The 144,179-nt window shown below is 31.7% G+C and overlaps 4 protein-coding genes across 24 annotated transcripts in view; 1 reads left to right on the top strand and 3 right to left on the bottom strand.

Annotated features, from left to right (window-relative positions):
- The window catches only part of LOC132734603 (uncharacterized), a 43,918-nt gene extending 28,975 nt beyond the window's left edge, over positions 1-14,943 (bottom strand). The window contains exons 1-2 of one of the 3 annotated variants that reach the window (XM_060721396.1): positions 14,802-14,943; positions 5,662-5,895 (exon numbers count right to left, since the gene is read on the bottom strand). The gene's annotated coding sequence lies outside the window, so the exon portion shown is untranslated. Of the gene's footprint in view, positions 1-134; positions 289-5,661; positions 5,896-11,879; positions 12,108-14,801 lie in introns of those variants that run through there. The other 2 variants (XM_060721397.1, XM_060721398.1) reach the window with 2 other exon arrangements.
- Positions 14,944-29,705: 14,762 nt separating this feature from the next.
- On the bottom strand, positions 29,706-40,053 carry LOC132734600 (uncharacterized). Its single transcript, XM_060721376.1, has 8 exons — positions 39,853-40,053; positions 38,876-39,034; positions 38,190-38,318; positions 35,338-35,429; positions 31,745-31,856; positions 31,180-31,267; positions 30,542-30,654; positions 29,706-29,814 (listed from the first exon to the last, which is right to left on the bottom strand). Exons 1-8 carry the CDS (start codon positions 40,030-40,032, stop codon positions 29,734-29,736), a joined length of 954 nt encoding a protein of 317 aa, XP_060577359.1. The 5' UTR covers positions 40,033-40,053; the 3' UTR covers positions 29,706-29,733.
- Positions 40,054-41,473: 1,420 nt separating this feature from the next.
- LOC132734599 (zinc finger MYND domain-containing protein 12-like) lies at positions 41,474-48,501 on the top strand. Its single transcript, XM_060721375.1, has 8 exons — positions 41,474-41,668; positions 43,298-43,439; positions 43,757-43,928; positions 44,434-44,603; positions 45,482-45,604; positions 46,113-46,236; positions 46,863-47,008; positions 47,690-48,501. The coding sequence occupies exons 1-8, from the start codon at positions 41,562-41,564 to the stop codon at positions 47,807-47,809; spliced, it is 1,104 nt and encodes a 367-aa protein (XP_060577358.1). The 5' UTR covers positions 41,474-41,561; the 3' UTR covers positions 47,810-48,501.
- Positions 48,502-54,459: 5,958 nt separating this feature from the next.
- Positions 54,460-140,865, bottom strand: LOC132734601 (trichohyalin-like). Of its 19 annotated transcripts, none has more exons than XM_060721391.1 (33): positions 140,668-140,865; positions 129,731-129,850; positions 128,965-129,157; positions 119,646-120,004; positions 111,483-111,579; positions 109,594-109,653; positions 105,703-105,869; positions 104,922-105,041; positions 100,789-101,292; positions 99,916-99,996; positions 99,196-99,224; positions 98,250-98,712; positions 97,517-97,609; positions 96,940-96,987; positions 93,936-94,070; positions 92,672-92,989; positions 91,876-92,091; positions 90,419-90,571; positions 89,136-89,273; positions 88,146-88,229; positions 87,718-87,825; positions 84,840-84,911; positions 81,656-81,712; positions 80,858-80,958; positions 80,485-80,650; positions 79,856-79,873; positions 77,886-77,933; positions 75,152-75,327; positions 69,326-69,382; positions 67,419-67,583; positions 63,311-63,491; positions 60,303-60,324; positions 55,605-55,743 (listed from the first exon to the last, which is right to left on the bottom strand). In XM_060721391.1, coding segments are annotated over exons 1-33 (4,584 nt in total). In that variant the 5' UTR covers positions 140,701-140,865; the 3' UTR covers positions 55,605-55,741. The 19 variants fall into 19 exon arrangements, 17 of the variants coding, with proteins under 17 accessions (XP_060577361.1, XP_060577367.1, XP_060577365.1 ...); XM_060721392.1 differs by lacking the exon at positions 60,303-60,324 and adding an exon at positions 62,482-62,499 and having other exon boundaries at positions 55,610-55,743; XR_009626341.1 differs by lacking the exon at positions 60,303-60,324 and adding an exon at positions 62,482-62,499 and having other exon boundaries at positions 55,624-55,743; positions 63,311-63,510.
- Between the last annotated feature and the right edge of the window lie 3,314 nt (positions 140,866-144,179).

Below are 144,179 nucleotides of genomic sequence, written 5' to 3'. Positions count from 1 at the left end.
CAACTATGAAATTACTTTAAGTCTAAATTTAACATACAACTTTCTTTAAACCATGACAGTCAGAATTAAAAATAAAAAAATCATACATATATTGCTATTTAAAATAAAAACGACAAAAAAGCATTGATCCTTACCTCAATCAAGTACACAATCTCTCTCTCTATAAAACTGACTTTATAAAAACAAAATAGAACAATTTGGTTGATTAAAAACCTTTAGTTTTCCGCCTGCGTACATACAACACAGATATGAAGCGTGAAATGAGACTCTAGATAAGTCAGCTTAGTGTAAAATTGCCTGGCTGATTATTGACCAAAATGTCACGCTTAACGGCTCTAAATAAATACTCCGCTAAGTGCCGTAATGCCTTAACTAAAAGGACAGGATTACACCGCTTAGGTCGTTTTGTCTGAATGCTAAAACCCTTATCAGCAGTACATTTGTTAACGCATTACAAGTTTATGTGAATAGTGTACATACAGGAGAGTTAGATGAATAGTGCATGGCATGGTTCCTAGTTACTTGGTGGTAACTGGGCCATAAAATCAACAAATTACTCCATATACATGTGCACAAGGAGACAAAAAAATGGCTTATTTGCATAACTTTGTGAAAGTATTATCTCAGATTTATCAGGGCCTTTAACGAATTCCCTCCTATTTTCTTAGATAATGAATATTCATGAAATGTACATAAAACAGTTTGCTTAATGATGCTTTAAAACATTATAAATATACGATAATTTTCTTCCTAAGCACGATACTGCACTGATGGTAATAAACTATTGTTTCCAATACTAACTGTCTAGCTTACCAGTAAAAAGAACTTTGCATATTAGGTTTATGAAATTTATACCCATCAAATCTTATTAATCTCAATGATCTCACAATACAAAATGCTTGAATATCTACATAATTGGTAAAAAAACATTCACTAATTCACTGCATCCATAGGACCCTTTCCTATATACATTATGTTTATATTTTGGAATTCATTAATTAATATAATATACAAGTGTATTACATAGACTCAAAATCATATTGGTAATAACTTAAAATGAATTAAATTTGACAGATTTTAAATTAAAGCTTCATACAATAAAATAACGGATATTTAGTTTGTATTATACAATATATAATTATAATATAAAACAACAAAATTCAGCTATGAAAGATTTGAAACGAAAACTGCTAAACCCTATGTCATACATGTGTAACATGGATACATTCAGAAACAAAATTTTTGTTCGGAAAGTTTGGATAATGTTATTGGACCTTATCTACTAATGAGGCGGCAATTAACATGTCATCAAACCCACTGATTGTTTATAATCATTGGCATAGATATTGCTAGACAAAGAGAGCAGCCTTCCATGGGGTCAGACATCATTAGTTTCCCTTACTGGCAATTGGTGCCATAATATGTCATTATTTACGGCATTATTTATGGTCAATGAGCCATAAAATTGATTTCTATTAATGATTAAATACAGCGTATATTTAGTTTATTGTAGTGGTTCTTCAGGTTATAAGTTATAGCTTGTGTAATTTTCTGAAAAAATTAGTTCCTTGTTATAAAAAAGTTTAAACTCCATTTTCTGTTCCCTCTGATTATCCATGCTGTTATAAAAAAGTTTAAACTCCATTTTCTGTTCCCTCTGATTATCCATGCTGGATAACCTAAAGGGGAGTTCTAGGCCTTTAGCCACCAGTATAGAGCCAGGCCAGCCTGTAAATCCATGCAGTCTGACCAGTCTCAGACTATACAGTTGGCTGACCATTATATTTATAACTTAAAATTACATCTTGATATCCCGGGAATTGATAATGAACTGTTCCTTATTGAAATTTGGTCAAGCCCATTCAGAAAATTCAGTAAAGTAAGAGTATTGATTTTCATCCATAATTTAAATGTCTGCAAACAATTTTTCGTTTTTCTAATTTTTCCTTAATTTTCTATTGCAAATTCAAAGTAGTTTTAACAGGATAGGAAATCATGAGGAATGTGAATCAACATAAAATAACTTTAAAGCATTTCCGTCATTTTAACTGTGTGACATCACAGCTTCCCTGAGATATACCTCTATGACATAACTATCATCTTTTATATGATGTCACATCAACAAAGCTAAACTGTAAATGCTAGTAAATGACTTTCAAATCAGAGATAGAAAGTGGTGTCAACATGCTACACCCTGTCGGGGAGGGGGGAGGGGGGTCTATCAAATCCTTCAAGTGTAACAGGAAGTATTAAACCATGCAAGTGAAATTCTTTATCAGTATTGTAAATTAAACACTTGACACACAAACATTCACTATATTTTCTATTTCAAACTAATTGTACTAATATTCAAGTGACATTTTATATTGATATGCCTAGTATGAAAGCATACAGTATAATTACCAAATAACTTATTGTAAGTCTGCAGCATGTAAAACCAAAATAACTTATGGTAAGTGCATGATTGAATAGTAATTCAAACCCATTTTGTCCCATGGGATAAACGATGGCTGCAAATCTGCCACTCAAAGGCAAACCCTCAGCAGTCATTTTATATTTTCTAAACACAAATATATCATCAATGATTGGTCAATTACAATAGTCAATCTTTAATAACATATATAGAAGCTAATTCGGAGTTCAACTTGACAGCAAAGTATAAGCATAATGTCACTTAATTGCAATATCTGATAGAAAAACAAAACCTATGGTAAACTTCTTTCTTAAACCAGAGATAAGTTTCAGAGCCGTACCGGGTAGTCTTTTGTTTGTAAAATCATTTTCATTGGATAATCATGACGTTTATATAAACATATATCATTAATCTCTTTTAGAATGCATGGACACAACAAATCTCTTAGGCAAGAACATGATTTTGGCATATTTAAATATGACCTTGAGTCCCAAATGACCTTGACCTTCAAGATCAAACTTTCAATTTATCCAAACAATTTTTAGTGTCAACAAATGTATATTAACTGACTTATTTAAGGACATAACTAAACTTTGCCTGGCTATCAAGATAGGATTACCAATATAAGTATATCCTTGACCAAGAATGATTCTAGATCTTTAACCTAGTTCAAGGTCAAATTCTTGAAATTTGCCAGCGTGTATACATGTACATTTGTCTTGAATTATTTTCTTTTCCCCAATAATGAACATCTAATTATATTGTTCCTATAAATATGGACATAGCAAAATGTGTGTTTGACAAGTACATTATTTTCTTTCATGCTTCTTATTATCTTTTATGCAAAACTTTTTAAAAAGAAAAAAAAATCAGAACTTTGATAAACTGTATGTATACATTGTAAATTACTTAAAAACGAATATTTTTCCATGCAAGGTTTGATACATGCTATAAAAATTCACTAAATATATCATTATCATGGTTAATGACTGCACTGTATGATGTAAAATTTGATAAAAGGGTATATAATAACTGTAAAACGGTCGCTAAACAAGCGCTGTAATATATCGAGCGATACAAAATTGAACGCTTAGAAAACTAAATCCTGGTTTATCGCAACCTGATGTATTTGAACACTTTAAAATGATTTTAATAAAGGCTTACAATATTCTCGCATGATAACGTTTTTCTTTCGACTAGATAATCAATATCCATAAAGCATGGCGACATAGGCATGCATGAATAAATCAAAAGATTTTCTACTTCAATTGAGAAGATATCCTCAAGTAGATTACCCTAGTGCATGACTGTCTCTCACGAGAATTATAAATGATATTCTTTTTCTTCATATACGGAGATACAAAGAAAGTTGTCGTAACAATATGGGTTTACGTTATACATTTACATTCTATTCAATGCATGCATGGTTTGAAGACAACTAAATAAAATAGAAACCCTGATAAGAAAATTAAGGTGTTAACAATGACTTTGAACTTCTCTATTGATTTTACAATAACTTACAGGTATAATACAAGACTAGTGGTTTCTTTCACTACATTTTTTTTTTTCATTTTCATGCATGTCTAAAATTCACTCTTTCTACTGGTACAGTCAAACCATACCTAAATGGCCACTTCTGATATAAAGGGGAAGTATCCAAATCTAACACTTACTTAAGACTGGCATTTTACTTTTCCATTTGAATATTTTATCAGCTAGCTAGTGGAACAGTTGAGATAGAGTCAAAGGCTTTTCAGCGTTGGTTACACGTTACCTTATGATCGACCTGGGGTCATTTTTAGCCTCTCACAAGTCCAAAATTTTCTTGGATATGAGGGGGACTACCGCCCCCCTTCAAAGCCCCAAACAGAAGGGGGCACATCCCCCTTCTGGCAATCCCCTGATATATCTTTTGGATGGGGGGCAGCGCTGAAAAAGTGCTCACTTTTTTTAGTAACATTTCTCAAACGAAAACATGTGTTTGGGGCCCAAATAGGACATTTTTTCACTATTTGAGGCCTAAAAGAGGGTGGGTCGAAAGTGCGTTGTTTCGCGTATATATGAGGTAAAGGATTAATACCTGCATTTCATATCCCATTAATATATTTAAACATGTAATTCTCTTGACATAAACCCGGGTTTTATGAGTATTGCCCAGCCCAACGGGTAATACTGGGAAAACCCGGGGTTTTCTGGGTAATACTGGGCATTTCTGGGTAATAGAAATTTCAATATAGCAAATACTTTTTATATTATGTTTTGAATGTATAGTGCATTTAGAGATGCATTTTCTTTACAAAGAAAGGTGTTAATTACAAGTAACTTGAAGTGATAATTATTTGAATAGGGAACAATATACCTTACAGTTACTTAGAGAACCTATAATGATTTTTTATAATAATACCAGCTAAAAACCTAACATATTCATATGACAACCTTTATAACAGGACGTTATAATACCTCCCTTTAACTGTTTAACAGGATACATGTATATCTGCTCCTGTGTAACAGGATGAACAGAAATTTCAAGTTAAATTTTAACTGGTGCTAAGGGGCAAATAAAATAGTTTGCAACATATCTTATTCAATTTTGCAGTTTTGGGTGTTCTTTAAGGATTCCTTTTTTTCTCTTTTTTATCTTTTAACATTTCTATTGTTGTAATTCCCCCTCCAACCAAATTAAAGACCACCTCTCTTAAAGGGTAACTCCTACTTAAAACCTAACACTTCAGACATCATTTATTCCCCTGTTTAAGTGTTGAAGTTCTACCTCTCCAATATTCTTTCATTTAGATATATAACTTATGCCTATCTAATTAACTTCTATCTTAATGTAATGTCATCACTTGTTAAACTTGTTAAATGACATTACATATTGCACCATTATTTCATTTTGTGACATTTAATGCCAGAAATGTAATGCTTCAGCTTATCTATAGTACAACACATTTATTAGTCAGTTATATTAAAACAATAAAAGGGGATTCCCCAGTCTGTAAAAAAAAATTAGATCTATTTTTAGTACACTAAAACCTTCATGTACTCATGTATGAAGTCAAATGAAAATGGTGTGTATTTGTCAATATATTTTCAATACAAAATAATAGACATTTTAAAACTCTATCCAGTTAATTATCAATACCTGTCTAACAATTAATTATAAAATTGTTTACAACTTTCTTCTAAAAGTAAAACGGAAATTAGAGAGAAAACTAAAGTTTTCTAATTAATAAAAAAATAAGTCTTACCATAAATTTCCCTTCCTTTAAGAAATGCAGCGATGCGTGTATTTTTTGCCAGCAGAATCAATAGCATGTACAGAGTCTGGCCGATCTATAATTCAAGCATAACAACCGTACTATGGCTCAATAGTTTTCCCTTATCACTTGAATGACTCCAGCTGTGTTACCGTTAGCTATCAATATCTAGAGGCCATTCACGGGGAAATCCATACTGCAGGAGGGTAACAAAGGGAAATAATCCTGAAAAATATAATTTATGAGGCTAAATGATAATTTTAAGGGAATAATAATATTTAGTAATATTTTTGTACTAGTTTCAGTATATTTTCTTATTTCTAAAGAGTACATAAACGGAGAAAGAGCGTGTAATATTATGGTACAATATTTTAGTGGCTATTTTACATGTATTGAACTAGGGGAGAGAACAATAATTAAATTAAGCATATAAGAGTTGTCTTTCTTGTTTACAAATTGATTAATGATGAAACTATTTATTGAAATTTATGAAAATTTACAAAATATTTGCAAATTTTCAAAAATTCTGAGCTTATGATTAAATAAAAAAACTTCTTAACAAAGTTTATCAAAACTATGAAATTTATATTTTGTATAATATTAAGTTTTTTCTTCAAAACCAGAGGCTATTATGAACAGTTTAATTTTTTTTACCATTTAAACCAATGTAATTTAATTCAATTAGATATATTTCAATTCTATTTTGAATCATCCTGTTTTAACAGAAACAAGGTGATGAAATTACCGGAAACAAAATATATAAAAAATATATACAGTACAAAACAGAGGGAAATTGCCTTGAGCTTCAATAGGTGTGTTTTATTCATTAAGCTATTTAATCAAGCCATTATTTCAGGCTCGTCTACCAGTTACGGTCAGTGCACGATTTCTTAATAAATCTTGCATCTGTACAAAAATCTGATTAGACAGGGGGGTTTCATCCAAGCTTATACATCACTTAGCCTATTACAGACTGCGAAAATCCGTTCGCTCATCCAGGCTTGAAGGAACGCTCACTGTAGCGAGAATTCAAAATGAGGGATATACTGTTATCGTACATATGGTGAATAAATTTATGCATGGTAGCGAAACATAATTCACCGATCTAACGGAAAAACATCTTACCTAACGGCACATAGCTAGCTGATGCATGACCGCTTAACTGTTTGAACGTGTGTGAAATGAATCAAGATTTGGGACTTATGTTTTTGACTGGATCTGATAAGGTAGAATAATGCTTCAGACTGGTAGTCAAGTGTTTCAGCCAGTAATGCGTGCAGTTTTATACTGATAATGATAAATCACCTACTTTACATTGTTTTAAAGGAGCTCCACTGAGGTCCAAAAGGCTTAAAGGCACATTATGCCTCAGAAACAAATAATTTTTTACTTCTTTAGAAAGAGCAAACATGAATTACATAATATTTAAAGAATGGTCCTAGAGAAATGTTAGATGCTTGTTACCTTAACATAGCTGCAATTAATGTGAAATAATTTGTCATAAAAGTGGCAAAATGTAAGCAAAGTAGTAATTTGACTTCCACACAAAATACAACTTCACTATAACTGTACTTATTGCCAAAAGCAACAGATGAAAAAGATGGTTCCGATAAATGGCCAAAGAGTAACTTTTTGCACTGTAAAAGTGCACCAAAATTAAAAAAGCTTTTGAGAAATAAAAGTAAAAGCATTTCTTAGACAAAAATGGGCCTTTAAAGCAATGAAATTTGAAATTTATATAAAGATCAACTAGGGCTCTTACAAAGGAAAAAAGGTAATAAAGAAAATATTCAGATTTGATTTAAACATCAATTTTGTGTGATTCTCAGCCCATTATACTTGTGTTTAAACATTTTTCATTTTTGGGTCATTTTGTGCAATAGAAATTATCGCATTCTGGAAAAAACAAAACTTTAAAAAAAGCAGTACACTTAAATCTATTTTTTTTTAATATTTTTTTTTAAAATCCAGTCCTGTTGTATCAAAAATTCTCAGCAGTGCCTTTTTTAGGATCCAATGAAATAACCATCTTATAATTATAATCATTACATCTTCTTTTTTCCCCCCAATCATATTCTTAATGTATAGGTCATTTAGCTTGACAATATTCGTAAAGTGGCAAAATTTATTGTTTAGACATTTCAGACCTATATATGCTTAATTTAGTCTGCTATTTAAGGTGACTTGGGGCCGGGTGATGATTTATTTTATTTTGTAAAAATATGTTTATATTGTATGCTGTAACACATGTCATTATAATAAACAATTTATCTGTCTACATTTTCATCTCTTGAAAGTATTTTATGATTTTCACTTTTTGTGAAATACTATGAGTCAATCTATATCCACTAAAAAAAACAAACAAATATCCTCTGTAAAGCAACTTTGTGACAGTTTGACCTTTAACCTGCTGGCAGCAGTTTCTGTCAATATACACATGCTACCAGTGCACACCAAGATCAGCCAGCACATACATGACATCTCGTCATGGTCTGTATCTATTCAAATGTTTTCTACTCAGTCAAAACTTTTTTAAAAATTTCCTTAAAAATAATGATTGGTTTAGTCTAAACTGAAAGATGAGATACATCCGTTTAAGATATTTAGCATGCAAATGGTTAACATAGATATGCTGTGGAGCAGTGGCCTAGTGGTTAAGGTGTCTGCCTCTCAACCAAGGGATCATGGGTTTGAGCCCTCCTCGGGTCACAGTCATGATTTCTCATATGACACCAGTACTGGTAAGTTCCTGGACACATACTCAAAAGAGATTGATTTAAGTTGCAACTAAAATGTTTCGAAATCCAGATAAAATAAATTCATGTATATGTTTAAACTAAACTAACACTGATATGCTGGATTTTACAGGATTGAATTGAATATGCATGGCTGATTTCAATTTGCAGATAAACTGTAAATAAAATGACTGTTAATGCTAAGAATATATCAGCCAAAAGCCCACCTGATTCAGTGATTCTGCTTTAAGTATCTTCTAATGTAAAAAAAGAATGAATCCAAAGGGAGTACACTTCAAAGACCCTCCCTCATTCTTCTGATAAAAACACTAGTTTATGCATTCTTAAAGTAAGCTCAGCTATGATGCTTTTTTATTTCCTTCAACAGTGTCCAAAAGTTAAAAGTTCCATACAAATGAAACATATTTAAAAATTATTGTTACTAATGAAATTATCCTATCCTGTAAGTTATCAGTATCAAAATGCTTTTGAGAAGAAATGACAACTCTTCACTAAAATTATTCACCATTTTCAACCAATTAAAAGTCAAATATAGCAAGACATAAATTCTGTTATAATAGCAAGATATAAATTTGATCATTATTTAGCATATCAACATATCAAAATATCAAACGCATCATCAAAGCACCAGTGCAAGCAATAAAGCCTAGCATTCCTTAATTATTTACCAGTGCAAGCAGTTTACACAACAATTACTTTCCTATCCTCTACTGATGCAAGCAATTATGACGCTTGTCTTTTCTGCACTGGTGCAAGCAATTAATGCAACAATACTAGCTTTTCTGTACTGGTGCAAGCGATTAAGGCAACAATATTTGTCTTTTCTGTACTGGTGCAAGCAATTAAGGCAACAATACTTGTCTTTTCTGTACTGGTGCAAGCAATTAAGGCAACAATACTCTTTTCTGTACTGGTGCAAGCGATTAAGGCAACAATATTTGTCTTTTCTGTACTGGTGCAAGCAATTAAGGCAACAATACTTGTCTTTTCTGTACTGGTGCAAGCAATTAAGGCAACAGTACTTGTCTTATCTATACTGGTACTAACAATTAAGGCAACAATACTTTTTTTTCTGTACTGGTGCAAGCAATAATACTTGTCTTTTCTGTACTGGTGCAAACAATTAAGCAACAATACTTGCCTTATCTGTACTTGTGCAAACAATTAAAGCAATCACTTCTTAATTATTCATCATTTCAAGCCATTAAGCCTATTATTTCTGTATAATTACCAGTTGCAAGCAATTTACAGAACAAATACTTGATTATTCTGTACTGGTGCAAGAAATATAACTATTCCTTTACCCTTAACAGGTAAACAGTGCAGAATTATCCTTAGACAGCACAGATGTGTAAGCAAATCTGGGTTTGAACTGGTTGATTGGGTGTATATTTAAAAGCCACCAGCAAGCTGAGGAATAATCATGTATCAGTGCAAGCAAATTACCAAACCAATACTTGTTTCTCTATCTTTTACCAGTGCAAGCAATTTACCAAATCAATACTCATGTATCTAGTACCAGTGTAAGCAATTTACATAACCAATACTCATGTATCCTGTACCAGTGTAAGTAATTTACACCAATACTCATGTATCTGTACCAGTGTAAGCAATTTACATAACCAATACTCATGTATCCTGTATCAGTGTGAGCAATTTACATAACCATTAATGATGTGTATCCTGTACCAGTGTAAGCAATTTACATAACCAATACTCATGTATCTAGTACAAGTGTAAGCAATTTACATAACCAATACTCATGTATCCTGTACCAGTGGTAAGCAATTTACATAACCCAATACTCATGTATCTTGTACCAGTGTAAGCAATTTACATAACCAATACTCATGTATCCTGTAACAGTGTAAGTAATTTACACCAATACTCATGTATCTGTACCAGTGTAAGCAATTTACATAACCAATACTCATGTATCCTGTATCAGTGTGAGCAATTTACATAACCATTAATGATGTGTATCCTGTACCAGTGTAAGCAATTTACATAACCAATACTCATGTATCTAGTACAAGTGTAAGCAATTTACATAACCAATACTCATGTATCCTGTACCAGTGTAAGCAATTTACATAACCAATACTCATGTATCCTGTACCAGTTGTAAGCAATTTACATAACCAATACTCATGTATCCTGTACCAGTGTAAGCAATTTTCATAACCAATACTCATGTTTCATGTACCAGTGTGAGCAATTTACATAACCAATACTCATGTATCATGTAGCAGTGTAAGCAATTTACATAACCAATAGTCATGTATCCTGTACCAGTGTAAGCAATTTACATAATTAATACTCATGTATCCTGTACCAGTGTAAGCAATTTACATAACCAATACTCACGAATCCTTTACAGGTGTAAGCAAATCATATAAGCAACACTCATGTTTCTAGGACCAGTGTAAGCAATTTACATAACCAATAGTCATGAATCCTTTAAAAGTGTAAGCAATTTACATAACCAATACTCATGTATCCTGTACCAGTGCAAGCAATTTACATAACCAATAGTCATGTATCCTGTACCAGTGTAAGCAATTTACATAACCAATACTCATGTATCCTGTACCAGTGTAAGCAATTTACATAACCAATACTCATGTATCCTGTACCAGTGTAAGCAATTTACATAACCAATACTCATGTATCCTGTACCAGTGTAAGCAATTTACATAACCAATACTCATGTATCATGTACCAGTGTAAGCAATTTACATAACCAATACTCATGTATCCTGTACCAGTGTAAGCAATTTACATAACCAATACTCATGTATGCTGTACCAGTGTTAGCAATTTACATAACCAATACTCATGTATCCTGTACTAGTGTTAGCAATTTACATAACCAATACTCATGTAACTATGCTGTACCAGTGTTAGCAATTTACATAACCAATACTCATGTATCCTGTACCAGTGTAAGCAATTTACATAACCAATACTCATGTATCCTGTACCAGTGTAAGCAATTTACATAACCAATACTCATGTATCCTGTACCAGTGTAAGCAATTTACATAACCAATACTCATGTATGCTGTACCAGTGTTAGCAATTTACATAACCAATACTCATGTATCCTGTACTTGCTCAGTGCAAGCAATTTACATAACCAATACTCTCATATGTATTTTGTTACTAATGCAAGCAATTCAAGCATATCCAATATTAATCAATATTTCTTGACCATGCTCATGCGCAAGCATTTTATTTAAAAAAAATTATACCATACATTTAAATGAGCCAAATAATTCTTTATCAATGAAGCCAAATAAACATAAGTAATTTATCATTATATTGAAGTAAACCATTAATTTTCTTTTTCCATTTGTTCTTATAGAGCTAATACCTAGTGAAACTATATTATAAATGTACATGCATTTCAAAAGAAAAAAATTATAAGAATAATAAAAACATTGAACTTACATTAAGCATAATCCATAAAAAAAATCATTAGAATTGTGAACAGTTAAAACTGTCAACCAATAACTGGTACAATGAATTATCAGAAAACTATAATATTTTCGATAATACCAATTTGAAAAGTTGTCCTGGAATACATTACAGCTTGCATACTAAAACATTAATATTGAACTATCTATAGAAATTCACTGCAGCATGATAAAATGCTATTGAACTATCTACTGGAAACCATGTCAGGTACACCTGAGACATAGTCTAAGTAATTACCTGTCGACAAACCTTTCTGTTGCCACGGTAACCACTCAAACTTCTGCAATCATCAATTTTCTCAGATAAATTGTTCCACACAGTAGGTTTCCCCACTGAATGCATGGCTGATATTTTGTGACAAAATCAATGAGGCAGAATAGCTTGGCAGCAACGCTATCCTAGTTTCTGTTTATTACGAGCAGGTGAATATACGGCTGGTATTATTATAAGAAACAAACCTCAGGTGAATGTTATGCTATGCTAAAAGCAAACTAGATGTACTTATGCTAAATAAGTAACAAAGCAAGACTACTTATACTTAAACAGAATTAAAGCTGAGATATTCATACTAAAATGCTAAAATAAAAAACGAAACTCTAGAAACTTATGCTAGATTAGAAAAAAACTGTCTACTTATGCTAAATTAAAACCAAACAGTGGCTACTAATGTGCTAAAAAAAACACACTGAATACTTATCATCTTCTTATGCTAATGTAAGAACACTACTTATGCCAATATAACCAAAAACGCAGGCTACTTATTCTAAAATAAAAACAAACACTGGCTTAAATTATGCTAAAATTAAACAAAAAAACACTGTCTACTTATGTTTATATAAAAACTAACACTGCTTATGCTAAAATAAATGTAAACAGTGGCTACTTATGCTAAAATATACAAACCCACTGGTTACTTATTCTAAAATATATACAAACACTGGTTACATATGATAAAACAAAAAGAAACGCTGTCTACTAATGCTTATATAAAAAATAACACAATTTATGCTTAAATAAACACAAACACTGGCTACATATGCTAAAATAAAACCAATCACTTAATAATGGCTACATAATTATTGAAAAGTAAAACCCACACTGACTAAATAATTACAGTTAAGTAAAACCAAAAAACTAGCTACTAATTTACTAATACTGGCCACTTATTCTAAAATAATCATTCTAGAATATTAACAAACACTGTCTACTTATGTTTGTATAAAAACAAACACTGCTTATGCTAAAATAAATGTAAACACTGGCTACTTATCCTAAATATACAAAAACACTGGTTACTTATTCTAAAATATACAAAACACTGTCTACTAATGCTAATATAAAAAACAAACACAACTTTTGCTTAAATAAACACAAACATAATGGCTACATATGGAAAAGTAAAACCAACACTGGCAACATAATTATAGTTAAGTAAAACCAAAAACTAGCTACTAATTTACAAACAGTGTCTGGCTACTTATTCTAAAATATACACAAACACAATGGCTACTTATTCTAAAATATACAAACACAATGGCTACTTATTCTAAAATATACAAACACAATGGCTACTTATTCTAAAATATACAAACACACTGGCTACTTATTCTAAAATATACAAACACAATGGCTACTTATTCTAAAATATACACAAACACTGGCTACTTATGCTAAAGTATACACAAACACTGGCTAACTTATTCTAAAATATACACAAACACTGGCTACTTCTGCTAAAATATACACAAACACTGGCTACTTATGCTAAAGTATACACAAACATTGGCTATTTATTCTAAAATATAAACAAACACTGGCTACTTATTCTAAGATATCCTGGCTACTTATTCTAAAAATTTTATACAAACAAACAGTCTTCTTATGCTAAAATATATTAAACAAACACTCACTACTTATGCTTAAATATACATGTATTAACAAAAAATGGCCTCTTATTCTAAAATATAAACAAACACTGGCTACTTAAAGTAAAAATTAAAAAAAAGTCAAATCAATTTGCAGACACTAGCTTTTCCCAATAATCAAATGATAAGATAAATTTCCGCTTAAATCTCATAAGAATGTGAGAACACATTATATTGAAGACAGGCTGATTATCTGCCTATTATAAGCTAACAAAAACTGTTGTTGGTATTGTACTCAAATTAAAAAAAAAAACATGTTAATATTGTACTCAAATGTACAAAAACTTTTTATATTGTACTCAAATGTACAAAAACTTTTATATGGTACTGAAATTTACAAAAACTTTTTATATTGAACTGAAATTTACAAAACCTTTTTAAATTGTACTGAAATTAACAAAACCTTTTTATATTGTACTGAAATTTACAAAACCTTTTTATATTGTACTCAAATTTACAAACACTTTCATAATTTGTACTCAAATTTTACAATAACTGACATGTAATTTGTTGATATAATTTGAACTCATATTTACAAAAGTGGTTAAATGGCTGTACTTGGCCTGTACACTTAAAGGTCACCTAAGGTCTCCCTTCACAAATTTAGAATTATGACATTACCAATAAACTAAGATTTAGTACTAATTTGCTAATCACATAAAAATATATTTTCAACATGTACTTAATATAGGATTTCTGAAACAGTCACCAATAAAATTTCTTTCGTTAACAGGTATTTAAACAAATAAAAATGTCGTCAATTAACCTACAGTAAAATATACATGATGTTTGTAAAATTAATACATTTCTTGTTAAAAAAAATTATGTTCGTTAAAACAGCAAAGTAACTGTTGTTTTATAGGGCATTTAATATCTTTTAAAACAATGTATCAACTCATGCATGACACAGTTATACAAAATGCGGTGAAACGAAAACTCCCACACATAAAATCCACAACAAAGTACATACCAAGATATTTCTATTTATATATACCAGAGTAAAATTCCACATAATCTTGTTTTAATACAGCTTTTCCTTTGCACTGATTCTATTTACCAGATATTCATGTAATCAACATAAAACCAGTCTATGTCAGTGAAGTGTAGAGAGAAATTCTGTGAACCAGTCAAATCCAATCACCGTGGTAACCCAAGCAGAAGCTGCTCTGCTATGGTTTCTGCCAAATCTTTATGCCTGAAGAGATTTTGTAATTTTCAAGTTACTGGCAGTATGCAATTTTCTTGACAGTAGAAAAGTCGGCCTCGTTCTAAAATGATCAAAAAAGTTTGGTGCCTGAGTTTGCGACATTATATTTCAGTTGTATACTACACGACAGTTTCATGACAAGTGTTACTGGATTCTATACCTGAGTACTGGCCGTATTTTCTCCACAATTAGCTGACAACTTCTCCACTTGACCCACTTCATTCAATCATTGAGTGATTTACAGTTTTAGCAGTCATTACATTCAAAATTTTGATGTGCTGTACACACTCATTCACTGAAGAAGCTCATGAATCCAACATTTTTTAATAAATTATACAGGGCTTGTTCCTTTTGCAAAACAACTCACTTTCATGTTCTCATTTTCATTGCCTTTTTTACAGGATAGAACATTAACCATTGATAATTCTTTTATACATTGCCATTTTTAGACCATTATACAGTAATTGAACTCATTAACATTGCCATTATTTAACTATAATACATTAATTAATTAATGATACTCATTCTACATTGCCATCATTAAACCATTATGCATTAACTAATGATTCTCATAAACACTGCCATTATAACACTATTGTGCATTCCCATTATAACATCATTATCCATAACCTAATAATACTCATAATAAACATTGCCATTATAACACCATTGTACATTATTAATTGGTACTTATAAACATTGCCATTATATTATCATTGTACATAAACTAATGATATTCATATACAATGCCATTCTTTAACCATTGCACATTGTCATTATACAGTATAACTATCTTTATTCATTTGATTTACCAAATGATACTCGTAATAAACATTTCCATTATTACAGCATTAAACATTACTTTACTGATACTCAAAAAAACATTGCCATTGCCATTTTACACCAGAAAACATTACTAAAGGATACTCATTTCCATAATTACACCACTTAACATTACTTAACAGATACTCATGAACATTGCCATTATTACACTATTAAACATTACTTAACTGATACTCATGAACATTGCCATTATTACACTATTAAACATTACTTAACTGATACTCATGTACATTGCCATTATTACACTATTAAACATGACTTAACTGATACTCATGAACATTGCCATTATTACACCATGAAACATGACTAACTGATACTCTAAACATTGCCATTATTACACTATTAAACTTGACTTAACTGATACTCATAAACATTGCCATTAATACACCATTGAACATCACTTAACTAATACTCATAAACATTACTATTATTACACCATTGAACATCACTTAACTGATACTCATAAACATTGCCATTATTACACCATTAAACATGACTTAACTGATACTCATAAACATTGCCATTATTACACCATTAAACATGACTTAACTGATACTCATAAACATTGCCATTATTACACCATTAAACATGACTTAACTGATACTCATAAACATTGCCATTATTACACTATTAAACTTGACTTAACTGATACTCATAAACATTACCATTAAACATGACTTAACTGATACTCATAAACATTGCCGTTATTACACCATTGAACATCACTTTACTGATACTCATAAACATTACCATTATTACACTATTATACATGACTTAACTGATACTCATAAACATTACCATTATTACACCATTGAACATCACTTAACTGATACTCATAAACATTACCATTATTACACCATTGAACAATACTTAACTGATACTCATAAACATTACCATTATTACACCATTAAACATGACTTAACTGATACTCATAAACATGGCCATTATAATACCATCAAACATGACTTAACTGATACTCATAAACATTGCCATTATGATTATTACACCATTGAACATCACTTAACTAATACTCATAAACATTACTATTATTACACCATTGAACATCGCTTTACTGATACTCATAAACATTGCCATTATTACACCATTAAACATGACTAACTGGTTCTCATAAACATTGCCATCATTACACCATTAAACATGACTAACTGGTTCTCATAAACATTGCCATTATTACACCATTAAACATGACTAACTGGTTCTCATAAACATTGCCATTATTTCACCATTAAACATGACTTAACTGATACTCATAAACATTGCCATTATAACACTATTAAACATGACTTAACTGATTCTAATAAACATTGCCATTATAACACTATTAAACATGACTTAACTGATACTCATAAACATTGCCATTATTTCACCATTAAACATGACTTAACTGATACTCATAAACATTGCCATTATTGCACCATTGAACATTACTCAACTGATTCTAATAAACATTGCCATTATAACACTATTAAACATGACTTAACTGATTCTAATAAACATTGCCATTATAACACCATTAAACATGACTTAACTGGTACTTGTAAACATTGCCATTATAACACCATTAAACATGACTTAACTGGTACTTATAAACATTGCCATTATAACACCATGACTTAACTGGTACTCATAAACATTGCCATTATTACACCATTAAACATGACTTAACTGGTACTCATGAACATTGCCATTATCATACCACTAAACATGACTAACTGGTTCTCATAAACATTGCCATTATTTCACCATTAAACATGACTTAAATGGTACTCATAAACATTGCCATTATTTCACCATTAAACATGACTTAACTGATATTCATAAACATTGCCATTATTATACCATTAAACATGACTTAAGTGGTATTCATAAACATTGCCATTATTACACCATTAAACATAACTTAACTGATATTCATCAACATTGCCATTATTATACCATTAAACATGACTTAAGTGGTATACATAAACATTGCCATTATTACACAATTAAACATGACTTAACTGGTACTCATAACTTTTGCCATTATTACACCATTAAACATAACACAACTGATATTCATAAACATTGCCATTATTACACCATTATACAATACTAAACTGATCCTCATAACAACATTGCTATTATTATACCATCATACTTTACTTTAATTGATACTCATACCCAATGTTTTCATTACAGGAATATAGTTACATTAACTAATATTTCCCAGATATTTTGCAATTATCCCTTTATCAAAATCTCTGTAAACTTTAAAAAATAATTTTAAATTTCCATATCAAAGATAAAAGCTAGGGGTTAACTTTTATTAATTTTAGGGGTGTCTAAATCTTCATAAAGAAAAACTATTTTTATTTTTTTATTTTCTATAACATTATATAACAACCCTCATATATTCACTTCTAAATTTTCAGAACATGTTCTGCTGGTATAACAATTCCTTTTCTTTTTTGCTGAAACAAAAATCAAGTTCAGCAGGAAGTTAAAGTGCCGTCTGCTTATTTGTCGAATCACTGATTCGAAGTAACAATGACACACTACTGAATCAAGGAAGACCTGACTTAAAACGTTCTCTCATAATTGAACTTAGCGATGCGAAAAAACACAAAGCCTACTAATCAGCATGCTACGTCAAGCAAAAAGTCCTTGTTAACTCCGAGTTTCAGAGTTTTCTGTACTGGAAATATAAATGATAATGCTAGTATTCCATGCGTTTTAATGATGTTCATCAAATATTTCAATTATATTTCCTTTCAAATTTTTCTTGAACTTATAAAATTTGGGTATATAATCTATACTCTTATTTTGAGACAAAAAAGATATCTAAAGAACACCCAAAATGGCAAAATTGAAAATACTGCAAGTGCTGAATTTCTTAAATAGACTTTTACAGCTTTCATTTTTTTCCAATTTGGAGATATCAAGATGTAAATTGGAAGTTGGTCAGCCCACAGGCTAGAGGTGGGTCAGACTGCGCGGACAGCTGTTTACTTGTGGCAATGGCTTATCGTGACATTCAGTTCAAGAACTTTAAGGGCCGAGTGATATTGCCCCTCTGTTTCGTTCAATAACCAGAACTGGTATCTTTATATAAAATACTAATAAGAAAGCCTTGTGTTATATACTTAAATTATTCAACTTAACCTATATGACATTGTGTTTGATTCTAGACATTTTGCAGTTAAACCAGTACATTATCCAAAAATATTTTATGTGGAGGAGTTGAATATTACTTGTGGGGGATACTAATATTACCTGTGAAGAAATGTTAATTCATTTCCAGAATTCAAAATAACAGTAAAAACAAACTGAATTAAAACAAACTGAACTTGTTAGGAATCAAAGTTGCTTGCTGAGAAATGTACTATTATAAATTCATCTCCCCTGCTTTACTAAGTCTACAAACATCAAAACTGGCTTTCCTGAATTCTTAAACAGAGTAATCTGACTACAACTGTCTCTCAGCCAAGTATCATGCCATTTAAATTAACAAGTGAATATCAACTAATCTACATGTGAATATTACTTTCTCCACAAGTAAACAATCACATCTCCACAAGTGAACATCAGTTTCCCCACAAGTAAACAGTAACTCCTCCACAAGTAATCTGTAACTTCTCTACAAGTGAACAGAACTTCTCCACAAATGAACAGTAACTTGAGTAATCAATAACTTCTCCCCAAGTAATCAGTAACTTCTCTACAAGTAAACAGTAACACAAATAATCAATAACTTTTCCCAAGTAATCAGTAACTTCTCCACAGGTGAACATTAACTTCCCCACAAGTAAACAGTAACTTCTCCACAAGTAATATGTAACTTCCCTACAGGTGAACATTAACTTCTCCACAAGTAAACAGTAACTCCTCCACAAGTAATCTGTAACTTCTCTACAAGTGAACTGAACTTTCCACAAATAAACAGTAACTCAAGTAATCAAATGACTGCATTCACAACATGATACCTAGTAAATTACAGGTGATTGCTAAAATCTCTATTTTCCATTGCAAGTATATTCATGTATATCATGCCATATCACAAGTTATATAAAAGATATAAATAGTGAATGTAATAACATAAACTTTTATGTACATGTGAGCAGACAAACTTATAAAGTCTCACTTCAGAAACTAGACATTGGGCATACCTTATTCCATTTAGGGGCTCTTTCAAATACTGTATCTCAACCTGGTATAATTGACCTTTAACCATTTTTTTCTTCTTATTTTCATGTACAATGTCATGGTTATCAAAACTCATTTACAAAACATGGGATTGGAGAGAAATCTGTAAAGGCATTGTCCCTGCTAACAGGACATTTAAAGTTGACAAAAAAGATTAAAAAAATAAGAATAAAAAAAGAAAAAGTAGCATATGCAAGACTTCTAACTGTTCACAATTATGGAGCACTAATTAGCAAGGAATTTGAGACGTTTGGAGAATCAATAAGGACAAAAGTGCCACGAGGCAGTCATGCTAACTTTCCAATTTGGTAATACACCAAGCATGCTATATGACCAGTCATGCTTAAATACAGGAATTGACTGGAACATTGGTCGATAAAATAAGCGTGGGTTTTTGGTTTCAACTTTCAGCGGAAAAAAAAAATCTGGATGAAAACAGAGCTATGCTGAACTTAAGTGTATGACCTTAGTTTTATAAATACATCAGGCTTTATATGTAAAGACCAAAAAACTTAATCTTTTGAAAATTATATCTTAATTTGATTTTTATTAAAATTGGTTTAATTGGTAAAATGAATATATATTTAATACTCTGATGAAAATTAGCACTTACATTTCAGCATCCATCCTATTATAAATAAAAATGTTTGTATTTTTAGAGTGAAAATAAAATAATATGCATTATTGTTCATATCTATGTAAGATAATGAAACTTGTTTAGTAATTTTCACAAAACAAATGGTAACCTTGACAGGGTTTTTTGTTTGTTTTTGTTTCTTTTTTTGTTGGGTTTTCATCACACCTGTATTTATTAATATTTTGGTCGCATACAGTAGAGGTTATATGGCAACTTTCTATCTTTACTGGTGCAAGACCTCTGGTTTCCTTGAGTGCATTACTCTAGGCACGAGCAAGCACTTGAGTAGAACCACTGATGTTCTGTATTTAAGCTAGAAAGAATCCACAGACACAGGTGGGCTTTGAACCTACAGCATTGAGAGTAAGAGGGAAGTAAAGGACCTAAATCACTAGTCTACAGACACACAACAAGTTAATGTGAAAGTAATTTACCAGTTAACTTTTTTTTGTAAAATTTGTTCTAGAGACTTGCACCAAAGCACATTTTAGTATATCATTACCTTGAGATAAATATATTTTTTATTAACAAGTTTTTTTCAGTGCTAATTACAATATATATACAAACTGTGGAATAAATACCTATCCTTAGTAACAGATAACTGTTTTAGCTTGAATCTAAAGCTCCTGGTGAAAATGCCAATATTTCAAATAAATGCACAATACTCTATCCCAAATCCAAGATTCCCCTATTCTCTATTCCACAACCCCCATTTCCCCATTCCTTAGTTTCCCAATTCCTTAGTTACCCAATTCTCAATTCCATTCCCCCATCCCTCACAGTATTCCATCCCAACTCTCCCTCTTTTCACTACCAATAGGGAATATGCATACAGGTTTGGGCAAATTTATTATACAATATTATTGCAGTAAAAGTAAAGGAGTTCACAGAGGTACAAGGCCTAAAAACATAAAATTTGAAATTCTTATCTTAATCAACTGCAACAGAAAAATATGCAAAAGGGAAATAAATATCTGAACAATTTTGTGTGATTCTTAGCTGGATTTTTGTTATTTTTTTTAACTTTAAAGCAGCACACCTCCAGATCAATGCTAATTTTAATGAAAATTTGAAAATGTATTTAACAGTATAATATTGTGAAGTTACCAAAAGGAAGCAATGTACACATATCAATGACACTTACGATGTAACCCATGTAACTTACCATAAAGAGGTCAAAATATGCAAAAAAAATGCCTTACTGCATCAGTAACATAGTAGAAATATAGTTATAAATACTAAAAAAATCTGTCACTAATCACACATTACATGTAAATTATGACTAGAATTTTGAATCTTTATACTTTTCCTAAAATCTAATACTACACTTTTCTAAGGTTTGTTTTTATCAAAATATTTTTGCTCATCAGGAGGCATGCAGCTTTAAAAACCTTTCATTTTGGGGTTATTTTTCCCAATATTATAATCACATGTATTCTGGAAAATATGAATGAGCAAATAATCTAAAATTTAGTGCACAATCTGGATCAAATGGTACATAAACCTTGAAAAAACAATTTCAGTCCTGTTATGTCACAAACCTGTTGAGTCCCTCTTAGGGTAAAATTTTCATTGGTTATAGCACTCCAATGCATATTTAGTAGTTAGTCTTAAACAATGAACATACAACACAAAGAGACACCTACCCATGAATTTTTATCAATCTTGTGAATATCAGAATGCTTTCATGTATGATCAAGGGAGACTAATCATGAAAATTGATAACTGCAAAAAATTTAGAGTTTTGTCCCTTGTTCTCATTTTTTTTTATTGTTTACAAATGATTATAAGAAAACGATTATACATCTACACAAATTATAAATGCACCCCTTATTTCAGCTATTACAGCAGATTTTATTTGTTTATGTGCTTTTTATGTCAATTCTAACACTTTTTTGGTCAAATCTCGGAGGTCAGTCCACCTAACTGACTTTCATGGATAACTAACCTGTGATTACCAATTTCTTAGCAAGTGAACAACTGTTACTCTAGCATGATTTCTTCAATCAGCAGTAAAAGACACAAAAACCATTAGACTCAATGTCTGAGATCATTTATTTTGTCAAGGAGAACTTTGGCCTCACAAAAGGATCAAACCAATGACCCCTGAAATACAAATTTGATGCTCTTGCTATTGAGTTAAGCAGGGGATGGAGCTTCTACAGCAAGAGTTTGTTACCCTTACTTTGTTGCACAGTTTAAATGTTCATTCATTAACCTGTTTAATTTGTTTTAAGGATACATCCTACTTTAAATGTCCATCATTTCAGGGATTTCAATAACAAAATAATACAAATGATAAAGGACATTATTTTGAAACATGTTCAAAACAGTAAAATATATGTTGTATTTTTTTTCATCAAAATGTTAAAAATAAATGTTGTTTTTTCCCCATTGATAATAATTATGCAACATTAACTATAGACATCTCATTTTTCAACCAAATGCTTATGAGTCTCTCACTGGATTAGGAAGAAACCTAGACTCTTTATCTGCAGGTAAAGATTCTCTAGATAACTAACCAGTACCAATTTCTCCGTATGTGACAAACTACCAAATACCAATTGATACCAGAATCAAAATTGACAAATGACAATTACATGGACCTAAAAAAGAACAGGGTTCAAACCCTGTCATGGGCAAGCCTTTGTTTCCTTGAGCAAGAAACCTTGCATTGATTGCTCAGTACTGGTTGGTTCCAGAAATGTGTTTAAATAAGCTTATAGCTTCCAACACAATCAAACTAAAATAAATTTGTATAAACTTAAAGAACAGATAAGAAAAGAGAATAAGGAATATTTGTGATATCCTTTGAATCACGGTAAGTACCATAAAACAGACTCTGTTTATAACAAAAAAAAAGCAAATTAAGTTGGAATACAAACTACAAAGTGTTACCTATATATAACAAGGTCTTTTAAAGTAGGTTTACAAACAACAAGTCTCAAACTGAACATAATATTCACCTTTTTTATTAATCTCAGTTAGAAAAAATACAAAATCTAAACTACTGTTTAAGTATTTTATATATTAGACCATTTGTACTCTGCAAAATAAGTAAATAAATACAACTAAATAATGCCATTATTAATTAGTTCATATAGCCTGCTGGCAACCACTGATTCTACACATGTAACCAGTGCCGACCAAGATCATGATGTTTGATCATGGCCTGCACTTTTTTCTATTCAGTCATTACTTTTTTTTTTATGACAAGTTCATTTTAGATATATAGTGTGGTAAGGGCTATACATGTATATTGGCTTTGTATATTGGCTTGTGATAACAATATACATATAAAGAGATTCACTAAACTGGACGTAAACAGTCCATTCAAAAGCTTTACACATGTTTATGACTTTATAGTTTTATTATTTTCACAATTCAGACTTTTAATAGTTTATCATTTGAACAGGACTGCCAAATAAACATTACTTATAATGAAAGTACAGGATTTCTGTATATATGTGCATATAAATACTAGACGAAAGTACAGTCACATGGTGTGAAGAAAGCCCTGCCATTGGTAAGATATAATAGATATAGGATATAATATCACAAATTTATTTTCTTATGCCAAAATATCAAATTTTCTATTCATATCTATGTAACTATTTCAAACTATTAAAGGCCCATTATGCCCCAGAAATCTTATTTCCCAGTCAGCTTTTTATTTTTGGTGAACTTTGCCCAGTGACCAATTACCATCTTTTTTTTCTGTTGCTTTTGGGTAATTATCTAAAGTGGTTCAGTTTTTTGTATAGAAGTCAAAATACTACTTTGTTTACATTTGCTACTATTATGACAAGTAATTTATTTCACATTTGACACTACTTTTTTCAGATAACAAGCATCTAACATGCTCTAAAACCATTACCTTAACAAAATAAAACTTATGCTCGCCCTTTCTAAAGAAGTAAAAAAATTAGGGATGGCAACGAGTAACCGGTTAACCGAGTACTCGATCGAACGTCCTAATATCGGTTAACAAAATTGATATTCGATTACTCGGAAAAAAAACATTTAATTTCTACTTTTCTGCGATTTAGAAAGATTAGTTCAGAAATGTACACGTATCTGTACAAATACTTGTTAAATGCAATCAAAACATCCTTGCAGAGGCGTGAAAATGATATCGTTAGTTTAACGAGGCGGTCAGCAGTTTGACACGCGTATGGGATTGACCACAGTCCTGTGTCATTTACGTCATTCGGCCTCTTATGATATTTAATCACCTTTAAATATTAGACAATTTGTAGCCGAAACTTGTTAATTATTAAAACGTAAATTTATACAGAATATTATGTTGTAGCTTTGTATTTTGCTACGAGCAGCGGTGGAAAAATTGATATCTGGCTATTCCGAAGAGAACAAGAGGGCCATGATGGCCCTGAGGTCGCTCACCTGTATATAGCCCCCCCCAACCCCCACCCCCCCCCCACCCCAAACGTTGCAGAGCCAATTTAACCCAAGGGCTTTTATTTGCAAAAACTTGGTAGACACCCATAAGAAGATGTTTCATGCTAAACATATATGCTCTAGCTCATTGGGCTTTTTAAAAGAAGATTTTTTTTAAGTTTTTACTATACACATATAGTTAAAAACAATGACACCCCTGGGGCTGGGCCAGTTTTGACCCCAGGGCTTTTATTTGAACAAACTTTGTAGACACTTACTAGAAGATGTTTCATGCTTAATATCTAAACTCTAGCTATTTGGGTTTTTTCAAAGAAGATTTAAAGTTTTTGCTAAACACATATAAAGAAAATCAATGACCCCAGGGGCGGGGCCAATTTTGACCCCTGGGCTTGTATTTGAACAAACTTGGTAGACACCTATTAGAACATGTTTGATGCTCAATATCTTAGCCATAGCTCTTTGAGTTCTTTAAAAGAAGATTTTTTAAGTTTTTACTATATGCATATAGGGAAAATCAATGACCCCCCGGGGTGGGGCCAATTTTCACCCCAGGGCTTTTATTTGAACAAACTTGGTAGACACCCATTAGAACATGTTTCATGCTAAATATCTTAGCTCTAGCTCTTTGGGTTCTTTAAAAGAAGATTTTTTAAGTTTTTACTATATGCATATAGGGAAAATCAATGACCCCCCGGGGCGGGGCCAATTTTGACCCCAGGGATTTTATTTGAACAAACTTGGTAGACACACACTAGAAGATGCTTCATGCCAAATATCTAAGCTCTAGCTCTTTGAGTTCTTTAAAAGAAGATTTTTAAGTTTTTACTATATGCATATAGGGAAAATCAATGACCCCCGGGGCGGGGCCAGTTTTCACCCCAGGGCTTTTATTTGAACAAACTTGGTAGACACCCATTAGAACATGTTTCATGCTAAATATCTTAGCTCTAGCTCTTTGGGTTCTTTAAAAGAAGATTTTTTAAGTTTTTACTATATGCATATAGGGAAAATCAATGACCCCCTGGGGCGGGGCCAATTTTGACCCCAGGGCTTTTATTTGAACAAACTTGGTAGACACTCACTAGAAGATGTTTCATGCCAAATATCTAAGCTCTAGCTCTTTGAGTTCTTTAAAAGAAGATTTTTTAAGTCTTTACTATATGCATATAGGGAAAATCAATGACCCCCCGGGGCGGGGCCAATTTTGACCCCAGGGCTTTTATTTGAACAAACTTGGTAGACACCCATTAGAACATGTTTCATGCTAAATATCTTAGCTCTAGCTCTTTGGGTTCTTTAAAAGAAGATTTTTTAAGTTTTTACTATATGCATATAGGGAAAATCAATGACCCCCCGGGGCGGGGCCAATTTTGACCCCAGGGCTTTTATTTGAACAAACTTGGTAGACACTCACTAGAAGATGTTTCATGCCAAATATCTAAGCTCTAGCTCTTATGGTTTTTTAAAAGAAGATATTTAAAGTTTTTTCTTTCGGTTGCCATGGCAACCAGAGTTTTGCATGGAATTAAATTCCTTGAACAATTTTTAAAGGTGACCACCAAAGGAACATTCCTGTGAAGTTTGGATGAAATTGGCTTAGTGGTTTATGAGGAGATGTCATTTAAAGTAAAAGTTTACGGACGGACGGACGGACGACGGACGGACGACGGACGGACGCCGGACGAAAAGCGATCACAAAAGCTCACCCTGTCACTTTGTGACAGGTGAGCTAAAAATGCATAGGCTCAGAAAGCTACTTCAACATATTTTTCCTTTTCGTTTGAATTACAAATGATTTTCATAATATTACACTTCTATAAGAAATTTCAGAAAATGAAATGTACCTGTCAAGAAATAAATTTATGACCGACGGATGAATACGTTTTTTTTTTTGCAAAACCAGCCACGCCTTTTATAATTTTCGTTTCCATTTCCAAATGCTACGTTTATACAACCAACGTCAAAAATAGTCTGGCACTTCCATCTGGTACTGTATTTGCCACTAACATAATACGGAATTTTCTATCCGTTGAAGCGTATTTGCGCTTCAAATTCATCCTGTATTTTAGGGGGAAAATTTGTATTCTTATGTTTATATTTATATATGTATTTCTTGCAGTCCTATCTATAGTTACGAATTCTATGAATTAAAATAGAAAACAAAAGTAGCATGCAGACGGTGTTGATATTGTGTGATAAAACTTTAAAGATCATTGGAAATCATCCGAGTAACCGAGTACTCGATTGGAAAAATGACCGAGTACTCGAGTATTGATTTTGGTATTCGTTGCCATCCCTAAAAAAAATATTTGTTTCTGAGGCATAATGTGACTTTAACATAACAAAGTAGTAAAAAGTAATGTTACATTATAAATCATATAAAATTATTATATATGTAAAGTATAATGAATGTACATAATACATATGTATTTAAAAACTATATATAACATGTATATCATAAAATAAACAGTAAAACTCACTGTTTGATTAAAAACAATAAAAAATATAGAACCTCATCACCAATACTATAAAAAATGTATAACAAAAACATATTTTAGATATAAAATTAACAAATATGCATTTCATAATTTCATAAATTTCTTTACATTTGAACACATCATGGAATGAAATTACACATGGAATGAACACAGTTTCATAAGGAATACTAGAAATGTGTCCATAGGACACGGATGCCCCCACACGCCACTGTTCTGTCAATCTTATGACTCTAGGTCAAATATTTTTTGGACTACATATGCCACAAGTTGAAAACAAAAAATCAACAAAGGGCCATTATTCTGTTTCTGTTTATTCTGTGCAAAAATTTCTTCCTTTACTGCCATCTACACATTAAGGTTGTTCATCCCTGGAAGTTTAAGCAAAATTTGCCATCCTGTTTAAGAGGAGTTGCGTTCACAAAATTTCTACAGAGTATATAGTGAAAAAATCAACAAAGGGCCATAATTCTGTTAAATTTGGTTGCAGCAAAAATTTCTTCCTTTACTGCCATCTACACATTAAGGTTGTTCATCCCTGGAAGTTTAAGCAAAATCTGCCATACGGTTTAAGAGAAGTTGCGTTCACAAAATTCGCAGCGAAAATTCCTTCTTTTACTACCATCTACAAATTAAGGTTGTTCATCCCTGGAAGTTTAAGCAAAATCTGCCATCCGGTTTAAGAGGAGTTGCGTTCACAAAATTTCTACATAGTATATAGTGAAAAAATCAACAAAGGGCCATAATTCTGTTAAATTTGGTCGCAGCAAAAATTCCTTCCTTTACTACCATCTACACATTAAGGTTGTTCATCCCTGAAAGTTTAAGCAAAATCTGCCATCCGGTTTAACAGGAGTTGCGTTCACAAGATTTCGGGACGTACGGACAGACGTACGGACGGACGGACAGACGGACACTCGGACGGACAAGTGCAACGCTATATGCTCCCACTCTGTGGGGGCATAAAAATATTAAATTTGGCAATTGTAGGATTTTTTTAAGGAGCATGGCAAACTTTATTGCAGTTAACATTTTTATGCCATTATCTAAAATTATGCATGTGATACAATGTGTCTCCAAATCTATGTAAGTATATATGAGCTGCGCCATGACAAAATCAACATAAAGGGTTTGCAACCAGCATGGATCCAGACCAGCCTGTGCATTCGCGCAGTCTGATCAGGATCCATGCTGTTCGCTTACAAACCTTATAACAAGTAGAGAAACTGATAGCGAACAGCATGGATCCTGATCAGACTGTGCGGATGTGCAGGCTGGTCTTGATCCATGCTGGACGCAAACCCATTATGTTGGTTTTGACATGACGCTGCTCAAATATATATATATGCGAAATAGTTTCATGATACTACAAAAATGATGCCACAAATAATAGCTGAACATGACAGCATGCTTGACTCGTCTCAGTGACTGATAGTAACAGAACAGTCCAGCAAAATTAGTAGATTTCTTTTTATTTTCAATCCCATTCAGAATTGTCAAAAAATAATTTCATAATCATGCCATAATTCTTTATTTTTTTATTTTCTCCGCATTTTTGTTTATGAGAAATCTAGAACACATGCTATTACTAATACCTTATTCACAGGGTTATGATTATTTTTCATTTGCTTTAAAAAAAAAAATTAATATTTTACAATCTAAATTTTAACTGGAGTCTGTGTTACATGGTATACTGTACATGTACTATGATGACTAATGACCTAATATTAATAATAAAAATCTTGTCTCTGAAACAATGTGTAACAACACAACAGATTTTTTTCTTCTTAATCTTGCCAATAATTCCTTAAATAAAAATTTGCCTTAGCAGCCTATAAGACTTTTCAACATACATGTACATGAAGTGTTAAGTCAGGTTTAGATCCATGTAACTGTTTTCCCATTCTTTCTTAATCTAGCTTGTGTATAAAGTTATGTCTGCAAGTTATTTCAACATAAAAAATTTAGTAAATTATTAGGTAAAGTGTCAAATAATTCAGCTGCTTTCTAGTTTCTTAAACTAGTCCTGATGAAACTAGTCCAGGTGTGTAAAGTGTTGCCTTAATTAAAGCTGTTTCAACATGTTGTATTGCCCGGTTTAATATTTGTCTGAAAATGGATTTCCACCAATCTCATGTTCCAACTCCATTACAATGTGAGTCACTACACTAGAATATGCCTGAAAAATATCATAAAAAGTACATTCTAACTTTTCCGCATAGTGTAAATAATTTACATCAAAGTTTGAAAACATCCTCCCTCCCCACATAAACAACACACACACACACATAAACAAAGCATAGCAAATCCAGTAGTCTTAAGATTTTCAGGTTTTATTTTAGTATGAGAAAAGGTATAAATTTATGAATTTATTTTCTTTATAATTATCTTTGATGCATTATAATTTATCCCAATTATGCATTATCCTCTAAATTAAGTTTTAACACATTGTATTTGATTTAAAGTTGATGAGTTGACACTTCTTCCATAGTTAGAAGGTTGTAGTTGGCAGCTCTTTGGTTTGCTCAAAGCAAAAAATTATAGTATTAGAATTATTGTTAGATAAGAGAGCAGTGTAGTGAATGTGTCTTCTTCTACTTAGGAATCGGGAGCTTGAGCTCTAAAAGGGCAACAATCATAACTATGTCCTCAGACACTGGTACTGGTTAATTCAAGGAAGCAAACTCCATAGTGGTTAAATAGGCTTCAAGCTCTTTTGACTTTTGATATTTTAAAAATGGAGATAAACTTATTGTTCAAAACTGGTCCCATTATGGTTGATCAATACAAACTATGTTAGGAAATAAAGAATTCTTAAATATCTTTTTCAGCATCAATTAGTATTGTACTGATTTTCTATAAATATGTACAAAAGCCACATTTTCTACAACATATCAATAACATACCTTGGAAGATGAGCTAGCCATGAATCTAATATAGACACCTGTGACAACAGCCTCGTTCACTGTGTACTTCAGGGGACTCACACTACAAATACAATCTGTGTCGTATCTTTCTCCTGTAATAATATAACATGTTTATTATAACAATGATTATAAAAAATATCTGACAGGTTATATGGCCCTATATAAATGGTTGTTTGGAAATAGCCATTTGGATTATATTGCAAACAACCATTTATATACGGCCATATAACCAGCAGTTACTTCCCCTAATCAGTTCAGGAACCACTGCCACCACAAGTAAAATTTGGCCATCACTTAGTCTATTTTATATCACTTTTAATCTTATAAGTACATGTAATATGTTCTATCACTTTAGATTTATTTCATTTTATTATTATTCTCAACAAACAATAAGTGAAAAATGAATGTAATAATTTTCATTTTGAAATATTAACTAAAGTATTTAAATGGCCCCCAATTTTAGTCACATAACATACATGTACCTACCATTGAGTGAGGTATATGAATATTATGATGGCAGTGGTTAACGTAGTAAGGCATGATGTATCCAGTGGGAGGAGTCTGGATGAATCCATTATGCAAATTAAAAATGTTAAAGAATAAAACATTATACAAACCTATAGACTGCTTCTTCCCTAATATTCTAGTTAAATTTGAGGCAGCTGATTTCATCTTGTCCCCGAGAATAATACAGCACCCTATCACCTGAAATAATCACATCAAATTATTTAAACAAATTAAAACTCCATGCCTTCTGATAATTGACTCTTACCATGCTAAATATCTTAAATGGACTTGCCCATCTTTCAATATGGACAAAAACCATTTATCTTTTTTAGTGAAAATTTCAAAAAAAGTACTGACCAAACAGTGCAGCCCATGATCAGATGGCACAGAAAATCTGGCTGGACTTGGTCTGCACTGGTTACATGAATACATCCTGTCACAGACAGGAAGCTTAAGATTCTATAAATTTTTACTGAAAAACAATTTAAAAATGTTTTAGAAATTATGCATAAATCCGAACATGTAATTGCATGTTTTATGTGTGACTTAAATGCAACCCAAAATATATCCTCTGATCCTGCAATCAGTCTCCATATGACAAGTTCTTTTCACGAGTTATACAATATACAGAATAAACAAAGAAGGAAATTGAATGTGCATGAAATGTTATCATACCTGCATGGATTTTACAGCATTTTGTATAGAGACAGGTCCAGTATCACACAGTAGATAGTTGTCACGATATACCAGTTTATCGTCTATATACACATCTGTCTTGTTCTGATAACTGATTTAAATGAAGAAACATTTTATCCCTATCAGTGCTATTTCACATTATATGTTATTTTGGTTTTGGAGTGATATATGTGGATATATTACCTGTTAAGATTTTATATCACCCGAGCCGTTATATCACTTCAAAACCAAAATAATAATTTTATTACCCTTCCCCTGCCGAGTTTGGACGATTTTTTTAAAAATCATTGCTGTTTCAAATGAAACGTCGAAATAAGATTCCCTTTAGGGTACCTCTTCGTCACAACATGACGTCACATAAATACATGACGTATTTTTCCCGTACCTAACGAATGTAAACAAGAGAAAAGGAGTAGTCTATTGAACGCTCTTTTTTGTAATTAATATCAAGCTTTGACAAGGTCATATTTGTTTTCAATACTGATGGTAATATGTATCATTACTCTACTTTGGGAAATATTTATCATTTGACAGTTAAAAAGTGCTTTTAAATCGGAATTTACACCGCGTAAAATCGAACCGTACGCGCATCACCTCAGCGCATGTTGTTTACAACGTTGGGTACCCAACGGGGAAATTTAGTGTGTATATTACCCGTCTGGCCCGGTTATATTAATTTCTTTCTGGTGATCAATATCCAATCAAAAAGGCGGAAAAAATCTGGAAGGGTAATAAACCAGTTTATCATCTATATACACATCTGTCTGATTCTGATAACTGAATAAAGAAACATTTTAACGCTATCAGTGCTATTTCTCATATACAAATATTGTGTATAAATTAACTCATTTGCTGCTGAGAATTAACATTGTTTGAATAAATAAACATGTGAAATTTTTAATCCTATCTCATTACAGACATAAAGTATAATTATTAATTGCTGCGAGAATTATAAATGTAAATTTATTTATTTATTTCTTAATTGTTTTTGTATTTGCCTGGAACATTTCTATGAATTACAGGAATTAATAACTAGAACAGATGCTTATTTTTCACTTTTTGTAAATAAATTTTATAAAACCTATACTTTTGTAGAAGAAAATTCCATAAAAAGGAGAAAGTCTTTACACATATTAAATTAAAACAAGAAACATGGCAATGCCATGAAAGCAGGTTTTCAATTATCACCATTGTAGATAAATATGTTGAAGTTGAAATACAAATACAAACAACAAACAATGTAACTATATGCAATGTAAATCATGAATAATGTAGGAGGAATTGCACACAGAAGAATTGTTCACTATAAACATGTATTCTGTATAAGGGAAAAAAACAAAGGGCCATAATTAGGTCAAAAATAATCCAATCACAAAGCCCCGACACTATGCACCAGGGCACTTGATGACAAAGCTTCTGTAAAAGTTAGAACAAAATCCATTGAGAAATGTAGGAGTTGAGCATAGAAGAAATTGTTCATTATATATTCTGTATAAGGAAAAAAAACAAAGGGCCATAATTAGGTCAAATATTATGCAATCACAAATCCCGACAATATGCGCCAGGGCACTTGATAAAAAAGCTTCTGTGAAAGTTTGGTCAAAATATGTTGAGAAATGTAGGAGTTGCGCACAGAAGAATTGTTCACTATATATTCTGTATAAGGAAACAAGAGGGCCATGATGGCCCTGAGGTCGCTCACCTGTATATAGCCCCCCCCCCCCCCGGGCCAATTTTTACCCAAGGGCTTTTATTTGTTTATTTGAACAGACTTGGTAGACACCCATAAGAAGATGTTTCATGCTAAAAATCTAAGTTCTAGCTCATTGGGCTTTTTAAAAGAAGATTTTTTAAGTTTTTACTATACACAGTATAGTTAAAAACAATGACACCCCTGGGGCGGGGCCAGTTTTGACCCTTGGGCTTTTATTTGAACAAACTTTGTAGATATTTACTAAAAGATGTTTCATGCTTAATATCTAAACTCTAGCTATTCGGGTTTTTTTCAAAGAAGATTTTTAAGTTTTTGCTATACACAAAAAAGGAAAATCAATGACCCCCGGGGCCGGGCCAATTTTGACCCTGGGGCTTTTATTTGAACAAACTTTGTAGACACTGATTAGAAGATGTTTCATGCTTAATATCTAAACTCTAGCTATATGGGATTTTTCAACGAAGATTTTTAAGTTTTTGCCATACACATATAAGGAAAATCAATGACCCCCTGGGGCCGGGCCAATTTTGACCCCAGGGCTTTTATTTGAACAAATTTGGTAGAAACCCATTAGAACATGTTTCATGCTAAATATCTTAGCTCTAGCTCTTTGGGTTCTTTAAAAGAAGATTGTTTAGGTTTTTACTATATGCATATAGGGAAAATCAATGACCCCCTGGGGCCGGGCCAATTTTGACCCCAGGGCTTCTATTTGAAGAAACTTGGTAGACACTCACTAGAAGATGTTTCATGCCAAATATCTTAGCTCTAGCTCTTTGGGTTCTTTAAAAGAAGATTTTTTAAAGTTTTTACAATATGCATATAGGGAAAATCTATGACCCCCTGGGGCGGGGCCAATTTTGACCCCAGGGCTTTTATTTGAATACACTTGGTAGACACTCACTAGAAGATGTTTCATGCTTAATATCTTAGCTCTAGCTCTTTGGGTTCTTTAAAAGAAGATTTTTTAAGTTTTTACTATATGCATATTGGGAAAATCAATGACCCCCTGGGTCGGGGCTAATTTTGACCCCAGGGCTTTTATTTGAACAAACTTGGTAGACATTCACTAGAAGATGTTTCATGCCAAATATCTAAGCTCTAGCTCTTAGGTTCTTTAAAAGAAGATATTTAAAGATTTTTCTTTCGGTTGCCATGGCAACCAGAGTTCTGCATAGAATTAAATTCTTTGAACAATTTTTAAAGGTGACCACCAAAGGAACATTCCTGTGAAGTTTGGATGAAATTGGCTCAGTGGTTTATGAGGAGATGTCATTTAAAGCAAAAGTTTACGGACGGACGGACGACGGACGGACGCCGGACGGACGGAAAGCGATCACAAAAGCTCACACTGTCACTTTGTGACAGGTGAGCTAAAAAAACAAAGGGACATAATTAGGTCAAATATTATCCAATCACAAAACCCTGACAATATGTGCAAGGGCACTTAATTACAAAGCTTGTGTGAAAGTTTGGTCAAAATCCATTGAGAAATGTAGGAGGAGTTGGGCACAGAAGAAATGGTTCACTATAAATTCTATATAAGGAAAAAAAACAAAGGGCCATAATTAGGTCAAATATTATCCAATCATAAAACCCCGACAATATGCGCCAGGGCACTTGATGACAAAGCTTCTGTGAAAGTTTCGTCAAAATCCATTGAGAAATGTAGGAGGAGTTGCGCACAGAAGAAATTGTTTACGCCCGCCCGCCCATCCGCCCGCCGACATACCTCAATCTAATAACCAGTTTTTTCCTTCGGAAAACCTGGTTAAAAACATTGTCTTCAAACAACTTTCAGTATATTATTTAACCAAACATTTCTTTTTCTCCAAATAAGAATCAAGTAAAGTATCACCTTTTAAGTTGCCACAGTTCATCTAAAGCCACTCTTCCTCCAATCAACCAATCCAGATAAACTAGGTTACCTCCACTGTTCATTCTAAATTCCTGGTTAATTACAAAAAATATAGTATATTAACCAATTTTATATTTCAAATACATGTACATGTACTAGTATCACAGTGTCTTTTCTAGGAGGGGGGATTCACTCATATATATTTTTGAGAATCCCCCCCCCCCCCCCTATTTTTTTTTCAGAGGCAGGGGAAATTTTACGAAAAGAAAGAAGGAAAAAGATCACAAATGTAATAAACTCTCCTTCTTTTTTTTAAAAATCCCCCCCCCCCTGTTTTTTTTTTAATTCTAGAATAGACACTGAGTATCATTAACTGCTACTAATATTGAACTAAATATTTAAAAAAAATCTATTTAATGTTATGTAATTTGAAAAAGATTTTTTTTCAAACCTTATGCTAAGAGCTTCCTACTGAATTTGTTCTATATCTAAGCACATTGAGAAGGTCTCTTTTATATTTTTCTGCACACACAAAGAGTGCTTCCCCTTTATAATTGTCTTAACATGCAGTGACTCCTGTTCATGATGATTTGAATATAGAGTAGTTTCCCTTTATGATTATCTGAACACATTGAGTTCTTTTCCTTTATAATTATCTAAACATACAAATTAGTTCCCATTTAATTGATTGTTCCACCAATTCTTTTGTAGCATAAATTGTTATAAAATATGACAAGGAAAACAAGTTCCCTACTTCCAGTCTTTCAATCATTTACCAGACAGGGGAGTACCTTGGCTTATTTTGAGCATACCCAAATTACAGTCCCTTGTTACTACCAGGTATTCAGGGGAAATATGAGAGATGAAATGTCATTAAAAATTTATCCTTATCTATAGTTATGAAAATAATATTAAGTATTGAATTGATTATTTACCTCTATTGTAATCAAGATGGTTAACATTTTTTTCTCTTTTTTTTTTCTTTTTCAATATCCTAAACATGAGATATAATCAAGGAAAATATTGCTTCAAAAATATTTACCATAAGAAAAAACTGGCCAATGATCTCTATTTTAATTAAGATGTTTACAACAAATTTTCGTTTCATTTTTTTTTTTTTTTTTTTTTTTTTTTTTTTTTTAACTTAACATACCTAAACATGAGATAAAATCAAGGAAAATATCACTTATCTGTATGACCATAAAAATAACACAACAGTTTAAATGCTTAAGTGTAACAATAATCTATAGCATCAAAACCACACATAAAATTTATTAATACGCGATCATTTAGGTCCCTAAAAATAATAATTTTAGAAGTGCATAATATGTCAATATGAGAGAATAATTGTTTTTAACAATTTTTCCTCAACTTTACTCTTTAAAATTCATCCGATATATTTTAGTTATATTATTACACAGTTAAAATTAATGCCTGACTAGTCCAGCAGAATTTTTGCAAAACCTTAGAAAAAAAGATAAATAACATAGGATTTTGTATTGCATACAAATATTTACAAATAAACAGGCAAAGTACGGTTTATTTAAAACAAGAGTGGAAACATATTTCAGTTTTGTAAAAAGTTTAAAATGAGGAAAATAGGGAAGAACATTCCCTCATATGGCTATACACTGTTCTTATTATAATTTTATCTCTGTTCTGTATGTATGTAAAGATGAGACTATGATAAAATACATAATAGATGTCATTGTTTGTAGAAATATGCAATTCATTTCTATACTATAAGTTTAAATAGCTTGCTATAGTGATGTATCTTGTAAATTTTCTATTTTAAGGGACTTCAATTAGACAAAAAAATGTTTATTTACAATAAAAGTTGAGTTCAGTTTGTGATGATAGTTGTGGGCAATTGTTTGCTGCTAAGATCAGATTTACAGGACCCCAAACTATTCTACACAATTTCAAATGAATGTAAGATGAAATGAATGTGACAGACTCATACATTGACAAACAATTACAGGATTAAATATGAAAAAGGCTGACTCAGATTCCCTTGTACTACAAAAGATACAGGCAAGACATAAATTTGTATACATAAAGTTCAGTGAAGTTTATAAGCATTATAACATTAACTATTCAAAGCAAAGGCCTACTCTATCTGAAAGAAAATGAAAATTTTCAAAATAGTGTAACACATCTTTACATTTTGTACGTCATTCCGTGGGCTCTGTAGAGGGGCCAAACATTTTGTTTTCTAAGTTTTAAAAATGCTTATCCTTGATAAAATCCGCATAGGGTGGTATAATTGAATTTTTATGGTAATTCAAACATTACCTACTTAAAAAATTGATTATTTGTATTAGAAAGAAAAAAACACAATAGAAAATTTCTCACTAAAATTTCTTCCAGTTGATATACCCAATGAATAAATACGAGTATATGTGCTTTACATACCTTTGATTGTATGAACATATATATGACAAAAGTTACGTTGTAAGCATACCTATGGAATCAATATGCAGCTATGCAACTATAGATCAGTCTACATCAATTTTTTTTATTTTTCACGTCATTTTTTAAATTTTATTCTCAAAAACTCTGTTCGTTTAATACGCCTGTGCGTATTAGTGTATCGGCAGGTATGCCAAATGAAAGGGTTATGGATCATATTTAAGTCCTGCCATAATTTGCCAAAAGTATGTGCCCTTGAGGATGAATGTTTTTTGACCATTGAAAGCAATAATGACCATTGCATTGAAAATCAAACTTAACTGTTAGATATACCTAAGATTAGGCATGCAGGCACATTTCTAATAGTTTACTATGTGATAACCAGAAGTATAAAATATCACAGAAAAACCTTATTTTATAATTTTATCAGCTATCTTTACCTGAGTTTGGATAAAGTTTGAATCTTTATAGCACACAACAGGGTCAGAGAGTACACAGAGTAGTCCCCCTTGATCTACTGCTCCTGAAGTTATTTGATGTGTTTGTAAGCCGTCTTCACAATGGTACACCTACAAACAAAAATCTCTTAAAGTGGCATGCTTCCGGATTCATGCTTATTTTCATGAGCAATCCATATAAATTACAAAACAGAGGTCAAAATATGCAAAAATGGCCCTTGATACATTAGTAACAAAGTAGAAATATGGTGATTAACACTAGAAATTTATCATTAGTCGAACATAACATGTAAATTATTATTTGAAAAATGAATCTTTTTATTTTTCTAAAAAACCTAGTATATTTTTCTCAAGTTTGATTTTCTTAAAATATTTTATCTGGAGGCATGCAGCTTTAACTGTTATTACACTTTCCTTAGCAAATTCAATCTTTTGAAAGTCCCCCCCCCCCTCCTGCCAACAAACCAGAGTTTTGATTTCTTATAATTTATTTCCTTGATATGGATAGACCTTAGTTTAGTATTCGAAGTGGCTTTAATTTTAAGAAAATATTAGAATTTCATTCACTCTTCAGCATACAAGTCATGAAGCTGAACATAAATAATTACAAGAAATTTAGTGGCTTATGACCATATAACACACACAAGTGAAAATTGTCATGCTTGTACCTTGGTAGATTCTTGTCCTGTTATGAGAGCTGCACACTGTTTCTTCACATGAAAATTCATCTGAATATTGTCACCACCGACTAATCCCCCTCCAAATGTAATGGGATATACCCAAATACAATTATTGTTGCTGGCATAAGCTGGAATCATTAATTTCAGCTGGAAGAATTTGATAAATAATTATCATTAATAAAGAATTATATGTATAATCATGTAAACATGAAGTTAGCAAAACACATTAATGTAAATTTAACAATTGATAACTAACCAAGAATTTACTATATTATATAATATATGTGAAAATATTTACTTGATACATCACCTTGTTGTTCTTTTTTCTTATAACTTAATGTATGTTGTTCAAGTAAACGTCAATGGTGACAGATTTGTGACATAGACAGTTTTCCAATTAGCGGAACAAATTAATGCAGTAAACCAGTGACTTATAAAATACAGACTTTATCTACATAACTTTTTTTTATGACAAAACTGTAAATCTGTAAATTGACTGTATTACATTATGATAGGGCGGGGTTTTAAAATCACACTAACACAGTACAAGTCATATGGCGATTTTCCAGCTTTACTGTACATTATTCAGGCACAAACTGGCATTTGAGTAGAACCACCAACCTTCAGTAAGCTAGCTGGATAGCTTACTCATGTGAAGAATCCAAAGATGCTGGCATGGCTTGAACCTACAGCAGTGAGAAAACATCATGAAAGTATTCTTTAAGTACCCCGGTAACTGTGCAAAAATTTCCCAATTATAGATGCAGGGGCTGTTCTATAAAATAGTACTGGGGTGAAAGTTCAAAAACAAATTAAAAGTGTGACTTTGATGATGTGATCTCATTTTTCAAGATGTTAAATCATTATTTTCAAAAATTAAAATGCACATTTTCAAAAATTAAACTGCCTATTTTCAAAAATTAAAATGCCCAACAGTAAAAGAAATTAAATACTTGAACACTTACTGGGTATGTATTTTTCAGAGTGGTAATGGAAGATTTAGCGTATTCATTTTCTGTTGGATTTCCATCTTTCTCAACAAATGTTTCTATAACTAGATGTGCCGATCCAGGAGTTTTCTTCATTTTGGTTGTAGCTTCAAGTGAACTTTCACTTTCATCATCACATCCAAATGTCTTTGTCATTCCCTGAGTTCTAATATTAAACAAACTAGCATTGTGTGGTGTGTGTAAGCAAATAATATATTAGAGCAAGGAAATAAAGAAAAATAAATTAAAATTTCGATTTACATACTATTCATAATTTTATTTCAAGTAAATTTCTTTGTTATCCTTTGCCAAAATTTCCATTTTACAAAGTATTCTTTATTTTTAAGAAATTTAAATTTCATATCTTTAGGGCTTTTGACATCAATTGAGTTCCTTTTAAAATTAAGATCTACCGTAAATCCCAATTTAACACCCCCACCCTAATTAATGCCCCACCCACTTTTGAAAACCACAGGTATAATTTAAACTAAGAAAATAACTGAAAATAAAGAAACTCTCTGACCATTTTCGCTATTTATATACAATATCATTCCATTTATGAAAATATCCCTGAATCAAAACTTAAACACGTACACTAAAACAGAGTGAAGTCCACTTGTAAACAGTAACTGTAAAAATAACACAAAAGGGTAAACATATTTACAATACACACACTACCGATAGAGCATTGTACTCTAGCGTGGACAACTACAGAGATCAGGAAGTGGGGTGTGTTGACACATTGTAAATAAGGCAAGCAGCATCAATGATATCAGATTGTCGGCAAGATCAAAGGTGTCAACTGCAAGGAAGTTTTGGGAGGAAAATTCGAGAGAGCTCACAGTGTAAATCAAAGGTGTCATTAGTTGACAGGATGGTGATGTGTTTAAACAGGAATTGTGTAGATTTTTTTACATCATTTGAAGAGAGAGAAAAGACAATCATTTTCACTACGCCTTTCCTTGTTGATCTCCTTTCCTTGTTGATCTCGTCTATTTTTTTATCTTTATTAAATGTTATGCCCCCAGGGTAGCCTAATTAATTTGGCGTGAACGGTTTGACCCATTTTACAGACTTTTTTTTTCTTACTGTCAAACCGTGAAAAAAGACAGCGCCCGTCCAAAATTATCTCGGTGTCTCTTTGACAAGTCTAATTAGTTGGACCAGCCCCCAGGGGTGCTAAATCAGGATTTTATGGTATTATTTTCGAATTTTCCATTTAAGTGTTTCTTTTCTTTCTTTTGTCCTCATTCTTTAAATATTCTTGCTGTTTCTAATGCACAAAAACATAAGACAAAGACAAGTTTTAGATATTTTTGGGATATTAAAGTATTTGTAGGGCGATTTCCCCGTGATAAAATTAACTGAGCACCGTGCAAATTTAAGCGCTCATGAACACAAATAAAACGAATTTAATCATACAAGAAATTGATTTTAGTGACAAAAATTCAAGTGGGAAATCAATATTTTACCAAAAAGTAGCAATTCAAATGCGCAATTTTCTATTGGTAGTTTAAAAGTTTTGACAACTTTTCACCGGAAGTTTACATTTATGCCAAAAGGTGCGATGATACTTTTTGACCCGTCATGTGCGCGTGCGCAATTTCACTAGCAACCGTGTAAACAAATGGCGAACATGTAGGCTTACTTTTTCATTAGTTGTATGCAGAGATTTACTTAGGAAAATGACTTTAAATCCGCTTGCAAATCCAAAAGGAATTAAATTATTGTGTGAACTTTGTCAGAAACCAGCATTTATCCAGTGCACAAAATGTAGAGTGACTTATTATTGGTGAGTAAAACAAATCGCGAAAATACATGTCATTTAGATTTCAAAAATAATAGTATCACATATATTTAAATATGTCATTCAAAACAGAATATTTGTTTACTCTGTAACTGATGAAATATGCCTAGCTTTGTAATAACTCTGTCCTGAGCAAAACATGCTCCAAATATGTCAAACTAAATAAGCATTTGGAAATTACATTTGTATTGTGAACAATGTGAAAATAAAATGCAATGTGGGACAAATTTGTTTTACACACACCATTAACCATAACATTGTTAAAATTACCCTCAGTTGGCTATGACTTGACACCATAAAGAGTTAAGCACTTTTTTAATTGTAAGTTTTACATATTATATACTGTGCTCCTCTTAGTTCACTGTACTTAACACTTTGAAGCAAGAAAGAAAAGAACACATAAAACTTACGGTACAAAAATTGTCATAAGCTGTAACATATATGAATTATCTGCTGTATGACATGAAGAAACAACAATATATTTAGTCAAAATCAGTTTTGTAGACCATATGTTGGCCATTTTGAAAACAGTATGTCATCATTTAAATCACGGTAATGGTGTTTTATTTCAGTGTTTTCATGTTTCAGGCAAAATTTCTACTTGTTAATTTGCATAATTTTAAATATTAAAAGTATCTTTACATTATACCTCAAAATTTATTTTTTCAACAAACAAGAACATTTAGAAAATGATGATTGTTTCAGAAGTATGCACAAATTTAATCATTGTTGCTTTTTGCAGAATTTTCTAAAATGTTGTTCTGTTTCACGTTAAAATCTATAGATTTGAAATATTTTGCACAAAAAATTTGTTGTTTAGGTGTTTGAATAAAATATGTCAATTCTGACCAATTTTAACACTGGTTACATAAAAATATGCCATTACCGTGAAATAAGTGATGGCGCAGAATTAGTGATATTGAGTAAATTACATAGAATCTAGTAGAGAAATCACAAATTATTACGAACAGTAGACCCTAATTTGAAACAGATAATTGAATGATAAACAAAAAATTATAGTGGTACAAATTTGTACAATGTAGCTGTTGCGTGTCCTAGTTACAGCAAGTACAGGTCCATTTCTATGTGCCAGTTATTTTTACTGAATATATTTCTTATTGCTTAAAAATCTTTGCTCATGAAAATTTCCTGATATTTGAAATCAATTGTAGTATAATATCCCATTGTTTTCTTTTGTAACGGACATCTCACAAGATTTTGTGACACAATATAAATGATTTCAATAATATGCTTCAAATTTGGAGATACATGTAAGATATGAATTTACTGTTTATTTTTTTGGCATTCAAACATTTCTTTTTGCACAATGTTAATATGTTCATAAAAATAATATTAATATGATTCCAATTATCATGCACATTTAACTTACCAGGAAGTTCACTTTCCCGCCACAATAAGCATTCCAAAATGTAGTTGATGATATTAAATTGTTTTTATCTGCAGTCAAATATAATTTATAGCTACATGTACAGTGAAATGATATTGTGAAATATTAGCTGTGAAATTATCAAAATATACTTGAATTTATTTCATATTTCAGTTATTAAACTGAAAACTTTGTAAGAAATGATTATGTTCTTGTTTTTATTACAGTGGTGTTGAACACCAGAAAGCAGACTGGCTTGGTATACATGAGAAAATATGTCAGAATCTTATTCCTCTAAGACAGAGTGCTCCATTTCTTCCTTCAGAAGAGGAGAGACAAAGCAGGGAAAGACAACTTCAGACTAAAAAGGTAAAAAAATGATGTTTACAAGAGACATACATATAAACAATCATGTAATTTTCAAACGAACTTAGTAAAGATGGGAATGAAGAACGTAATGTTTAACACCAGATAAAACTTGAACTAAAAAACTTAAACCAAATTTAATTAATCTACCAGTTTGGGTGATATCGTCACTTTTTAATTGAAATATTAATCTTACTATTTATCAGTTGTCAATGCTTGACACTTGTTTTTTTATTTTTATACATTAACATATTTGTATATACATGTAACTTTCTTACACTTCCAATTTGACTAGTGAATTTCTGTATTTCTTCTGACAGCGCACAATGATAGATCTCACAAGAACAACAGGTCAAAAATTATTGTTTGAGGGCAAACATGAACAAGCTGTCCCTGCTGCTATGCAGTCATTGAGGTTTGCCATAGATGTTCATGGTCTAGCGAGCATAGAACTTGTACCTTCATACCTCATCTTAGGTGAAGCAAGTATTGGTATGTACCTTACACTACTTTTCAAAATTCTCTGAATATCTATTGATGATAATTAAGTATATGCCTAGTGCAAATTTGCTGTCTTTAAATAATTTCTATTTTAGTGAAACAATTATTCTCATTTGAGCAGATCTGTTATTAATTAGCATTCCCATTTTTTAATCTTTTTGTTCAGATGAAGAAGTTGCTAACTGAAAATCTGTTTGCACATTATTAATTTGATTTAAATCCAGCAATGGATATTGGATACATTCTATTGTATGAAGCTTTCAATAAAATTTGTATGGGATCAGTGTTTCTACATAAGTTAAACCTGAAAGACCTCTATATGTGAAAAGAGATGGCAAAAACAATTGCCTGTATTGACCAGGTTGTCCCAGATACTGAGCTGAAGTTTTTCGATAGTTGTCAAAGTAAACTGCATCATTTGGTTTTGGCCATATATTTACATTGTTGATCATATGATGTTATTTTGCTATATGTATTTTACTTGAAATTATTTCAGGGCTTGGTAGATTAGAACAGGCTGAAGAATATTTGGCACAAGCTCAGTGGACTGTCTTGAAAACTCCTCAATGTTCAAATGCAATAAAATCTAAATTGTACAGAAATCTTGGTCTCCTATATGCTGCCAAAGGTGACTATGAAGATGCTTTGAGGCAACTTGCAAATGATGTAAGTCTTGAAAGTGATTGTCTAATATTTTAATTCAGGTTTCATTTATGATAATTCCTATGTGGCTTACCATGCAAATTCTCTTAATGGCGCTATCTGGGGCATCTTGAGCATTTTTATTGGAAATTTCAAAATATATGTGCTGACTGAATAATGAACAGTGCAGATCATGATCAAACGACATGGATGTGTCGGCTGATCTTGATCTGCACTAGTCACATAGGTAGATTCAGTTGCCAACAGCAAGGTTAAGGTTGATCAATTTTACTGTCATCATTAAATGTCCTTTATTGGTTATCCTTTTATACTTGAACTTCAATTCATGTACCATAATGACAATGATTTTCATCTCATATAACAGAGGCCTATAAAAGGCCTCCTCCTAATGGAAATTTTCTTTCAAGTCATTGATTTCCCAAACCTATGAACTTATAACAGCTATTTTACTTTCCAAAGTAATAATTTTAGCAGTCATTCTTCCTAAAACCAAGAGGTTAAGGCCTCTTCCCAATTAAGTGAGAAAAACTTATGATGAACTTTAAGGCTGTCTGCTTTTCAGTCTCTATATTTTTATCAGTACATGTATCAGTTTTCATTTTTGATCTGATCAGTTTTGAGATGTGTAATTTGAGCCGCATCATAACACAACCAGCATAATGGGCTTGCGACCAGCATGGATCCAGACCAGCCTGCGCATCCGCACAGTCTGATCAGGATCCATGCTGTTCGCTATCAGTTTCTCTACTTGTAATAGGGTTTCTAAGCGAACAGCATGGATCCTGATCAGACTGTGCGGATGCGCAGGCTGGTCTGGATCCATGCTGGGCGCAAACCCACTATGTTGGTTTTGTCATGACGCGGCTCATTTGTTGTTTTAGATATATCATGCCTCAGAAGAATTCGGTACACATGATATTCGAACATCAGGAGGTTACTATCACATGGGAAATGTATTCTTCCGACAAGGTAGAATGGATGTAGCTGACTCACTCTACAGACAGGTACGACAGAAAAACTTGATTTAGTGGATATTTTATTTATGATTTACTTATGTCTTTTATGATATATTGAAAAATATCAGTGATATAAAGTCTATGATATTTTCTTACTGTCTGAAAATGAAATCTATATAGAATTTCCTTCAGGTTCTATACATTCAATGTTAAAGACAACCTGTTGTTGCAACCTGAGTAACATTTTTGGTTGTATGTAATTTTGCATGATCTGAAATCAAACATAGGATTTGGTCAGGTTTAAAAACTGTTTGATGAGCTGTATTTATTATTCAAGAAATTATATATGAATAGCATGTTTCCGGAAATTTCCATTAGTTAGCTCATCTGGATCTTTGCTTCAGGTTCAACATATGAAATTAATAAAATGAGTTACAAATTGATAGGCGCTTTTGAATCAATTATTACTTATATAATTGGCAAACACAGAATCTTAATCCAAGACAATCAACGATAATCCCTACATGAGTGGTTTATTTTCTTTTTATTATTTTAGGTTACAGATATATGGTACACACATTTATATAGTATTGTTAAAGTGAGAACACGTACCCCACCCACACCTAAAGGTGTCGGACCACTAATTGTTGAGATGTTCGATGAGCAGGAAGATACTCTTGGTAAAGTTTCTTCATTATAACAGTTACACAAATATTTTTAGTTTTATATAATGTATAAGGGTTGTCTGTGGCCGAGTGGTTCAGGTGGTTGACATCAAACCACTAGCCTGTCACTGCTATGGGTTCAAATCCTGCCAGGGACTTTTAATTCTTTCATGTGAGGAAGCTATCCAGCTAGGATACGGGATGTTGTTGGTTCTTCACAGGTGCATGTTTATGCCTGAAATAATGCTCGGAGGAGCCCCTAAGGTCCTCTCCAGCAGCTAGAAAAGCTAGAATGTCGCCATATGACCTACATGGTGTTGGTTCCATGTAAAATCTAAAATGAAAATAAAATGAATATGGCAGTTAAATCTTTTTGCATTCCATATTTTAAAGTGAATGCATTGAAGTCTTTTTCAAATAAATTCACCCCTTAATCATTTTTTTTTAAGATTAGATAATTTATAGTCAGATTTACAAATTTATACAGCGACAATTACTTTTAATCACAAATTTCAATTTAATTCTTTAATTGAGTTTTACCTGTTTATTACAAAAAAAAATGTATTTTGACAGCTTTTTACTCTATAATGATTCTGTTGATGTCAAATTGTCAATTGGAGTTGTTTCCCTTTGTTTTTCAGATGAGGCTCAAGAAGCTGAGGCTGTTCAGGTATTGAATTCGGTGTTTGATATGAGAGAACACCAGACCAACAGACAACCAGAAGACATGGCTCGAGTCAGTCACGCCCTTGCCATGCTCTACTATGTACTCGGAGATATCAGCAAGGTACATTGTTTATAAGTCAATAATCATTGATTCAGAGATTTAGGTTTATTGCGTAAATTTTTTATGCATGCTGGTTGGAGAAATGTTTTAAGTTCTTAAACCCCTTAGACTGATTGGGACAACAGAGATTCTACAAATATGACAAGAACAGACAGGATCAGCCAGCACATCTGTCATGTTTTTTTGTTGTTTTTTTCATGGTCTGCACATAGCCCCTTGTAGCTTGAGGTATCAACATCGCAGCCACCGCCTAACCCTGGGTGATCATATGAGGTGGCTGAATGGGTTCAAATTATAGGAGTCTATGCATTTGCTAGCTCTAGCAGGTGGGGTGGTTTTGACCCCTGGTGTTCCCCTAAGTTTGCAACACCCAAGCCTTGAAGGTTTGCCAAAATCATCTTTCATGTTTGGCATCATATAGCCTTAATTGTGTTGGTGCCCCTTAAAAACCAAACAAACAAAGAGCTATTCACTCAGTATATGTTTTGAAATTTTCACTGAGAAATGAATAGCAATAGTTTAAAAAGAAAAGTGTATACAAGGTGGAAAATTACAACATGCTGACATAATAAAATTGTTATTGTAGTTTTGTGAAGCAAAATCATTAAAATCCAGTATGATTTGTTACATTCATTCTGTGAATGATTACACTTTATATATAAACCCTTACATTATTTTCAGGCAAAAGAGTTTGGAAGAAAAGCTGTTGTAGCCAGTGAAGGTCACCCAGATGATACTCTTTCTCGCTCCATCATTGAATTCATGAAAAATTGTGAGCGTGTACCAGTACAAGCTGTCTGAACATTCTCACTGCATTTATCAGCCAATCAAATCACAGCTTAGTAATTCTAGAAACAAGTCAGCCAATGAAATCACAGCTTATTTATGTCAATAAAATTTCAGCTGAGATAAATTGTATTTCAGCCAACCAAATTTAATTAGAAATATAGGTCAAAATGTTGTTAACCTGAAATTTATAAGGTTCTCTCCATTATATATATTTATTTAAAACTTGTGTAGCATTACTCTTCTATGTTACACTTACTGGTTATTGACACATTGATGCATTAATGTTGTTATGTCTTAATTTACTTCTATAAATGTGTCGATGTGACGTAAAACCCAAAAACAAACAAACAAAAAACTTCTATAAATATTTGTTGTTTTTTTTTAAGCAGAGATAGTTTCTTTTCTTTTTGAAATAATATGTAGCACGGAGACAAAAAAAAAAATAAAGGGTGCTGGAAAAATAAAACTGCTGACATTATATGTATGTGACTTGTTTAAAATATTTAATAATTTATCTATGAAAACCTGACTGTGTAGCAAGCCGTCCGATTGCAGACATAAATGTTCCAGTTCCCTGTTTACAAAGTATACCTGTGATAAAGCATCAGTGTTGTATTATAACTTTGTTATTTTATGCTTGTCTTATTATTCATTGAAAAAAAAATGCATAAAAATGTGAAAATATTAAAAATATGAAATAAAAACTGTTGGGAGTTTTCTTTCTGTCCTAGATAACATGATAAGACATGCTTTAATTTTTATGCCCCCACAAAGTATAGCATATAGCGTTGCACTTGTCCCTCCGTCTGTCCCGAAATCTTATGAAAGCAACTCCTCTTAAACCAGATGGCAGATTTTGCTTAAACTTCCAGGGATGAACAACCTTAATGTGTAGATGGTATTAAAGGAAGGAATTTTTGCTGCGACCAAATTTAACAGAATTATGGCCCTTTGTTGATTTTTTCACTATATACTATGTAGAAATTTTGTGAACGCAACTCCTCTTAAACCGGATGGCATATTTTGCTTAAACTTCCAGGGATGAACAACCTTAATGTATAGATGAAAGTAAAGGAAGGAATTTTTGGTGCGACCAAATTTAACAGAATTATGGCCCTTAGTTGATTTTTTCACTATATACCATATATATGTTGTCAGTGGGGGCATCTGTGTCCTTTGGACACAGTTCTAGTTTTTCTAAAAAAAGCACATAGTATGACCTTGATGTGTAGCTCACCTAGTGTTTTATAACATCAAAATACACCTGAATGTGTAAGAGTAAGCAGGAGTGTTTAGTCTTCTTCTGTTAAAGTGATAACAAATAAACACAAGTGTAGCATATTTAAGATTTGGTATGCAACACTATCAATTTGTGTAAATCAAATACCGGTTTTATTTTGATCAAGGCCTGAATTCTGCATAAGTAAGCTTTACTTCGCAGCAATACGTGAAGCTTAAGGCACAGAAGGTACTGATACATTAATGTTGGCAGCTTTTGTTACACAGCAAGTTCAAAAAGGGCCATAATTCTGTCAAAATCTTAGTTTTATGCCTTGGACAGTGACCTATTGTGTCCTTAAATGTAACAATTTCAACAATTTCCCTTCAGTAGTCTTGAAGATACCATCTTGCACACAAATCTTAACCAAAATGTGATGTTAACACCTGGGCGAGTACGAAAGCTCTCCCTCAAGAGCCTGGATAGTGTAGGAATTAATTTAGAGAAAGATTTCAGAACTCCTATGCTATGGTTCCCTTTTGCTTTGCTACACAGACCACTGCCATTACAAGTTTATTTAATTCAAAATTTTATAAAATTTGATACAGAAACATAATTTTATTGCGATACATATTATCATGCTGATACATTTAGACATGTACATTATGACTGTTATTCCTAATAAGGGAAAAGAAGGATGTTTGCAAATCTATAAATAAAAATGTTAAAAATATTGGCTGAAATTCTTTCAGTGTAGTAAGTTACATTTCATTCCTTCCATTAAAGATTAAATAATGCTTGTTTTTGTCACAAAAAGACATTTTCTACTGATACCATTTTCTTCTGCCCAATTTAAGTAACCTCCTTTTCATTTCTTATGATCATGTGAAGCAAAGTGAATCAAAACACTGAGGAGCTTGAAAGATATCATTGAAAATACATTAAATAAAGTTGTAGAAATTTACCCACAGTCATGATCCTAAAACATACATAAGCATTTAGTGATATCCTTCAGTAGTTTTGAAGAGTGATGTTTTATGCAAAACTTTATCTTCACAAAGGGGGCATAATTGTAATTTAGTCAAAATCCATGCTAAAGTTAAGGACCTTGGAAAATGACCCCAATAATGACATGTGTGACATTTCAAGTAAAGATATTAAGTGGCTGACATCACATGAAATTTGTTAAGACATTGCAGCTAAAAACACAAAAACAAGTAGAGTATAATTTTTATATATTTTTTATTCATAGACAAAGATTTAAAACATTTGTTATACAAAATATGTCATCTATATTTTGATATGTTTATTAATAATAAAGGACTAATTTATCATTCAGCAGTTTACAATATCATGAAATGCATAGAAATACTGATATGTGTTTATTATAGCAGGGACTTTAATATGAACATGGTATATTGAGGGCTTTGTGCAACATGACTGTAACTCATAGTACATATTAAGGAGTTACAACATATTTGCACCATTTTTGGTGATATGTTTACTTGGTTATGTAACATACATTTTCCTTCGGAGGAAATCAAGTACTCAATCAACATTATGGGATACATGATTACAATTAAGGGGGATAATTATGGACATCGATGTTACATGTATTTAATAAAATATGTGAACATGTATAATTATGTATCATAAAATTAAAAATAAAATTATACTTGTAATCAACGATTTTAGTTTTCAGTTTTGCTTGTTCTGTACTTTTCGATTTTATCATGTTAATTAAATGATGGTATATTACAACATCAATGAAACTACATAATTTATAAGATACATGTAATCTATTTTGAAAAAAAAATGAAAATAAAGTTCTACAATTAAAGATGATATTTAGATAAATTAAATTGACAAAGATAAGGAAAAAATACAGAAAAAAATGAAGTGTAAAAACTTAAAGACTACATTCCTAAAATATAAGATCAGTCTTGGTGTAAGATACATGAATTCTGATTGGTTAGTTTCATTTCCAAGTTTGAATTCAACCAATCAGATGCTTGAATTAATTATTTTTGTCTTTGTTCTAACCAGTACTTATGACCAAAACAAAAATTTACATAAAAGACCTATAACCCAAACTAAAACCCCCTATTCATTAACCTACTCACTAACACATATAATTTACGAAAAATATGGTACGAAAAAAAACACCAAACATGTATTTTTCTCAGAAACTACATAAAACAAAAATATGTATTATTTTCTAAGAAATACATCGCTGACAAACTTATCCAAATATGGGACAGTAGGAAAACAAGGGAGTCCATTTTCATATATCTTTGGGGGAGTCAGGAGTCTTATATTACAACCTATCATACCCTCTATTAATTATGAATGGAATGGTCTACAAAGCAAATTACATTATGTCATGATAAAAAAAAATTTTGAGGTAAAGAATAATTCGAAATTTAATAGAAAAAAATAATATTTTAAGCTATGGAATTTAAAAAAGATATTATGTATGTATACTTTGATTAAGTGTTGAAAATATAATAAATTATTATTAATGAGACAAAAAGATGTTTTAGTTTATAAAATATACAGGAAGGAACTTATGATTTTGAAACATTGTTAAATGTAGTTTGATTTTGTTACCGACAGTTAAATCAAATGAGCCGCGTCATGACAAAACCAACATAGTGCATTTGCGACCAGCATGGATACAGACCAGCCTCCGCATCCGGGCAGTCTGATCAGGATCTATGCTGTTCGCTTACCAACCCTACTCGAAGCAGAGAAACTGGAAGCGAATAGCATGGATCCTGATAAGACTGCGCGGATGCGCAGGCTGGTCTGGATCCATGCTGGTCGCAAACGCACTATGTTGGTTTTGTCAGGAAGCGGCTCAAATATAAAATACAATGCAACATACAAGCATGTTTTCTAGCTATTTAAACCTCAATTATAATATCATGTTAAATACAATCATCTCATACAAAGTTTACAACTCACTTAAGTAAGTAATCCTTGCAAAATAAATAAATGCATATCCATGTGAGGCCAAAAAACAAGAAAAGAGCTCTGTTCTCGACCTACAACAGAGAGGCAAGGAATTTCATATATATATATTTATATAAGAAGTTTGTTTCCTTATGTGGATCCAGAATTATATAACGCTACATTTCTGGGAAATTCTGTAAATAAATACAGTTATTTTAAGTATAATCTAAGCACATTTTTTAACATAACTGTATCAAAATATTTATTGGATTTTCCAGAAAGGTCTTTTTTATAATTACATATAAATATATATTTCATAGTGAAATGATATAAATTTTACAGTGAAGATTTTGAAAATGTGGTGAAACAAATAGAGTGTAAGGGTGACAATTACCATATTAAAGATGGTAGATTATAAGGAAAGACCTTGAACAGAACTCTTTTTTTTTTTTTTTGGCCTCATTAATGTGTTATAAAATGGTATTGGCACATGGTATTATATAAAAATACATGTATATGGTTAAAATAAAGAACATTCTAACAGATTAGAATAAACAAAATCAATATACAACAAGATATGTTTGTAAAACATGTATGCCCCCTATCAGCAGCCAATTAGTCATGTGATAAGGTTATTATGCATGACTTCTGACCCAGTGATCAAACAATTAATAAGGGTTATTAAGTATCTACTGGTCATGACCTTAACCTTTGACCCCTTGACCCAAAACTCAATAGGGGTCATCTGCTGGTCACGACCAATCATCATACAAAGTTTGAAGTTCCTAGGCCTAAGCGTTTTTAGTTAATTGATCGGAAACCGGTTTAACATACAAGGTCAATGTGACCTTGACCTTTGACCCCTTGACCCCAAAATCAATAGGTCATCTGCTGGTCATGACCAATCACCATACCATGTTTGAAGTTCCTAGGCCAAGGGTTCTTAAGTTATTGATTTGAAAGCATTTTTACCTACAACGTCAATGTGACCTTGCCCTTTGACCCCTTAACCCCAATATCAATAGGGGTCATCTACTGGTCATGACCAATCACCATACCAAGTTTGAAGTTCCTAGGCCTAAGGGTTCTTTAGTTATTGATCGGAAACCGTTTTTACCTAAGAGGTATTTGTGACCTTGACCTTTGACCCCTTGACCCCAAAATCAATAGGGGTCATCTACTGATCATGACCAATCACCATATCAAGTTTGAAGTCCCTAGGCCTAAGGGTTCTTTCGTTATTGATCGGAAACCGTTTTTACTACAAAGTCAATGTGACCTTGACCTTTGACCCCTTAACCCCAAAATCAATAGGGGTCATCTGCTGGTCATGACCAATCACCATACCAAGTTTGAAGTTCCTAGGCCTAAGGGTTCTTTCGTTATTGATCAGAAACCGTTTTTACCTACAAAGTCAAATGTGACCTTGACCTTTGACCCCTTAACCCCAAAATCAATAGGTGTCATTTGCTGGTCATGACCAATCACCATACCAAGTTTGAAGTTCCTAGGCCTAAGGGTTCTTTCGTTATTGATCGGAAACCGTTTTTACCTACAAAGTCAATGTGACCTTGACCTTTGACCCCTTAACCCCAAAATCAATAGGGGTCATTTGCTGGTCATGACCAATCACCATACCAAGTTTGAAGTTCCTAGACCTAAGGGTTCTTTTGTTATTGATCAGAAACTGTTTTTACCCAAGAGGTCAATGTGACCTTGACCTTTGACCCCAAAATCAATAGGGGTCATCTACTGATCATGACCAATCACCATACCAAGTTTTGAAGTTCCTAGGCTTAAAAGTTCTTTAGTTTTTGATCAGAAACCGTTATTGCTTACAAGGTCAATGTGACCTTGACCTTTGACCCCTTGACCCCAAAATCAATAGGGATCATATACTGATCATGACCAATCACCATACCAAATTTGAAGTTCCTAGGCCTTAAAGTTCTTTAGTTATTGATCAGAAACCGTTATTGCTTACAAGGTCAATGTGACCTTGACCTTTGACCCCTTGACCCCAAAATCAATAGGGATCATATACTGATCATGACCAATCACCATACCAAATTTGAAGTTCCTAGGCCTAAAGTTCTTTAGTTATTGATTGGAAACCGTTTTTGCTTACAAGGTCAATGTGACCTTGACCTTTGACCCCTTGACCCCAAAATCAATAGGGATCATCTACTGATCATGACCAATCACCATACAAAATTTGAAGTTCCTAGGCCTTAAGGTTCTTTAGTTATTGATCGGAAACTGTTTTTGCTTACAAGGTCAATGTGACCTTGACCTTTGACCCTTTGACCCCAAAATCAATAGGGGTCATCTACTGGTCATGACCAATCACCATACCAAGTTTGAAGTTCCTAGGCCTAAGGGTTCTTTAGTTATCACTCGGAAACCATTTGGTCTACGGACCAACGGACCGACGGACCGACAAGTGCAAAGCAATATACCCCCTTTTCTTCGAAATGGGGGCATAATTATGACTCTACTCAGCATGATTTTGTTACTTAAAAATAGAAAGTGAACAAAAATAAACACAAAAGAGCAAAACCCGTCTGCATAATCCAGGCTGCATATTCTGGGCCAATATTTATTCATACCAAAATAGAAAATAAATTATACCACGAAAATTCCTTTTATTGTCCAGGTATTTTTCATTATCAAATTTTAACACTTTTTTCTACACATGATGAATACAATTTGATGAAGTGTTTTACAGCCCTGTTTTTGCTGTTTTGGTGTGAAAAGTGAAAATTTACACATTTAATTGTCACACATATAAGTGTATTAAAATGGCATAATTTCTTATGGTCATAACTGAATCATATTCAGCAAGAACTTCAAATATTATGATCAAAATTTATCACAGTGTAAAATGTAAAACATTTTTGTCCGCTTAACATTCTGGTTTTTCAAAATTAAGTTTACCATGGCAACTTTTCTATATTGTTTACTCAATATATGATAAGTGACATGGTGCAAAATTAATTTTTATCGATAATTTTAACCGAATGCTTAAATGAACATTATATTGTTATATATATATGTGAATAGAATGAAATAAATAAACGTGGCAAAAATGGCCTTAGTAACAATAAGTATGTAAGTATATATGTATGTATGTATATCTAAATTTTAATACTATTTATGAACGATGGACGGTCATGTTTATATCACAATAAAATGTAAAAAATAAAAATGGTAAATAAATGCACTACCTTTTATCTAAGAATATACAAACAAATCATATCTAAGTTCAACGCAACACTGCCTCAAACCAGTAAGTTGTTAAATGATCAAGACATTGCAGTGTCATGCTGAACTTTGCTCATTCAAATATTTTTTTATGAAAACATATAATGTCTCCATTTTCTCTATTGTTCACATAATGGTTAAAAAAATAAATAAATGATAAATGTATAAATAAAATCAAACACTACGTCCCGAGTCAAGAATCAAAGTCGTCTGGATCAAAATCTGAGTCACTGTCAGTTTCATCCTTCTCACGAAACAGATCAATCGACTGACCCATTGACCCGATTCCCGACCCAATTCCTGAACCTCGTGTGTATGAATTAGAGAGAAAGCTAGTAAAATGCGTGTCAATTTCCGGTTCCTCCGGTGGGCTACGATAGTTTAATATAGAGTCTACTAAATTGTCTGGCTCCCAGCTTGAAGTGATACTGTTGCCAAGGCCACTACTGGTTGCTATGGTGATGCTATGTGGGTTATCACTAGGTGAGACTGGTCGCAACAAATTGCTCTAAAAATAGAAAAGAACAATAAATTACAGTTACATTAGTCATGTAAACAATACATAAGAATGACTAAACAGTATTTGCTGATATAGAATAATTGAAACTTAATTTCTAAGTAAAGAAAAGGAAAATTAAAATGTTAAACCATTTAGATAATGTTACAATTTAACTGTAAATTATATAAATCAAGTTTAAAAAATAACTTATTTTTTGTAAAACTTAATAGATACACATGCACATAATGTACATGTATATAAACCCATATCCTGCTGAAACTGAAAAAGATTTAAAATTTCTATTTTTATATCCCTAAAATTGACAGTGGACAGTTCCAAAAACTGGAGGTTGGACCAGTCTATATAAAAATTTCAGCAGGTTAAGGGTTAAAGATATTTAAGTCCTGAAAAGAATCTTAAAAGATATTGTAATCTTGGATACAAAATAAGCGTCTTTTATAGATATCCCATATATTTGTGCATACACTATATAAATTACATTGTACAATATTGTTATATATAGTGCATAATTTTCCTAAATACAAAATTATGAAGAAAAAACAACACTGACATATGATTTTATCCTAATATCAATCACAAGCAAATTGACAAAAATTAAGCTTATTTTATGTACCACATACATGTAGTTGTATTTCAAAGAATCCTCTCGGTATTAGATTTAGAATTGTATTTTAAGCTTCAGAAAGAAAAATTGTTCAGAGCTTTTTTTTAAAACAATCACTCTTGAAGCTGAGCCATTTAAGTGTAATATATGAATGCACAATGTTATTTGAGACCATAATTATACTGTAGTCCATGATAATGATCCACCAACCTTGGATAGAGGGTTTTGCATCCTTATCCCCTTTTGTTTCTGTATATTATATTTTAAATTTTTTTTGTATGATTTTGAGTAATATCAACACTTAAAAAACATATACCTGCACTGGTGGTGGAAGCCACAGATTTTATAGATCAAGGAAGACCCCCAAGAAGAGCCCTTCTGTGCTTTATTAAAGGCATGTACTAAAGTAAAACCACCAACCTTCAGATACTTATTATCATATGAAAGAAAAAGGTATGTCTTGTGACAAGATTTCAACAGGAAGCAGCATAACCATGAAGACAAGGTAAAATTTACATTCAATGGGCCACAGGTGTTCAATTACTGCAATAATTTAGTCCTTGAACATTTTGTCTATCCATGGACACTCTTCACCATACCCCATGCAATATAATATTATATTTGCTACAATCTAACATGCAAGGATCATATGTAACCAGTAAATACTGGGACATTTAAATACTGGTATTTTACTGCTTATTTTGGTACAGTCCATTCCGAGATGACCAATTGGATAAAGGTTATGCATCTAATAATTCAGAGTTCACATATGCATAATGAGTACTGAGAAATGTTTAAAAAGACTGCAGTGAGATTATTATTATTATAAATAATCTTTGATCTTTCTTCTTTGCACAGACTTGTTTCTATTCAGATAAAGTACATGTATCATAATTATCTTGGAAGAACCATTATGGCTCTAATAGTAAATATAGTTTGTTTTGTTTTTGTTTTTTTTAAAGAAATAACGAAATGCTCATAATATCTTACATTATCATATAAATCAGAAAAACAGATAAATTTTAAATAGAAACATATAAGAAACTTGAGCCCTATTACAGAAGTTTAAGCTCCATGGCCCTATGTATGTTGAAGTCATAAGTCAATTTATAACTCCAAGAATCGGATTCAAATGCATCAGTATAAAAAACTAGAAATGTGTCCATAGGACATGGGTGCCCCCACCGCGCCACTGTTCTGTCAATCTTTTTACTAAGTCAAGGGAAATAACTCTACAAATACTGGATAAATCCACAAGCGAAACCCCAGGTGCAAATCTAAATATGCTGAGCAACCTGCCCATAAGGTTTAATGACTATGTCAAATCCTTTTTGAGTAACTTGCGACACAAGTTGAAAATTGCAAAAATTTTCTAAGGGAAGGGCAATAACTCTAAAAATACTAAATAAATCCAGACAAAAATACCTGGTGCACAACTGCACATGCTGATCAATATTCCTTTAAAGTTACATGACTCTAGGTCAAATACTTTTTGAGTTACGTGCGACACATGTTGAAAATTGCAAAATTTTACTAAGTCAAGGGCAATAACTCTGAAAATACTAAAAATATCCAGACGAAAATACCCAGGTGCACAACAACACATGCTGATCAACATTCCTGTAAAGTTTCATGACTCTAGGTCAAAAACTTTTTGAGTTACATGCGACACAAGTTGAAAATTGCAAAATTTTACTAAGTCAAGGGCAATAACTCTGAAAATACTAAAAATATCCAGACGAAAATACCCAGGTGCACAAGTACACATGCTGATTAATATTCCTGTAAAGTTTCATGACTCTAGGTCAAATACTTTTTGAGTTACATGCGACACAAGTTGAAAATTGCAAAATTTTACTATGTCAAGGGCAATAACTCTGAAAATACTAAAAATATCCAGACGAAAATACCCAGGTGCACAACAACACATGCTGATCAACATTCCTGTAAAGTTTCATGACTGTAGGTCAAATACTTTTTGAGTTATGTGCGACACAAAAGTGAACGGACGGACATACCAAAATTTGATGTTAAGTATGAGGCAAATCAGCTCATAAACACCACCTGGACAAACGTCCATAAGCAAAATAAGCTCATAAAAACAAAAAAATAGCTCTTAATTTGAATTTTATAAGTTTTTGTTCTTTATTTAACTACGGAATGAAGCTCATAATAATCAAATGTTTGCTCGGATGGACGGACGGAAGGACGGACGGACAAGGGTAAATCTAAATGCCCGCCACTAACGCGGGGGCACAAAAATATCACTCTGTGTAAGATTCAAACTCATGCCTTCCGGTCTACAAACACATATTTTTAAATAAAAAACAATTTACGCCAATGAGCTAAAGAATAAATCCCCTGTTGCAGTTGGGATTGTGACGATACTTATTGACGTGGGTGAGTAATCAAATGTAACATCGAAGTTTGATATTTTAACCTATTAATGCTATTATTCTATTTTTCCAAAAGATATTGATACAAAGAAATAGTATTATGCATAAAACCCCTATCAAAAAGGTCACATTGGAATGGAATGTACACTTTCTTAACAGGAATACAAAACGTTTATTATAATATGGGACTGTTTACCAGCACTGGGGCTTATATCTGTATTCATACATCCTATATCCTTCAACCTGCAGTGAAAGTAGTTCCATAAAACATCTTGCGAATATAACAATGTAATGGGGACATTTTACTGAATTCTTTAGAGGTCAGTTATTTCAAATCGTCATATCAACAAAAATACGCTGTGGGGGGTTAGGACACAAATTCTGTGCATATAAATCACCATTGAATACATATTTTACACTGCAATGTGTAAAACATAAACAGGAAAAAAACAACACCTGAAAACTGTATAAATTTTAAAATCTACCTAGTCCAAAAACAAAATGTAAGCTACATTCTCTATAACTTCACTAAACCCTATTAGCTTCTAACTAGTACCTACTAGAATTCAACTTTAAATTCAACCAAAACTAACAAATTAGGTTGCAATTTTTCTATATTTTATCATCCCTTCAAAATGAAAACACCAAATCCCTTCTTTTTTTTTTTAATTATAGCATAGTTACATGATTGTATCAATTTTGTGCGGACAGCTGGGTCAGAACTGTTTGTTTCTAGTTTTAAGAAATTCAGTTGTCACAAAGAAATTTAACTTGCCAGAGGATCGCACCTGAGTGACCCTTGGATTATAAATCCTATGCTCTCCCTTTTGTGCTAATCGGACCGACTTAAGAATTAATTTTAAACCTTTTCAAATACTAAAACATGGAAACTACTGTTATTCTATCATATTTACTAAGAAAATAACAGAAACAAACAAAACTCACAATTTAATTAAGTAATTCTACAGCAATTTATATTACCACCCATTTATAACATAATTATATATTTCTACATTATGGCTAAAATAATTGAAAACTGAATTCAAGTAAGGATTTTATAAATGTAAACATAAATGTCAACTTATATATCAAGAAATAATGTAAAAATTGAATAATTTTGTATTTTTTTCATTGATCGACATCAAATTGAACATTAATCTTGAAAATTATTTCCAGCCCTGTCATGTCAAAAAACCTCAGTGGAGTTCCTTTCAAGTTTATCTAACATTAAAAGCTCATTATGACAATTTTTTTATGAAGATCTGACACATAAGCAGAACCATCAACCTTCTGATGGATTATAAGTTTCTTCACACAAAAAGATCAAATTTTCCGTTTCTGGAAAATTACTGTATGCACTTGCCCATAAGACAGCCTGCCTCAATAAGTCAGGCTAAGAATAAAACCCGCTGCCTATAAGTTGGGTTATGAATAAAATCCTTACTTGCACAAATAAATAAAACGCACAATACACAACAACTTTAATAGTCTACTATAATGATAAGATACACAATGTTGTTATAGCAACAGCAGATTCTTGAACTTACACTTTATAACAGATTCAGGCAACTGAAATAATCATATATTCTTAAAATTCATTTGAAAATTTCAGGTCCTTTACATCATATTTTTATAAATGAAACTACAGTTCTTTAATCTGTTGTTAGTACAAAAGTAAAAGTAATTCTAGTCTAAGGATAAATGTTATGAAAATAGGCACTTAATTAATAGTTAGGACATAAAGATCCTCTTAAATTCACATCTCCCGTCCTCAAAAGTTGAAAAGTTTAAACTAAAGTAAGGACTAGAACTCTGCATATATCACAAAGGGCCATAACTCTCCAAAAATCATCAATGACCCTAGTATGCAAACATCATTAAGGGCCATAACTCTGCAAAAATCACCAACAGGCCTATATATATATGCAAAAACTATCAAGGGAAATAATTCCACAAAAATAATCAAGGGCCTTAACCCTGAGTTATAAAAAACTGATTGTGCATGAAAAATTTCATTTTAATCCTTGTGAAGGAGATTCATATAAACTTTAAGTTTTCTACTCAATCCTGGGTGCAATATATGTATTGAGATTTTGTTTGAAAATATGGGAGAAGAAATAAATATTGTTTAAACCAAAACCCAAATAGGATTTCAATATTGTAATATTGTTTTCTTTAAGATTACTGAATATGGACAATTATTCATAGTACTCTTCAGTTGAGATAATCTCAGTTTCTGGACCAAAAATAATCATACTAATAGGCAACTCATATAAAGACAGGCATATATGTTATTCTACGTTTGAAAGAATCAGAGGGGATGGGAAAAATTGCTACATTTTTTCTCAAATCTACTTCCTTTTTTCAGAATCTACAACTTAAAATATGTGTACATTATTACGCTGACCACTTCACATTTCAATCAAAATTTAGCTTCTATAATAAATATCCAGTTGTGTTCCTTATAGCAAACATAAAATTAAACAGCAAATTTCAGGCCAGATATAATTCTAGTTAAACATTTTGCCTAAAAATTCAAGAGTCAAAGAAATATTTTTATTAGAAATTAATCTTTTAAGCACTGATTCAGTACATTAAGGTACTCTTTAAGAGTTAAGCATTTTATTAAAGTAAAAGAAGAAACAATACAGAAGCTAAATGATGAAGACTAAACACCAAAAGTGCAATGTTAGTTTTTGTTATTTTCCTATTACATCTATGTAACCTCTACATAAAGTCTATGTTATGTGTCTATGTTATGTCCATGTTACATTGATGTCATGTCAATGTTAAATCTATATTTATTAATTATGTTCTATGTTATACATGTCATGCCTAATTCATGTGCCTATGCAGTACATGTATTTGTGTCTCATCCATGAAACAGTAATGGCATGTATAATTTATTATCCCTTTGTTATATAAATGGCATGTCCATGTTACATTTATGTCGTATATTATGTCTATGTCACATTCATGGCATATCTTTGTTACATTTTGGACTTGCATATTATGTCTATGTTACATTTATGGCATGTGAAAGTTACATTTATGTCATGTTTATTATGTCTAAGCTTCAATACTGGCATGTCCATGTTACATTTATGTTTTGTCATGTACATTATGTCAATGCTACATTTACGTCATGCCAATGTTACATATTTGACATGTAAATTATATCTATGTTACATTTATGTCATGTCAATGTAACAGTTACATTTATTGCATTTCAATGCTATACAATGTATCTATATCATGTACATTTTGTCTATGTTACATTAATGTCATGCTAATGTTACATTTATGTCATGTATATTAAGTCTTTAATACATACATAACATATTTATGTTACATTTATTCTATGTCAATGTTACATTTATTCTATGTCCATGCTACATTTATGTCATGAATATTATGTCAATTTTAAATTTATAGTATGTCTATGTTACATTTATGTCTTGTCTATGTTACAAACATGTCAATCTATGTTACAGTTAAGGCATGTCAATGTCAAATTTACATGTATATTACAGTGTATGTCTATGTTTCAACAATGTCATATCTATGTTACAGATCAGGCATGTCAATGTCAAATTTATATTATGTCAATGTTGTATTGATGTCATGTCAATATTAAATCTATATCTTGTCTAATGTTACAAATGTTACAACTATAAAAGGTGGAAAAAAGGGGAGAGTCAGCCACTGTTTCTTTGAGGAGCTTACCTAAATAATTACAGACCACTGCAAATATACAATATTAATTTTGTTTTAAAAAATCTTTTTAACAAAAATCTTACAGGAATAAAGCCACAAAATAATGGAATCTATCCAAACTTTATATCGAAAAATTCTATAGTATAAAAAATAAGAGCTAAAAATAAAGTTTTTATAATTCTATATCCCTGTCAAAAAAATGAATCCTGATTTACCAATGTTTCTGATTTTTGGAATATTTAACCTGATTCTTATTTTATTCCTGAGACACTCCCCTTACTATCTGTACCCCTTACTTTTATGTTATTTAACAACTGAACTTCTGCAATCTAATGTTATTTCTTGTTGTTCTAGAATAACCATGCTTTAAACTTGTGTTCTTTGATTATTCCCTCTCATGTGCTGGTTAATGTTCTGTTGGGATTTTTTAACAATCAAGTGCACACTAAATTAGCATCCAACATAAATCAAGCAGAAACATGGCAAATTGATACAAATACAAATTTTCAATTTAAAATCAACTTATAATGTACAGGTTTTCTCTTTCGACTTTAAAATAATTCTGTTAACCTATTATTCATTTGAGTTAAAGAAATATACAAATAATATTGTAAGTGTTTGTAAAAGAACATGAAGCAACATTTGGCAACATTTATCTTTGAAATACACACACTCAAAAATGCTCTTAATTAATACATAGCTTGTTAATTATCACTCAATAGATACAAAACTTCATTCAAGATTTTAACGTCAATAAAACTAAGAGAAAGTAGAATTATATAAAATACTGCAGGAAAAACTTTGTTTGTTATCAAAATAATCAAAATATTTTTCGTACCTCTCGATCTTTGCCAATTTTATGCTCTTTTAATAATTTATCTAGGCCATGTTTCTGTTGTGTTATAGAATCTATGCGATCCTGTAGTCGCGTATTCTCTTCCTCCAAATATTTCGTCCGTACTTGAAGAATCGAGACCATACGTGACTTTTCCCGTACTTCTTCCTCCAACTCGTTCAACCTGTAATAGATGGGGAACGCTGAAAACAAAAGAAAAAACACAGCACCGTGTAAACAGGTTAAAGGGTTAGCATGCTGGACTGTCAAAATGGCAAAAGCACAACAAACAAACACAACTGCCAAACCTTTTTTTGTTTCCCCAAACACAACTTTTCAATTTAATCATGGTATCCCTAAAGAATTATTTAAATATATTAAAATCACCTTGGTACAACAAAAATAACAAAACTAACAGAAATACAGTGACTGTCACCAAAAAACTTAGATCGCATTTTGATTTTCTCTTCGTAATTACAATGTTATATTCAAATAATGTAATTTTCCTGCATTGAATTTCGAACTGTCCATTGTTTACAAGATTAAAACCTTGAAACCGCTGGAAACTAAAGTGATTAACCATTGTCATCAGTTTACAGCCATGCCAGTCTACACATTCATAGTCTTGACCAGACTTGATACTGTTGGTAGCTCAATTTTTTTATTCTGATATTGAAATCCCTTAAACTTCAAATGGACTGTTCCAAATTCAAAGCTGAGCAAGTCCATTATAGAAATTCAGCAGGTTAAGGGTTAAAATTAAAACAATTTAAACAAATTTATCAAGCTTCATTACCTAATAATATTACAGAATTCATTAATGACTTATTCCATGTATTATAACTTAATTTGCATTAAAAAAAATCGGCAAAAAAATATTAAACATAAAGTTATCTTTAATCAATAATAACCATAGTCAATTATTCAAAATGGCGTCTTTAATAATAAGGTTGGCAGTTGTGTGTAGACAATTTTTTTTACAAAATGTCCGTTTAAATTGTGATAATGTGCCAGATGTTAGTGTGGGTATAATTGAAGTTTTATTGCATATGTACATGCCATAAGAAGACTGACTAGGCCTGTTACAGTTTGATTTTGAGAAGTGTTTGCATAAGTGTTGCTGTGTAATAGCAAAACAAAAAACTTTTTTTCTCTTTTTTTTTGTTTTGGTGAGATTGACTTCCTTAAGTGGAATGATGGATGTGGCTAGGGCAAGGGATTGTTTTCTCTCTGTGAGAGGTGTGTCTAGGAAAGGGGGATTGTTTTCTCACTTGGAGAGGTGTGGCTAGGGAAGGGAGATTGTTTTTCTCACTGTGAGAGATGTGATGTAAGGAAAGGGGATTGCTTTCTTTCTGTGAGAGGTGTGGCTTCAGGGCAAGGGGAATGTTTTCTCACTATGAGATATGTGGTGTAGGGAAGGGGGATTGCTTTCTTTCTGTGAGAGGTGTGGCTTCAGGGCAAAGGGAATGTTTTCTCTCTGTGTGTTAGCGATTCGAGGAGGAAAATTGAGAGAGTAGCAGTTGTTTAAACTTGTGGAGATTTGGGAAAGCACATTGGTAAGGAAGCATTTGTTTAAAATTGCATACAAATTGAGCTTATCAGGTTTGCCAAATCATAGTATAACTTAATAGAACCTCTGTTCCTTGACACATCGGACATTGCCGAAACCTTCAAAACCCACATAAACTAAAATATTTCTTGCATATTGTTAAAACTATGAAACATTGAACCCCCAAAAAAACAAGTCTTTTATTTTTGTACGAAATAGAGAACAAAACATATACCTCTTCCTAATTAACATAACAGTCCAAATATTGACCAATAAGTCTTGACAATTATCAACAATAAACGTTTTTGTCATAAAAGTGTATTAATTTTTATAGAGGCATATTTTATATGTTTATATTCATCTAAATAGTGATTCTAATAGCTTAAATAGGGGGTTGAAAAAAATCGCTAAAGATTTTAAAGATGGATGTATGGGGGTTCTAAAGTGGTGTTTGGGAAGTGGGAGAGTTATAATACAACACAACTTGAAATATTGAATTTTCTTTGTGAAAATAATACTGTCATGTTGTGGAAGTAGGACTGAATGGTCAAATGTAGGATTGCTCTGAACGAGGGTTAAATGAGCCGCGTCACGACAAAACCAACAAAGTGCATTTGCGACCAGCATGGATCCAGACCAGCCTGCGCATCCGCGCAGTCTGATCAGGATCCATGCTGGTCGCTATCAGTTTCTCTACTTGTAATAGAGTTGGTAAGCGAACAGCATGGATCCTGATCAGACTGCGCGGATGCACAGGCTGGTCTGGATCCATGCTGGTCGCAAACCCATTATGTTGGTTTTGTCGTGACACGGCTCAAATATATTTTGAAAGATTTTGCAATGATTTATGCATTTTGAATTGCATTGTGGATAGGTAGTGAATACATTTGTTTAAATGTATATTGAAAAAATATCTGGAATACACTGCATTTTAAATATGCATAGCACCAAAAGTCAAGCTAATTATATACATATATAAGTAAATACCAGGTTCCCCGGCACATGCATAAGCAAAACATTTAATTTGTACACATTATGCAGCATATTACATAAAGCATTACATTTTGTACAACATGGCATATACATTTTACAAGTAATATAAATCTGGGTTTTATAGATACAACAAAGTTAAAATAAGGGGTAACATTGGGTAATAAAGCAAGCTCCGGGTTACAGGCAACATGTACAAAAATGTTATATCTGTTCAATGATCAGTTATTCTGTCTGGACAAAAACAATCATCATTTTTTAGGGAAAATTCACCAAAATTATATTATACATATTTATTATAGTTAGTTATTGTTATTTTGTGTTGGAAGCTGTAAGCTTATTGTAATACTCTTGAATCTTTTCCTAGAACTTACTTAAGTACTAAGCAATGAGTGTAAAATTTCTTGCTCCTAGAAACAACGGCTTGCCCTGTCGGGGGTTTGAAACCAACATAGCCAGCAATCTTTAGATTTCTTATCTGAGGCATTAACCACTAGGCCATGCTGCTCTTCAAAATATGTACTGACTGTCAATAGCTTACAGTGCAGACCATGATCAGAAAGGCATAGATGTGCCAGTTGATCTTGGTCTGCATTGTTCACATGGTTACAGTTGCCCCCCGCAGGGTAAGAGTAAAAAAAAATACTGGTATTAATCATAATACAGATATAACAATTTTTGTCTTATTTTAGCATTCTGTTTTCATACACATGTGCAACAAGGGATAAAAGCAAAAAATTATGAATGTTAACTGATTATGCAAACAGCACTCAAAAGTTCACCATAGCAATGCATACACCTAATAAAGTAGTATTTGACTTTTTTTTTGTTATAAATTTCATAAATACTTTCTCTGTCACTAAACTCTGAAAAATAAACTTTTAGCAACATCAAATATCAACATTATCTGAAAAGATGCATTTTAACAGGAGAGCTGTGAGTTAAGGACAGTGTGCTCGACTATTCTCAGTGCTTGATAGTAAAACAAGAGCCTAGATAATGTAATTTAAGAGCATAGATAATGTAATTTTTTTTAAGTACAAAAAGGGCTATAATTCTGTCAAAATCAATATTAGAGTTATGGGTCTTGGACAGTGAGCTTCTATTATGCTCTAAAATAAATGTGTGAAGTTTCAAACTATTCCTTTCAGGAGTTTTGGAGATACAGTGCTTAACTAGAACTTAACCACATTGTGACGTCGACACCTACAATAGATCTTCCTATTCTTTGAATTATCGAGCTAAAATTTATCTTAATAAATCTAAATAACTATGAAAGTTTCATAAAAAGAGAAATATAAGTAACTAAATATCGACCAAAACACCTTATTTTTTTTAATTGTTGCATACCAGTATATACTTATGCCAAAAGTAAAATAAGATCATTGTCCTAATTTTTCAATCAAATTGTCTCAGACTAAAAACAACATATACTTTTCTCCTTCTATTTAAAGTTAATAATCTATAATTTTCAAGATAACTTTTAAGACTAGGGAAAAGTACTATAAAGTTAGAAAAATATTATAAGATTAAATTTCGTCAACTTTACTATAGGATGGTCAAGATACTAACTGTGACAGTAACTCCCTTTTTTCGGACAAAAGCTGCTTATAATTTCCATCCATTTTATCCTTCCAGTCTAGTTCTTTACGTAGAGTTGCCCTCGTTAACCGTAAATCTTCATCCATCCGGTTCAACTGATCTTGAACTCGATGTTTTTCTTTTGTATAAAATTCTCTGGAAAAAAAAAATAGGCCGCAGATGATGAAAACTGTCAAAATTTAAAACTGATTTCAGAATGAACTGAAAACTTGATAAAATCTCTTGCAAAATAAATACATTGACATCTTTCCTTTATATTCCTTGAGCATGAAGAAATCATTTTTATAGACATAAATCTGTAAGATTCAAATTTTGAGGTGAGAACATTATTCTCATCTGAATTCTAAACAAATATCTAAAAAAATCTAAATAAAATCAAACAGAGCTGGAGAAAATTTGTTTAATTGTTTTAAGTTAAACAGACTTCTTATACACCAGATTCAATAAAATATCTTAGAATAATATCATTTTATGTTTAGAACAATATAAAGAATTAAAAAAAAAGGAAAGATTCAAATAAACCCATTTTTAAAACCATTTAAGAATATAAAATATGAAGACAAATATGTTTTGCATAGTTTCTATCCCAAATCATGTCTTGAGAACTTGAAATATATTACATGACTGTATTCTTAATGATATTATAGTTGTAATAAAAAACCAAATCTGCCAATGGTATCTACATATTTTACTATACCACAATCACCTCTAAATCTTTTTTTACAATAATTCTTGTAAATTTAAGTTTGATCCAGTAACATATCATAAAAGCAAAATACTTTATAGGACAAGTTATTTTTCTTATATTGGACATTTATGAATTTTAATTCCATAACAGTGAAAAAATGTCTTTGAAAGGAAATCATAACAGAAACAGAAGTAGACTAAGATTCACTGTGAAAATAAGCGCCTGCACATGTACCCACATTTCCTGACAAATTTATGAGCATAATATGATTCACAGTCATCTTTTAATGTACATAAACATTACACAGTTATTTAATGTAATAGCCAAGGGAAATCACCCCTACAGATTTCAACCAATATAGCTGATTATATCCCTTTGGTTACACAGATATAATTTCATGTACATATAGAGCTGCACAGTTGGTGTTTTACATTTAAATCAAGTTAGTTATAAATTGATGTACATAACTATGAAGTAACATTTTTTGAGCCCATTTAAATCTAAACATTGATTACTGGTGTAATTTTGAGTCGTAAACCAGTCCGAAATCTAAGCCTTCTATGCTCTAGTGCAGATGTCCTTACGATCACTACATAAATCTACCACTCGTAATTTAAATAAAAAGAAAACATTCTCAATTTTTTTCTGAGGGTCTCCATTTTTTTCTGAGGGTAAAAAGCTTCAAAATTTTTCCCAATTGAAAAAGTTAACAGACGGTCTTTTTGCATTTGAAAATTCGCAAGTTTGTCAGGATTTGCTGTGATACGCATTTATTTTCACAGTGAAGAGTAACGAAAAATAAACAAATAAACTAAGTTATTCGCCAAGCCACTCTGAGCAACTCGTAGCCAGAAAAAAAGACGCTAAAAATCAAACAGGTGTACGGAAAAGTACGGCTAAATGAGGTGATGATTATGACAAGAGAGGTTGTAAACATATGAGGCGCGTCATGGCAAAGCCAACATAATGGGTTTGCGACCAGCATGGATCCAGACCAGCCTGCGCATCTGCGCAGTCTGATCAGGATCCATGCTGTTCGCTTAACAACCCTATTACAAGTAGAGAAACTGATAGCGAACAGCATGGATCCTGATCAGACTGCGCGGATGCGCAGGCTGGTCTGGATCCATGCTGGTCGCAAACCCATTATGTTGGTTTTGTCGTGACGCGGCTCAAATAGCAATGTTACCCGGGGAGCTCATGATATTCTTGTTCAATGGCGTAGTAATTGTACATGTCATCGCCGCTAAACACAATAAAAATATAAATATATACCTTTTTTTTAGAAACACTGATAGAGAAATAAAATAATAAATATTATACAATGTAGCTGCAATCTTTGCCAATAGAAATTACGAGAAAAAATAAAGTTATTTTAATTCTATATTTTAATTATTATATTTCCGTTACAAGCCAGGAGTATTCTAAGCACCATTAATTTACTACCCAGTAAGTTTCGTTAACATAAATTTGGCAATATTCAAGGCCGTAAAATGCCTTTGGCAGATTTGGTTTAGTAAATGCATCTGATTTTATAATCAGGACAAAAATTAATGGTTAATGAAAAAAAAATCTGGTCATATTTTAAAATAATTAATAAATATTCAAGAAATTCATCCATCATATTTTATTTGTCAAACAATAGTATCAATTGCACTATTAACATTTTCTTGCCGGAATTTCAAACTCCAAGAAAGAACGCATAGTACATTTTTACTGCATACCATGAAAAATTTACAAACAAAAAAATATGCAATTTGATAAAAATAGATGTTAGGCTATTTTTCAAACATTGTTTTTGTTTAAAGCAGTTTGAATATACAGGCAGCATATCTGTTAATTAAACACTGAAATTCAATTTTATCACCATAGCAACAAGAATCATTCAATAGACAGGACATCACTGAACATGGACAGATGCATAGCTATTTGACAATGAAAACATTTGAGCCACGACAAGACAAAACCAACATAATGGGTTTGCGACCAGCATGGATCCAGACCAGCCTGCGCATCCGTGCAGTCTGATCAGGATCCATGCTGTTCGCTATCAGTTTATTTACTTGTTATAGTGTCTGTAAGCGAACAGCATGGATCCTGATCAGACTGCGCGGATGCGCAGGCTGGTCTGGATCCATGCTGGTCGCAAACTCACTATGTTGGTTTTGTCGTGACGCGGCTCATTTTATTGCAAAAACTATAAGTTAAATTCTGGTTTATTTATTTTTTTCTTTTTATCATGTCCTCACCGCAGAGTAAAATTTAGGACAAATTCAAAACCATTCTGCAAATGATGAAATAATTGAATTGTGAAGTGTGTGTTCTTTTTATTAAAACTTTTTATTTATCATACAAACTAATTAACAAATAAGCTTCAAAATCATTTAATAAATAAGCACTTTTCAATCAGTATATTGGTTTTAAACTTATGGTACAAAAATAGCATGCTTCATGCGAATGATGTGGTTTATTTTCCTGTGCCACAGTGGAAAGAGAATTGACAATTACAAAATTTAGTTGATTTTTACCATCTTAAAATAAATTGCCTTTTAAGAATAACTGTTTTTGCTCAATTAATGAAAATCCTATTATTTCAGCTATAACATTAGTATAACAGTTGAAAGACCATAGTTCAATTAATCAAACTACTCTAGAAAGACCATAGTTCAATTAATTAAATTGAAAATCTAGAAAGACCATAGTTCAATTAATTAAATTGAAAATCTAGAAAGACCATAAATCAATTAATTATTAACTGACAATTTAGAAAGACCATAGTACAATCAATTAAATTGAAAATCTAGAAAGACAATTGTTCAATTAATTAAATTGAAAATCTAGAAAGACAATAGTTCAATTAATTAAACTGACAATCTAGAAAGACCATAGTTCAATCAATAAAACTGACAATCTAGAAAAGACCATAGTTCAATTAATTAAATTCACAATCTATAACTAAAATCTGGTATGTTTAATGCTTTTTCGGAAACTTAAGTTACTGAACGATATAATGTTATTATGTACAATAATGAGTGATATTGTCTTATTTATCTCTCATGCAATGCATTATGGACTATTATAGCATAACTAGACAACAACAACAACATTCACATTTATGCGTAAATATTGTAAACGTTTCATTCTAGCTCAATACCTTGTACCCTCGTCATAGTCGCTGAAATATTGTTTATCTATATAATATACTACATAATAACATAGAATACATGTACTAGGAATAAATGTGACATGTCAGGGGTAAAAATGCCTGTTGGAAGTTTGAAGTAATAATAGTATGCCCCGTTTAAATAAATTATCATAATTATTATGAATTCCTATAATTCAAATGAAGTAAAATATCAATATCATTTACACAAGACTCGGGTCTCTTATTGCCCGACATGTCACATTATGTTTGTTTATCTATATATTACTGCATTATATATACACAATACTAGAAAAAAACATGATGTGTCAGGGGAAAAGATGCCCATCATGTGTTTGAAGTGACAATTGTATCGCCTTCATCCTAAATTCTTCTTTTTTTATCAATATTGATATTAATCCAAATGGAGCAAATATCAATTCTATTAAACCAAACTGGTCACCCTTTGGCCCAATACATCACATTTTGATATAAATATATACATGTTTTAATTATGTAAAATATATAGGAAATTCCGATACAAAATATTTTAACAAGCTGTGTCAAGCCATTATGGTCCTTGTTGAGTTAAAGTGATGTCAGGGAAAAGTGATGTTGTTATATGTTGCCAACATTTGTATTTTAATTGATAAATACGTCTATTTCATGAAATTTTCCACATGCTAACCATTTGAATTAATATTGAACCAAACTTGTGATTGTGGGTATGACTGTCAGCCAAAAAATTCAGCCAAAAAAATCAGCCAAAAAAATCAGCCAAAAAAAATCAGCGAAAAAATTCAGCCAAAAAGTTCAGATTTTCTAAGACAATGCACAAGGACCATATACCTAGATGCAGCTCATACAATGTACTGACATTCCACTGTATAAAAAATCATTTACTTAGTATACTGTAAAATCAGTTACAAGTCAAACTCCTTCAGGACATCAGGATGTGACAAATTTAATTATTATAAAGGCAGCTCATTAGTTTGCTATATCAATGGCAATATAACATAAACTTGGAATTAAAAAAAAAAAAACTACCTAATATTTTTGGTACACTACAGTTTTACTCTGCCATATCAATATACCTTTTCCCACCATCAAACTGTTTACTAATTCAAGCGATTAAATGATCAGAATCTTTCTCAAATTGGATTAGGAATTTGAATATATTTTTTTTAATACAATTTTCATCTTTTATGATATATAATATTAGACCGGTTTCAACCAACATGCAAGTTCAAGCTACATTAACATGCTATCTGAGGGTTCAATGTGACACAGTTAGATATCCTATTTTTAATCCTTAGCCTTTGTCATGTCCATGCAGTTTGTCCGTGCATCCATACAGCTCTACATAAATGATAACTTAATTTTTGTATTTTGATATCAAAATCCCTTAAACTTTAAATGGACTGTTCCAAATTCAAAGCAGGGCAAATCCATTGCAGGAAATAAGGAGGTTAGGGTAAAATACAACAGTGTCATACTGAAGCCTCAGATTTATGTAACCAATTCTGAATAATAAGGACAAGGCATTTCAAATTTTTTCCAATCATTCTCAATATAGAATTGTTCCCACAACATACTTTCGTAAATCACATGTTGTACATATCCCTAGATCACTGAAAAAAAGCAATTGTATTTAAACACATTTTGCTAAGCACTATCAAAAATTCAATTTAAAACACATTTAGGTGAACATGAATAAATTCAATTTGATGTCATATCAGAAACATCTATTGAATAGCTCGACAGTATTGAAAACTGGCAATGAACAAAATTATGTTATCTACAACTAACATTGTTAATTTTTATAATTATTTGAAGAATGTGGCCTTATCTCAACTTAATTACAACAATGAAGTTATTTCCCCTCAATTCTCTTCAAGAATAACATAATTTTTTTCAAATCAGCACATCATTTTAATAAGAAAATCAAGGAAGTGCACATGTATGACCATGTATTCTTAACATTTTTACAAAAACATTGTCATAGAAAATGGAAATTTCAGAAAAAAATGTCAAACAAATTCAAAACTCAATGTCTATGGACCTAACGCAAGACATATAGTCATAAAAGCAATAGGGTAAAATATTACTCAAGTAATAAGCCCCTTCTAGGAAATTTTATATGAATCTCCTACAATTATATTTTTAATGAAATAAATTTGGTTTATAAATAGAAAATGGATATTGAATACAATAAAATAATTAATAACAAGCAATTATCATAGTATTGCAAGCAATACATAAGTCCCCTACCGGTAAGAGCCCAAGCAACATTCTGAAGGGCCATTGGCCATTCACTTAGGTTCATATGTTAAGTGTTGAAAAAGTTCTTTAAAAGTGATCACACGAAACAGTTTTTATGTACAGACAGACGGACTGAAGGACACTCTAAAGTTATTTTTTAAACATCCCTGTTATCAAAATATAACATTTTTAAAATCCAATCATGATTGAAGAAGTTGGAGTAAAAATTACCAATTTCTCAAAAAAAAGTCTAAGTTCAAAAGGGGCATAATTCTGGAAATAGTCTTGCTAGAGTATTGAACACTCACAAATGTTGAGTGATAATAAGAAACATTTATCTGAAGTTTGAAGTAGATACATTCAGAAAAAGAAGTTATTAAAAAAACAATGTTTTTTTTCATGAAAATTTTAAGTTCAAGGGAGGTAATTCTGATAAATTTTGTGCTAGAGTTGTAAACCTTGTCACATATGATGTGGTTGATGATAAGCAATTTATACTTAAAGTTTGAAGAAAATACCTTAAGAAATAAAGAACTTATAGTGAAAAAACTTAAAAACTAGAATCAGAAATCTTGAAATTCAGTCTATTTGTTGCCATAGCAACCAGAATTTTCAATATAGGAAGGAAAGAAAAAGACGTGCATAATCTCCATACTGCCATCTATCCATATATCAAGTTTCATAAAAATATATTCAGTACTTTTTTCGTTATCGCGGGATCCAGGTTATGTGTAAAATTTGCCATATTTTCAGTCTATTTGTTGCCATAGCAACCAGAATTTTTAACATAGGAAGAAAAGAAAAAGACGTGCATAATCTCCATACTGCCATCTATCCATATATCAAGTTTCATTAAAATATTTTCAGTACTTTTTGCGTTATCGCGGGATCCAGTTTTGTGGACGGACGGACGGACAGACGGACGGACTGACGGACGGACAGACAGACGGACGGAGGGTAAACCTAAAGTCCCCTCCGGTAAACCGGTAGGGGACTAACAATTTTACATATGGTTATATACATTAACTATATCTAAGTTAATACACAATAATCAGCCTATCTATATTAAAGCCAAAAAAAAGGAAGGAAAGAAATCATATACAAATAGTATTATTATAAAATACATCACTATACATTATAATATAATAAGCAAATATAGAATATTGAGGCTACAACAGCATTTGCTATCCATTATCTTAAAATCAATGGAGGCTTTCATTAATTTTGCAAATATGTAAATTTTATCATCTAAATTGAGATTACAATACCCTTTTAACCCTTAGCATGCGATCAGAAACAATTTCTACAGTGCAGACCAAGAAAAGCTGAGGTCCATCCATGTTGCCTGATTATGGTCTGCACTGTTTGCTATTCAGTCAGTAGATATTCTTTTCTTAAAATTATGAATGGTTTTCACAAGATTGGAAGATGGGGCAAGACCAATTCAAACCATTTACCAATTTGTAAAGGTCAAAGAATACCAAATTTGTTACACACACAAATCCTTTTGCCTTTGCATAAAAAACTAATCATACAGCATCTAGTAATAGTTTCTAAGACATGTAAGTTATTTGTTTTGTAATGATATTTTTATCATTGTACTTGTCATACCTTGCTTTGAGAAGTTTTGATTTTGTCCGAACTTTCCTCTCCTCATACTTTCGGTCAATAATTTCTCGCCTCTCGTTCACTGTGAGTAACTCGTACTGCAAATCTTTTATGTCCTTTTGTAGCTTCAATATCTGCTCCATCATTGACCTTTTACCGACCTCTGTCATATGTTGTTGCTATGGAAACAATAATAATAAAGGTAAAGGTCAAGGTCAACAAAATGATTAAAGGTCACATCAAGGAAACAAAGGCATTTTACAAATATGAGTGAGTTGTGCTATAATGTGTAGTTTATTTTTTGAGAAAATTTCATTTTTTGTATGAAACATATCATTTCTTGTATGAAACATGTCATTTTTTGTATGAAACATATCATTTTTTGTATGAAACATGTCTTTTTTTTGTATGAAACATACCATTTTTTTGTATGAAAAAAAAAACAACAAAAAAAACAAAATAGTTCAAACATAGTGTTTGATTTAAATGTTTGAAAACTAAAGTGACCCTGAAAAGAACAAATAAATAAGAAAGTGGTAAATACCCAAAGAATGCTACAGAAAAGCTATATTCCATTTCTTTGCTATAGGAAAATGCTACTTAAAGATATATAAAGCATGCAATAGAGAAGGTGGATGGAAACATGCAATTATCTCAACAAAACTTACATTAAAATTGTAGATCAAAATACCATTTTTTACAAATTTACAAACACATATTGTGATAAAATAATGCAATATTACCAGAACCAAAGTTAAGAGTCCATGACAGTTCTTTATAAACAATTTTTTAGTATTAATACATTACATTTACATTTATACAAATTGCATGTTTATAAATTAGATTACTTTTCGACTGTCTTTAATATACATTAGACAGATAAAAGAAAAATCTTAACAAAATTGAAAATAAATTGGTGACCTAAAAAAAATTAAATTGATGTATTAGTTTCAAGATTTAAAAAACAAAACAAAATAACAATCTACTTTTTAAATGCAATATTTATAATATTTCATATAAAACTCATTAGTTCAGGGCACCCTATAAACCAGCGGCCAATGTAAGGTCCCTTACTAATCTAACATAGCCTCTGTTTTTTCCAAATTTCAAATACCGGTAAGTAATTCCCAAAAGCAGCCAATAAAACTACAGTTTCAACATCAGTGAAACAAGAATTGTTTTGTGACGGAATTTTGCAGGTTGTATGATCATATATTTGTATAGAAGGCATCCATAAGAAAGTTTTTCAACTTTTAACATTTTTTTCACACTTCCCTAAATGCTGAGTAATTTTTCCCAATTTATAACACAGCCCAAAATTTCCAAAAAAAACAAACTAGAAGGGTTGTGTAACCTTGCTCAAGGTAGGTAAAACAACACTAATGATGCTTGGTGATACAAAAATAAAACATTGTTACTGAGCAGAAAAGTTTTATATAGTATTCATATTTAATATGGCAATATATATGGCAATATTTACAGCTAAGTGCAGTGATATATACATGGCAAGATTAAATTGCTAACATGCTGCTAACTCAAAGAATATATTATTATATCAAAACATGCTGATAAATAAGCAATGATAATCACATAAAAAACTGTTTCCATAGTTTCAATGACACTTTGATAATTGTTATTTACAACAAAAATAACAACAACAACAATAACTGCAACATAAATGCTTAGCAACAAAGCTGAAGAAATTGGCAATGAATAAAATGGAGAGCATGAAATAATAAAACAAGCAAATAGCTAATAGTAATAAGCTCCCTTATTTTTTTACTGATTTTTTTACAAATAGCTGCTCCCTAGTTTTTTTTTATAAAAGGCTCAGTCCTTGATTTTCCCCCAATGGATGCTCCGTTATTTTTACTTATGGATACTCCTTAATTTTTTTCTAATGGATGCTCCCAGATATTTCCCAAAAAATGCCTTACTGATGCTAGCTGACTTTTTAACTAACAATTACTCCCTGATTTTGTTTTAACAAAGAAAGAAAACATGGCCTTACTATGAGGAAATTCAGGAATAAAAGTTTCAAGCCTAAGTAGTTGTCCTTGGCCTTAAAGAAATCAACTAGAATTAACTGAATTATTATTTAACTTTTGTGTCTGATAAATTGTTTCAAAATAACAATGCAATTGCCTATCATAACTCAGGAGCTCAAAGTAAATGTGTATGTATTGAATGTTCATAAATAAAATCGTGCAAAGCATGCATATGATGAACATTTTTCTTAACAAACATGTGCAAAACTACAGTGAGTTTCTTCTACTTCAGCTACTAATTTAAGCATTTGTTTGGGTTTTAGATCATTTTGCTTATTCAAAATTATTACAATTACATATTTAACTATAACTGATTCTTTGCTGTTATTGATAACACAGAAACAGACATAGTTTTTATAGATTGATTTTTTTAGTTTTTGCAAGTAATACCTTTTATAATTTTATTCATTGCACTACTTTTTTGTAAAGTTTATGAGATATTTGTTGCCCAAAAGCTTACCTTTAAAGACTTGAGAAGTAATATATAGATATACTAGTCCAAGAATAAAATCCAATCAAACCCATAATTCAGCTAAGGGAAAATGAAAGCTCTCTATACAATATACATGTAGATGGAATGCTTCAAAGCAGAGGTCAAGCTGACCTAGCAACAGTGACTAATGTGGTTACTATGGAAACTAAGATGATCTACATATATATGTACATGTTGCTAAGCAACAGTAACCTACCTCACTTATACTATTGGTCATCTTATTTGGCCAACTGTGACCGTTTTCCTAAGGTAGGCAAAAAATAGAAATGTTTGTTTCATGTTTTTGAATAAAAAAACATTTCTTGAGAAGAAATCATTATAAGAAAACAAAAAAAAATCAATAATTTTTTTAAAGGCATCAGAATGTTTCAGTGAAAAAATTCAGTGCTCAATAGATAATTAAAAAATTGCTTTTTTTAAAACTTATTCTGAGGATTAACATTTAGCATTTTACCATTAAATAAAAAGATACCATATTCACAGATGCTATTGTCTAGACCTCTTATGTCAACTTGATTCATGTGAAGTTGAATGTCAATGGACCCAAAAAAAAAGAGTGCAAAACTATAAAATGTTTAAGAAATAATATATCCCAAACAGTGATTTTATCGCTCAATAACATCACTGTTTGGAGTTCGGATGCGAGGAATTATATCACCAGGGCGTAGCCCGAGTGATATAATGATGCACATCCGAACCACAAACAGTGATGTTATCAAGCCATAAAATCACCAATTTGGATATATTATTTCGATTATAACACAACATCAACAAATAAATGTTGCCGTACTTGATAGATAAGCAAAATTGCGTCTGATTTGTTTCCGTACTTATTTTCCGCGCGTCGGATTTTTAGTGGTTACGTCACATGTCTAATGTCTAAATATAGAACGTCAAACTGTGCATCTGTTGCATAATAACACACACTTTCTGTTCTTCTATGTTCAATAGGGAAAAATGCGGGTCCTGTTAGATTAATTGATTTTCCATTTAATTGGACAATGAAACAACAAAATGAAAATACAAAATAAGTGTCTTAAAACAAAAACATAAAAAGTTTAAAAAAACATGTCAACCTGACATATCACATGCATCTTTTATATCTTTTTTTTGGGGGGGTGGGGGGATTCAGTCAAACTGACTTTGAGCTTGTCATTATATAATGGTATTGCTACAGATTTATCACTGAAGTAAAACAGGCAACCTCAGATGACCCTATGTGCTTTTACACAGGTAAATTGGCATCTTGGTTACAATAACCATTAGAATAACAAGAAAATACACTGACTTAGGATTTTATTGGCCCATTCTAATGCCTTCAAAAACAGTATCAGCCAAACTTCAATGGTGACTGATGAATTTAATTCTGAAGAGAAATCTCTTCAACAAATAAAAAAACTTCAAAACAGATTTAAAAGTGACAGTTTTAAACACACAGTAACACTTTTAACATGTTTATTCTTTTTTAGTACAAAGTTGACAATTTATAAGGTTGTAACGGTGTAAACAATAAAATTTAACCAATATCCTGCTGGAATGGTAGGTATAAGCCTTTGACCAGTATAGAGCCAGGCCAGCCTGCACATTCCTGCAGTCTTACTAGGCTCTATACTGTCCTGGTAGCTCAATTTTTGTATCTTGATATTGAAATCCTTTATAATTTAAAGGGACTCCACTGAGGGTTTTTTGACCTGAAAATAATTTTTTCGAGACTAATTTTTCCATTTGATGTAGATCTAGACCATTTACTCATGTTCAAAATTTCAGATTGTTCGCTCACTCCTTTTTTCCAGAATAATTATTCTTATTGTGAAAAATGATTCAAAATTAAAAAGTATTGCAATGCCTTTCACTCAAATCTGGCTAAAAATAGCACAAAAATATGATTACCTATTTCTAAGTACATTTAATAATATTTTGCATATCTTTCTATTTTAAGTGTCCTTGAAGTTGATCTCTATACGAAATTAATATTTTAATTTTTATGTCTTTAGGCTTTTGAACCTCAGTTGAGTTCCTTTAAATGGATTGGTCCAAAATTCAAATCCTTTAATACTTGAATGGACTGTTCCAAGTTCAAAGGTCAGTCAATCTGTTACACAATCTCAGCAGGTTAAAGGTTAACGAGTAGAAGTTAAAGGGGAAGAACTTGACAATATTACATACCATATTCGTATTAAATATCTGAAAATCAGTGCGCATATATTGTATATAATGTGTGTGCGTATACTAAATGCTGGATGATTAATTGAGACAGGTTTTAGCCAAACCTTGAAGGAATTAAAGTTATTTTTAGTAACAAAGCTAAGCGCACTTTGTCAAAGCTTAGTTTTGAAATGAGCTTTCTTTTGTCTTATTTAAAAAATATAATATCTATCTTTCTGTTTGATTTGCTCATTTGAAATTGTTTGAAAATTTTCTTATTTAAAAAAATTGCAAGAAATATCCAAAGGTATAGAGATATAGAAACTTGTCACTTTTTTTCTTTGATGTAAAAATGAATACTTTAAAAAATATATATTTTACATTATATGATTGAATCCCCTATCTAAAATAAATATAACAATTCCTTTTACTTATTAAAAGCTTTCATTATTTCCTAATCAAAAACATTATTTATGAATGTCAAAAAGGCAAAAACGGAGCAAAAAATTCAAACTATAACTTCTCTACATCAGTTAATCAAATAAATCATTCAGTAAAATTTAAAACTGCCTAAAAGTTAGAAAACTATTCTAAATCTACTTGTTTTCAGAAGGTTATTTATGTATATAATAAATTGATTTGACGCATACCATTTCAAATGCAGTTTGACTGCGGTCCTGCACTTCCTCCAGTTTAGATTCAAGGTCAAGGATCGTGTGTTGAAGCTCGCGATTTTGTTCGAGGACTTTACTTTCTCTCTGTCTCATCATAGAAACCTGCTGTTGTAACTCATGTACCGTCTGATCTAACAAATTCCTGTACAAAAAAATATACATTCATATAAATTATTCACGTCTGGTTTGGGTTTTAAAGCAGCATGCATCCAGATTCATGCTTACTCCATGAAAATGTTGAAAATGTATTTAAAAATAAAACATTGTAAAGTGAACAAAGAAAATCATTCACACATTGCACTTACAATCAACATTAATTACCAAAAAAATCTTTTATAACACTTCATACCTCTGCAGTTTTTCACCATCAAGCTGGTTCTTCAGTTGTGTCATCTTGTCTTTCTTATCTTGTAGATCTATTTTACTACTCTCAGCCTCGTAAACTTGTGACTGAAAAGAAATTTTAAACTATAAATCATAGATAGATTATGATTGAAGTCTTTGAGTTATCTAAATAGGACTTTAAAAGTTGTGTTATTTAAGGATATTTATCAATTTGGTTTGAAATTTAAAAAAATGCTCTAATCTCAAACTCAAATCTCAGGAATTTGATTGGTCAGCAACTGGCAGAGTTTACAATGATGAATAAAAAATCCTTACTGTAGGTTTGAGACGGAGCTCTGAAAATAAGTATAAAAACCTTAAAGGGACTCTCCATTGAGATCTTTTGACATGACAGAACTGGAAATAATTTTCCAAGATAAATACTCCATTTGATGAAGGTTTAGACCAATAACTTGTGTGCAAACTTTAAATCATTCACTTACTCCGTTTTTCCAGAATAATCATTCAAATTGTGAAAAATGACCCAAAATTGAAGTGTTGCAACGCTTTTCACTCAAATTTGATCAAGAAAAGATAAAAAATATGATTTTCAATATTTTTCTGAGTCACATTTGCCTTATTATCTTTTGCATAGCTTTTTGTTTTGAGTGTCCCTGCTGATCTATGTAAGGAATTCAAATTTTATATTTTCAGGTTTTTTAACCTCAGTGCAATTCCTTAAATGATAAAAATAAATTTACTTCATTAACTGATGTCTCAACTGTATATATACATTATACAACAAACAGTGTATTTAAGTTACCTGTAGGTTTTGAAGTTTCATTGAAGTCTCCTGAAGTTCCCTCTGTAAAGTGTCAGCCTGAAAGTATTGATAAACATCATGAATGTTTAACATCCTAGACTACAAACCTTTTCTCTCTTCCAGGAATATAATATCTTATAAACCCTTCTATTTCCTTTAAATTATCTTTAAAATGACAATAAACAAAACCATGTTTGCAAATCTTTATATATGATGTCCAGTTTAATGAATAAATTCAACCTATATCATATTTATAAAGATATTTATTTATACACCTATAGCCCAGAAAATGCTAAATAATAAAATCAAACAAAATTACACTTAAAATCAAATGTTATTTTAAATCTAAGATACCTGAGTAAGTGCAATTTAAAATGCAGATTTATCTTTATCTTGATTGGGAAGAAAGCATTTCTTGATTTGGAAGAAAGCATTAAATTTATTAAAAACCACTTTCAGAACCTCTCCTTTCTAGACATAGTAACCAGTACTATTAATTTTTCAAAATGAAGGTACCAAATTGTGACCCCTGTAGAGGTCAAACCTACAATCCTTGGTGTAAGGGATATAGGTGACCTTTTCACATGCCAGCATTCCCTAATTTCTTTCAGGCGAGCTTAGCAAAATAATCATATAATGTTATCATTCACCTAAAATCAACCATTGCCCATGAAATTTCTAAGTCCAATTTTCAAGTTTTTACAAAAATAAATAAATAAATGAAACAAAATAAATAAATAAAAAATCATACATGTACTAATGAAAAGACAATAATAACAAATTTAACATACTCTGTAAGGAAAGTCCTTTTTAAGATACATGAACTTGTACCTTGCTATCTTAGATGGTTTTGATGTACTCATAGTTCCAATATAGTTATATAATAAAATGAAAGAGTAATTTATCGAAAATATCACATCATTTTATGAAAGTAAGACTTATTTTTGCAACTATCAGCAATATATTTTAAAATCAATTTATAAAATTCTCAGTCAATGCAGTTGAACTATATAGCTAATAGTAAACTATTATTTAAATGTATCAATTAATTATGTATTAATTGTATAATCCTATAATAATGGTCAGGGATTAAATCTTGATCAAGTTAGCTAGGTCAGCTAAAAGTGTCTCAAAGGACAGAAGAGTCAATGACCTAAAAGTACCATGAAAATAGTGATAGGTATCATGGTTTAAAATGGTTTGGCTTTGTGCATCAGCAAATGGTTTGGCTTTGTGCATCAGTAAATGGTTTGGCTTTGTGCATCAGTAAATGGTTTGACTTTGTGCATCAGGAAATGGTTTGACTTTGTGCATCAGGAAATGGTTTGGCTTTGTGCATCAGTAAATGGTTTGGTTTTGTGCATCAGTAAATGGTTTGGTTTTTTGCATCAGTAAATGGCTTGGCTTTGTTCATTAGGAAATGGTTTGGCTTTGTGCATCAGTAAATGGTTTAGTTTTGTGTATCAGGAAATGGTTTGGCTATGTGCATCAGTAAATGGTTTTGCTTTGTGCATCAGTTAATGGTTTGACTTTGTGCATCAGTAAATGGTTTGGCTTTGTACATCAGGAAATGGTTTGACTTTGTGCATCAGGAAATGGTTTGGCTTTGTGCATCAGTAAATGGTTTGACTTTGTGCATCAGTAAATGGTTTGGCTTTGTGCATCAGGAAATGGTTTGGCTTTGTGCATCAGGACATGGTTTGGCTTTGTGCATCAGGAAATGGTTTGGCTTTGTGCATCAGGAAATGGTTTGGCTTTGTGCATCAGTAAATGGTTTGGCTTTGTGCATCAGTAAATGGTTTGGCTTTGTGCATCAGTAAATGGTTTGGTTTTGTGCATCAGTAAATGGTTTGACTTTGTACATCAGTAAATGGTTTGGCTTTGTACATAAGGAAATAGTTTTGGCATTGTGCATCAGTAAATGGTTTGGTTTTGTGCATCAGTAAATGGTTTGGCTTTGTGCATCAGAAATAATTTGGCGTTGTTGCATCAGTAAATGATTGGGATTGTGCATCAGTAAATGGTTTGACTTTGTACATCAGTAAATGGTTTGGCTTTGTGCATCAGTAAATGATTTGGCTTTGTGCATCATCAGTAAATGGTTTAGCTTTGTGCATCAGTAAATGGTTTGGCTTTGTGCATCAGGAAATGGTTTGACTTTGTACATCAGTAAATGGTTTGGCTTTGTACATCAGTAAATGGTTTGGCTTTGGGCATCAGTAAATGGTTTGGCTTTGTACATCAGTAAATGGTTTGACTTTGTACATTAGTATATGGTTTGGTTTTGTGCATCAGTAAAAGGTTTGGCTTTGTGCATCAGTAAATTGTTTGGCTTTGTGCATCAGGAAATGATTTGACTGTGCATCAGTAAATGGTTTGACTTTGTACATCAGTAAATTGTTTGGCTTTGTGCATCAGTAAATGATTTGGCTTTGTGCATCAGTAAATGGTTTGGCTTTGTACATCAGGAAATGATTTGGCTTTGTGCATCAGTAAATGGTTTGGCTTTGTGCATCAGGAAATGGTTTGGTTTTGTACATCAGAAAATAGGTTGGCTTTGAGCATCAGAAAATGGGTTGGCTTTGTACATCAGTAAATGGTTTGGCTTTGTGCATCAGTAAATGGTTTGGCTTTGTGCATCAGGAAATGGTTTAGCTTTGTACATCAGAAAATAGGTTGGCTTTGAGCATCAGAAAATGGGTTGGCTTTGTGCATAAGGAAATAGTTTGGCATTGTGCATCAGTAAATGGTTTGGCTTTGTGCATCAGTAATTGGTTTGGCTATGTACATCAGTAAGAGGTTTGTCTACAAAATCATAAAACATGTCTGTTCTTTTTCTTTTTAAAATTCCTACAATTGCCAGTCATTGCACTTATACTAATACTTAAACTACAATCATCTACATGTGGCATAAAATCATTTTTATTTTCTGTTAAATATCTAAAAATCATGAATCATAGTACAATGCATATCTCAATGAACAAATCACATCTTACTTTTCTTATTTGAGTACGTGTATTATAATTCCGTCACCAATTTTAATACAGTACATATTCTGATAAATTACTCCCCAACAAAACTGCTATGAAAATTTGAAAAAAAATGTATAAAACTTAAAAAGAAGTTTGTTAAAACCTTTCCAAATTTATATTAATCCATCATACCAGGTTTTGATAAATGTTACCTTTCGCATCCATGGACAATCAAGGTCAAAACTAAAATTTTTCTTATATTGGAAAGACTGTGTTCGGAATATCTAAAATGTAATGTGATCATTATTAAATATTTTTTATATACAATATGTCCCTTTTTTCATTGTAACTTCCTGAATATTTTTGGCAAATTAACAGTATTAATCATTCAAACACTTCAGGCAGTATAAGGTTAAACAATTTTGTTGTTCTGTAAATACAAACACACACCAAAACAATGGGATAATACACATCAAAACAAATGGATAATAAGTGTATATTATAAGCACACCATGAGTGTTAATAATGCACACAAACACAACATTTTATTTCTTCCTCCCAGATTTAAAACATGCTATATTATCATATTTTACAAGTACCATAATTCCAGCTATTGTATAGATTACAAAATATCAAACATTTATGCAACAAATACATATTTCAACCTTAAAAATTACACTGGAAATATTGTGAGTCTATAAATCACTGAATCTTGTATTGACATTTATATCATTAATATCTTTTTGTTCTTATCTTAATATTAAGAAGAAATCTTTTATACAGCTTTTGGTTTCATAATTAGAATTTTATGACACATGTCACTGATTGGTTAAGAACATATTTGAAACTGACCAATGACAGAAGTCTTATTTATGGACTGGTTATTAAAATGTCTAATTTCAAGACTGGTTATTGAAAGTCTTATTTCAAGATTGATTATTCAAATGACTATTGTTTTAAAATAATTATATTGCAGTGAGAGAGTTTATTCTTTCATTTATCAAGATCCATCTAAAGGGTGTCATATAAATATATATCTACGGGGTACACACAATTTCTATTCTAAAGGTGTGATTATCTAAATGTGTGCAAATATACAAAAACCTTTTCTTTTTATTTAAATATTCAGTTTTCTAAAAATTATATGCACATTAAATACGACAAGAGAACCTGTGAAACTAAGACATAAATTTTTTTAAAAAATCAAACATTATGAAAAAAATGCAGGACTCCCCCAGCTACCAGTCTTAATTTCAACATACAAACAAAAAAAATGAAGAAAAGCAACTCAACATATTTTAATCAACTTTTAAGATATATAAAGATTATAAACAAAAACAATTTAAAGGCTTGAAGGTTTACACATACTGCCAGTTAAGGCTTGTAAACATTTAAAAAAAGGCTTGTAAACTCATATAAAGGCTTGTAAAGGCTGTGAAGCATAATGGAAGTTACAAAAGCTTTAAAATGAATGGCAGAAATGATACAGAGTAGGCAGGTAATGAAGGGTGCTCTCCCCTTTTATATATTATTTTTCATGGACTTTCTTATTCTTTTTACTAGTAAAATTGATTGCCCTTTTTTCACAAAGTCTAAGGAATCCTTAAATTGAAGTTTACTTGTTTTATAGAATATTTGTGTTATATTTCTAAACTCTTTGAAACAAATAGTATTTTAAGACTCCTAACAAAAATAATTTTTATGAATTACACTTTAATAATGAAACAAATAATTTTTCATTATTTTAGAATTAATACTTGTTAATATCAACTAATCAAAATATTTCTGTGGACTGGTTCCACAATTTATTTTCTCACCAGACAGGTACTCAATAATCAGTCAAAAATGAATGCTTATATATTAAAATCCTTAACACAGTCTGAAAATTACATGTCTTATTGAATAAATAATATGAGCACCCCTCTTTTGGAAAGAAAGACTAACTATCTACTTACTTTATTTAGAAAAGGTTTAACTGTAAATCGCTTTAATAAAATAAAGATATATTAAAACAATTTTATACTTCAAATATGCCTGAATAATTCAAAATTTCTGATTATTATATTGTTTGTTAATAACTGATAGGAGAATATTTGTTTTTATATAGTAAGATATATTAAAAGCTTTAATATTAAGATATATTTTGCTGCAAATAATGCAATACGCTTCAAGGCTAATATCATTCCAGAAAGCACATCACTACGCCATATACACACATATATTTAATCATTACATATATCTAAGGCATAAACTGTTGTTGTTGTTTTTGTTGTCTTTTTAAAACATTTATCAGGATAAATTATGAACAGACTACTTTATATATATTATATATTACAACCATTCTAAATCATTCTATGTTATATAAGGGGTATATACAAGTTTTTTGTGGAGGGGGGGAGGAAGAAATAAAAAGTTTAAAAACAATAAAAAATTATACTTATAAATTGTTAAAACATTCCATTTTCAAGTGTTTTTTTCCTTCTGTCTTTCATATACTTTTAAAACATACATGTATCTATTAACTTTTTGCAGGTGTGGGTTTATGCTTAGAGTGTCAAGCCAGGTCATGACCTGTGCAACTTTCTTGCACAATCTTAATATTCTTAATATATTGAAACCCTTAGAATTATAATGGACAATTCCAAAATACAAAGTAAGACTAGTCTATTTCATGAATTAATGTGAGAAAGGGTTAAGAGGAAATCTTTTCTACAGATTTTGGTTTCATAATTTGAATTTGATGACAAATGTCACCGATTGGTTAAGCACATATCTGAAATTGACCAATCACAGAAGTCTTATATCGGGACTGGTTATTAAAATGTCTAATTTCAAAGTCAAAATATCCAAACTGTCAATGAAGAACTATAAATAAATGCATATATGTTGCTTTGCATAAAATTATCTTTATCTATCTCAAAAACATGACACGGACAAAATCTGATATTTTGAAAAAAATTAAAAGTAGATTCTGAAATAAATACGCGCTAGCAGCTAGCCAAGAAAGCGAATAACATTTCATAAAATGGAATGCTTTAGCAAGCTGTTTATATACACATTACAGTAAAGCACACATAAAAAAAAAATTACCCGTCTTTCTGCTGCGTCTGCTCGACTCTGTAACGCCTTCATCGTGGTATCGTGACTAGCCTTTGACTGAACATACGTGGTTTCTGCTTGACGCGCGGTACTGGATTTCTGAACATACAAGATTTATGTTTGTATTATAGTTATTTATTGGCATAGAACTACGAGTACAAGCTGACAAATTATTGTATTTTATATTTCTCGAAACCATGGAAATCATAAATTTCACAGATAAATTCATGAAATAAACCAGCAAGAAATTAATTCTGTAACATTTAATGAATAATTCAACCACTGTGGCCTAGAGGTTTGCGATTTTTTAAAACATCATCATTTTATGGTAAAGAAATGTAATGGTTATATGATATTGGTTATATTGCCGTGAAAAATGACATATTAATATACATATGTAAACTATAAACCAGATTTACCCTTTCAATGTCCTCCTCCAAGTTTCTCTTGGTGGATTCTAGACTAGCATTCTTCTCCATTAATGTTCGAACCTGATTCCATACCTACAATAAAGTAATTAACACATTTGAACTTAAAATTCATAAAAGTGGTATTATAAATAACAACAAATCATGGTGCCGCAAGCAATTTCATTGTCTTGTTGAGGTGAAAATAACAAGAAATATCACTATCTTGAAACACAAAAATATCCCTTCCTCTTTATTACCAATGTTAAGGTGAAATTTTCCAAATTTAGAAAAACATAGGCCTGAGAAGGTCTAGGTCATTTAGGGGTCAAGGTTACATTTTATTCAATGCATTGAAATAAAGTTTACACACATGTATCAAGTGTACAATAGAAAAGGTTTCAGCAACTGTACAGAATAAGACAGGTTAAATTGTAGGTAAAACAGACATACAAAAAGATAAGAAGGATAGCAACAATATTCCACCAATCTAATTATGCATGGGCATTAAAAAGAAAATAATTTTTTTTTTTTTTTTTGGTTAGGTTTTATGTCGCAACAACACAGTATAGGTAATATGGCACCATTCCAGCTATACTGGTGGAGGAAGACCTAAGGTATCCCTCTATTTATTATTTCACGCATGAATGAACACATGAGTAGAACCACCGATGTTCTGTAAGCTAGCTGAATAGCTTTCTCATATGAATCAATCCAAAGTCCGTTCGAGATCCGAACCAAATGCGGTGTGGGGCAAAAATTGAATAATTTGTTACAAAATATGACTTAATAAGCTTTATTTTGTATTTTGTTCTCCCTTAAAGCAACAATATACTGCATAAACACTTCTAAAGACTGTCTTAGAAACAATATACATGCAAAAGTTTATTTAAAGTACTAAGATACTAAGGGCCTGCATTGTCTCATTTTAACAAACATTGGTCAAAACTTCTTACTATAAGGGACATATTTTTCTATGAAATGCAAGTTTTCAATTTTTACCTTGGATATTTCTTGATCGAGGGATGTGTTACGGTTTTCAAGATCTGTGCGTATTTTCATTTCTGTTTGAAGCTGGGCTTCTAATCTCTCTACCTGTGCTTTAACTCTCTTTAACTCATGTTGTTTACTTAATATCTCCTGTACATTAATGGATATAGATGTTAGTTTGAAACCAGTTTTTGTCCAATAGGATTGCAGTATTTCAAATGAATCATAACATGTTAACTTTGATATAAATCAGCTAACCATTAATCTCCTGGTAATTAATACATGTAGATCTAAGTTTGAATAGCTTTCCCATATGAATCAATCCAAAGTTCCTTTTCGAGATCCAAACCCAATGCGGTGAGGGGCAAAAATTGAATAGAATGTTACAAAATATGACTTAATAAGCTTTATTTTGTATTTTGTTCATGCTGTAAGCAATTATATACAGCGTTAACACTTTAAAGACTGTCTTAGAAACAATCTAAATGCAAAATTTCTGTCACTAAGGGCCTGCATTTTACAATTTTAACAAATATACAAAGGTCAAAACTACTTACCGGTACAATAAGGGTCTTATTTTTCTATGAAATGCAATTTTTTTTATTCTTACCTTGGATATTTCTTGATCAAGGGATGTGTTACGATTCTCAAGATCTGTGCGTATTTTCATTTCTGTTTGTAGCTGGGCTTCCAGTCTCTCTACCTGTGCTTTAACTCTCTTTAACTCATGCTGTTTGCTTAATATCTCCTGTACATTAATAGATTTAGATGTTAGTTTGAAACCAGTTTTTGTCCAATAGGATTGCAGTATTTCAAATGAATCACAGCATGTTTACTTTGGTAAATCAGTTAACTATTCATCAGAATAATAAATAAACTGTTTATAAAAATAATCCTAAACACTATTTTGGTTAGCATTCATAATTATGTAAGAATTTAGCAAATTAAACTGGCCAAATGACCATTTTAATTTTGTAAATGCTTATTAATGAACACTATCCTATTCTAGAAATCAAATACTATATGACATCAAATGGTTTATCATTATTTACTGTAACAATAGGAAATTCCAACCATTGTTGCAGTGACATACAAGACTGAATGACCAAGATGTCACCAAGTGTCACACAGAAATTTTGCCTGCCTGACGATTGCATCAGCCTTGAAATACACATCTGATTTAACCATGGAAACAGCTATCGAATAAAGCAGGCACACTCAGTCATCACATTAAGTAAGAGCACCATCTTAGAGTAAAAAAAAAAGCGTCTAATGTACTAAATTACAAGATATACCTGGTCTTTTTCTCTAATTGTATTCTTTAGGTCTTTATTTTCTTTAGAGGCTGATTCTGCCTTGCCATTCAGCCTGTCGACCTCTTTACGATGATACATCTTAAGTTCATTTAGCTCCGCCTCCAATCTGGCAATGTTACTTTCTGACTTGGCCTGAATAGTTGAGAAATAAACATTTAACTTGAATAAATGTCTTTTAGTTGATATTTTCATAATAAAATTATTTCATTTCATTTAATGGTAACTGATAATAAAGATAAATACTTGTTTGTATATTATTAACAATTTTTTTGCATTAGCATGACATTTGAATATACAGTCGAGACTGTCATATGTGACTTTCCAAGGGATCTTCTGAAAAAGGTCACATATGACAGGGAGTCTCTTAATACAGTCTCAAAGAAAATTAAATTTAAATATCATCTATCTGTCTATATATCATTGTGACTTAAAGATCCTGTATGTTTTGTGATTGATATTGTCTGTTTACTACACTTGCAAAAAAATATATATATATGGATATAATTATGCAAATAAAACAATTTTCCAACATCAAAGAATATGTTAAATGTGTACTGCAAATATTTGTGCACATTATATTTAATCAATAAATTACATGCATTGATTTCTTATTGGAAAATTTGACCAAGAATTTAAAGAAAATAAAGTTCTAATTACCTCCCTTTAATGGCATTTATTTACATGAAATGTTAAATTGGGTGATATCTTTATAAATCATGCTTATTTGAACTTACAATATTGACAAATCTTAATTTGAGCATCATATTTATGAAATAAAACCATGAAAAAATTGTGTTACATATCCATATCCAAAGCTTTTTCTGGTTTGGTATCAATATTTTTTCCGTATTAATTATGCAGTCATAGAAAGGTAAATTAAAAAAAAATGCTGCTTAAAAAATCTTCCGTGAGCACTCTATAATAAAAAAAAAATCTAACACAAGTCTTAACCCAGTTTACTTGATGTACATTACACACACATCGATTACATCATGCTTACCATGAACAGACGCTACGTCACTTGATACCTGCATGTATACTGTGCAATTGAGAAAGAGGTGTGTAGACTTTGTTTGCTACTGGATTAAAATTGGACTAAATTATTTTGGCCCTCTGGGTGTTATAATAGGTATAAATTATCTTATTAACGGACAATTAAAAGGTGTGAAAGTCGTTAAAATCAGACCAAACATTGCACTGGGACCAGACAATTAGGGTCGCTTGTCACATATGACAGGGAGTCGTTTAATTCAGACCATTTATATAGGAAAATACGTTGGGAGGACTGAAACAAGGTCGGATAAGACAGGGAGTCGTTTAAATCAGGGGGTCGCTAAGGCAGTCTTGACTGTAGTTCTTAAATTTTAAGTTGTTCGCCATAGCGTAACTCTCTCATTTCCAAAGAGAAATTTTAAGACAAACTTTTGTTCACTTACAGACTGTCCCACTTTATCTGACTCCAATTTCAATAAATTATTTTGTTTCTTGGACAATTCTTCCCTGAGCTCTTTGATTCTATTGTTTGCCGTCTGCAGGTCAGACTCCATTTGCGTCATTTGCCAGCTTTTTTGCTCTTGACGATCAAGCGTGTCCTTCTTTTCACGCTTGAACGATTCTTCTGATTGCTCATATTTGACTAGGGTTTCCTGAAGCTGAAAGTTTTATTCCATGTGAATATAATCCAAGTTTCAACTCAAGTACATATTTATCAATATATATTATTTGAATATTACAATACTCACAAGGAAAATTTTTAAATTAAACACAAATTTGTGAAAGTTATGGATTAATTAATAATAAATTTACAATTTTCTTCTTATTGCATATTATCTGGTCCTATCAACAGAAGTCATGAATATCTCTTTTATATTCAAGTCATTTTTCAGCTTTTGCACATGTAATAAATACAGCGAAACAATGATTTGATGATTTTGATGAATGAAAAATACTGCAGTCCGACCTGAATCTGAGGTTATAAAAACTTTCCTAAGATCTCAAGTATTTGATTGCTCAGAAGGCTGGCACAGAAAGTGTACTGACTAATGAATGACAAATGAGATTTGAAACAGAGCCCAGAAATATTTTTATAATCTTGAGGTCAGAGCATATATCAGGCACCCAAAAAGAACTTAAACAAAGCTTTTGCATATTTGCTTCACAGACACAAACACATTTCTACAGGAATTAATGATTAATTCAAAACATTGAAACCATTAAGATTGATTCACTAACCTTATTAGCGAGTTCTCTATTGTCCAACTCAAGTTGTCTAGTTTGGTCTTCTTGCGCTCTAATTTTATCTAAATGCTGCTGTCGTTCTTCACCGTCATACTGTGCTGACGTGCGTAAATGCTCAAGTTCCCGACGTACACTGTCAAGGTCTTGTTTCATGCTTTCGTTGTCTTCAGATTTGTTTCCAAATTGTTTAGTTGTCTCTCGGAGAAGTTTTACTTCACGCATGAGTGAGTCGCGTTCTTTAGTAATTGTGTCTGCGCGATTCTGTGCCTCAGTTACTCGATCTTTCATTGCCTCAATTTGTTTCTCAAGATTCTGAAAAAACATGAATCATAAAATTATATATCTTCTAGAAAAATCTATGTATTTCTAATGAAAATATATCAAGAAAAGAGATTTTTAAATCTCCCCAAAATTTGCCAAAATGTTATATCCTCTTCTGCCCAAAGCAACACTTGTTGACTATTTCAATATGGAAATAAATATTCAACCACATTTATCATTTGTTCTTAATCACCAAATAAGCCTTACCACTAAGGCCCCCACGGTTACACGTTTAAATGGATCCGTTTCAATTTTCATTCGTAAACGTTTACGATAATTTTTACCGTTTAACCGAAATGACCATATTGTCTTTTAAAATATCTTAATCATTGACTGTATTCATGAATTATATCAATTCTTATTGGTTTGTTCCAAAGTAAAAAACGGAAAATACCTGTTTACAACCCTCCACACAGAATAACGGTGCAATAATCACTCGTGACATTTTTGGTAAAGTTGATTTTCCTTTGATCTTTCAAAAGAGCAAAATGAGGATACACTGCAGAAAATATGTGCCGACTCAATCGTGATGATCTTATTGTACATGTGTTAAAAATAGAAAGTAAGTCATCATTTGGCGACTTGAATAGTTGGTGTAGTATAGTACAAAGAGTACCACCGTTTAAACAGTATCGTTTCGGTTCTTAGCAATCGTGTAAACGTTTACAAAAAATTGTAAACGTGGGAGCCTTACTTACCACGCTAAATATCATCAATGGACTAACACCATCTTTAAATTTGGTCTGAACCATTCATTATTTTTAGGGAGAAAAGATTAAATAGCAGACAATGTAGACCATGATCAGACAGCACAGATATGTCTGCTGATCTAGGTCTGTACTGGTTGCCTGAGTAAAAGCAGTTGCCCACAGCAAGCTAACCATGATATACTTATAGAAAAAGGCCAAAGACAACTAAATGGCAACCTGCAATTTACCTCTGATTTCTGAGTTTCTAATCTTTGGGTTACATTGTCAGTCTCTAGTTTTGCTACAGCCTGTACCGTCTTCTGCTCTTCCTGTGTCAATCTTTCCTGGAGCTCTATCTGAGCGGCCATTGATTCTTCCTTGACCTGTTACCATAGTAACAAAGAATGTCTTATTATAAATATTTCAAACCATAAGACTGGGAAAATGCTTCAGAAAAAGATGAAAATTCACGTAAGATAATAAATGTACATGTTTCAAAATAGGTATTAAAATAACCTTCAATATAGATATTCTACTATTGAACAATAAAAAAACCCTGCAATTTCTAGATTTTAGCAAAAAAGAAACATCATATAAATTTTATATCATGTAAATAAACATAATATAAGAAACTGGTTATAGTAACCATGGCAAGGGTTACCATGGAAATAGTAACCTTAGATATTGATATCTTAACAAAAATTTATTTATAACAGACATCTATCAAGATTTGTGTTAAAAATCTAATTAAGAATTAAAAAAAGAATGCTAAGAAGTTATAACAACAGAATCTTTCTACAGTATCATTTAAACTACGAAAATGACATTTTAATTTTTCTAACAATTCTTATTACACATATTAAAGCTGCACACCTCAAGATGAGCAAAAATATTTCGATAAAACCAAACATGAGAAAAATTAACTAAGATTTTGGGAAAAGTATAAAGATTCAAAAAGCTTGTAATAATTTACATGTTATGTGCAATTAATGACAGATTTTTCAGTATTTATAACTATATTTCTACTGCGTTTCTAACGCAATTAAGGCTATTTTTTCATATTTTGACCACCTAATGGTAATTTACATGGGTTGTAAGTGTCATTGATATAATAGGTAATTTGCATTCATTTGGTAACTTCACAATATCATACTGTTAAATACATTTTCAAATTAGCATTAATCTGGAGGCGTGCTGCTTTAATATAATTATGTTTTTTTCAATTGTTGGCAAACTTTTTTTTTATACAGACACTTATGAAGCACTTATCATTTTGTTCCTAAGTTTCCTTTAGATTTGTTGGAAAATGTTAGAAAAGCACATAACAGTTAAATTACTCTCTACACCCATTTGTTCACTTCATCAAAAAGAAAGAAACAAAATTTTAAAATCAAAAATTTATCATATCAAGATAAGAGGAAAAAGAAAAACAAACAACCCTATATTAATAAACAAAGTATACATCATTCAACCCGTGGCAAAGAATACCACAAACATGTTACGAAAAATACTGCTTTTATCCATATCCTGCAGAGCTCCAGATAATTTTTTTGGCCAAGGGGTTTTTACCCCTCAAAATTTAGAGTGAGGAGTAAAATGCAAATTCTGAAAAACTTAAGGGGTAAAATCTGTCAAAAAAGCATTTTGCATTTTTTATAAACAAATTAAACTTATTGTTTTGTTTGTTTGTTTATTAATTTTCTTTTTTTAGAAAAACCTTTACAAATTAAATACTGATTTAATTAATGTGAAACAATACAAAACATGCCATGTAAAGTCAGACTTCCAGAGTATACTGGAACTCAAGTTTAGGATACACAGCAAAATTATCAGGGCTTCCATTTTCAAAATTTGGAAGTCAAAGACTTCAAAATCTCTGATATTGGAAGTCACATTGTATAGGTAAAGAAGAAAAAGTATTGATTTTCGGAAGTCACAGGCCAAAATGAAGGAGTAAATGACTCCCAAACTAGTGGAAGCCCTGAAATTATTTTATTTTCTAGGAGTCAATATTTTTCTTTCTTTATTTCTGTTGGCATGTACCTTATTATGTACTCCAGTTTGAACAATTATACTTGAAATTAGAATTAAAGAATCATAAACAAGATTTTTTTATCTTTAATTTTAAAAAAAGTATTGGTCTGAGAGAAAATTGTCCGTAACTGTAGACTGGGTACGAAAATATTGAGTACAAAACTGCTGGTGAAAAACATGTTATTTTGTTCCAACAACAAAAGTTAAAGAAATTAAAATATATTTTTGTTTTTATTGAGGCATAAGCATGTCAATAGATGCCTAATCAAACTTAATACTGTGTTAACTCCTACGATGATTATCTGGCACAAATTTCATCAATAATTTCACAGGTTGATCTACGGGAGTTACCTCCCTTCTGTATTTCCTGCTACTTTCGTTTTTAACATGCGTTGTTGACAACAGAATTTTTAGTTTTCAATGCAATAAAATGGAAATATATTGTATTTTTATGTTCAAAACATTTTCTTTCTACATATCAAATGTTTACACTTCTATTCTTTCACGCATAAATTTTGACATACGAGCGTATTTTAATTTTGTTGTGCGTAACTGTGACGCACGAATTTTGAAAGTGATGCGTATTTTAGATTTTCTATGCGTATTTTACGCTTATACGCACGCTATCTGGAGCTCTGTTAATATCCTAAGAGGATTGGGGAACCCCCTGAGACCTTCATATCAGCACCTCTGATGAGTTAATCAGTTGTTTACTAATTTTTGTCCCAGGTTAGTAATATTAGGGATTCTAAGACTAAAACACTAACTTATTTTTAAAATCATTTTTTGCATTTCCACGAAAATACCGAAAGTACCCATGGGCGGTTTATTGTATCTATAAAACATGATAATATCATTTCAACATTTCATATCTTTGTCAAAGTTGACAAAAAAAATTCCCACACAATAAAACAAATATCTGATACTTTTTATGGCCTTGACAAAAATATAGTCGAAAAGTATAAATATTTTACTGACCTTGACAAAAATAATGACATGTAGTTATTATCTTTGAAGTCCTAAATATCAATTGTATTTTGTGTTGCTTTTTGTTGTTTTTTTCTTTGTTTATTTTTTAATCAACAAAATGCCACTTTAATTTAAAGAAAACAACAAAACATTTTCAAAGTTTTAGAGAGATTCCTATTTCTAAGTTAGAGAAAGACAATCCAACACCATGCAGTCAATTTAATGACCTTGACCTAGTTACACACTGACCTTGCCAGAGATAAATTTACCACTTCCTTTGTGGTAAATTTGATTATGCTGAAATATCATATCAATATCATTGACATTCATAAAGAACAAAAAAAACAAGTATTACTATAAATCTCATTGCTGTAAAACAATTTTTAAAACAGAACGCCGAGCCGACTCTTTTTCACTTTTTATGTAAATTTCTTATTTTGAAAAATGTTGTCATATACATAAAGTAATTTAATCAAGTCAAGGTACTTACGCTCTTTAGATATTGCTATTACGCATTCAAATATGCAAAAGTCGTAACTCAATTAGCAATGGGATAAAAAAAGAAAATAATGTCACATGGAGTTTGCTTATTTAAACATTATTTTCTAATTTCTACCTGTATATTTGATTGTATGATAATTGAATACTCTTATAATGACAGGGTTCCACATCTAGCCACATATTCCCAGTATTTCTAGCAAACATACGATATGGAGATGCAAAATTTGAATTAAGAACTGCTTAATTAATTTTTAATTAAATCCTTATCAGTGTAAATTGATATTTAATGTGAATTGATATTTAATGAAAGGAACTATTTTCATACCTTTTCATAACTTTCTTGGGCAGCCTGAAGTTCATCTTGAGCTGCAAACAGGTCATCTTGGAGTGCATGAACACGATTTTCTAATGTCTTTACCTGTAATGTCAGACAATGTCTTATTAGGTCAATAGGCAGGTTTACAGGTCAAGAAAAAGATACCTCACTTAACAGATTCTGGAACAATTTTCATTTCTTAATAAACCTTTATATTATAACAAATATTTTGTACAAAATAAGGGAATAATTCTTGTGATGCACTCTTTTCTCACATGAAAACATCTTATAATTCTAAGATAATTTTGTGGTCAGACAATTGCAATAGCCTTTAGCAGTATTTCTTCAAATACATGGGTCTTAACTCAATCTCAAATACATGTAATATGTGGTGACATGGACAAGATGTTAACAAGTCAAAGTAGTAGTGTATGGATTGCTGACTGTGTTGGTAACCTTTAATGGGCAAGCTGTTGTTTCCTTGAGCAAGAAATTTTACAATTAATTATTCCTCAGTACTGGTTTTTTCCAGGAACAAATTAGAAAATATTCCTATAAGCTTTTAGCTTCCAACATGATCAAACAGATAAACTTTGTGTAAACTAAATTAGTTTTAAGTCCTTTAGCACTCATTATTGAACCAATTTTGAAGGTCACCAGTAAAATACCAAATACATATGCATGAAAACATTATTACAAGTGAAGTGAGAGTTGATTGAAACAAGTAAAAAAACACTGATACCTTTGATGTTAAAGTTTGTTGTATATTTTCGTGATCTAATCTCTGATCCTCGTACTGTTGTTCAAGGTCACGAAACCTCCTCTCTAGCTGTGTACGTGACTGTTTCTCCTGATCGAACAAGTCTCGAGAATCTTCTAGCTCAATCTTTACCGCCTCTAGCTCGTCGATTTCATCTTGCAGTTTTTCCGTATGCCTTTTCTGCATTGTTAATTGTTCCTCTAAATTCTCCTTTTCCTTTATAAGAGTTTCTAATTCTTTCACTTTCACTTCCATCTCTGATATAGAACTGGCTTTAGAATCAGATGCACGTGACACATCGTCAAGTTGCTGTTCTAAATCTAACACGCGGGAAGTAAGTTCTGAGTTTTCACTACGTTCCTGATCTACGACTGATTTAGCTTTACTTAATTCATTTAATGTTAATTGTAATTTTGCCTTTAAATCTTCAATTTCTTTCTTGTGTCTGAAAAGAAAAATATCACACATGTAATAAAGTCAGTTGGTTTTGTATAAATAACTGTAACTTGATAGGAGAGCTCTTTTATTTAATGACTACACCATTTTTTTCTAAAGTAAATTAGCCTTTACCATGCTGAAATAGAAAGAGGTAAGCATTTGTCGCCAGTAAAAAGCCAGGCCAGCCTGAATAACTGTATATCTGTGCAATATGACAAAGCTCTGCAGCTCAATTGTTTTTTGTATTTGATGCTGAAACCCTACATAGGCAGTTCCAAATTCAAAGCAAAGTAAAATCCATCACAAAATTGCAGCAAATGCAGGCTTAGAATAACAATAAATGCAACATTTTGATGAGGGAACGTTTTTTTTTCAATTTTCATTAGTTAAAAGAATAATATTATTTTATATTGTACATTGTACTTAATATTTTTATGGATTTAAAAAAAAGCATTAAGCCAACTTTTTCTTTAAAAATGTTTATACTAACTTTGATTCTGCCTCTTCATAGTCTTCAGTCTGGAATAAATACAAATGAAATTATTATTATCTTTATCAAACAAATGAAGACAACACTTTGATAAAATTACCAACAAACATATGAAATACTTATCAAAAATGGCATAAGCTATCTTTTGATATCAGAAAAAAATCAGCCATATTTGCAGCACAAAAATTTAAGAAAAGAACTGTGTAAAGAATAATCTTGTCTTCTGGCATTAGAGTATGGTATAAATTTCTACCATTTATAAAATGTTTCATTGTTAAAAGTAAAGTCTAAGCATGTGGTTAAAACATGAATAGATTTTAGGTATCTAAATTAAATGATTAATTGAAGTTTAATCATTAATAGCATTCCTCTATTTAAATATGTTTATTTGTTAATGGTTCTATACATAAAATTCATGCAGAGCAATATTTGCAATACATGCAGTTATCAATGAAATGAAGTGTGCATCTAAAATGACAATAATCACATAAACTGTTAAACTGCCCTTAATAAGTCATCAAACTAAATTTCATTTCAAAAGGCTAATTATAACTTGACCTCAGAACAAAACAAGCTAAACGACAACAATCCACCTCCTTGCAAAAGATAAACAACATAATATCAATGGTCAAAATGGCTCCCCTTGCCTTAACCCAGTAGTTTAAAATGATTTCCTATAACCAAGAATAATCCAACAGTTCATGAAGTATCATTAAGTACCTTTGATTTAAGCTTAGCTTGGAGGTCTTCCACTTCTTTTGTTAACTTTGAATTTTGGTCTCTCATATGGCTAGCAATAATCTGAAATTACAAAGGTGAAGGTTATAAAAGGTCAAGGTTATAAAAAAGGTGTCAAGGTCATAAATAAGGTCAGAAATAATAAAAAATTGATACTGAATATTGCAATGAATCAAACAAAACATATCCCTCACAAATTGACCAAAATCAACTACTCTCCTTAGTGGAATAACTAAATATCAAATTTGTCTCCTACAATGTAAAAAGTGAAAAGTTTATCATTTATACATCTTTGCACATTCAAAAACAGAGGGCCAACAATTACCTGATATCATTTGCAACCAACAGGCATTGGCAAATTAAATTAGTCAGGAAGTCTTGCTGTTATATCGATAATATAGTTAAATTAAACAGATTAGAGAAAATTTCTCGCGTCAAAACATTCAAACTAAGGTTTGAAGATCTAAAAATAATACATTTTCATACTTCTTGTTTTGGTATCCCTTATAACAAAATGAAATTTTGAAGTAAGTCGGTCAAAAGTTTAAAACCCTTATCAGACTGAATTAATGTGCAGACTGGTATGGCTCTATTCTGGTGGCAAAGGCTTATCATTTTTGGTTCTAGCAGAGTAATAGTGACATTAAGCTCATATTTTCATAGTCAAGTTGAGCTGAACTGAATCCATGCATTGTTTAATGTGAAATATTTTTTTTTTATTAAAAGGAATTATGGCAAAATGAAAACTTATTTTGACATTCAAACGTTCGCTCATTTATTACCTTAGATGGACATAATGTCACTTTAAAACACATTTGTTAGAATTAGTATCTATAAAGACCATAATTGTCTCACCTCTTGTTTAGCAATTCCTTGTGACTCTTTCTTTGTATTATTCAATTCATCCTCTAATGCTTCCAGTTTATTTAACAGTTCTTTATTTTCTTTATCCAGTTTTTCACTGTTATTAAATAGTTTCTCAAACTCCGTAGACTTTGTATCTAGCAATGTCCGAGTTTCCAATAATTCATTTTTCTGATCTACATACTCATCCTTTGCAGTCTTTATCAAATTCAATTCACTTTTCAATTCCTGAATTTCATTGGTCAACTTTATTTCAGTCTTACTTAATTCCAGTTTTTGATTGGCTACTTCATCCTTCTCTGCAACAACTTTGTCCATTTCATATTTTAGAGACTCCACCTGTGCTGATAGTTCTTTATTTTCAAATGTCAGTTTCTCTACACTTTCTTGATTAACTTTGGCACTTTCGGTTTTTAATGTACTGAACTCAGAAGTCATGGTGTCTAGCGTGTTTTGTAATTCGTTCTTTTCTTTTCGAAGATCCTCCATTTGTGACTGCAACACAAATTGGAAAATATCGCAATTCAATACAGGAATAACAATATGCAACACAACAAAACTGTCAATTAAACATTTTTCTTTCCCCAAACAGAATTTTTAAAGACTAAATCTTAGAATCTCACCACTAAAAGCAGTTTTACACAACAGAATGGGACTTTAGTAAGTACATGTAATTGAAATGTGATGTGACATCAAACTTAGGCATAAATCCAGAAATAATAATATCTCTAATAAAAGATTCATAGCAAATAGTTCTAAAAAATATACATTTATATATATACAAGTGATCATAACAGTATTTTTAACATAAGAAAACATTTTTTTTTTTATATTTCTGCACACAAAAAATATCATGTGTCAAATCTTTTCAAGTATCAAGTCTTTTAACTTACCACCTGTCCATAAAAGAATGCATCGAAAATAAAATGAAACCCACATTTTTATATTGCCTTGTATAACATATTATCATGCTACATTTATATTTAATACTTGTGTTGTATAAATGATATATTAAACCCTTAACCTGCTGAAACTGAAAGATTATATAAGGATCTTAACTGTTTACGGTGGTACGAGGCTCTGCCGAGTAAAATTTGCGCTAAACAGTTACCCTAGAGCTAGATATTCTTGTCTGTGACAACAGCCGGTGTTTGATTCTTTTTCTTGCATATGAAATATTAATCTTAATTAGGAAAGAAATTGCAAAAACTGATATTTTCATTAGGCACTTTCTGCTTGTAGTAGCTTATGAATTTACAACTCCATTATTAACGGAAAAATGACGTCATTCTGAGAATGCAATTCATTCACAAACGTTTGGCAGGAATGACATCATTTAAGGCATGCGACTTGTCTTAGACAGGTTTTTCTAGTACAGGTGTAAACAGAAGATAATCATATGCAAGAAAACAGCCTGTGCAACCAGTAAAGAGCCAGGTCTAAGCCTGCAGCAGTCGACTCTATACTGTTGGTACATTAAAATGTAGTTCAATTTTTTCAAATTTTGATATTGAAATCCCTTAAACTTTGAATTGAGTGTTCCAAATTCAAAGCAGGGTAAGTCGTTTACATAAGTTCAGCAGGCTGAGGGTCATTTCTAAGATTTCGACAATCAAAATCCCTCCAATTTACAATTGACTATTCCATTTTCAAAGTATGGCAAGTTCATTACACTAACTTAACATGGTTAGGAATAAATAGGTATATTTTCCTCCTCATCTGAAATCAATATGTCATAACCTCAAACATCTAAGCTATACTTTACTATCTACTTCACTTTTTCTTTTCAAAATGTACATGTACTTAAAACATGTTATATTATAGATAATATACTTCATATAATTTCCATTATTCTGTGTTTTACATATCTAATACAATAGTGATGAGTTTCCTTTTTAATATGGTATACAAGATTTATACTGAGGTAGGAATGATTGAAAATTATAAAGAAGGTTACAGAACAGAGAAACAAATTTTATTGAAATATTGAAGAAAATACTTGTATTAAAAATATAGAACAAGAAATGTATTTTTTCAAATATTACATAAACACTTCGAAAATCATTAACTTTTTTAGCCATGGCAACTGAAATCAATGGCATTTTGTTTTATTTTCTAAAAATAGACAAGGGCAATGAATAATTGCAATGGCAATGAATTTTTTTTTAGTGTCAAAATTCTCGAATTTTAGAAATTTAACAGTATGAAAAAAATCATAAAGAATTCATCATTTCGACAGCTGACTATAATATTATCAAGATCTTATCGTATATAATAAGTAAAAAAGAGGCGTTCATCAGACAGTTGTCATTGGTTTATCATAATTATGTGACCGTCTGCTACGAGCAATCCCACAATGCACTTGACCTTACTGCACTTGTTACAGAACATGATGACATGGTACATAATGATAATGTATGTCATTTTTAGTTAACAAATGAGGTTATTAAGCTGCACAGAACATGCTTTTGCACATCAAGCTGTTGTTTTATGGACAAACACATTACAGATTCATTACATCAAATAATCATTCAGCCAGATAAAAAAAAAATTAGAATCTGAAAGAAATATCTTACATTAAAATTTGCTTCATATTTTGCTATCAACTTTAAATTAACAGAGAGATTGAAAACTTATATCAAAGATGAACTTTCAAATTGAGTTTAAACATATGAAAAAGTACATATGAGCCACGTCACAACAACGTAATGCGTTTGCAACCAGCATGGATCCAGACCAGCCTGCGCAGATGCGCAGTCTGATCAGGATCCATGCTGTTCGCTTACATACACTATTACAAGTAGAGAAACTGATAGCGAACAGCATGGATCCTGATCAGACTGCGCAGGCTGGTCTGGATTCATGATGGTCGCAAACGCATTCATTGGTTTTGTCGTGACGCGGCTCATATTTCAAAGTTTCAAAAAGAAAAAAAATTCAAATTTCAAAGCTTTAAAACGAAAAAACAAAACAAAAACAGAACAGATACCATGACAACAGGAAGAGAATGATGCATTCTCTAATAGATGTCTTTCTTTCATTCATGGTTTTAAAATTTCTTTTTGCTACAATGTTAAAACTATTATAGAAAAATTGAGCAGAAATGAATTTATGAGAGAAAAATAGAAAAAAAGCATTTTCATGAAACTACTTTCAGATTCTGTAACTACCTACAAAATATAACAAATATAAGTAATATGTTCTATTCTAATAAAATAACATGCATTAAACATGCATTACATTACAGCAGCAGAAAGACTATATAACAAAGAATTTGATTGGTTGGTTATTTTTAGATACACTTTACATTAATTGGTTATTTTGACACGGCCAATTTCATTGGCTGACAAGCTTACCTTAATCTACCAATCAGCAGCAAGAGAAACAAAAATATGCAAATGAAGGCAATATGCTACATGGCACAAAGAGCATGTAATTGATACATAAGAAAAGCTTTTATATGCTGGATTACAAACTCCAACATCACATTGATAGCTTTAACATTTACAATGACACATTGATGATGGTAAGAAAATTGACATTCATAATTTTAACTACAATATTCATATACTTGTTTCTATAAAACTTACAATTCTAATGTATATACTTTTTCATAAAAAATAAAGTTAATAAATAAAAGCTACAAGACTATTATAGTATAAAATATCTTTAACAAAACAGCTCAATCTCTAGGTAGTTACAAAATTGTACAAAAAATCTTTTTTTGCCACTATCTTTTTGTCCGACAATAATGGAAGTTAGTAAATTTATTTGATACTTGAAGTCTCACATCAAAAGTGTTAAAGTCAAATTACTTTCCAACTGTACAGTGGAGGAGTATAAAAGGTGCCTTCCTCATCACAATATTAGTTTTAAATGAATACTGAGGTGGAAATATCAACATTCCACCAGTTATCTGGATAGCTTCCTGCTATTAGAATATTCTCTTTAAAGGAAAAATAGTAAATTTACAAGCTCAATTTAAATTTAAAATTATAATCAGGTAACTTTTTAATAATTGAACCTTACTCAAAAATCATAAAAAAAATAAATTTAAAGAATCTCTGTTTATACAATGATGTCACACTAGGAATATAATTACAAATGGTTGCTAGGATACAGACCTCTGTCTCATCAAGTTGTTGTTCTGTCTCCTCTAACTCTGCCTTTAAACTCTTGTTCTTCATCTGTAACTGTGACATCTTCAGCTGGGACTCCTCAGTATCTTTCTCCATGGTAACCACCTAAATTATTTAACCAATATAAAAATGTGTGCTATAGTTGAACATAATCATTTTTTTTTCATCTCTCAATAATAATCTCTTGTAGCTTTTCAAATACTGTACTATATAATTTATGAGGTCTTATTCGCAATCGTTCAATTTTCACTCATAACTGCGATTTCAATACCTTGCAATAATAAAAATGTTAGTCATTTCATCCCTTGGAAGCATTTTTAAATATGGAAAGTTTTTTCTACTGCTCAGAAATATAACTTTCAAAAATATATTATTCATTTTGTCATATTTTCTGGAAATTTTTGTACTCTGCCAAGTAGCCTTAACAAATCATATCTCTACTTGATTCACATCTATATTTTCTTTTCTCATGTCAACAGTACTCTATTATATTCCAAAAGTTGACTAGCAAATGTTAAACGTAACTTTTTCAGAATTTTTTTCACATATTGTGCACAAATATCAAAACAAAACTATGTAATTGTTTTGTATAACAACCATATCATAGCAATATGTTATCTTATAAACATAAGATACGACTGTTTAGTATATCAAAATTAACTCAGAGAAACTATTCTAGGAGCAGTCATATGGGTAATTCCAATCATATGACATATTTCTGGAGAAACAGGACAAATATCAATTAAATTATAAAATCCCAACAAACCTTTTCCTTCAATGTAGCTATTTCACTTTCTAATGTTTTTATTTTTGACTTGAAACCGAGAATTTCACCTTCAAGTTTGGTTTTCTCGGCAATAATTGAACGTAGAGCGACATCATTTGGTGATCTTGCAGGACTTGGAGGTCGTTGCCGTGGTGACGCTCTTGGATCTACAAAAATATATAACAAAAGTAAGAACCATTCAAACTTTGTAATTAAAATGTTAAAAAAGATTATCCAGTTCAATACACAATGATTTTATAGGGTAGCTTTTACAATAAAAGTTTCAGCCCTCACCTTAAAATATATTCATGATTTATTTATCAAAATATCTTTCAAATTCCTCTAATTTTTTTGACTATGTAATTAATTTTGTTGCAAAGTCAGCAAGAAACAACACTAAGTCAACACTAAGTCAGCAGAAAACAACACTATAATGTTTCACTGTGTAAAAAAAAAAACACTTCTGACACTAGAAACTTCCACTAAAAAAGTGATTACTCGGCCTTTTAAAGCTGTAGAAATTCCATTTACTATGTAAATACTTGTGTCAAATTACTGGAACATATCACTTTACAGTATCATATTTTCACTTAATATTTCACCGGTGAGCTTAAACAATAGGGTTACTATCAAAATTACAAAATCAAAATTTACAATCAATATACTGTATACTCTGAAGGTTTCAGGTCCTATGTGTAATAAGAAATCAGTTTTCATCATAATTTAGTTCTCTCAATCCTTAATCAGGTCAAAATGCAATTTATTAGCAGCTTAATGCCTGAAGTTTCAGAGTAGAGTTAAAGAGTTTAATTTTAAAGATACAATGAATTACTTCCCTTAGCAATTACTTTTATTGCTAATAAAGCAATGCTTAAGCATGCAAGAGGGATTTCAGCTTAGGCAACGGCTTTTAAGCAGCATAAAAATAAATCATAACTCATTTAAAGCTATGAAGTGAAATTTTAAGCAATAACAGACTTTGTCAGGCATTATATGATTCTCTATGATTAAATTATCTTCTTGCTGAAGATTTCATTTTAAACCCTTTTTCCGTTAAAGTTAATAAAAAAAGCCTCTTCTTAACACAGCCTCTGTTTAAATGCTTCTTTCAAAGGCTTACAAAATGAAAGTAGTGGCCAACAATTACTGCAAAACCAAGAAAGCACCAAAAGCACAAAATAGTAACATTTACCCAAAATTTCAATGAAAGAACACATCTAATTCCGACACCATATCTAACAACTTAAATGAGTTACTAATTTTTATCCTTAATGTCTTTCAATTACTTTATTAAAACTAAACTACCATAATAATGTATCACTGACAAAAAAGTTGACCAATTAAAGACTATGAACTTAACCAAGTGAAATATACCCCTCTCCCAATCATCAAATCCTGCATCCCCACCCCCATCTCAAAAACGATAGTCATCAATTTTATTCTATGATTACTAGCTGTTCCTAAGATAATGCTCTGAGAATTTCTGGTCATAGTTTTAATCTATATTTTAGCAATGACTCTAAATTATTATTATTATTATCATACTGTCTAAATTGTCCCCATCCATATCTTACATATAGAAAATTGTTAAGCATATTATTATGAGGGACTTTTTAGGGTATGTTTTAAGTTAAATAAGGGTCCATCCGCCCTTTCAGGCACTGAGAGTACAGACCCCTGACACGTTACAAATCATGTCCTTAAAGTTACATTTAATAAATTTCATAAAAAACTAAATAGCGACATTTCATTAATAAATTGGGTTTTATATCAACTCCAGGTCTTATTTTAGTGTCCAAACAACCAAAATGAGTTTTATTAGCATAAAATTAGGTAACCTCATTGTGGCGAAATGGGAAGTACAATTTCTGTTTGCATGAGAAACTCCGCCTTCGGATCATCCGTACATCAGTATTAAATCAACAAACATGACTAATTTAACGGTATATTTCCGCATCGTAACGGATGTTTTTATACAAATTTAATCTTTTTACGAGATGATTACTTTTACTGAACCCCAGGTTTAGTGCACCGTGAAGCTTAAACGGTTAAAGTGTGTTTGCACAAGAAAATATCACATTTGCTGTGTTCCGGATAGCAACTATAAAACTGTTACGTAGCGCATACACGAGCTCATTATAGTCTTCATTTGCATGTTAAAATTCGTATACGAACTTTAGTGTTACCGTGGGGTTTCCCGTTTAAAATCCTAATTTATGAACAATATTTGATGAGATTTACAACAAAACTATTAGACAGGTTAATGAAACTGTAGAATGTTTGATTTTTAGGCGGACGGCAAAATAATTTTACATATTTATTTAATGTAACTTTAAGTTGCCAAATGGTAACTTATTAATCTTAAATCCAGTAACTGCACTGAATGCGACAAAATGTATGTTATTTTCATATGTGGGGTTCTATGCTTGTTTTGTAACTTATTAATTAGTGAATTGTTATAATTTGTATACTATCTAAATGGACATCTTTGTTTATTTGTACCCATATAAAAGGATTCGATCCCGAGTAAGTGAATTATCAGCCATTTTGTCTGCATGAATTAATAATAACCTAAGTGCAAGCAATAATAGGAGAAAATAACATCACTCATAAAAAAAGTCATAATCCTTGTGAACAAAAAAACCAATTCATCATATCAAACATGATGTACAAAGTACAGTGCATGGGACGCAAATGCCGCAATCCAAAGTATGTGCGTTAAATTCATACTGACAAACTGAGTGTACAAACTTCTAAACTAGCGTACTGAGTCTGAATGATTAAGTCAGGTTTTGCAATATTATGAATTTAATAATTTCTTTGCATATCATGAATTAAATAATTCATTTGCATTATCATGAATTTAATCATTTCTTTGCATATTATGAATTAAATAATTTGAGCCGTGTCACAACAAAACCAACATAATGGTGCAACCAGCATGGATCCAGACCAGCCTGCACATCCGCGCAGTCTGATCAGGATACATGCTGTTCGCTAACAAACCCTATAACAAGTAGAGAAACACGGATGCGCAGGCTGGTCTGGATCCATGCTGGTCGCAAACCCATTATGTTGGTTTTGTCATGGCGCGGCTCATTTATTATTGTGAAGATGATGAATATTTATAAATATAATAGAGTGGAAAATACAAAGACAGAACTGAAATTTGATTAGTTCACAGACAAGAAAATAATAATGTTTTCTATTAAAACATTTAACATATCATAAAAGAATATCTAAATTTTTCATTATATTTCATTTCCCACCTACCAAATTTTAGTGCCAAAACTTATAAAGCATATTTTGTGAATGACAGAAATTAGCTCTTCACAAGACATTGTGGACCTATCACATCCCATTGGGTCTTACGTAGAGATCAGAGTTATTACATAATAGTCTACATAAAAATATTTACTAACTAATCTGTAACATAAAGAAGCCCTGGATGGAAATTTTTTCAATTTTTTTCCAAAAGCATGTGCATATTCTCAAAGCATATGTGCATATAATACTTTTTTTAAAACTGGAAACACCAGCTTAAAAAGCTTAAACCTGTAACCCCATGGTTAGCCATTGCTATCAGTATGGAGCTAGGCCAGCCTACAAATCCACATTGCAAATTGACCAGGCTCTTTACTTAATTGGTAACCCAATTTTTGCATTTTCAGATCAAAATCCCTTTAAACTTTGAATGGACTGTTCCAAATTCAAAGCAGGGCAATTCCATTATAGAAAATTTAGCAGGTCAAGGGCCAAATGCAAGCAATCTTGTGAAGAACTAAAAATAAATAAATAAAGTGATCACAGTCTACCAGACAAACCCAACTAAAATAAAACATGAACACAGTCTAATCTTTGTTTTGTTTATTTCCATACTACCAAACTTACATCTTGGGGAGACCAGACCTTTCATCAAGGGAGATAATGCATCCCCTTCTACATCGTCTGCTTTTAAAGGGAGATAATAAAAAATACATTTAAAACCCAGAATACAGACAAAAGCATTCAATTTACAGCAACATGTTGCCTATTTCAACCATAGAAGATATATATTTTTTTATTATTAATTTTCTAACCATGTTATAAAATAAAGAATTCTATCCAGATGAAAATTCATATCACCTAAATGAAACTGAAAACCCTAAAACACAGTGTAAACCTGCTACAAAATAACTTTTTAGTTCCCTTTTCTGACCCCTTCTCTTACCTTGGACTGTGATGGGTGACACAAGGGAGTTTATAAAAGTGTTGTATATCTCTAAATAGAAAAAAAAATGTTTTTTCTTACATTTTAACAAATCTTAGGGCATGAACAATGATGCATCACCCTTCCCAATCATAACATTCTTTTTGTCAATTTTATTTCTAACAAGAGCTGTCGGTAGGACAGCAACGCTCGACTATTCTTAGTGCTTGATAGTAAAAAAAATGCTTGATACAGTTACCTCCTCCTGTTTACAGGTTGGGGTCATGATGGTGAACAAGTGTGCAAAGTTTCAAAGCCATATGTCAATGGACTTTGAAAATATTTGAACTATTACAAAAACTTTAACGTAAATTCTAAGTCAAAAAGGGGCATAATTCTGTCAAAATGCTTGATAGAGTTACCTTCTCCTGTCTACAGGTTGGGGTCATGATGGTGAACAAGTGTGCAAAGTTTTCAAAGCCATATGTCAATGGACTTTGAAAATATTTGAACTATTACAAAAACTTTAACGTAAATTCTAAGTCGAAAAAGGGGCATAATTCTGTCAAAATGCTTGATAGAGTTACCTCCTCCTGTCTACAGGTTGGGGTCATGATGGTGAACAAGTGTGCAAAGTTTCAAAGCCATATGTCAATGGACTTTGAAAATATTTGAACTATTACAAAATCTTTAACATAAGTGGTTACGCCGACTCCGACGCTCGGGTGACTGCAATAGCTCTACTTATTCTTATCGAATAATCGAGCTAATAAAGTGTAAATAAATTTTATCATTTAAACAGTCAAGTGCCTTAGATAAATAGAGCACATTTAGACTTCTTATTGTTTTGGTATAAACATTGACGAAGGGGAATAATTCTGTAAAAGTCCTTGCTCGAGTTACAGGTCTTGGAAAAAAGACTTACCATTTTAATCCAAAAGACATATATGTAAAGTTTTTCAAATATAAATGTCTTCAGTGTATAATAAGATATGAAGTTAAGAACAAAACCTTTGCTGAAGCTGAATCACATAGGACTTAAGATAGCCCCACTTTTCTGCTATATAAAATATGAAATTATCTAATGCTGTTAAAAACTATTATATTTCTATAAAAAATTCAATATTAGAAACATGTGGCCATCAATTAGAACCACTGACAGAAATGCTAAGTTCATCTTCCTAATGTGAAATAACTCATTTTTTTCTGATCACTCTAAACCCAAAGCAGTAACTATAAACCTAAAGCAGCTTTAATGGGATTCATTCAACAGTAACTACAATAACTTGGCAATGGAGACGGAGGTAAACTACATAAGGAAATAACATTCATTACCTGATGATATATATAAACATCAAAATGATAAAAGACCCCTAAACCATCAAAACACTCTAATTAAAGGTACATTTTGGTGGTTTGGTGTCTTTTTACCCAAACTGGGTCAAAACTAACCCAAATACACTATCAAAGCACTATCAGACAGCCCCCTTTGATTTCATACTTCCATGGTCTCCTAATCCTACCCATATACAGCATTACTTCATGCAATAGTCAATAGGAAATGAGAGAAAAATAACAAAGCTTGACTCACCTGGGCTTACGAAACCTTCTTTTTCTTTCTCAAACTGTTCTTTCTCCTTTTTCCTTTCTTCTTCTAATTCTTTCATCTTTGTTTCCAGCTCTTCAATCTATAATTACATCAGCACATGGTGTGATTAATTAAAGCCAAGACAACAGAAGTCTCCTTATAATTATAACTGGTTTATCTTTATCTTTAATTTTCTTACTTTATGAATATCCCTTTATTCATTTCTTCTCTTTGTAAAATTAATGTCCCCTTTCAATATCTCATATGGGTACAACTCAAAGAAGGGAAAAATAATTTATTTTACACTGTAAAACCTATTTGACACTTAATTATTTCCTAACATAGGATAATTTGTGACAAGGCCTATAAATGGCCTCTTCCCAACAGAATTCTTTTTAAATCATGCAGTAATTTATCAAAAATCTGAACTAGCTTGTACCAGCTTTTATACTTCCCAAATTAGGAATTCTTGTGATAATTTTTCCCCAAATCAAGAGGCCTAAATCAAGAAGCTTATGCCTGTTCCCAATTTTACATATTATAAATATTAAGACAAATATAAATTTCAATAAAAGAACTAACATGTCAGTCCTTGTTTGTGTCCAAAATGCCGCTTTCTCTTCACAGACTTATACAAACTATATATATATATATTTATAAGAACAAAATAAAAGAGCACATAATTCCTGCTTTAAATTGATTACATTATCATCTACATTATAAAATATGTATTTTAAACAGTAAGGTATGTAAGAACAAAATACAGTAGTCACAGAATTTTCAAATATATCACAATTATTTCAATATACCACTTCAATACGGGGACTGTTTATCAACATTTACTTTCAAAAGCGCAAAAACTTTTTACAGTTGTCCACTATTTAACCAAGCTATCAGCAAAAATAGGTAAATATTTGTACATCGGGGATATTGGATCGTATTCCTGTTATTTTCTAATTTACCATAATCTAAAACATCGGCCGATTCTATACGCAGATAGTGTTCAAAGCATTTTTGTTATGTTTTTTTTAATACATATCAAAATGTAAACTTAATATTATACGTAATAAATCGTAATCTTTTAGCAATATTGCGTAGACATTGCACGATAATACTTATGGGTGTTGGTTCTAATTCGATCCTTAATCTAATTTCGATAAATAACTCATCTGTCCAGATCAGATATGGCAGGAAAAAACATTATAAATCAACATTCCTTAAGTTTGTCATTTAAAGCCCATGACTGCATTGAAATGACATCAACAAGCTGTGTAATCTGTAGACAATTTATTTAACATTTAGTCTAGCCTTTAAAATGTAAATAAAATTTTCATCTGTGCCAAAACGACCAAAAACAGTGTTTCAGTCCAGCTAAAAATCTAGAAAACATTGATGTTTAATGTTCTATGACAAGTATAAGCAAATGTTTTCTTCTCACAAAGATTTTAAGGAATATAGATTCTATTGAATTTTTGTATTTATTCAAATAATGACCTCACAGTAGAAAACACCCTCTAATATTTGACAACAAGAGCTGTTGGCTAGGCCATTCCCAGTGCTTGATAGTAAAACAAGAGCCTGAATGTTGTTGAAATTTTCTTAGTTCAAAAAGAGCCACAATTCTGTTAAAATGCATCTTAAATAAGTGTGTGAAGTTTAAATTTTCTTCAGTATTTTTTGAGATATCAACTTGCATGCAAAAACTTCATCAAAATATGATGTCTGCACCTAGGTGAGTACAATAGCTCTCCCTATTGTTGGAATAGTAGAGCTAAAACTGTGCCATCAATCTAAGGTTTTATGAGAACTGTCGAAAGGTGGCAAATGACTGACTTCTGGTTTTATTACCATATTACCTGAAAATAAGTCAAATTTTACTGATTAATTAGGGTTTGTAATCTTTGAGTAATTGTTAATTTATCTGATAAACACTAATTTGTTTGCTTCTACCAATACAACCACTGCAAACCTGAAAGATCAATTGGCACATCCATGCTGACTGATCATAGTATGCATTATTCGCTGAACATATTTTCAAAAATTTCCCTTTCAATGATAGACTGCAAAATTTACATGTTCATTTAGAAAAAATTAGCATGGCGGGGTTAAGCGCCTAAATAATAAAACAAACATACTCTTCTTTAATCACAGTTTAAAACTTCAGAATGTCAATTGTCATAATGTCATAAAGACGATAATGCCATACCTGCTTATTCAATCCTTAAATTATGAAAGAAATTTCAAACTGGGTCAAATTCTTTTTTTTCTTTTTTTTTTGCAAATCATTATCTTTGGTCGAAACTCAAACGTTATGATAAATACATATTTAGATGAATCAAGCAGATCTAGATAACGATACAAAATAATCTAGGTCCGGGGGGAAAAAATGTAAACATCATGATGAAAAGTTAAAATAAACCGTACAATGCAAATTTGCGGGACGATTTTGTTACGTGAATAGATGTCAAAAACATGATTTCTATTAACTTTTTCTTTAAGCGTTATTGAATAAATGAAGACTTCTATTTATGACTTGTGTTTTTATTGTATCAGTCAATTGTACAAAAACTTAATGGCTATTTTAAAATTCAAAAGTTGAAAATTAAAAAAAATAATTACATTGAAATTGTTGCTCTATAGATCATAAGGTGAAGTTTGTATTTAAAAATCTAAATTACAATCATAAGAAATTCAATTTCTTTTTTACAATTTGAGTAAATTGTAAATTTTTTTTCAACATTCCGTTTTGATAGTAAAATTAATGTATCGTGTATTTTTTAACAAGATTTTCAACTGTTAGCCTGTACCATGCTAAATATCTTTAAATGGACTTTTCTGTCTTTCAATCTGGACAAAACCATTCATCTGTTTAGGGAAAATTTCAAAATACGTACAGACAAAGTAGCAAACAGTACAGACCACAGATTTTTTTTTTAATTTCACATACGATAAATACATGTATATTGTCCTCATCAATTTCCCCTTGTACACTTAATTACCAACACACAAAAATCAGATTTAGATTTACAGTCAAATGTTTTGAGTACGAAACAAAAACATTTCAAACAATACTATTGATCTCTGGTATTTCAATTGTTTGACGAATAGTCTATAACAATATTAAATGAGACTAACTAACGGTAATTATTTATACATCAGTTCTGTTTTAAGCACTTTAAAGATCAGTTACAAGAACACAATAAAAGTCTTAAAATTATGTATCGATCACAGGTATTTTATGTCAATTTTTGACAAAGTTTATTAGTTGCTATATACTTGTTTTACTATGGTATTTAATAAATAATGCTGGTTTATGTTTTGTTTAAAGGCCCATGCTGCAAGAAGATAATAACATAATTCTGAAAATCTAAACCTCTAAGCACTGTTTAAAGCCCCATGCTGCATTTAGACAAATACAATTTAAATACTATTAGAACTTTCAAAAAGTAACAGCACAAAATTTTACAGTCATTAATTGATAAGCAATTTTCTCTCACTTTAAATGTTTCTTGAAAGTTAATTGCTGACAATCATTTCAAAATGATGACTACTTTTATTATGGTATATTAAAAGAATGATCTTTACATTTAACATAAAAAAAAATCAAGAATTCAGCATGAACTTACTTTAAAATTTATAGTTTATGACAACATACAATTAAACTTTGTTTACAATAATACTTTGTTTACATATATTTTGTAACATTTCCTCATAGTCAAAGCATGCCATTATTTCAGGCAAATAAATTTTTTTCAAATGGATATTTAAATATATCATTTTCAAAGCAAACGGCACTTGACCCCCTTGTGTCCTCTCCGCACTTTCACTACGAGGCCGCTGGTGGTGACAATTACTTGTTTGTTAAGGATATGAAATGTTTGCAAACTACTTCGTTGATCAATAATTAACAAAACATTATTTTGTACATGCTTCCTTTCTGCCTTTAAACACGTCAATGATCGGGAACTGTTTGTACACGTTACCTAATTTAACCCTAAATGCTGATACTTTATTGTCCGACCTTCGTTTCTTTTTGAAATGTAATTTTTTTCCGAAAGAAATCGCAAATAACAAATAGTTCCCCCCTTCTAATTAAAAGTGTTTCTATATTAAGGTGAATAAGGAACTGCGTAAAAAGTAAATATTAACAACAGTAAAAACGTAAAGTCAACTCGGGTCACAATCAAAAGGTTACTAACTGGTCAATTTTTCTTTTTGTTTTGAACAATAGATTCAAAATATTTGAATATTAAAGTCAACATCTTTACTGAAACTCTGTAATTATGTAACAAAAATCATTTTTATGAATTGTGGAATGCTTTTATCTGGTGTGAATAGTGACTTTAGAAAAAAAGAAATTCTGTTCAAAAGTTTTAGTTGATGAAATATTTTAATCTTTTCTGCAAAAATATATAAATGATATAACTTTCGAGCATTAAACAAATTCAAATTAGCTGTGCAAAATGACATATATAATTAAATGACAGATTTAGCAATGGTGGTCGCAAAAGTATTAAATGATAGCAAATATGTGAGCCCATGGTAGATTGCAGAATAATGATAATTTCTTCTTAACCCCTGCCCCAACCCCTCTAATTTGAATAACAGATTGGTCTTGCTTAGAATGAATAAGGTAAATCCCTCCTGTAGAAAAGTGCCTATCAAAACACTTAAACGTTGTGTAGCCAGCAGTAAACAACCTGAATAGATTTATATTATTATTCTAAAATTGCATAAAATAAAAAATAACATTCTGAAAAACAGTTATTGATGGTATTGTAATTTGCTACACATTCATTAAGTCACCATCTCAGAGTGTCCCTTGTGTTATAAACTTTTATATTAGCAGAGGAAGTATGGTGCAGGGTACAGCCACTGGATTCCTTGTAAGACAGTTGTGAGTATAAATCCCATCAAGATCAATTTCCACAATGCCCACTGCTGAGCATCATCAGATACCCACGGCTGATTAACATGTAACATATAACAACTGATAAATAAATGTTAATGATTCCATCATAGGTATCCAACAATGACTGCTGCGATTTCTGGCCATGACACAGCCAAAAAGAAGTTAACTGGACTTAATTAAGTGTACGTCATTGGTTCCAAATAAAAAGGAGTTAGACATTAATAAAATACAATGTAAAACAAAAACAAAGGAAACAATTACAGATTAAACAACAATTGTCAAAGGCATGCCAACTCAATGATTTAGCCTGTATGAACTGTATCAAAAGCTTACATGAAAATAAAAACAACGTATCTTGCCAAGTGAATTTTCATTTTTCGTTTCTGGGATTGTTAACAGAAAACGCCTACTTTCTTATATGACATCAAATACATATTTAAATTTCCACAAACAATAATTATGATAACCAGTCAAATGTCAGACATTGAAAAAAAAATTGTAAAGAGATACTTGTAAAATTAATTGGCAGAAACACGTTGAAGTTCAAATCTTTTATTTTTAGGAGTCTTATACAAGCCCCCTTTACGTCACTTCATATCGAGTCTTTTTATGATAAACAGTATTATACCTGTCAAAAAAACTTATTGAATAAAGTCTTGATGAAATGGAATATGTATAAATCATTATTAGCAGACGCACTTTGGAGGTCAACTTTTTTATTTCAAGTGCATCTTGCACGCTTCAAATATATAACATAAGTGATTTTACGTATTGGCAAAAAAATCTTAACTAATATAACATAATACATGTAATATCAACAGTAGACGCACTTTTGAGGTCAACTATTTTCACTTTATAGAAGCCCCCTTTACGTCACTTTACATCAAGTGTGTCAACACAAAGATTAGCAGTATTACCACCTGTCAAAAGTAAATTAACAAGAGCTGTCCGTAAGACAGCGCGCTCGACTTTTTTAGTGCTTGCCTATAATACAAAACATTGACAGTTAAGGGCCATAATTCAAATAAAATCTTTGACAGAATTACCTTCTCCTGGACATGTTTGGGAATCATGATTGTAAACAAGTATTCCAACTTTCAAATTAATATCTCAAACAGTTCAGTCAAAAAGTGGACTGGTACAAAAAACTTAACCAAGATTCTAAGTCGATAAAAGGCCTTAATTTTTAAAACAAATCCTTGACAGAGTTACCTTCTCTTGCGTACAGATGGGGGTAATGATGTGAAATAGCATTAAAAGTTTCAAAGCAATATCTCAAAGGGTTATTTAACTTAAGGCAATAAGTGGATTTTACCCATATTCAATGTATTTTCTAAGTCAAAAAGGGGCATAATTCTGTCAAAAACCTTGACAGAGTTATGTCCTCTTGTCTGTTGATGAAGGTCGTGATGGTAAACAAGTATGGTCAGTTTCAAAGCAATACCTCCAATGGTTTTGAAATAAAGTGAGGTGGTACAAAAAACTTAACCAAGCTCAATACACTTTCTAAGTCAAAAAAGGGCCATAATTCTGTCAAAAACCTTGACAGAGTTATGTACTCTTGTCTGTAGATGGAGGTTATGATGGTGAACAAGTATGGTAAGTTTCAAAGCCATACTTGTAATACTTCTGAAATAAAGTGGGGTGGTACGAAAAACTTAACCAAGGTGTGACGCCAACGCTAACGCTAACGCCGACGCCGACGCCGGGGCGAGTAGGATAGCTCCCCTTTTCATAGAAAAGTCGAGCTAAAAATCAACAAGCCCACGCACTAGGAAGATTATCTGATTTTTTACTTCAAGTATATCAAACAGGCCTCAAAGTATATGAAAACCAGCCCTTGATCTTTGCATATCACTTTCAGTGAGTAAAACTGGAAAGAAAATCTTAATGGATACAATATCAGCAGTCGCCCTTTCAAAGTCAACTTTTAAAGTATATTAAAACTGGGAACAGAAAACTTTTTTTCTTCATTTTTGAGTATATAGTTCGAGCATTCTTTAGGTCACTTTAAATCAAGCTTGCCTAAGCCCCAAATGATGACCTATCAAAAAAAAATTTAAAATCAAAGCACAGACACAGTTTTAATCTTTAACTTTTTTCTTCATGCATATTCTACAAGCTATAAAGTATTATCCTATGTCACTTGTTTTTTGTTGTTTTCATTTGGTTGACGTTTTTAAATGCCGATTTTTTAATGCACAAGTTTGGTCATGTTTCAGCGGTCGGTTCAGTGAACCAGTTTTCTCCGATAACTAACCAGTAATAACCAATTTCTCCAGATTAACAGACTAAGTACTAACAGAATCAACAGTGAGGGACAAATGACCATTGACCTTGATCAATTTTGGCACTTAAATAAACATTCTAAAAAATCAACATAAGAAGCAAATATTTAAGGTTAATCATTTTATTCACTTTTCGGAACAACAAATAAGCTACATTAAGTCATTGTATATCAAATCATGTCAGCTGCGATGATAATAAACTATCTACGTCTACACAAATCACCCTTAATCCCCCCCTAAATGGACAGATACACTTCAAACAGAAGTCAGTACTGATACGAAACAAAACAGTTTTAAGTGGAAACAGCTATTTGAAATGGAAATTTGGCCAATAGAATAAATACAAAGCACTTAAGAATATAGACCCGTTGAGAGATTTATCCGATGGCATAATAACGTTAAAGTGAAATTTACAGAGGCTTGTATAATCCCTATAAACATGGATACTAAAACGAATTTAGGTATTTCATAGAAAATGTCACTTTTGAAGATTTCTGATTGCATACTTCTGATAGGGTACTTGAAACCTTACTTCAAATATTGACGCTGTGTTTATGTGGTAATCGATTGAAAATGATTTCTATTTCTAGATTTTATTGGATTATTTTTCTTCTCCTGTTTAAAACATGCATTAAATTGCATTCCATGTTAAGTGTATTTTCACTTTATGCACAATTATTTAAGAAAAAGGAATGCCACACCCAGAGTGTCTAGAGTCCTTACATTTTTGTGACTAACCAATATTAAAGCCCAATAATGTGATAGTTCTGTTTAGGAACAAAATCTGCCTGCAATATTACAAAGTTGCAGTGTATGGGCATTAAAGCTGGAATTTCATCCTCTAAATTATAAGCACAAAGGTACATTGTCTTTACCAGGGGCTTCAAAAACCAAACGTCATACTCTTAAACACTACAATCACAAAGGGGTTCAAGAATATGGTTAAAGTTATTTATAGTAACAAACCTGTTTCTTCGATGATGCCAACTCATCCTCTAATCTCTGATTCTCGTCCATCACGACGTTAATTTCCTCCTCGTGCTCACGCTTAATTTGCTCGATTTCCGACTTTGTCGCCTCGCGAGCCTGATCAATTTCTTCTTGTAACTCTTCTCTCTCGCGATCTATGGTTCGCTGAAGATCTTCAGATATCCTGCCGTCAGATAACGCCGAGACGCTGCGACCTTGCTCGGCTTCGAGCTCGTCAAGGAGCCTTGCTCGCTCGACAAGTAGAAATGCAATTTGTTCACTGGTTGGGGCTTGTGCTATTTCCTCCAGACCCTGCTGTATCAGCATCTCAGCCGTCTCATCACGGAGGGCCGACGCTAAAATATAAAAGATGACGTGGGCTAAAATGAATCGTTTCATATCACTTTTATTTCAATTAAAGTACCCCTTAAAATGGAGTGCAAAACAAAGCGTAACAGAAAAATTAGCAGACGGCAAGAAATAATAAATTATCTTAATTTAAGCTATCCGTCAGACATGATGGCAGACACTATTTTAAAATAAAAATTCTTCTCATTTTTTAACGACATTAGTAGGGAATGATGGAGTCCGAAAAAGTTTTTCATTTCATATGGTTTACATAATCAATGAATTTTTTTTAGTTTTTTTCTATTCTAGCATTTTTCAAATTAGAGAAAGGTATAATTAGGCTACAGAATCAAACGAAAACTTTTTCTTCTTAAATTGCTATTTTTGTGGCTTATATATCTTCAATTCCAAGTTTTACTGTTTTTAAATAATCCAATATGCTGTCCTTAAGGCAAAAAAGGATAGTTTTTCAATGTTTATTCAAGATATTCTGCTTGTTATTATTATAGTTCGACAATGATAGCCTATATAACCAGAAACCAGACATGTGAATTAAATGTTCAAATATCACTTCATTTCGCATGTTATGCACTTTTTAAATCTACATTAATCCATTAGCTTTATCTAAATAAATATATTTATTTAACAGTTATACATTTAAAGAAAAATTTAACACTTGTACGTAGAAGGTCAATACTTTTCATTACCAATACCAGAATCGTAAAAGGTTTGACCGACTGACTTACGCGCACCACCTGGGCTTCCTGTTCATTGTTAAACAAATTCTAAAATATTTGTTTAGTAAATATATTAATATGGCTGTTTGGCTTAATAAAGGTTCATTTGATTGCTTTTAACACTTTATAGAAGATTTAAACGCTTCCAGATGGAAGAACTTAACACGATGAAATTCTAAAACAAACTTTTATGGCTTTCAGTTTTGGAACTGTCAATTTCAGGGATATAAAGATGAAAATTTGAAACTGGTCATTCAACAGTTAAAGAGCCTGGCTAAACTGCACAGATGTGCACACTGCCCTCAGACAGGCTCTTTTACAAGTGGCAATAGCTTATCACTTTCAGTCCTAGATGAGCAAAATTAAGATTTGGAACAAACAGTGTTTTCATGCTTTACTTTAAAATATCAGTCTTTTTAAAACATCAGGCTTGTATTATGACTGGCTGAATACAACCATTCATAGTCAAGCCTGCACATCCAAATAGACTGAGGATTTTATTAAGTATTTAAAAATCACATTAAGGTTGGGGTTTTTTTTCTAATTGCAGCAAACAAATCTCAAAGAGCAAGATTAGTATTTGTTGCAAACTAGAAAAATATGTTCAGTTGTAAATATTTTTTTCTTCTTAATACTTTCCTAAAGTTACTTCTTTTTTCATACTTCATAATTCATTTTTTTTTTTCAAATTGGTGATAATCAACAAGACTCAGACTTTGGTTCTAATAAAAGATGGTAAAAGACACAAGGTATTTGTTAGCACCTTTACAAAATGTAATTCAAAGTCTAAGATTTAAAATAAAACTACTAATCACATGTAATTATCTTACTAAAAACAGTTTTACCTTGTTTTCAAGCATTATTCCAAATTTTCAATAATTACCATTAATATATCAAAATCACTTTCAATCATTTAAAATCCAAAGTGAAACAGAAAAACGAAACTAAAACACAACTTTGAAACAAATTATCTTTTTTATTTTTGGTTTCCCTCTTTTTTTTCAGTTAACGTCTGCTGCAATAACCGTATGCATTAATTAATCCCTACAATGAACCACTGATCAGCTGTATCCAGGAGGACAACTGGTTATAACACACATACAACCGGCAGGTACGATCGTTCAATAATCGCCTATCAATCCTCCCTATTATGATCATCCATTTAACAATTTAACGCCAAAATGACAATTGTTCAGCTTTTTGTATATTACCTACTCTTTAAACCCTTTATAAACTATTTGGCTTGATTTCTTCTTATCAGACGTAATTATTTATGTTTTACATACGCCAGAAATTTGGCCGTTACAAAAGACATACAGGATATGGCTAAATATAGATTGATCTTTTTTCTTCATAGTTTAAACAGCAATATAGAACCTATCTGGTCAAAAACATAATGATATACTTCAAAACAAAACACTTTAAACTTAACAAATATAGAAAACTATAACAGAAATGAATGAAAAAATGGATGCCATTTCACCATGCTAAATATCTTAAATGGACTGGTCCATCTTTTAATCAGGAAAAGACCATCAATAAATTATTTCAAAGAAATTAAAAAACAAAACAAACTGACTAAATAGCAAACAGTGCAGATAAAGACCAAGGTCACAGATGTGGGGGTCGATCTTGGTCTGCACTGCTTGCATGGCTAAAATGATTTGTTGCCAGAAGGCTACAGGATAATGAACAACAAAAGTTGCCAAACAAAGGTGTCTAAAAACAGTCTGGTTAGCTAAATAGGTAGAGCGTTAGACAGTGCATTGCGTGACCCTAAGGTTTGATTCTCGAAAGGACCAGGTCACTTTTGTTGTAATTGATCATGAAATCCTTTCTATGGTCATTTGCACTGTATCCCTGCTCTGGCATGTAAAGAAGTAATCAGTTCCTTGCAAAAGTGAAGGTAACTGGTACTGGTAAACTGCTTGACAGCCTTCCAGGAGGCAGGAAGTTGTGGTGGCTAAACTGTGCTCTGGTAAATTCAATGTGGTTCACTGCCGTGATCAGGAAGGTAAACTACCATTACCACCACCATTATCACCAAAGCTTTCTCAAGTATCAAACTTTGCAAAGTTATAATGGTCACTTTTTAATACTGGATTTTAGCCATTTTAAACCAACGACTCCATGTAGGAAACCTCAACCGCTTAGTCACATTTTAAGGCCCATACTTCTATAAATAGTTTTATTATAATTTCTGTTTCAAAATTTATACTTTTAACATTGCAGTACCTGCTAGCTAAGTGTCTCTTGTGAAATACAGTATAGGGTGCACCAGGTGCATACCCTATTATACAACTCCTGCAATTCTGCACCTGTCATGTACCAGGCTTACCAAATGATATATCAAAGCCTTTACATCAATTAAAACGCTTTTCATAGAAAAAGTCTATGAAAATGGCCATAGCAAAGTGATAATTTTTAAAGCATTTAATAATACGACAATAAAACTTGAGATCGTCTTTTTTGTTCCTTCGCAAGTCTCCTGGTGCAGTCAGAATAAAACAGACATAAAAACCTCAAACTGGTATTAAACGGTTTATTTTACTATTATTCTATGAATGGCAGCTATTTAATTCGATCAAATATGGTGATACAAAAGGATTCAAATATTGCGATAATAATATCATTCAGAAAAATTTAAATAACACTATTCCGTGTAAACGATCGCCCATTGTGACCTTTTTATCTCTTTATTAAAATCCTGATCAAGCAAAATATCATTACAATTGGATCCAATATTTTTACTTCCCTTAATACCAAAACCACATAACACGATTATTCTTTACATTAGAAATACCTCCTTTGGGTTAATTTCCAATAACTTGGCTCCAATTATTAGGGCGGTTAAATAGTCGTCATAATTATTTGCCAAATTGCAATCAAGACGCAAGTATATCGATATTGAGCTGCGGAAATCTGATGGCGTAACAATGATTAAGTGTTTCATGTCAAATAAATTTACAACATGGACGAGATAAAATCATGAAATTTTGATACCCCATCAGTCTGTAGCAATTGAAACTATTGTCAAGTGTCCATGACAAGGTACTTTTTTTAAAAAGAACTTGAAATCATATTGTTATTTTTTCTATATAAATCGTATAAATGCAACAATTAGAAGATTACAAAAATAATCAGACTTATAATGCTAGGGAGTATACATTTTGACAAATTCATCATTATTTAGTCAATCATGATATAAACATTAAAACGATAATTCTAATCACTATTCTAAAATATAAGTCACCGGAATTTGTTTACAGATAGGATACACTGGAAAATATCACCAAAATATGATATTACCAAAATAAGATCTATATATATGACCCATTTTTAGCCTTAAGCTGAGGCTATAAATGCAGATAATTCTAAAAAGGACATTAAAATTTTAAGTTTATTTTTTGGGGTTTGGTTTTAGAGTACACCAACACAATTTAAGTAATGATGGCGCCGAAACAGGAAAGATGAATTTGGCTTACCTCAGGTGTTGTGGAACACCAGGAGTCAAAACCACCTCACCTGCTGGGACTAAGAGATGCATATATACCAGTAATTCAAACCTAATTAGTTGCCTCTTACAATGATGCAATTCTGATGCCTCAACCCTTTAAGGCAACCCCTCAGCCATATGATAAGAGGGGTGGGGAGGCATGATAAAAATTGTTATGTGAGAACATTTTTAAGAAAATGGCAATGAAGAAACTTGGCAGTTTGTAAGAACAGTGGCATACAACAAAACAGTACAATATGCTTGCTTTTCCTTTGAAACCTTTTTACTTTATTGAACAAAAACGACTTAATTTTATTTTCATTTGTAGTGTTAATTTTAGGTCCCATTACCTGTTCAAAAATTGTATGCAATTTTCTCCACTTCTGCTACAACTTCTCCTCCAATAGATAACATACTCCAATACTGATGTAATCTTTAACGAAGATAACCTTCTAGGATCTTAAATGATTAGCCTTTGCAATCAGTATAGAGCCAGGCCAGCCTGAATATCCATGCAGTCTGGCCACGCTCTATACTGTTGGTAGCTCAATTTTTGTACTCCCTTAATCTTTCAACGGACTGTTCCAAATTGAAAGAAAGGCAAATTCATTACAGAGATTCAGTAGGTTATGTGTTGAGCAGTTTAAGCCTAAAAAATATTGCATTTAAAGTGTGAAAAAGAACTACTTTCTTCAGTTTTTTTTTTATAAAAATGACCCACCACTAAAATTTAAACCCCCAAAGATTAATAATGCAACAAAAATCTTTTTTCACATAATTATATGCATTATATGTTTTTGTCGTTTTATGCTACTTTGAGATCTTTAAACCTTTAGAAATATGCACTAATGATTTCAACAGATATTAAATCTCCAAAATTAATGGTCTTTCAACAGGAAAAATCTTTAAAATTTTCATATGCTAATTTATTTTTCAATTTCACCAAATCATAAGATTTTTATCAGGTCAGTATTTAAATACATTCTATAATAATGCATAACTACAAAGTAGATTTTTAAAATACATTTAATAGGTGTAATTTAGTGATCAATTTTGATGACAAATTGATTTTAAACAGGAATTCCAACAGGTGCATGACTTTTATAATATATAAACTTTATATATCTATCTTCGAAACCTCGTTATATTGACAAATCAAATATAAGTAAAAATAAAGAAAAGAAAAGTTATTTTCATCTCAAATGAGCACATATAAACACATTTTTTTCAGAAAGAGAGCTTGTTTTGGGACAGCCAAATAATGCTTATTTTATTAAGCCAAAGAAGATAATTGGTTTACAATTAACAGAAAGATTAGGACAGATTGTCTCCCTTTGAACTGTTCAAACAAATTAAGATAGTGTGATCAATATTTGCTTTATATATTTTTACAGCTGTCGATTTATGTATTTTGTTCGACAGAGTTCAAAATCATGATTGGCATTGTTGTGGTCATAAATATTTAGACATTCCACCTTTGATTACGGCGGGAAAACCTCAGGTGTCCCAAAAGTAAAACATATCAGGTAAGGTATAGGAATTACAGCACTTTGGTAGGACCATGGACAATTATAATAATAATTGAGCCGCATCACGACAAAACAAACATAACGGGTTTGCGACCAGAATGGATCCAGACCAACCTGCACATCTGCGCAGTCTGATCAGGATCCATGCTGTTTGCTGTCAGTCTCTCTACTTGTTATAGGGTTTGTAAGCGAACACTGCTGCATCGATCCTGATCAGACTGCACAGATGCGCAGGCTGGTCTGGATCCATGCTGGTCGAAAACCCACTATGTTGGTTTTGTCGTAACGCGGCTCAATTGTTCTATAGGCTAACTGCCAGCCTCCTGACTCACCATTAACACAATGCAAACCCAGTCACATCAGAATGATCTTCTTATTTTTTAATCACAAATAACATTTCAGGTATTCAAAATCAGTTAAATCTTTTCCAGAAGTTATTTGATCAAAATCAAATACATTGTATTAATTTATTTTTGTCTATAATAAAAAATAGCCAAATAGGAACAAAATGTTCAAATAAGATAAAGAAAGTGACAATGTCCTTCATAGTTCTCGTTTAGGGCACATTAAGTATTTTTTTACTTGGGGACCATATGCAGCTTTTCATGGAATGGCACTAAATACGTGTCACTTGAAGGTTCCATGACAAAGCTTCTTTATGTTCAAAATCAATTTATGGATGCATTAGCAATGCATTAAAATTAAACACAATTGAATTCTTGTGTATCACTGATAGTTATTTGCAATAAAGCAAACAAAACTGTCGCAAACTGCAATCAATATTTTCTCTTTCTTTATCAAAAACAAAGAGTTTCTTGTGTGCAGAAAATGTCACTTTGGTTTCAATTTAAATGTTTGAGTTAAATGCTTTATCAGTTATACAGTGCTGACATTGATCTTAGTATGTTCATAGAATGTAAAGGCATGCTAAATAAATTACTTGTAAATAACTATATTTCTTATTAAACATGAAGATATCCTCAAATTCTTATGCCATTTTTCACCAAAAAGTTTGTGTCTTAAATCCTTGGCTATCTTGAAGAGGTGCAACAATATATATTTGGTCAAATCTATATTTTTAAACATCATAAAAAAGCTGTTAAGTGATATAAAATTTGGTTGTTTGGTCAAGTGGTCAGCACCTGACTAAATATTACTAGCTTGTTTGTTAAAACAAACTAGGAAAGAACAGAATTACAAATAATTATAAAGGGAATTTTAATTTAAATACTTGACTAAGTATACAATGTTTGTTTGTTTGTTTTTCTGAATTTTATGCCGATTTTCACACATTTTTGGTTATTTCAGCGGTCGATTCACCTAACCAATTTCCATGATCGCCTGAGAAACATTATTTAGCAAAAACAGTTAAACCAATGTTTTTTTAATAAGAGGTGCTCATTAATAACAAGGTATGCTTAAGAGACCTAATACTTTACTTAAAAGATACTTTAAAGGGACTCCACTGAGGTTTTTTGACCACTGAGGTTTTTTGGCATGAAGGGACTTGAACTATCTTTCCGTTTGTGTACAATTTTATGTAGGTCTGAACCTTATGTGCAAACTTTCAGATACTCCCCTCACACTGATTTTCTAGAATAATCATGGTAATTGTGTAAAATTGCCAAAATATGAAAAACAAGCAATTATCATAGTATTGCAAGCAATCCATAAGTCCCCTACCGGTCAGAACCCCAGCAACATTCTGATGGGCCATTGGCAATTCAATTTTACCAGTGGATGAATGACATGAATGAACTTAAATCTTTTGAGTTCTAAGTTTGTCTATATCACAGTAATGTGTTAAGTTTCCCTGCCTAGTAAGGAAATTCTGTTTATACAACTTTGTAATATCATTATGATGTGGGATTTTAAAGTAAATCCTATAAGGAATGAAGAAGTTGGAGTGAAAAATACCAATTTCTCGAAAAAAATCTTAAGTTCAAGGGGGAGATAATTCTGGAAATAGTCTTGCTAGAGTATTTAACCTTCTCAAAAATGTTGAGTGATAATAAGAAACATATATATGAAGTTTGAAGCAGATACATTAGAAAATAAAGAAGTTATTTAAAAAAGACAACATTTTTTTTCATAGAAATTCTAAGTTCAAGGGAGGTAATACTGATAATTTTTGTGCTAGAGTTGTAAACCTTGTCACATATGATGTGGTTGATGGCCAGAAACTTATATTTAAAGTTTGAAGTAAACACCTTAAGAAATAAAGAACTTATAGTGAAAAAGCTGAAAAATTTACATCAGAAATCTTGAAATTCAGGCTATTTGTTGCCATAGCAACCAGAATTTTCGACATAGGAAGAAAAGAAAAAGATGTGCATAATCTCCAGACTGCCATCAACCCATATTTCAAGTTTCATAAATATATTTTCAGTACTTTTTGAGTTATCACTGGATCCAGTTTATGTGTTAAATTTGCCATATTTTCAGACTATTTGTTGCCATAGCAACCAGAATTTTCAACATAGGAAGAAAAAAAAAAGACGTGCATAATGTCCATACTGCCATCTATCCATATATCAAGTTTCATAAAAATATTTTCAGTACTTTTTGCGTTATCGCGGGATCCAGTTTTGTGGACGGACGGACTGACAGACGGACAGACAGACAGACGGACGGACAGACGGAGGGTAAACCTAAAGTCCCCTCCGGTTAAACCGGTAGGGGACTAAAAATAGCATTGTAATGCTTTTCCATCTAAAGTGCTTAGTAACTCTTGATTTACATACAAATTTCAAGATCTATGTTTTTAGGCCTTATATTTTGAGTGGAGCTCCTTTAAGTACATCACTCCTATTCTAGAATAAAAACCTGCTCTCCTCTGAATGGAAAATTTCTAAACCATTATCCTGCTTTATTTATGTAACAGGCATGTCCTGATTGAGCCATAGAAACAAAATGAATGCACAAGGGCATCTAAAACAGGTATATATTTTAGTGCTGGCTAAATCTGATTTGACTTATTCTAAAGTATTTCTTAACTTGTCTATATGATATTTATATAGTAAATTCTTGAAAATTCCCACAGGCAGTGGGACAACCTGGGCAAAATGAACAATTGATTTTGCCACCCCTACTTTTTTGTGAGGTCATCTTGTTTTATGTTTCCTTCAAGATACGTCAATCTTACAGACACAAAATCAATGTCACTGACAGTCCCCGCATGTTGTTATCAAGAATTAAATACATACCATTTTGTTCTTGGCGAAATCTTTCAATCTCTTGTTTCAGCTGATCATTCTCTGTTTCAAGTTCTTGAATTAGTGCTTCGCGTTCGTCTGACAGGTGTCGTATATGCTCGACGTAATTCTCCACTTCCTGCATCTCCTCCGCCTGTGAACGTTTAAGCTGCTCTTGCTTCTCCGTTGCCGACAACAAGTCATTCTAAAATAAAACAATAGGCCATTGAAAAAACAATTTAGTTTGTTGGTTTTCTTTGATATTTTTTTATTGAAATCGTTTAACTTCATTATTTAATTTTATTTGATAAAAGCAGAGGTTTTATTTTTATCATAATTATGGTCTTATATACAAGAAGTGAAAATATATTCTATATGTTGCAGTTAATTCTTGAAATTTTTCAAAAAGTCCTAGGCATATTTACTATTATTATACAAATATACTTCACCAGGGGCACTTAAGATTTGCAAAAAATGATTAAAAAATGTACCAAGAAAGATATTGAAAATTATGCGTTTGTATTACTCTTATTTGAGTGAAAAGAAGTTTGGGCCATTTTTTTTCACATTATAATAATCATTCTGGAAAAAAAGGAGTAAGTGAATGATCTGAAATTGTGCACATATGCTTTTAGTCTAGACCTACATAAAATGAAACATTAATCTTGAAAATTTATTTCCAGTCCTGTTATGTCATAAAACCTCAGAGGAGTCCCTTTCAAATATGATTCTTTCATAATGAGAGTCATGAAATAGGGCTAACTTAAAGAACACAAACCTCAGCATTTTGATAGAGCCTCCATATATAAAACAACTTCTCCTCATCTGTACATTGTGGGTTCAATCCATCCTCCTCCAGACGCTTGTCAATCTCTACATGTAATACAGACGGACTTTCCTGAAAATATAAAAATAACTGAAAACTCGTCTACAATAATTACTTGTACAATAATAAAACAAGAGAGATAATCATTAAAATTGACAAGTGTCTTTTATTCCTTTCCGAAACAGGAATATTGGTGATACAGATGTACAGATTACAGATGTTGCCTGTGAAATTAGTCTTGCTGTGAAGGAAAATATACATAATATATATATGTATGATAGGCACATGAAAGATATCAGTCTACTTATGAAGATCTTTAGATAAGAATGGATGGATGGATGGTGTGGTCTCTACTGGACTATAGACTGGATAAACATTTTAATATCAGTAACACTATAAATATGCTCCATTGAAAAACAAACTATAAATAGTACTTAATTAACACCTGATGTTTAAAATAAAAAGTTATATACTTCAAACATATGCACAGGAATCCAATGCATTCTTAAAAGAAGTGATACTACAATCAACCCTAGTTCAAACTACAGCTGCCAAAGTCTTTTCCTTTATTTCATAAGTAGGTATTCGTAATAATCAAATTATTGTTAAGGGCAAACAGAGAGACTGATGGGACAAAATATAACCCCCTCCAAGACCTTTAATGTGCTAAATTTCAGCTTTCTCATTGTAAACCATTGAATTAACAATGCCTTTGGCATAAAAAAACACATTTAAAGTCAGGCAGACTGATTATTAAAAATTTGAGGTATAATGATAAAATATTATCAAAACACTCATCTTTAAAAAAGTAAAATCTGATTTGTCAAATCAAGTGGTAACAGAATGTTTCAAATATTTAAAAACCTCTCGACTGAAAGTAAGCCTTATGAATAGAAAACTATAGCCATAAAATCTTCAAACTGCGGGAGGGTTTTGTGACGGAAAATTGTCATTCTCTACAACAAATCACGGAGCAAATTTACGACTACCCCACTTCAACTCTTTACCAATTTACTAAAGATTTATCTTCAGAAATTTTTACGCAATTATTAGGTGAAAAATCTCTGGCATGATTACAAAAGAAAATTTTTACCGATAAATATTACGACCGTGAAAAGAAATAAAACAAAATGTTTCGAGAGTGGGAATTAAAGCCCTGTCTTCCTCAAGTGTGTAGAAATACTTACCATTTTGTCAATAGGTTTACCCTGTCTTTGTTCAAATATCAAGAACAAACAAACAGCCTTTTCAAGTTAGTAAAAATAAAAGTTTGTCTCACTTGAGAAAGAAATTTATAGACAATCCTATCTCAAAGTAAACTTGATATATAAAGAATGTGAAAATTAATAGAAACATGTATGGGGCATTTGTATAATTATTTATCAATGTTAAATTCAAAGTTCAAAGTTAAATAATTTCCAATTTATGACTTTAAAATTTTTTTTTATCAAATGTGCTTATATTTATAATTAAGAAAACCATGATTGCATTTCTTTCAGCATTTCCACCTAAACTATTCTATGAAATAAGAGATAATTTTGCATCTATTGAATGTACATGTATTTCATTATATAATATACAGTATAAAGAGAATTTTGAAACTTATAAAATTTCACAGACTTATTTCATAAATCTAATGGCAACCATTATGAAGCTAGATATCTTAAATGAACTATTAATGGCTTACTCCATCTCAAATTATTGACCAACGATTGTACATAATGAATCAATGAGACCAAATGTCCTCAAAATCAATAATGGGTCAACTCTACTGACCATGGAAACTGTCCCTATTGAGTTACAAAAACCACTGCTAATGCCCCCTTAAGACATTGATTGGGCACGGATAATTAAAGAATGTACAAACATAGGGACAGACTTACCATCACATCCCAATATGCACCCAATTAATTACAAAAACAAGAATCACAACAAAAATGCCAAAACAATGATGTTTTTCTTTTCAAATCATTTATGTCAAAAAGTACAAAAGACCAAATTGTACATAATTTATTATACCGGTAGTAATGTAACTGAAAGACAAAGAGGACTCAATAAGTCCTCTTAAACTCAATCAATAGTAAGGTAAGAACAAGCAAATTCGTTGAATTTATATCCCCCGCCGAGTACTGGTTATTATTAACACAACAACTGAAGACATAAGGCTTTATTTATATATTAATCATGGCATAAACTGTAATATTCTTTGATCTTGAAGCCTTGTACCTTCAAACAAGAAGAATTTTTAAGTTTTCACTATATACATATAAGGAAAATCTATGACCTCCTGGAGTGGGGCCAATTTTGACCCCAGGGCTAAAATTTGAACAATTTTGGTAGAGGACCTATAGGTTATATCATATACCAAATATCAAAGCTCTAGGCCTTGTACTTTCAGACAAGATTTTTTAATTTTGCATTTTTGAAACTCCTTTTCTGGCCCTGTGACCTACTTATGCAACAGACCGGAACCATTTGATCAACTTTGGCAGGGGACCACCCTAGGATCATTCCTGTAAAGTTTGGTTGCTGTGCAGTCATTTGTTTCTGAGGAGATGTTGTTTAAAGAAATTGCTGACGACGCACGACGACGGACGGTAGGGGATCACAATAGCTCACCTAGATGTAAAAACATCTTAATCTCCAGACTTCATTGCCATTTTCAAGGCATCAAGAAGGGATCTCACAATTTTCAAATATTTTTAAATGTTATTGTAACAAATCATTTTAATTCTTCTTTAATAAAAACTAGAAATGTGTCCATAGGACACGGGTGCCACCACCGCGCCACTGTTCTGTCAATCTTATGACTCTAGGTCAAATATTTTTTGAAAACTAAAAATCTTTTTACTAAGTAAAGGGCAAGAACTTTACAAATACTGAATAAATCCCCAAGCAAACCCCAAGTTGAAAATTGCAAATTTATACTACTGTAATTCAAGGGCAATAACTCTAACAAAACTGAAAAAAATCCACATGCAAAGTCCCAGGTTCATAGCTTCACAGTGAGGTGAATCATTATTCCTGTAATTTAGTGATGTTGATCATTATTCCTGTTAAGTTGGTCGATTCTAACTCAAGCACTCAAGGATCAAATAACAACATAATGAAACAGTTTTTACTAAGTCAAGGGAAATAACTCTTCAATACTGGATAAATCCACAAGCGAAACCCCAGGAACAAACTAAATATGCTGAGCAACTTTCCAATAAGGTTTAATGACTCTATGTCAAATCCTTTTTGAGTTACATGTGACACATGTTGAAAATTGCAAACATTTTCTAAGTCAAGGGCAATAACTCTAAAAATACTAAATAAATCCAGACGAAAATACCAAGGTGCACAACTACACATACTGATCAACATTCCTGTAAAGTTTCATGACTCTAGGTCAAATACTTTTTGAGTTACATGCGACACAAGTTGAAAATGACAAAATTTTACTAAGTCAAGGGCAATAACTCTAAAAATACTAAAAATATCCAGACGAAAATACCCAGGTGCACAACTACACATACTGATCAACATTCCTGTAAAGTTTCATGACTCTAGGTCAAATACTTTTTGAGTTACATGCGACACAAGTTGAAAATGACAAAATTTTACTAAGTCAAGGGCAATAACTCTAAAAATACTAAAAATATCCAGACGAAAATACCCAGGTGCACAACTACACATACTGATCAACATTCCTGTAAAGTTTCATGACTCTAGGTCAAATACTTTTTGAGTTACATGCGACACAAGTTGAAAATTACAAAATTTTACTAAGTCAAGGGCAATAACTCTAAAAATACTTAAAATATCCAGACGAAAATACCCAGGTGCACAACTTCACATGCTGATCAACATTCCCATAAAGTTTCGTTGAATTCCAGCCATTAGTTGCAGAGAACTACTCCGGAAACGAAATTCTAAGTCAAGGGCAATAACTCTAAAAATACTAAAAATATCCAGACTAAAATACCCAGGTGCACAACTTCACATGCTGATCAACATTCCCATAAAGTTTCGTTGAATTCCAGCCTTTAGTTGCAGAGAACTACTCCGGAAACAAAATTCGGACGGACGGATGGACGGACGGACGGACAACGCCAAAACTATATCCCCCTCCCGATTCCATCGGCGGGGGATAATAACAGAATCAGTGTGACTAAGCATCAGCAGAGTAAACATGTTTCCCTATACTCAATCGTAGTGTTGTAATGTACTGATTTCTTTCTTTCTTTCTTTCTCACTAGTTTTCTGAGTTGAATACTGAAATAAGTGCTTTTAAGGCCAGTGCTAGGGGAAAAGATCATCACCTCAGTGCAATAACTGATTATTCCTATTAAATTCTGAAGGATTTCACCCGTTACTGTACTAAGGTGTCGAGATGATGCAGTTTTAATTATCTCTAAAATCTGAACATAATCAGAGCAATAACTGGTTAATACTATCAAATTCTTAAGGACTTAACTTGTTACTTTACTTAAGTGATGCAGTTTTAATCGTCTCTTTTGAACATAATTAAATAGAATGTGTAATTTTCACATATCTTTATTTTTGGTCATTGCTCTTGCTCGTGTTTTCCATTTCCTTGAATTCTACATCGATAAAAATGATGATTAAAGCACTACAAAAATTGAAATATGACGAAAACAAAGTTATATTTCCGACATTAAGTTGTCGAAACCCTTTCGTCCAATCAGTTATTATCAAACACTAGAGGATATCAGAAACATATTCAAACACAGTTATCTAAAGCGACTTTTAAATACAGGCAGAACACCTTCAGGTCAATGATAACGAAATCCAAATTTGTACCAATACGTGATAACGAAACAGTCGAACAAATCCCCAAGATGTCCACTTGAAATAATGACCAAATCTTACGAACTCAGCATTTTGGAAAAATTAAGTTTGGATTGTATTTCTATATGGTTCCCTGAGTTAAACCACTTGCAAGGTCAGACTTTTACAAAGTTGTTATGTGTGCTTTATTTGTAAGTTATTGATACAACTACGGTTATTTGACATGTGACATGGATTCCACACTCGATAGTAAACAAATATTCCAAGTTACAACGATCATCTTTGATTGTTTTTTGAGAACTGCATCTTAAGAAAACATCACTTAGACCACAGCTGTTTTCTCCCGGCCAATCAGAGTAGTTTAAAAGTGTTTGATATATCTCACACATCACAGTAAAGTGTTTGATATAACTATCATGTTTGTATTCAACTGAAAGAAAAAAACCCGTTATGTGCACGCTTAATGCGGGGAAATTATATGTATATAGTAAAGTTCATAGCGAAATTCCTTTCTTAAAAAATAACAGATAGCAATAGTCCTTTGACCAATTTATTTCGTCAGTTCATCATTTTACAAGAATAGTTACTGTATTTGTAAATAAGAAAAAAACACGAAACGCGTTTATCAATCTATTTAAATCTATATATGTATCTACATTTTACGTCCGCTTTTGTGCTAATATTTTAGGCGCTGTGCCTTGTGCAATATGCCCGGCTCACTCTTAATAGCAGACACTGTAGATGTACATTCATTTTCGGTTTGGGATGAGGGGATTCCACTGTTGGGCAGGGGGTTGAGTTTCCGAACGGTGACAGGACTGCGTTTGGAACGCTAATGAGGCGATGCTATGCTTTAAGGCTTCAGAGGGGCGTTTGAAATATTTTTTCAGTTCATAAATGAGGTAAAAAAGTCAATGCAGAATGTATATAAAGCATACAACAAAAACACGAATCTATATGTCAAGTAAAATATTTTCAACTTCAGCCGGACAACCAATCAATATCCTGAACCCTAGGGTTGTTTAAGCATTAAGGAACACGTTTAATGAAAGTTACTTGCCCGTTTCTCCAAGAGCCCATTCTTGAGAAGCAGCCATCGCCCATGATTTCTATCTAAGAGTATTTTTGGTAAGCAGTTTTGCTTCTTGACTTCATTTTCAAGCGCTGTGTACGGTGTTATGTCATTTTATCATTTAAATGCAGAATCAACAGGAATAACAACACAATCTCTCAACTTACAAAATTGTAATAATATCACATTCAGAAATGTTAAATTCTTCCCAAATTTCTTCTCACTGCACCTTTGTGATGGAATGTGAAATCTATCATTCATAAGATTGTGTATTCAGTAACTTATGAAAGAACATGAATTATGCCATTTTCTCGTGCTTTTTTGCCTACAATAAGGCCAAATAGATCAAGTAAAAAATATTGGGATATCCCTATGCAATTGTCGGAGAAAAAAATCGTTTACGTATGTTTAATCTTCACCTTAAACAGAGAAAACTACCTGTGGTCTAAGTCAGATAGATCGCTCGTACCAGTTGGATGTGAGATTTATCAACTCGCTTCGCTCGTTGATAAATCTCACATCCAACTGGTACTCATGATCTATCCTATACTAATACAAGAAGAAATGGGCATAAGTAAGCAGGTTAAAATACAAATGCATTCTAATATGAAAAAATATCTCTGCTACTTTTTTGACCCTAATACCACTCTTAATATTTTAAATTGACTTTAATTATCCACATATTTCAATCTGGACTAAACCGTTCATCATTTTTATGAAAATATTTTACATGTTTTTTTTACTGACTGAATAGCAAACAGTGCAGATGATGATCAGATGGAACAGACGGGTTGCATGGGTAAATATTGCAATCATGTGCCCCCAGCAGGCCAAGTGGTAAGGAGTACGAATCCTGATAAAATGGTATTAAAAATCAACTTATTTGGGGTGATGTCCTTATAAGCCCGAAGTTAAGCTCTCAATTTCTTACTGTAGGTTTTGCAACTGCTATTTTAACTATATTTTTGTCGCACCAGAGAGGTATCATGTCAATTTGTGAGAAAATACTAAAATAGTGACTTGCATAAATGCTTAATAGGGTCCATAATCCTTAATAACCAAAGAACAAACATAATTTATGTTTACAAATCATGATTTATCTTCTATTTTTGTGGCATAACAGATAAACTAATCTTTACCAAACTAATCTTTTATACCTAAGTTTCAACACAATATTGATCTTGTCCCTATCTTACTCGAAAAAAAAACACAAATGTTTTATTTATAAAATCTGTGGCTACCAAAAGCTTAAATATAGATCTCCCAATAGACAAACTTCTGTATGTTTAAACCAGTTTTTTCAAAATAAATTGTCTATAGATAGAGCAAGGTCATCAAAAACATATTATTTCAAATTCTAAAATTCCTTGATGACAATATAGTAATGTTAGGTTATTAAAGTTAACAATTTTAAAATAATTTATTACTTTAACTGTCTGCATACTGAAATCAAATCTGATGTGTTCAATCTGTCCAGGTGTGTTCTTTGGAAAAAATATGATAAAAGGTTATTCATCACCCCAAAATAACTATAAGTATTAATGTACTTTTGCTATCTTGACCAGATGTCCCACCTAAATACAAATATTTGCAAAACTTTAATTTAATCTACCATGTCTTGATTGAATAACCACTAAAAGAGTTGGGTGAAATTACTTTAGACGTGTTATCACATTCTATAGTCCTAGTAAAGAACTCCCAATGGGAGACACAAAGTAAAATCCCTACCAAAACCTTTAGCACTGCAATGTGGACAAATTCCTGGTCATTTTCAGGCAAAAACAAAATCATCCCTTTCACCCAGCAGTGCTGTGATAGATAAGGATAAAGGTTAAAATTTGGCTTAGGTCCCTTAATTACCACCCCAGTCTGCCCTTACAATGCATGAGTGCAAGTTCAAAATTTCTGAAAGACTGAAAATTATGAATTGAGCCTTATCTTAATTGGCTCTATATACCGTAGTATGAAAGTACTTTCAGGAGTATAAAAAAACCTGAACTTCAGGGAAATGCCTGAAAAACTTGTACCCATGCCCATTTGGTGGGTGGGCTGTCACATTACAACTGACTAAATTAACTGCACTAAATATTGATGTTTTATATCAAAATCATCAAAATCCTGCCGGTTTCTAACAGACAGTTCTATATTCAAAGCAGGATGTAAGACAAAGCCTGGGTAGTGAAGGTTAAACTTGTAACTGTGATGCCAACATTTTCTTCCCTCTAATATAAGTGACATTCTATCCAGTGAACTATACCTTTACTTTTACCCAGCATATGTTGTGAAGTGGACATTTTCTGCTTTGAATTTCAATAGATACCGGTATATCAAAATGTTAAGACCATGAACAAGCTATCTGTATAAAATCTGGTCAGATTTTACATATATAATTTATAATGCTCATTTAAGCCTGGCAATATTTTGGTGGTAAAGAAAAGACATTTATGATGGTTGGTTCTTCATAGGTACTGACACAAAAAATAATGTGCTTGGATGGACACCCAATTTTTTTTTAAACATGCAATTAAGCACCATATGACCTTGAGAGTGTTGGTGTGACTTAAAAAATGCCAAACGACTACAACAAAAATAATGCTGGTAGCAGTCAGAAAATTAAATAATTAATCAATAACATAGACAACCAAACACTCGGACAATGTCAAAAAAAAACATAACTATTTGTAAGATCTGACAATTAAAACATTGTCTTGTGTCATGCTGTATCGTGATCAATAACGAGTATTGGATTGTATAGTGTGTTACAGTGTCAAAAATGTGAATATTTACAATCTTACTGCCGATTGTGAATCATGATACTGAATACGTACTATGTCACATTGTGTCAGGGAAAAAAAAGGTTGTATCGTACAAAGAATTGACAATACTTTGGCATTCTACCAATATCTGTACAATATGATACATTTTTTATCTATTATTCATTGAATCAATTTCCAAATTTAAGTGGAATAATTATAACTGATTTTTACTTTTTTGTATACATCTGAATTGTTTAGAAAATCTATTAACAAAAAAAATATATATATTATGAAAAAAGTCAATACTGAAATCCTACAAAGAAAACGATTCTAATCTGTGATCAGAAAATAATTTTACATTATAATTTAAAGCATACAAATCTAAAATCTATATTTATTTGAATTAAAATTTTATTACAGTCAAATACAATAATACAAAAATCAAATTTCTCTGCAAATTATTTTAAATAACATTTAGAAAGAGTGTTATTCTCCCTATTCTTAATTCACAACTGTTGTGGATTAACATCTCAAATTCTATCTACAAATCATTTATAACTGATTCATATATATCATAATTCATTCATATATTATATCTCATTCATACAGATCATATCTCTTCCATATGTATCATATCTCTTTCATATAAATCATTAATATATTATATCTCATTTATTCAGATCATATCTCATTTATTCAGATCATAATCTAATTCATACATATCATATCTCATTCAAATGTATCATATCTCATTCATATATCATTCATTCATACAAATCATATCTCATTCATACATATCTCATCTCATTCAAATCTTTTATTTTGTTAAAAGTTTTATCAGATTAAGGTGAAAGTGCCTCAACTTCAAAAAAATATTGTTTTTACATGTTTATGTCAGTTACTTTCCAACAATACAATTTTAAGGATAAGTGCTTAAAAGTTTTTCTCCAATATAAAGTAGGTTTACATCATTATGATTGTAATATCCAAGATAATATAAGAGGAATTTATATATAGATTACTTGTTTTCATTAATAAAAAGGTAAATTATGCTACAAGATCATTAAATAATCTTAAAAGAAATCGTAGGGAAAAAAAACTCACTATATGGATGATGAAAATACATTTGAAATTAATTTAAATTAATAAGTGCCATATAGGAATGACATTTATCTAGATGTATACAGCACAATATATGTAAAAACCATCTTCAGTTGGCTTGAAATTTGTCATAAGCAAAAGCAGTTTTTAAAAATAATACTAATTTATTAGCAGATTCCAGAAGTTTACAAGTAGATAACCTTAAAAAAGAAAAAGTGGGAGCAAAAGCCATTGACCAATCTCCTAAAACTTAGCAAACTATATGCAAGCAGGTTACATGTGAAATCAAGGATCCAATTATGCAAGTTTTTGCACTAGAAAATGTATACCCACTGCACTCACAGACGCTTGGGGGTCAGATCCTGCCCCCCTCCCCAACATGATACGCCCCTGTAAACACTCTATCAAAACTATTTTAAGTCTCACTTGATGGTATACAGTATTTACAATATATGTAAAATTATTGTTTGAAAACCATTTTTATAGTTGTAATAGATGTCCTATATGTGTTTAAACATTAAAATAGTTTTGATATCTAGTGTTAACAGGGGCGTATCACGTTGGGGGACAGGATCTGACCCCCAAGCGCCTGTGGCTGCACGGTAAAAACATGACTGATTTCTCAACTACCAAATCACTGTCCCTGTGATAGTTATACAAGAATTGCAATTGACAAGCCTTATAAAATTATCAGTAGAGTAAGAATCATGCCTTCCAGACAAGAGTCAGGACATCTTATGAAGTAGAACTTCTGACTTTCTGTAACAACATACAGTAGCCGAAAAGCTTTCTTTGACAGAAAACACAGGGGAAAAACAGAGGCTTTCATTTCTTATAATTCTACATAATTTTCTTTTGTGTGATAGGGAGTGTGGCTGCTTTGAGCAACCATAAAATAGTTAACAAGCAATGTTGTTCTCAACTAAACATAGATCTATCAAATTGCCCTTAAAAATAGGCTTAATTAAGAATAATGCATGACTGCAGTTTATAAAAATAGGCCTACATCATTTTATCATAACTTAACATATTGCATACTCTAAAAATTGTAAACACACTTGAAAATGGCGTTTTTCAAGGCATGCTTATATCTCCATTTATTTTTTTCCTATATTTTTAAATTTTACAATTATCAGATTATCTTCAGAAAAATGTTGCAAACTCACCAAAAGCCGTGTTGGCGTGTCTGGGGAGGCCATTTTCCAACACACAGCCCAACTGTGTGTTATTATTTAGATAAGAACTTATCTGTCGTATCCTCCCGCATTTTTGGCAAGAATTCACGAAATATCAGTTGATCAACTGTACAGTCACTCATCCATGCGCACCTTGTCAGCCATTTATAAACAATCATGCATGTACATGTCAACGATATTAATACGCGGATTATTAAAATTTAGACTACCAATAAACGCAGCCTATGACAGAAAAATAATGTTTAAATGTGCATATTTTATCTTAATATGTCACCAATTTGTGATATACGAGCGTAAAAATAGTTTAAATCTACAATGACATATGAGAATTATTTTCTCTCTTTTTGTATAGTGTTAAGCGGTTCTTAGTTTTCTTTAAAATCTGTCCTATTTCCCGTTACTTTTCCGGATAAAATTAAACTGAAAGATTATAAAAGTAAGCTATATAAACCACGAATGTGTTCAATACAATTAAATTTATATGATATCAACAAGGTGAAAATGAGGAGGAGAGCTTATGTACTTGTCTGAATTTTATTTTGTGAGTTAATTAGCGTCCCACAATTTTAGTAGCCTGATCAAGAAGGGAAACAACCCATTTATCAAGTGATAAAAGCCCACCGGTGTTATGCTTCTTAAATTTAAGCATTGGTCAAGATTTTTTAAAAAAATAGTCTTGTTCACTTAACCATGCAAACATTTTTCTGCGTAATGAGCTGATTTTACAACCGCTGTTTCAAGGCCTCTAACTGCGAATATTAAAGGCTTTTTTGCTTTGCTGTACAAGTAAGTATCTGTATGCATTATACTTACTCATCAGATTTTAAAGTGCATTGGTCCATAATGGAAGATTTTAATACCGTAAATAATTATATTGAAAGTATTTCAATATCACACTGTAACTATGAAATAATTATTTATGGATGTTGCTGGTAAGTATGAAATACACATTCCGATATGACATAAGATTCATATTTATATGGCAGATAATAAATTATTCAAGAACAAAATATTAATATTCCTCATATAATAATTTATACCATAACACATGGAACTGTATAAACAGTTACACTATATTTTACAAGAATATCCATGCGATGCATATCTACTCTTTTCATACAAATGGAAAATATGCACAATGTAAACCAATTCACTATAAACCAGTCGGTGTAAAAAGCAACTATTTGAAGTAATTCACGTGACTATATATATAATGTAAACATCCATCTTCAGAAGTTATTACTTGTTAAATAATGGTAATCAGCTTTTATTTTCTGTTGGAAAAACAATTCTGTGTTGTTTCAAACTAAGTATTTCAGAACCAGAAACGTGTCCATATATAGGACACGGGTGCCCACACACTCCACTGTTTTGTCAATCTTATGACTCTAGGTCAAATATTTTTTGGGCTACATGTGCCACAAGTTGAAAACTAAAAATCTTTTACTAAGTAAAGGGCAAGAACTTTACAAATACTGAATAAATCCACAAGCGAACCCCAAGGTGCATAAGTACACATGCTGACCAACATTCTTGTAAACTTTCAGGCCTACAGGTCAAATACTTTTTGAGCTATGCATGAACAAGTTGAAAACTGCAAATTTATAATAAGTCAAGGGCTATTACTCTATCAAAACTGAAAAAATCCACATGCAAAATCCCAGGTGCACAGCTTCACAGTGATGTTGATCATTATTCCTGTAAAGTTGGTTGATCTTTACTCAAGCACTCAAGGAACAAATAACACAACATAATGAAACGGTTTTTACTAAGTCAAGAGCAATAACTCTGGATAAAACTGGATAAATCGACAAGCGAAACCCAAGGTGCGCAACAACAAATGCTAACCAATATCCCTGTTAAATTTCTGACACTAGGTTAAATACATTTTGAGCTACGCAGTACACAAATTGAAAATTGAAAATTTTCAGTAAGTCAAGGGCAATAACTATAACAAAATATATGAATTCACAAGCGAAACCCCAGGTGCACAACTTCACATGTTGATCAGCATTCCTCTTAAGTTTCATGACTCTATGTGAAATACCTTTTGAGCTACGTGCGACACAAGTTGAAATTGTAAAAAGTCAAGGGCAATAACTCTGACAAAACAAAATAAATCCACAATCAATACCCCAGGTGCACAACTTCACATGCTGACCAACATTCCTGTAAAGTGTAATAACTCTACGTCAAATACTTTTTAAGTTACCTGCGACACAAGTTGAAAATTGTACATTTTTACTAAGTCAAGGGCAATAACTCTAAAAATACTAAATATATCAACTCGAAAATACTCAGGTGCATGATTACACATGCTGATCAACATTCCTGTAAAACGTCATGACCCTAGATCAAATACTTTTTGAGCTACGTGCGACACAAGTTAAAATTGCAAATTTCTACTAAGTCAAGGGCAATAACTCTAATAAAACAGAATGGATACACAAGAAAAAACGCAGGTGCACAACTTCACATGCTGAGCAACATTCCTTTTAAGGTTTCATGACTCCAGGTCAAATACTTTTTGAGCTACATGCGACACAAAATGAGAACGGACAGACGGATGGACGGACAGACGGACAAGGATTAATCTAAACGCCCCCCCCCCTCCCCCTAAAGTGGTGGCACAAAAAGTGCATCTAGTATCACGCGCCAGTAACGTTCGTAGTGTCTGAAAATAGAACGGCAAACGAATTGTCCGATATACAATTTTAGATTTAAAAAGTGGACCTGTAGATTAGGGATTTCCTTTTTGTTTATGTATTATTAATTTAATTTTCCATCTTAATACTTTTGATTTGACAATAACGTAAATGAAACGATTTATCTAAAAATAACATAGTTAATCGTTAGACAAGCGTTTAACCCGTGCCGGAACCGAAAATGAGTAGTCTTTGCCACTAGTATAGAGAAAGACCAGTCGTTCGTCCGATTTGACCAGGATCTGTACTGGTGGTGGCTCTTTTTTTCCTTCTAAATATTGAAATCCCTTGCTCAATTTCTTAATATTGAAATCCCTTAAAGCTAGAATGTATTGTTTGAATTTAAAAATGAATGCAAATTCATTACACCAATTTACTAGGTTAAATCTTATTCATAACTGACGTGTAGAATACTGCACGTTGAAAATGTTACGTAATTATTAGGCTATATCAATTTAATTTGCTTCGGAAAAAAGACTTAGATCTAGATTAATTGAACTTGTATGAAAGTAGTTAAAATGAGCCTTCAGTTGCGTAGTGACGACTTCAAGGTCAGACCCCTTGCTTGGCATCACCATCCCTTATCGGTGCTCATTGTTATCACATATTACTGTATCTTCCACAGTAATTACTAATTAAGGCTGTTTTCCCAGTTTTATACATCATATACATAGAAAACTGGATACCATGCATAATTCATATCAACAGAAGGGCAAAGAAATTCTTGTGTATCGTCAAACTTAAACTGTCTAAAACCGAACCTAATATCTTTGTAGA

This window comes from Ruditapes philippinarum, unplaced genomic scaffold (assembly GCF_026571515.1).
Source record: "Ruditapes philippinarum isolate M1 unplaced genomic scaffold, ASM2657151v2 ctg6432_1_1_1_1, whole genome shotgun sequence".
Classification (NCBI taxonomy): domain Eukaryota; kingdom Metazoa; phylum Mollusca; class Bivalvia; order Venerida; family Veneridae; genus Ruditapes; species Ruditapes philippinarum.
Note: the sequence above shows the minus strand (reverse complement) of the source record. Positions and strands in the feature narration are given on the sequence as shown.

What these genes read in the sequence shown, in the direction of transcription:
- LOC132734600 (XM_060721376.1), bottom strand. Translation starts at nt 40,032, where the DNA reads ATGACAAAGACATTTGGATGTGATGATGAAAGTGAAAGTTCACTTGAA. An exon ending in GAACTGTGGCAACTTAAAAG is followed by an intron (nt 31,857 to 35,337) that starts GTGATACTTTAC and finishes CATTTAAATCAG; the next exon opens with TTATCAGAACAAGACAGATG. An exon ending in TGGCTAGCTCATCTTCCAAG is followed by an intron (nt 29,815 to 30,541) that starts GTATGTTATTGA and finishes GATATTTTTCAG; the next exon opens with GCATATTCTAGTGTAGTGAC.
- LOC132734599 (XM_060721375.1), top strand. Translation starts at nt 41,562, where the DNA reads ATGACTTTAAATCCGCTTGCAAATCCAAAAGGAATTAAATTATTGTGT. An exon ending in TGTAGAGTGACTTATTATTG is followed by an intron (nt 41,669 to 43,297) that starts GTGAGTAAAACA and finishes TTTTTATTACAG; the next exon opens with TGGTGTTGAACACCAGAAAG. An exon ending in TACTCGGAGATATCAGCAAG is followed by an intron (nt 47,009 to 47,689) that starts GTACATTGTTTA and finishes CATTATTTTCAG; the next exon opens with GCAAAAGAGTTTGGAAGAAA.
- LOC132734601 (XM_060721378.1), bottom strand. Translation starts at nt 140,700, where the DNA reads ATGGCCTCCCCAGACACGCCAACACGGCTTTTG. An exon ending in GAATATCATGAGCTCCCCGG is followed by an intron (nt 67,584 to 69,325) that starts GTAACATTGCTA and finishes TTTTTTTTCCAG; the next exon opens with AGAATTTTATACAAAAGAAA. An exon ending in AAAAGGGAGTTACTGTCACA is followed by an intron (nt 63,492 to 67,418) that starts GTTAGTATCTTG and finishes CATCTATTACAG; the next exon opens with GTTGAACGAGTTGGAGGAAG.